The sequence below is a fragment of the Trachinotus anak genome, unplaced genomic scaffold, assembly GCF_046630095.1.
Source record: "Trachinotus anak isolate AG129_WGS33_773 ecotype Australia unplaced genomic scaffold, CSIRO_AGI_Tana_v1 ptg000011l, whole genome shotgun sequence".
Lineage (NCBI taxonomy): Eukaryota > Metazoa > Chordata > Actinopteri > Carangiformes > Carangidae > Trachinotus > Trachinotus anak.
Genome location: NW_027273862.1, coordinates 3180625 through 3311358, shown reverse-complemented (window position 1 = coordinate 3311358; position 130734 = coordinate 3180625). Strand labels below are relative to the sequence as shown.

Below are 130734 nucleotides of genomic sequence, written 5' to 3'. Positions count from 1 at the left end.
CATGATAACCTGCACACTGTCTTTATTATAATATATGTTCCCTTTTGATTGTCTTAACCTTCACCTGCAACATTTCCTGAATGACACTGTCTGGATGTGGATATTAACTACGAGGCCTCATTCAGCTATTCATGGCAGCAGCTGTTTTGGCATTAGCCACATAAATCTAGTGACATTCCCTCCATCTAAAAACAGCTCGCCCACAAAGCCCAGCCACTAGATCACTGTGGCAGCCACTGATGGGAATCAGCAGCGAGATGCTGTTAAGCCTGGCAGGACGACAGAGGAGACAGAAGTGTGTTTGTGCATAAACAAGCACACGTACTCCACATACATATGGTGTTCCCCTGCTTGGAGGTTCGGAAGTAAAATTAATGTGGCCTTTTTGACACTACTCAGCAGAAAAATATCCTTCAATATCTTCAAGGTAATCTAAATTAATTAAAAATATAGAATACAAAATACTTATTTGCTTTGAGTTTTTAAGGGGGTGATTGTAGTGTAAATACATCTGTATCTGGAAGGTCCAACACTCCAACCAGAAAAAGCCCACCTTAGAGGATGGATATAAAAACATTCCCAAGTTCCCTTGAGGTCCAGTTCAGTCAGTCATGAAGAAATAAAAAGAGTATGACAAAGCTGTAAATCTGCCCACAGCAGGCCTTGCTCAGAACCTGAGTGAGCACGAAGGATGTAAGTGAGCACCACCACCGAGAGACCTACAACAACTGTGAAGGAGAAAGAAACCTGCAAAAAGATGCTTCACCAGTTGCAGCTTTATGGGAAAGTGTATGTATGGGAGAGTGGAAAAAGGAATCCACTCGTATAAAAAATTCACATGTCATCTCAGCTTGAAGGTCTAATGAGACCAAAATTGAGCTGGGAGAAAGGGTGTGTGTTGAGCCCTAAGCATAAAGCTGAAGCTGTGCAGGATTCTGGCTTCAAAACAACAACATGTCCTGGAGCGGCCGAGTCACTTCTAAATCCAATCAAGAATTTGTGGCTGGACATAAAAAGGCTGTTCAATCAAGATCAGCGTGCAGTGTAACAGAGCTTGAGCAGTTTTGCAAAGAAGAAGCAGCAAAGCTAACAGATGCCTCTCTGCACTGCATCAACTCAAGGATGTAAATGCTGCTGGAGCCACATGAAATCTTCTTTAATTCAATGTTTTATGACAATATAACATGAAAACTTCCTACACAGTCATCCTCTACCTGTGCAAACATACAGGACAATGTTCTCACACATTATGATATAAAATAATATTATCTTATCAACACCCCCTGCCCCCCCTCACCGCAAACAAACATAAACACGCACACTGCACTTCCTGCACATGCACACAGTCAGAAACACATGCATGCAGCTGTGCACAAACTGGGTCGGATTACATTTTTTTAACCACAGAATAAGTCAAGAGGGAAGGGAATCAATGGGACTTTTCCTGGAGATGAAAACTAAATAAACACAAACACACACACACACACACACATACACACACTCACACACACACATACAGTTTTTATTCTCAACATCTGACAGAAGAATACTCTGGCTTTGGAGTGCCACTGGCCAGATAGGAAGTAGGAAGTGGAGAAAGGAAGCGCAGAGTGGCTGATGACAATACTCTCTATATCCTACTGTTCTGCACAGCACAGCAAGGTCAGGCTGGTGAAAATCCATTCATCCACTGCCACTGTTGGTCTAAATGAGTCAGAAACTAATGTCATGACATGTAAAGCCCACTGGTGATGTTCAGAGAAATTAACTTAGCAGAAAATTGGCAGATTTTAAATGTGGTGGAAAAAAACGGCCTTTAATTCGACCGATTTTGCTCATTCCAGCTAAGTCCAGTCTGAGGACATGGTTTATTCACAGTGTGTGTCTTATCATCAGGTATTAGCATGCAGACTGAACCCTCACACTGTAATTAGACAGAGGGTAAAATATATTAAATTTGCTTCTTAATGCAGCCAAAATTACCTGAATATTTGATCACCTACACAGCCTCTGGAACCTGTCAGAGATGAATTGGGCCACATTAAACACAAAGAGTCTATTCAATATCTAACTTTAAAAATGGAAATAAGTCTAGGCCATTAGGCATCAGCCATCTCAGACAGCATAGGTAGTGACCGGTGTAAAAAGGATTATTGTGGATTGGTTAGATGGTGTTTAAAGGTCCCATGTGTTACAGTTTTCTGGTGTTTTATTTTAAGTTTTGATATCCATAAGACAATCTATTTGTGATTTTGATGTGTCAATCACAAAGTACCCCTGCTCTAATTCATACTATGCTTTATTGTCTCTTTTCCTCTAAATGGGACCATAATTTGAAGAAGACTTGAAACTAGTGATTGAGACTATAAACTCATTAGGAAAACATTTACTGAGGTAATAATTCAAGGGAGAAGTAGAGACATTTTCCCATAGACTTCAATAGAATCTGACTTTTTTTATTTTTTATTTTTGGAACCAGTGGAGTCGCCCCCTGATGGTCAGATAAATAGAACGCAGGTTTAAGGTACTTCAGCATTAGCTTCACTTTACAGACCTGGAGTCTATGTCCATTTTTATATACAGTCTAAAAAACTGAACAGAACAGAAGCTCTGAGCCTCTCTTCTGATTGGTTGACTGTTTTCTGAGTGATTGAATAAAAATATAGCAGATTTAAGATAAATACTTAGAGAAATAACATCCCTCAAGGTTGGGTCAAGGTGGACTGTGATGGTGACTGCTTTGTTGTGACATCACAAAGTTACAGAAGTCCTGACGTCCCGTTTTAAGGCTCAGTTTCTGAATACAGGCTGTGCGTATCTTGTCCATGGACTGCACGCTTTGACACTTCCACAGTATTCATATACCTCCTAGACACAGACATCTTACTTTCTAATATGTGGGACCTTTAATGTAAAGTTTTGTAAGATGAAATGTAAAGCTAGAGAAAATTATGCACAAGAAAAGAGGCATTGATTTCAATGTGTCCATGTATAGTATTGAGTAATTTGTAATACTTGATGACTTGCTCCAAATGTCAATGCACTGTAAACATCTGAACTGATGACAGGTCAGTTTCTCCATTGGTTCAGAACTTTGGTCCAGAGAGAGAAAACAAGACTGGCCTCCCTTAAAAAAAGCAGCTACTTATGCTCCATACTGCTCATACTTTATTTTTAAGTGACATCTAATGGTTATGAGAGACAGCATCTGTCTTTTCAGAAAATTCCCCAAAACAACATGTTTATGTTTAAGTGACTAAGCTCTCTAGTGGTTGTAGTAATTATGGTGGGAGCAAGAGAGGAAGTCAGGTGATGTAGTGGTGAAAGTGTGGAGGTCAGGGTGGAAAGAAGTCTTGACAAAACATTGGGCTTCAACACTGTTCATTTTCCATTTTCAACCCACAGTTAATGTTTCTTTTAACCATGATCACAATCATTCTATGACCTTCACCACGTTTATTATCTTAACCTTGATGACAAATGTCTTCTAACCTTAACAAAGGTTTTATTTTTCCCCAATCCATGATCTTTGCTTAAACCTAACCAAGTTGTTTTTGTGCCTAAACCTAAGCAAACCTTTGCCATACCACTGTCATATCGTTAAAGGGTTAATTATTTATTTCCTAACAAATATTTTTAAGACTGTAACTAGTGTGCTCATATGGGTGGACATATGCCTGATCACACACTGTGGATTCTGTTACCTTTGAATTCTCTCTTCCTATTGTTTTTGGAGGTGCAGTGTGGCCAGAAATCTTTACAAAAATGATCTGAAAACAGCACTGTGGATGTGCATTGTATTCACGTTTAACAGTGTTATTGTGTATATTTTTAGCTGGCTTAGTGCGGATGAGGTCTAAGGATAGAAACAGGTCTCTAGGGGCCACTAGAGAAGTTTGACTTTCAGTTTTGTTTACTTAAACATTCATAAATCCTCTGAACTGACACCAGCAATCTGCACACAGCTTATTCATTTTTGTATGGGGTTCAATTTGTGCCAAAAATATGTCCATATGCGCACAATGTTGATTCAACATGTAACAAAACATCTGTCTGTTGAATACACTATTTTTAAAATTTTTTTTTATCAAGATTTGTATTACTTTTAAAATTGAGTAGGTATTATATTTTAGCCCAACTAAATTTGGGTGCTCACTAAAATTTGAAGTTCAGTGGACACGAACAACAAGCCACAAACTGTATTTATTGATCTAGTTTTGGGGAGTTAATATAAACTAATTTAGACTTTTTTTTTTCTTTCTTTTTTTTTTTTTTTTTACTAATCTTTATTGTTACCATTATGTATTTATTTACTTATATTTGCCTGTTGTTTTGATTACTCTTATTATGAAGATCAGGTGTCTGAAACACAATAATAATTGCAGTGTATTGGCTGGAGGCGGGGCAATACTAAGTGGTGCATCTCTGCCTGTAGGTGGCCCTTTGACGACACCAGGGAAGCTGGAAGAAGTTGACACTGGGAAAGGGACATGCAGTGCGGACAACACATCTGGTCGACATGTACAACAACACAGCCAAACGACATGTATAACAACACAAACTACAGGGAGGGCAACAAGACGACAAAAGTTCAGTTCAAAGTAAAACAGACATGCATATGTGGACATATTTTTGGCACAAATGGAACCCCATATTTCACTATCATTACTGGTGTCTGCTTTATTTTATAGACAACAATAACAAAAGGACTAGAGTTGCAAAAAAACTAATGTTAATGAGTCTCGAAATAACATACTACTCCCACTGCTATGGAGGCAGTTTGGACTTCCTGTTGGTTCGTTGTAAACAGGAGCCTGTGTAAATCCCAACACCACAATTTCCTCACTGTTGCATCATCTTGCTTTATGTATTTGAATTTTAACTTTGTGGTAGGAAAACAGTGTGCAAACACATTCTGGATAAAAGAGGCACTTTAATTCTATGTGTTGATGAAGACATTCTGTCACATCATAATGTCCAGTGCAGGAACTGTCTCCATTCTTACATTGTTCCGTTTATCTACTTGGTGCTGGTTTCATTATGTCCTGTCTAATATCTGTGTTTCTGGCTGCACAGCAACTTACAAAGCCATTGACTGAGTGTTAACAACCACTGATGACCAATTACTCACCGGCTGAGAACAGGCAGAAATGAGCTGAGCGGGTGAAAAGGACTCCACTCCTTATACCGCAAGTCATCACTGAGGTGGGAGGGGAGTAGAGGTGACCTGATCATGAATGAGTGGGTGGGGTGACAGAATCATGATACCAGTAACAAAAGAGGAATCATGGAGTGTGAGACACATCAAACCCTCCTGGAAATTACGTTTAAGCAGCGACAGGAGATAACTTTTGTATCAAACATAATTGTGACCGGATTATGTTTTCTATTAATATGAGTACATGTCATATATTTACACATTTAGAAATTGCAAAAATGTTGAAAATGATTGTATCGGTAAAATGTTCACAGACCACATGTTTGTTTTCTGCCAAATTCTTCTGCTTGAATTCATTCGCTAATTCATTTAAAAGAAAATCGGGCAATGATAACATTTCCTTCAAAACCTATTTGCTATTGTTGTATGAGAACTTCTAGGAGACAGCGCCGCCAGAGCTTGTCAGCTAGTCAGCAGAGCTAGTGTGGTGATGGCAGGATGGGGAGGTGCAGGTCAAATGAAAGGTGGGGACGAGAGCATGTGTTTGGCACCGTCCCGCTGGATGAAGGTGAAGAAGGGAATGGGAATAAGAGAGCATTAAGGGGGAAGGGGTGACATATAAACGGACAGAGTTCAGATGCAGGAAAGAGATAGCTGCAGGGTGTGGGTGGGAGTGGATCCTCTTGTGTGTGGAAAGCCTAGCATGGTTTTATAGTCCCTACAGACCTGTAGTCATCGCTGTATAAGTACGCTCCATGGCTGGACTGTTCATAAAATGCAACATGTGTTACCCCTTTATTTCTGGCTCAGGTTCTGGCAGAGTTTCTCTGGCTTGGTATCAGCGCTGGAACCAACACGCAAAGGTCAAAGCTAATAATGTGGCGAGGAATAACTGAGCTCAGCATTAAGATGGCTAGCAGAATAGATTGAGTACGGGCAGCAGCGTGGTTAACATGTGAAACAAAGCTAGAACACACAGTTTGACTGCCAACAAAAGGAAGGATTGAACAGTTATGAGGCGCATGTGGGACTGAAGTGCTGACTTCACACCAGGCGTTATTATCCAACCTCTGGTTCTACTTCAGATAATAGAAAGGACGAAGGATTCGATAGCTGTCATCATGTATAATCTATACAGTGCAGCATTTTAATGGTGTGTGATTGTGGCAAGTGTGATTGAAGGTAATGGAAGAGTGATTGCCCCTTGTGATTTATTAAAGAGAAAGCTATTAAGGGCTGTGTGAGGCACTGCTGCTGCTTCAATTATCATTAGATCCAGTTCAGACCAGTCAGCTAATTGGTAAGAGAAAAGTGCAAGGCTAATTCAGCATCTCTTAAGTCGAGAGTTGTGTGGCATTTGGACTTTTATTCATCTTTTTTTACCCACATTGAAAAAGAGTTCAAGTCAAGTTGCAGATCAGTCCACTTGAGGCTCCTCGCACCAACCAGTTTAACAGGTTAAGAGGTTCAAGTACGTTAATGTGTTGACTCTGCAAGAAAGAAGCAAACCATTAAAATGTAGAGTTTTGTCTTTGCTGATGTGAAGCCTTTTCATCTTACCAGAATTTACCAGTGTGATTCTGCAAAGATACACTTATATATCTCCACAAATCATCACACAGAGGGGTAGTTTTCTTAATCGTGTGGTTGTGGGCTAAAGCTAGCTGCTCTAGCTCTTTCTTTTTTGAATTCTGAAATCATATATGATAGAAAAGTCCAAAATGAAGCAGCTAGCATATGCAAATGTAATATATGTACATGTATTGAATTTCTATGTACGACATGCTATGTATGTGCATATAAAATAAAAATGTTTATGTATGTGTGCTTATATGGTAGACATACAGTATGTTACATAAATATATATGTATCCCAAAGCCTGTCAGTGTATGTTGAAAGTCTGTGACCACTTTCCCAGAATTAATATATGCACATATACAAATTTTACTATGGGTATTTCATATATATCTTCATATATCCAGGGAATGTATATATGTGATAATAATAGAAGTGACACATATGGCAACACCACTGACATATGTCATATACTACATTTCTGTATGGGAACATTTAAAAGTCAGCCAGAGTTTTCTATGTCAGCTCAATTATCTACTAAGTTATAGCTAACAAAATCTGTACTCGACAGTCCTCAACCAGAAATGAGAGTTTGCTTCTGTCTACTTTGTTGAAATCAAGGGCCCATTGTTGCTAAAATTACAAAGATGTCTCGCTGAAGTGGAAAGGCTTCACCAGTTTCTAAGTGTGCTATGATGTGGAAAAGGACATCCCCTCCAGCCTTAATGGCAAGGAGACCTGAGAATCTTGAATAATTGGGCCCTGCATCAGTCTGACCCCAAATTACTGTCAGTGGCTGTCATTGTCACTGGATGCCATGCCAGTTAATAACCCAGATTCTACAGTTGGGTGAGGCCTGGTCAGGCTGGGAAAATCTGGTCAGAGGGTGTCCTTGATGTTGAAGCTCTGCCCAGTTTGGCAGCTTCATCCCTGGACTCCAGCGCCAGCTAATATTTTTTACCCTGCTCCGTATCCTCTGGACAACTGGCTGTCACCCGGGCTATTCTGCCACACCCACACATGCATCACTGCCTGTCTCCAAAGAAACCAAACATGTCAAACAAATCTCCTCCTTCTGGAAACTACCCACCTGTTTCTTGTGTGTGTGCAGTAATTCTTAAGAAGGCATTTGTGAGTGTCAGGCTTGTGTACACTTTGTGGTGTCTGTATCTGTGAGTTCAGTGTGGGAGAACATTTAGTCATTCTGTCCTCCTCCTTTTTGTGTTTTCGGGGGTAAGCGTAAATGTTGCTGATCTCCCAGCATCATTTATAATCTGGTAAACAGCGTAAGTGTTACTACAGCCACAGCAGCTCCCCTGGAGCTCTATCAAGCTCAATTGGGTTTCAGCATCAGGATTCAAGCTGTTCTCAAGTGGAGTCTGACTATCAGCACAGGGGAAGTAGGGAGTTGGGCCCTCGACTCCCACACTTAAAACATGTAAAATATGGGCAGTTTGGTGCCTGAGCTCCTGCTGGTTTGGCTGTTTATGTGTGAGGAGTGTACCTCCATGCCTCACAAGTCTTGTTAATATGAGATGCAGCACCTACGACCAATCATTTTTACCACATCAGCTATGGATTTGTGGAGGAGCCTCAGAATCCCTTTTTAATCCCTCTAATTCTTTCTCTGCTCCTAATCCTTTTTTAATTCAACTCTCTGAGTGACTTACAAGGAGTCAAGTCTAAAATATAGGCATAGGATTGTCTCAGCTTATTCTGGCAGACCCCTTTTCTCAATTTAAGACCTGTTTCATTATGTCTGGAAGAGCACAATAGAGATTTAGAATTTAGGTGGGATGCGTTGTCTGGCTTCAGGCTAAGACAGATGCGTTTGGTCTGGAGCCGTAAAGTTCAAGTTGCTGCTAAATTGAGGAGGACCAGATATCAGACTAAGCTTTGATTTCAAAAGATTCTTCAGCAGTCACATCTTTGGGGTTATCTTGGCCTGATAAAGCTGATCTGTGTTAACCACATGCCTTCACATTTAACATCAAACTAGTGGGGCTCTTTGTGTTTAGTCTCAAGGTCTGTCTGGCTGTCTCATCTGCCCATTAGCTAACTGGGCAGACCAGGCTAGAGGTCAGAGGTCAGATGAGGGAAAAAAAGGAAGGAAGATCAGTGGAAGAATAAAGAAAAAACAAAAGAAGACTTGAGTGGCTGCTTTTGTTGTCAGACAGATGTACAATGCGAGAACCGGAGGTGTTGGACTGTTGAAGTAGGAAGTAGAAGAAAACAAGAGGCTTCACTTAAAGCCTGCACTAAATCCAAAGTTGTGCTAAAACTGATGGGAATGTCTTGAGTTTTGCAGGTTTATTTGGTCAAATTTGGAAAAATGTCATTAGTTTATTGTAATTATATTAGCATTATTTCCACTAATGATGCTACTATATGGAAACGTAGAGGGTCACCAATGAATGTAAATGTAATGAATGTAATTTTTTTTGGCAATCCATCCAGTAGCTGTAGAAACATCTCACTCTAAACGATGAATGTCAACCCCATGGTGGAGCTTGAATCTATACAGGACACAATTTAACCCAAAAACCAACCAAACTGAAACCAAACTAGTTTAGTTTATCAGTGAGTAGTACACTGACTAACTCTGTGTGCTGTGAGAAAATGCATGTATTGTATTGTATGTATTTATGCACTGATGGTTCACCTGGTAGAGTGCAGGTCTTAAAGTCTTATATTTATCTGCAGCAGCGGCCCTTTGCTGCAAGTCATCTGCTTAATCTCTCTCTCTACTAATTTTAAAAAAGTAGTACACTGCAATTTTTTTTTACCCTTCATATTTTTGGGTTATAAGCATATAAAAGAGTGTGTATCTGCATTTTCAAATCTCCAAAAATGTTTGCAATAGTTGGCATGAAGCTCATTTAGCGAATTAAACAAACAAAATCATCAAACAAATGTATGCACGGTGTGTACAGGGTTATGGCTGCCGGCACCACTGACTGTCTGTGCACATGGCCGTCCATCAATTAGAGATATATTGTATTTCAGCCTAGATCAAGACAGTGGGCTGTGTAACCAGCAAGCAGATGTAAGATTTGAGTGACTCCCTTTTGTTGCTAGACTGTTGAAGGAGAAGAAATAAGACAGTTGTAATAAATGTAACCATCAAACTCAAGCACAAGAAATCAACATTATAAAGCAACAATTGCTCCTTTGATACCAACCACAAGCAGCCAGTCTTTCTAACCTCGCCCACCACAATGTGATTATTAGGCTTGCTGCGGCCTGGGATGCTCTTTAGTGGTCTGCTGTATTTTATGGTACACTTGAATTGTCAGTGCTTGCAGTTTGCTGACAAACCATGTATTTTCCTGCCTCTAAGGTGCCCCTTTCCTCCTGGCTTTCAGCTCTCACCCAAAGTCTCTTACCCCTCAAACTACCAATAAAAACTAATTTGGCCTCTTGGGAAATCAAGCCAACTTCAGCAGAGAAGTGGCACCAACTCCAACTATTCCATTGTGCTGTCTGTATATCTCGTTCTACTACTCCCCTTTCTGTCTTTTCTTCTCATTCTCTCTGCCACTCAATCAAAGCCCCCACTTCACTACAGCTATTTCTTTCTCCCTGACCCCCACCTGCCCCTCACTGCAGATGAATGTGCAGCTGCAAAAAAGGGGCTTCCACAATGTAGTTATTGTGCACACTGGACATTTAAATGGACGGGTGCATGATCCCCACTTGCAAATTCAATAGTCTAGCTTTTAGTGTCATCCCTTTCTTCAGAGTTCCATCTCTTTTCACAGAGAGCTATTTGTCAACGTGGTTATGAGTGAACCCGACCATCGCACAGTGGCGCGCCTTCAGTCTCATGCAAGTCTTACTCACCGTCAGGGATAATTTGAGAATCAGTTAACCTGAAAAAAAAACAAAAAACAAATGAACAGTAATTTGGTTCCATGTAATGCAATATAATGAATCTGGTGCATATTGCATTAGCTTTGAACAAAGGCAAGAGGAATCAATGAGTCTTCCATTATCTTAACTAATTTACATCCATAACACTGATAGGAGACCTTCTGATGGTGCGGTTCAGGGAGCAGGCCAGTGCTTACATGGCATAATAGGGCTTCAGGTCCAATGTATTACTAAAGCACTTGAGAACGAGGTGTCAAATTATAAATTGCAATGTCTTCACCCACTATGATCCTCATTAAAAATCTATTTTTACATGGTAGATCCAAGGTAGCTCCTAGAATTTCAGACTAATACCTTTGTTGAAAGAATATCCTGAGAAAGACATTGAGAAAACAGTCTCACCACAAGGCCAATTTAGTAGCTTTTTTATTGCCTTCAGTCATATCACTTGATCTTCATTGGGAGATGGAGTTTGCCCAAAAATTATGAAATTGATATTAAATTTTTTTCCTTAACTTGTTATTCGTGCAGGCCTAAAAACTGAGGTTCATCCTTCACCTTGGAAACAGCACTTGAGAAAACAGACTCACCACAAGAGCCACTTAGCAGCTGTCCTGGACGTTTTGTTTATACCAGATTATCTTCATAAGCGGAAATGTATATTTTCATTCAGGGTTGCTGTTCAGTGTAATCAACAATGCCTTGTCTTATTTGCCTTATTTGAGTGTTTTATTAACAAGTGTCTGAAAGGTTTGTATAGAGGGGTCTGAGCAATATAAACTATTTGTATAGGTGACGGAGAGTTTGTGATTAGGAGGAAGACTAGTAGGTGGTTGAAATGTTGTAAATAAAACTAAATGGATCTGTGACTGCACTCCTTGTTTTGCAATTTTATTGATTTTTGTATCCAGCATTTCCCTCTCTGAGCTTTTGTGGATGCACACCACTACACTAACTTAATGATGGTGACAACTCATTTGGTCTTTCTACTTAAAAGAGAGAGTGCAGTAAGAGAGTAATGCAGTGGTTCAGATCTGGATGCGCTGAATGACAAAAACCTATTTGGAAAAATAGTTGAATGGACAGTGAAATTTGCATTTTGAGCTGTTTCCTGTTTATAGTGGGCTACAGATACATGACTGCATGTGTGATCTCACTTGAGGGATTATATGGAATCTATCATTTTAGATAAATCCACTCCAAATATGGTAATTACAACATGCCACCTGCATACAAATACAACTCTCTTTAGCCAACTACCCACTGGATTAGCTGTCCTCTGCTGCCCCCTAGTGCTAGAAATTAAAAAGGCCATCAACCAGTGCAGTAGTGCGAGCGGGGCATACCTTTCAATGCTATTATATGTACATATATTATTGTTACTGATGTGTGAGAAACTTTTACCCTAAGATTCACAAATATATAACATCATATTGACAGATTCATTCAAGATCAACACTGAAGCTAATGGCCACTCTGATTTTTCATCAAAACGGTCCCAATCACTGGAATAGAAAATGTGAGAATGGATGAGGGAAAAATTCCAAGAGTAAAGAAGCACCGTGAGTAGATAGAAAAAAAATCAACTTTATTTCATTACATTGTCAGTATAAGAAAGGCAGTGATGGTATGAGGAAATGAAACCGAACACAGCAAAAACATTTTTATCAACACAGAACTAAGACATCGCTAAACTTAACAAGGAGCAAATACAATGATCTAACTACCTGCAGTGTAATAGTTACATTTCAGAAGGCTTTGCAGGCTTAGTCAGTTCATCAGATAGAACAGAAAGTGCTGGTCGTTGTTGTTAATTGTTGTCCCGTCTATAACAGGTGTGAATTATGTGAACATGCTCTCATAACCACAATGAGGGAAATTCTCACCAAAGATGATCAAATGACAGTGAATAAATCCAAGCACTCAGACAACCTTTATACAAAGATTACATTACTTTTTATGGAGGCAGGTCTCGTCAGTGGAGCCAAAAAGCTCATTTGGTCAATTAAGCCAGTTAATATTGATTTATAAATATATCAGCATTCATTGATGATCTCTTATTTAGTATTCAAAAGCCGTATCACAGGGTACCCGAGTGCAAAGTGACATCATCAAATTGCTTATTTCTCTGAGCAGCAGTCAAAAGGAAACCACAGGTGTTACATTTTTTATGATGTAAAAGAGAAAATAATAAATAACTGGATTTCAAATTGACAGACTTATTGTTTTTTTTTTTTAATTAATCTGATAAATTAATTAATACAGTTGCCATATAAGACACTCTAAACTACATAATGGGAATGTCACAGCATTGTGGTAGAAGAGTCACAGACACCAGTTCACTACAGAACTGGCTCTGGTTCTGGTCCTGGTTTTGACCTGAGCTGGTTTAAGTTGTGCTTGGTCCTACTAGCTCAAAGGATATATTCTACTTTAAAAAAAATGTGTTTAACTATGTTAAATTGTCACAGCATAAAAAAACAGCAGACTGGTGTATCAAACTGCCTTTACTAAGGCAGAGACATCAACAAAAACCTCCGGAACTGTACCTGTATATGCACACGTACAGCAGTCTATACATGCATGAGAAATACCAATGCATGAAATGCTGTGTATATAAAGTGTTGTGAATTCTTGTATAAAACACACACTTAAATGTTTATCTTGCAAAACCCATTCCAATTATGTACATAATTTTTCTATCTATCTTATTCTTACCTCTCACCCCTCCCTCCCTCCTTACACTCCTCCTCCTCTCTAAAACACTCCAGGAATCAGCCGATAAGGCACAGCATCTGTGTAGCGTTTCCAGTCTTTGCCGTACTTGCTGCTGCAGCGGTGCTCATCGCGCACACAGCGGTGGACCAGCAGGATGGTCATGTAAACAATGTAGAAGTATGGCAGAATGTGTCCAAAGCCACAGGCGGCGCAGTAGGCCAGAGAACCCATCAGGTCACCGGTGTAGTTGAAGTGCCGGGCCACGCCCCAGAAGCCCGAGGTCAGGAGCTTGCTGCGGTGGACGCCGCCATCAGCGGAGCGGTACGAGCACTCAATGTATGACGGCTTGCGGCCCCAGATGGAACAGGAACCCTCTGTGCGGCGGAAGAGGTCCTTTTGGTGATTTGTGGAGCGGAAGATGTAATACCCAACAAGGCCGAACAACAAGACAGCCAGGGCGTGGGCATTAGAAAGCTGGACTGGGTGGTAGACCAGATACAGACCCTGGAGAGGAAAAGCATATTTATTTATATTTTTTGCTGCTTAATTGATCTATTATCTGTCTATAAAAGCAAATATCTTATCAGATGTGGGACCCTGGGACAAAATATTGTGGGTCTGTGGTCTTATTGGTGTCAGTTTTAGGGTCCTTTATGTGAAAGTTTGAGAACCAGTGATCTAGACAGACAAGATTTAAGTTCAATACAAATTAGCACTAAAGTTTTGTTGTGAAACAACTCTACTTTCAAAAACAATACAGCCAAGAACCATTGTGATTATAACAATGTCATGTTACAACATCATTCTTGCTGTGTATGTGCCAGTGAGAACACAGTATATCTGTTACCTGCAGTGTGTAGAGGTATGGCAGCCAGACACAGTCTCCCCAGCCCAGATACCATCCAAAGTGGTCATGGCAGATATCAATGGTTTTCAGGTACCATGCCTCATTCCAGAAGAAATCCAACACATAAATGGCCTACAAGAAAACACAACAGAGCCAGTTACCCAGTTGTTGTAATGACTTACTGAGCTTTGGTCTCTGTCTCTATCTAAACCTCTAACTTCAACATTTGAGTTGGAATGGACACTTGCACGTCTAATCATACTCTCCACATTTAGGTGAAAGATGCATTGCAAAATAATGCAACATTTGTGAGAACAGCATGACATTATAAGCAGGAGGCTAGGATAACACATTATCAAGGTCAAACACTCAAAGCTAAAAAGAGAAGTTAAGCTAAAGTTGAGATTTGTGTAACTGGTAGTTTCTGATATCTGCTGGTATGTTTCCATTTTAAAGCACTTCTGCTTTCACGGAATCACCACACAGAAGTGAGTTTGACACCTTTATATTAAAGGAGCTATTTGTAAGTTTTGCTTTTGCTACATAGTCAGTGTTAACATTAACAGCTGTTTACTTAGAAGTCTAATAGATATGGAGGCAAAGACAAAGGCAGTGGATAATGACATTTACCCTGGGATTGAAGTATTTTTATCTTTTCCTTCTGCTGTTTAGAAGGTGTATAATAACCTCTTGTATTGTAAACGCAAAGATGGCTGAGGCTCTTGGCGAGACTGTTGAGTAAGCGGCTGTTAATGCTAACATTGGCTAATAAACAATAGCAAAACTTACAAATAGCTCATTTAATCCAGTTCCATCCTTATTCCTCCTCACCTGCAGTATATTGACCAGAATCATGGAGTTGGTGACTTGGCCGTACAGTTCTTGCTGCTTGGCCATGTAGGATAGATTGATAAGGGTCCAGGCTACAATGCCGGGCCGGCCGTTGAAGAACAGCTTGAAGTCAAACCATTTGCCAATGCGCGGGTTGAACTCAATGCCCATCATGTAGTTGTAGAACACGTTCCCTGTGAACTTGCTGCAGAATCATAAGAACAGAGAGAGTAAAACTAGGTGATGAAGTTATGTGCTATCACAGTGCACAAGTTATCTAAGTATTTTGGAGATATAGAAAACTTCCCTGCTGTAGAAATCTGTTGAGTCATCCATTCCTGTGTATCAGTACTCACCAGTCCTCAGAGTTGGTGGGGAATAAGTAGGCCTTCATAAAAGCGAACGTAGACACAGCATATCCCAGTATGTTGGCGCACCACAGTAGAGGGATCCAGTTGTCGAAGACGATGGTGGGGGAAAACCAATGGAAATAGTGGGCATTGGCATACCACAGGGCATGTGTAATCAGCCAGCACTGCAGCCCATTGATCTCATACTTGTTAATCAGGCCTGAGGAATGAGGAGACAATAAAGGAAGACTTGGATTTTACTCTAATTCTTAATTACACAAGTGCGGTAGACTGATGAGCATGGTTATGGGTGTATTAATCACCGGCAGGAGTTCGTGCTCCATCCTGCACTCCACCAACATAGCCAGGAATAAACTTATGGAGAGCATCAGGAACACACATGTACAGGAACACCTAAGGGACAAACAGAACTTGTTTTGACTTGCCTGCTTTTGCCACAGTCCCTTCCTGTTTGGCTACAGCTCAAGACAATGGACTAGTATATTTATTCTTTCCCACTTCACCCACTTCTCTTCTTTCCTCTCCTTTCGCTTACCTGGAAGGCCACCCAGATGCCATATATCTTGGCAGCTGACCAGGTGAAGGAGGGTGCCCGGGCCCAGATGGAGAGAAGCGTGGTCTCTCCTCGGTACAACTCGAACAGAGGCTGGCTGATGGAGCACTGGTACTGATCACATGCCATCACAAAGTAGAAGACGATGAATGGGGCAAAGCAAAGGAGGCCAATCACGCTAATCAGGGAAAACCAGTCCACCTCCCTGAGAATGAATCAGACACACAAACAGATACAGCATAAGGACGGATGAGTAAGTTAATGCATCGCACAAAAACACATCTCTAAGTGGAAACAGACATCTTTTCAACTTTTCCCGCTCTGGTGGTACTATGTTGGCGCCACTGTGTCATTATCTTCTTTGCCTTCTCCGACAATAGGGCTCTTTTTTTTCCCAGGCGGAGTTTTCACAGTTAGTCTGGTTGTTCCAACGTCCATCTTTTCCACTACCTGGGGAAAGCTACCAATAGCTACCTACCACAGAAAACAAAAATGCCATCTTCTTTCTCTTTTGGTTGCACAATGGCAGACACACTTCCTTTCAACATTTACTTCATAACAAGCTAAAGCAAAAAAATGCGTCACTTTAAGTAGGCACTGTGTGTTGTGCAGTAAACTTTCCTTTCAGCATACTGCAATTTTGACTGTTATTTTAATAAAAGCACAATTGCTATTAATAACATTAGAAATGAACCTGCCCCATGAAACTCTCCCACTGAGCCAGCATGCTGGATACCATAACCCTCTTTAGATGCTCATACCACACTTACTACTACAATTTGCAGCATTAATGCAGCATAATTGGATTTCTGTTGTCAAACAATTGCAAAATTAATCCAAAAGATCACAACAAGACAAATGGTCTATTTATTGCAGTGCTTTTTCAAAGTAGCCACAGTGTAAAGCAAGTGTAAAGCAAGGTTTTATAAATAAGGTAGGTCTACTTTATTACCTCAAAATATAGGGTTTCTTATGACTGTAAACACACATATATATTCATATTCCTCAAATTTCCATAGACAAACAATTATCTATTTTCAAATATAAAACACCCCCACACTGGGATTCTGTGTGCTGGAGAACTTAAAGCCCTGTATTAAGCAATAAATTGCAATGCACAAGCAACTAGTAAATATGAACTAAATAATGAACTTGTGAACTAAACCAATCTTTGGCCTTCTGCCTTTGTTATATTTGATTTAGATCCAGTTTGGCTTGTCATAGCAGGAAGGCACCAGTGACAATGACAATGGACTGGATAGATTGCCATGAAATTTTGTAGACATTCATGTTCACCTCTTCTCACTTATCCTGTTAAATATCTCAATATTTACTTGATGGATTGGCGGAATATATTTTACAGATATTCATGGTACTTTGACAATAAATCCTGATGGTTTTGTTCAAGCTTTGTGACAAACTTGTGGTGGAGCTTTCAATACAACAGCCCATAGAAACCTGTGAGATAACAACTCACCATGCTCTCCCCCACTGCGCTGGCTGCTCCTTGTGCTGAGATGTTTTCCCATTGGTACTGGGTTGGGTTCGTCTCCTGGCAGCCTCCATCGCCACTGCACCGTTCATCTCTGGTGAAGGGTCAAGTTGTCAGGTTAAGATCAGTTATGCAGTTGCATTCTGTACTTTGGACACCAACACAGTCATTTTAAAACAGTGCAACACCCAGCAGCATTTGCCAAAATAACAATACAAGGTATAAGTAATGGCTCCATTAAAAACAGATGTTACTGGTATCTTCCTCATTTGTCACAGTTTGAGTGTAGTGTGCAGGTACTCTTTTAACAAATGACCCACAGTGAAAATATCCTGGCAGGTTAATACATGTAGTTCCACAAGCTACACACTGATAAACAAATGAGGTAATTGAGGTACTTTAAGTGGACGTTCCTTGGAAGATAACAAGTCAGCTTGATAAAGCTAGCTTGTACAGCAGACTGATGCCACCATGTCTATTTCACTGAAATAAAAGGTTTTCTTTTCTCTGGAGCTGCAAATACCTCTCTCTCTCTTTTACACACACACACACAAGGTAATGCTAGGTCAGCTTGACTTATTTACACTAACGCTACACGAACAACAGAACTTCAACGTGTTGTACAGAAAGCTTTGAATGCCTGTGTTTAGTCCAACATGTCCTTGTCCTTGTCCCACAAACAGATGTAGTGTGTGAAAGGGGAGTGACCCGTTGCATAACGTCCACAACGGCTACACATTTTAGTCATTATTGGAATACATGTTAAATAAACGAGACTTTTTGTCTCTCGCATGAGCCATTTTTGTGATGCAAAATGACCGTTAACTAGCTACCTGGAGTAACGGATGGACGACCGACATCCTCTGTGCCTATTTAACACCACACTATGGACATAAAGTAACGTTAAACACACATTACAACGGATTAAAACGCTGCTACAAGTTTATTATAAGACGGTAACACACTCACCTGTAAGTAACTGTACAGTGTAAGTGAGGCTGCTCGTTTCCTCTTCCTTCCCGGGCCTGGCACAGGTTGTCATGTAACCTCCCGACAAAACTCTCCGTGGTGCCCAAGACTCCGCCCATAACGCCACTACGTATTAAAATTCCACCAATAGTATCCACATGGAGGCGGGCCTGGGAGCTGTCTCTGGCCTCTGATTGGCTATAACTAACTGGAACCACCAGCACCTGACAAGCTTTGCAGTGGTTGAATGGTTCAGCCAATATATGCAGTGAACTGGCAACATTATGAAATAGTTGTAATTATGATCTTATTTCTGAGTCCAGACTCTGGCCTTTGCCATCATAGCTTTTTTATAATAGGTTGTTATATCACATTAATACCAATGATAAATACATAAAGAAATAAACAGCTAACCTTTGCTCAGATTGTTATTTCTTTATTGTGTCTCTCTATAAATCAGTTGATAGACAACAAATTCACAATGCTAATGATTTTAGAAAGCACATCAATGAAATGTAGGCCACTTACTAGAAATCAACCACATATATGTGGGTGTATGTGCTGTTTTTAGGAAATGAATATTGACAAAAAATGTATTATGCCATCTTCAATAGCAAAACCATGCACATAAAAAAAACACGTCACCCTTTAATTCTGAATGCCAGTCGAAGAAATGTCATATTTGGACAGAGGCATTTCTGTCCAAGTAATGGGCAAGCCAGTAATATTTTGGTCCAAATTCATATACATGCATAATTCTACACTGTTTAAGTTATTTCAACACAATAGTATTTAAGAAATGTTTGTATAGAATTTCAGGCCACTCCAAACTTGGAACATACAATCTCAAGAAGTACAGTCACGATCCAGGACACAAGAACACCTTTGCTGACCAGAAAGCACAAAAAAGGTCAGTGTGGGTCCAAGTTGTGGCAATTTCACTTTGGCACAAATTCTCACGACCTGAATGAAATGAAGGTCATTTTATTTTCCAATATTGTATAATGTGTTTGTCATGAGTGGATACAGTGGTGGGGAGTTACTTCTAAGTGTACCTCTTTAACATTTTATTTACTATTTATTTTTTGGTTTTTCAATACTTTTTCAATCTACCCTAATCAGTGGAATAGCTATTATCTATAGCGCCAGGAAAAAGGTGTTTGGATCCATATTCCTGAATGGTGGTCCATGGTCGTGTATTTCCAGGTGCATGTACATAAACTAACCACTAGATGGTAGTGCTCAGCTGTGACAGAAACAGGTAGTTGCATAAAATGAAAAGTTAAAGTGGACAAAAGTCATTAAACCCACATCACCATCACCTTCCCATATGAGCGAGACATGCACAGTATTTGAACACTGGTCATCTTGCTGGAAGAACACAGGCAGAGAGTTCCACCCACAGTAAATATCAAGAGGTTGTTGGCTGGACAGAGCTGCATCTTGCATTTGAAAATGATGGACTCCTGCACCAAACCTGCTATAAAAAAAAGAGCAGAATAAAGCTATCATTAGGGGGTAATAAAATGAACCACGTCCACATGTTATTTTATTTCATTATCTTGCCTTGTAAAGAAACAGGTATTTGTATGAACGTATCAACCTTTCATTGAGAAAACTCACTCACTCTTATCTCACTTGTGTTTACAGATTTCGGTCACTGTGATTAATTATTAAATGGTTTTCTTAACAGGACTGAGCACTATCCAAATCTGTTAAAAAACATGTATGTTTATTTTTATATCGACTGGGAATGTGTTGAATTGTGGACATCTGATTAGGGGTATTTTCTTTGCACTACTGGCTCTAATATGGGGAGTGGGGATAAATTCCTGTCTCATTACTTGTGGCTTTTTGCGCCAAGTTAGACATTCCACCGCTGAATATCCCTTTCACATAATCAACACCAAACACACTCCTGAAAGTATTCAAAATGCTGACACTGCTGGTAAGAAATGTAGCTGCCAATGAGCATTGCTCATTCAATGAATCTAAAGAGTTTAAATATATGTGGCATTAAACTAAATTTAACAAGACAAAAGAACTTAGTACTGATTTAGTTCCAGATCTACTGGTTCCCTAAAAAGAAATTCCTCCTTAGCCTCCTCTTTTTCATTTTCTGTCTTCCACTTCCACTTTCAAACATTCTGCTATTGTATTAACCTCTTTCCAATTCCCTGCTGTGATTCCCTGTTTTTGTTTTCCCCCAGTTTTCTCTGTCTGTCTCCACAGTCCTTATTTTGTTTCTCTTTTTCCATTCCTCTCTTCTATACTCTTTGATCAGATGCCTTGTTGCTATGCCATATCCAGACAGTATGATGTATCTGGGCCAAGCAGCAGACAGCGCTGCTTTACAATGAGTGTGAGACAAAGAAGAGATTTTGGTACCTTCTGTTACCTTGTGAAAAATGCACCCATCTGCTCATTTTGAGGAGTTTTGTTAATCTGTTTGACATTTTGGGATTCAATGGTTTAGATTAAATTCATATTACTCCTTATGAATCGAAACACAGTGACAGGAACTTCTTCTCAATGTCTTGGTTTGTTGTCACCACTTCAGTTTAAAATGCATTATTTTCATCAAAACAAACGAACGAATGACTATACAGCCGCTAAGTTAAACACATTAAGGTCAGGATACAACAAGACATGCACGTACATAAGAAATATTAATGTTGTTAATAGAATACACAAGTTTGTGGGTTTAGACAAACTAAAATGTGATGTTTTCACATGGCCAGTTAATAAATTGTATTACCTCTGCAGATAAATGTATCTAAGTGTTTGTTTAAGTATGTAATGTGTTAAATTTCAATGTTAAATGGACAATGTCAATCCTTCACGTTAAAGGAGCCATTTGTAAGCTACAGAGTGCCGCAGCAGTAAGTTCTCAAACCTGGAAATTACTTTGCAGTTTAGCACTTAAATAAGGAAATATATAGTAAGGAAACAAGGTCTGTCATTGACTCAAGGTCAAGCAATCTTCAGGATTTATTCTACAACATAAAATACTTCAGTAAATACCCCAGTCGTGATTTCTATGAGCTTTTTTGTCTCTTAAAGGGTGGTTGCTAACAAGTGGCTAAATAAGACTACAGAGGTTGCTGCACCGCTAACATTAGCATGAACAGCTGTTTACTTACCAGTCTAGAAGAAATGTAACAAGTTCAGCATTAAACTTCATTCCTAATGTTAAGTCTTGTCTTTATCATGTCTTTTCTTTTACTGTAGTTAGCATGCTAACCAGCTAGCCCCGGCCTGTCTCGTCACTTTATGATAGCGACTCACTGTAGCCTCCCGTCTTCCCTGAGGATGCAGCGGTGCTCAGAAGGCATGTTACAACCTCTTGTGTTATAAAGACAACTATGTCCAAAGCTCTTGTCAAGAGACAATCACCTCCACCTCCTCCTGGCAAGACACCAGAGAGAAAACTTACAAATAGCCCCTTCAAACCTGGTCAGAGCTAGGATTGCCATCTGTCCCATATAATACGGGATCATCCCATATTTGAAAATAGAATGCTGCATCAACAAAAAAGGGACCCTGTCCCATATTGACATTGGCAATTTTTGTACACAGGGCCCCATATTTGGTACACATCATGTCATTTATACACCATGTCCTCAAAGTGCTGTGAATAATGTTATGTCAAGTAAAACCAGACTAGTTATAGCCTACAAGTGAATTGGAGAAGTTTGCAAATGAGCAGTAGAAAATACCCTTAGTCCCTTATTTCTTCACATAGAACATGGCAACCCCAGTAAGAGCATATGTATGTCTGCATCATTTTGACTATTTCTTATTATGAAATTGCAGCAAATGTATGCAGTTCATGAGTTATTCAACAAACTGAATAAGTTAATATAAAGGAATATGGCATTATTACCAAGTGCAGGGAGGCCTGCGCAGTCTGTGTGTGTGAACAATATAAAAAGAGATGGCAGCGGTGGTGTGTAAGTATAGCAGATATGTGGGTAGGGGAGCAGGTTGCCTGACAAATCTTACACTAATCAGCTCCCCTGGGATGGTACAAGTCTGTCTGTATGCATAACAGTGTGTGTATGTACTGTACGTCCAATATTCTGAATGTATGAATATTGAGCATTCATGCACTACAAAGATTGGGCATGGCTGGTGTGTGTGACGGTGTGCACGTGTCCCTTTGTTTGTGTTTAAGTGTCTAATGAATAAAAGAGGCCCACGCTGTATTGGAGACGCAGTGCAACATGGCTGTTAAATAATTTACAATAAATGAAAGTGAAAAATTAATGAGAGAGCAGATCCTCTCTTGTGTTTGTCCTCCTCCTTTCCCCCTCTCATGTCCCGATGTAAATGTCCTCTCCTCCTCCCGTCTCCTGCTTAGTTAGCCTCACCATCAGCTTCGTCATCAACATTAAGTTTTTAAGGCTATTTTGTCTTAATACTAGAAAGCATTTACATTTCTGTGTCTCTTTCGCCATATTTTGAATAGAATTTATTGCCATTCAATATTCTCACCTCCTCAGAACTGGTGTTAGCCTTGAGGCCGTGGTGTTAGAGAAGGAAATGTGAGAGTTTGATGTTGGTGGAAAGAATATATCAGAGGGTGAGGAATAAATCAAGGTTTCAGCTGTTACATTTTGCTGCAATGTTTCTGATCATCATTACATTGTATCATTTGAAGCCTACAAAGGGCAGTATATAATTTCCCCCCCCCAAAAAAAAAGTTGGATGAGGAATAAAAGTAGCATGATGTCATGGAAAATTCATAAAATGTTTTGCACAAAAAGGGCACCACATGAACTCAATAAATAAATATTAAATAGTTGTGGTGACATTTTTCATACTCATTAGACAAATATGATATATTTATGGTAATGTTACAAAATAAACACTGGTCAGTTTTTGTACTGCATGTTATGGAAATGTATACTTCAGGATATGCAGAAAACAAATTGGAGGTAATGTGTGTGTGACCATGTTGACAGGATGTAATGAAACAAAAACACACACTCTCATCTCATGGGGCCTGTAGAAGGCAACACACATGGGCACCATGATGAGTCACTTCACAGTGAGAATAAAATCCAACACAGGAAATTTAATTACAGCCAACAATGTTTTTTCTAAGTGTGTCATGTAAGTACAGATGATCTGTACCATTGCTGTACTGAGTTTGATCTGTGTTGGATTTCAGAAAAGACAGATGATGATACATTTATTTAAAAAAAAAAGAGAAAAAAAAGTCCATGATTTTGTTTTGTTTTGAATAATTAAATTTGTGCACCACTTCTTTTTTCTGCCCTGAGCGTGTCCTATGTGCTACAAGCACAACTCAACCTACATGTTCCAGGAGGAAATTTGTCTCAAATGGCACAATAAAATGCTTTTACAGTATACTGTACTTTGCTTTAATGTAAAGGGGAAGGTCAAAAGTTGAAAGAGGACCACACGTTGTCTTTGCCCTTGTTCCTGATCTGACCTGGAAACAGTGCTGTGTTCATTTCCTGGTTTGTGAATTTATAAAAGCGCTGCAACCCCATGAGAAACAAGCCTCAGTCGTCCACGTCGCCATTAATGTCAAGAATCCTCTATGCACAGTGGGTCCTTATGTCTATGAGGAGAATTACAACACAATAACTGAACCAAGACACTCCCCCTGTAAGCCTGGAGCCTCAACGGAAACAAGTACACAGGAAGATATACAGAACACAGTGGCAAAAGTCAATCAAATTAGACCGTGAGATGTTTCCTTTTCCTTTTTCCTTTTCTCTCCTCATCACTTGTGACACTGTCACCACAACATCCAACGCTGATCATTTCCCTCTGTGTTTTTCCCCCTAATCCTGAAAAGTTACAGTCTTCAAGGCAACATCTCAGATGACAAACTCTCATCCATTCTGACTTTTCTAGTAAACACTAACCAACATGAATTCACAAACAATGTCATGTACTGATTAGATGAAGATGTGTAACAACAGGCTCTTGTCGTTGGCTTATACAAATATCCATTTCATTCTTTTTGCAACAATAAATGTCCTTGTAGGTCATAGCCCTGTTTGTGGGCTGTGACAGAAATAGGCACAAAAATGCCAACAAAAGAAGTAGGTAGTAGTAGAAGTGTGGGAGTCGGTGGAATCAGTGGTGTAACTGTGGAAGAGGTTGAATAATGTAGTGTTGGGTGCTCTGAGGTGTGAAAACACAGCTAGAAAGAGGCTGCAGGTGTAGGTGAGAGAGACAAAGAGATCCACACTGATCACGAGGACTTATACGGGAAGGAGCACTGAGTCCATGGTGCTCTGTGTTTGATTGGCCATCTCACTGCGATTAGGAAAGACAGCACAGGTAAAGCATACATACCTGAAGACAGCACACTCTCACACACACACACACACATGCACACACACACACTGGCAGACTGGGTAAGGATCATCACTCCCCTAATAAAGACAGGGCTCCACAAACATACTACAAAAAACCCCATAAATAAAACATAGAAGGAGAGGAAAAAAAACAAAAATGATGACATTGGCTGTTCCTTTAATTTGACAAATGTCAAGATCACCTGCAGAAACAAAGACCATCATCACAGGTCTGTGTAGGCCAAGAGAGGGGTGACTCCCACTTCTACATATACCTCAAAATGTTGCAGGGCCCAGATCAGTGCTAAAGCTTCTTTCTCTAAAGTGAAGGTAGCAACTGTGAAACTTTTTTCAAAGCAGCCGCCCGGTCTCACCTCTCCCTGGTCATCACCACTCGGACATAGCCGCTCTCTACCTGGAGCATGAGCACCTCGTCGAGACTTAACATAGTCAAAAGATTGCTGACATTCAGATGACCACACTTCAGCAGCTCAGTTAAATCCAACAGTGGGAAAGTGATGTAGAAACTCATATGGCACCCAAACACACCCCGAACAGTTCCTTCTTTTATTTTAGGCCACTGATACTCAGCGTTTTCCAAAACACCGGCCTTGATGGGAGCCACATCCAGTGCCTCATGCAACCACCGTTGCCATGGCGAACTCGTGCTTGGACAAGTTGTGATGGTGAGCTGCATTTTCACCAAGCACTCAAACAGAGTGTCAGCTGTAAATGACCAAATGGTCATGATACGCACAGCAGCCATTTAAGTCAACTCTGTTAACAAAATGTTAACTTCCTGTTGTTGTTGGTTTTGTGTACTTAATGCTATTTTATACTGTTTTCTTCACTCACATCAATATTTGACAAAAAAAAAAAAAAAAGAAAAGCCCAGACACAGGATGAATTCTAGGGAGGAGAGCTCCACCAGGTCTTGTGGGTCTGTTTGTGGTTTGAATCACCCAGCTCAACTCTTTCACACTGACTTGCTCATAACAAAATGTCACTTGAGGAGAACGTAGTTTAATTACGCTGACGTAAAGGTTAGACTGGCCTCTTAGGCTCCTGCAAATCAGATTTCAGTCAGTTTGTATATAAATAGCAACAGAGCAGAACAGTGCACTTATTTTTATGCTCATTTTGGGTTTCAGTAGAGCATTTTTAGAACTGTAACATTTAAAGATATTTAAAGACATACAGTACATATGATGGCTGTCACAGCTGCGATCTAAAAACATTTATATGTGAGTTAGGTCTGAAGAATTGCCCAAATTCTGTGAACTCACTGCAAAAACATTCTTCACATTTCAACAGTTAAAATCAGTGTGTTTCAAAACTTCTAACAGCTGGTAAGAAAATACAGCTGTGCTGCCAGACTGGTGAGTGTGTGTGTGTGTGTGTGTGTGCGTGTGTGTGTGTGTGTGTGTGTGTCTGGATCAGAGACGTGCACCAAAGTGGTAATATTTTAATAAGCATAGTGTTAGTAATATATCCTATCTCTGTTACAGTGTGTGAAATATGATCATCTTCAAATGCCCATGTACATGTGTACAGGCCTGTTGCAGATCTGTACACCAGCATGTGTGTGTGAGTGTGTGTGTGTGTGTTCTGAGGCTCTTCTGTTTGTGTGTGTTTCTGTAAGCATAGTGTGCGTCTGTGTAGTTCTGCCTGTTGTGAAGTATGTGCGTGTGTGTGTGTTTAGTCTGTGAGATGCGTCAGTAACTGGGGCAGAACTGATTGTTGCTGATGGCTGTAGGCAAGCACAGACCTACATTCTGCTCTGCCATACAGAGGAAGAGGAGGAGGAGGAGGAGGAGGAGGAGGAGGGGTGCAGGGTAATAAAAACTGGGGTCTCTCCTGTACTCCTCTCCCTCCTCTATCTCCCCTTCTCTATGGCAACCTCCCACAATCCTTTTCTTGAGCTGGCCAATCTTTGCTCCCTCTGCCCTCCCTGCATCTCTGTATTTTGTCTGCTGTGACACTTGACAGGCACAGGGACTTACTCAGCACACAGACAGGAAGTGACTCTGGAAACAAGATTGAAAATCGTGACTGCATAAAAAAGAAGAGAGGAGAGATGAGATGAAGTGAGTGACAGTGATGCAGGGGTAAAGACAGAAAAATTACAACAGTCTCATGTAGATTGATGTCCAGTATCCCAGGATTATGGGAAGAGACATGCAGCATTTCTCCAAGTGCAGAGTACATTGATCTAATGTTGAAACTGACGGTTTTTAGATGTAGGATTCCAGTATTTTTTTCAGTGCGTTTGGACAACAACACTGGTTTTGGACAAAAACCTTGGAACGCATTAATGAAAATGTTTTTCATATCTAATGCCAATATGTTTTTTAGATTTCCTCTCCAGACATGTTCTAAACTGTAAAAATATTCTGCTACGATTAATATTTTTTTAAACATGGTTTTCCCACGTAATAAGTGAGGGAAAACTGGGGCTGTAAGCACATCTACACTCACATCCTCAGTGAGAAATCTGGATCAGGCCTTGTGCCCACCCACCACTGCTTGCTCCAGGTTTACAGGTAAAAGAGCAGAGAGTATCAAGATGGTCAGAGGAGGGAACATCACTCAGCCACATGTCTGAGCTTCAGTCAGACCCAGACTCAGCTGAGGAGTCTGTTGAGACCAAAAGACGTATCAGAACGGTTAGCATAGTTGGAATCTTTTATTTGTTTCTTTTGTTTGTTAGCTGTAGCTGGCAGTGGCTGACACGGTGTTAGTGGTTGTGTTAAGGGAAACTCTGGCTCTCTGTATAGACAGAGAAAGGTTTCAGGTTTTTTTTGCCCCAACCCCATCCCCAAGTTGGTTCCTTAGCTATGTGACATATGAATCCCTGGCTGTCCATTTTTATGAGACTGTCATTGATTCACTGCAGTTCCAAGGTGGAAACATGCAGTCATAGTGTTGACTGTTTATTTCCCTCATGATCTGTCTTATATAAGAAACAAGGTTAAACATTTGTTTTTCATCATAAGTGAAATAATGTTGTCATGGCAAATAACCTATGGTCGAGATTTGGCGAGGCCTGGCAGCTAAATCTCTCAGGTTTAAGGTTGGGGAAAGATGATGGTTATATAGTTAATAAGAAAGGAAACCATTAACTGCAGGTCTATGACAGTGTAAAAACCTGGGTCTCCAGCATGATGGTCAGACCTGCTTCACCCTCATTCACCACCCATCTTGACCCTGTGTTTGGCTACATAACGGGACCTCCCTCCATTGGCAGCATAAATCATGAGTTGTGGAATTGTATGGATGTAACTCTTACGATACTAAGCTGCAAACAGAATCAGCTGCTTCTTCTTACTCACTGCCAAGAAGAGTTGAATCAGCATCTCTGATCAAAAACAGAACATTTTGAGACTGTAGTGTGTTCCTCTGTCTGCCTCTCATATCTGCTATGTCACATTATTCACTCTTTTGTTTCTTCTTTTATTATTTATGAAACCAAAGTCATGACTATTCAGTAATCAGTCACTGAAACAGTCTAATCTCATATCTACCATCTAAAATCTGCTTCCTGTAATTATATATCGCTGGACAAATGCTGCTGTATCAAAGGTCACTGCTGGTCCTAGTTCCTCTATGGCCGAAGCAAAACAGAAAGTTCTTGTTCGCTCTTCCAGCTGATGATAAATCACTTTCTTAAAACAGCAACTCACCAGCAAAAGTTCACATACTGCAGGATACTGTTGTGTTGAGAACGCCTCACATCTGCTTTCAGTAGGCAACATCAGTTGCTCAATTTCTGCTGCTTCCTCTGAAAAGAAACGCCCTGTCATCTCATTTTATGGTCAGCTGACATCTGACCTCTGACCCCACCTAGGGAAGGATGTGTGTGTGTGTGTGTGTGTGTGTGTGTGTGTGTGTGTGTGTGTGTGTGTGTGTGTGTGAGCGCATCAGCAGAGCCCACCACAACACAGATCTGGAACCTGCTTTGACTTCAGTATAGACTAATATAAACAGCTACCTTTTAGTTATTGATTAGCCACTGATTTTTTTCTAATGCTCTAATGGTTTGTTTGTATCAATAATGTTTGTAATTTTTAGCATAAAACACACCTATATTCTTTATTACTAAGAAATAAGCAAAACATTTTTTTATCTGATGCACAGTTATCAAATATGTCCTGTATGTGAAAATGCCTTTAATCATTTTTTAATAATCTTTAATGAAAGTGTTCACAGAAACAGCAGTGGTTAATAAATTGGCATTAAAACATGACTTTGACAATTTCCTGCAAGAATATTCATGTCTGCCAAATATGAATCTGATATGAGAGAATATGACTAAAGACAAATGGGGAGTGAAGCTTTTAAAGTCACTCGTGACATTAACACCTGAAGTCATTTGTACACTTTTCTAAATTCTCTGAGGCGACAGGAGCCTGTGATGCAGAATGGCAGCAGAGGTACTGTGGGCCGAAGCTTTCTCTTCACTGGATGTGACTCAGCCTCTTTTATTGGACGTTCATCTATCGACAAAGAAACATGTTCATTTCAAACAGCACTGCTTCCAACACTGACTCCACACAGGCTCAGCTTTGTCACCCTGTACGTGATTCACCGCAGCATGTGAATCATCTTATTATGCCAACTCTTTTTTAGGGCATTTCTAAAAATATGATTCTAAAAGCCACCGACTAATCTTCTCAGCAGTTTCCCCACACACATTTCACACACAATAAATATTAAGAGACTATAAAAAATGCTTCTCTTCCATCATTTTGTTGCGTGTACTTCACTGTTGCGCCTGTGGTCAGTCATCCAGTTTAATCATCAGCAGGTGCGTATTGGCTCCGGTTTCTCAGCTTACTGTTAAAAAAATAAAGACAGCAGCAGACAGTGTTTTGACACCAACTGATGAAAATATAGAATAGAAACGTTTGTACTGTCTGCACTGACGACAGATGTGAGACTGAAATTTTATACTAAAAAGTTTTTTTTTTATTCAGCCCGAGCAGAGCAACAGGTGCAGATGGAGCTGATGATGGTGAATCCATAACTCATTGAAGGAGGTGGGATCGTTTAGGCTGTGAATGATTCAGAGAGTGATTCTCTGACTCACTGAGATAAGCTTTTTATAGCTAGTGATTGTTCAAATGGGTAGTTATGAAAGATCATTTTAATCTGGAGATTTAAGGTGCATCCATATGTTGTTTGCACTCTTTATTTCAGGGGCCAACAAAAAATGACATGGAAAAAAAAATGTCAGCACTGAGATACATGTGTTACAGTATGTGAATGGATTGAAGTATAATCATGTAAACTTGTAGGAATACTAAAGGAATGAATGAAAGGGGATGGACGTAACAGTTTGATTACTAAGTAAATCCTTTCTATTCTTTAAGATGTGCTTCTACAAATGAATTACATTTTGATGGACACAAATGCACGTGGCTGTTTGCTTTAAGGGCTGTTACCGTCTTAATCAGTTGATTTTTGCAGGTGGCTGACATCAACAGTTCAGCTTTCAACAAGTTTGCCTCACATCATAAAAAGAGAGCTCACAGTTCTCCAAGTTCCCTTAATAACAATTAATAAATGATTGTTTACATCTAAATTAAGATTTGCCAGACTTTTATCTGAAGTGACTTACAAGTGAAGAGCAACACTAACACTAACACAACAGGAGACCTTGAAGAAAGTACTAAATCTGTTCAATAAGACAAACTGCAAAAGGAGAGGGAAGTGCATGAGCTAGTCAGGCATGTTGGGTGTTAGAGGTGTCAGGAGAGGAGGTGCTCTCAGAAGACCTGAGTTCTCAAGAAATTCTTGAAGATAGAGAGGGACGCCCCTGCTCTGATATCATTCAGTAGCTGGTTCCACCATCAGGAAACCACAGAGGAGAACAGTCTGGACTGTTGTGTGCAGGTTTGGCAATGTCAGACGATGTTCCTTGGAGGAACATAGTGGGCCATAAGCCTGTATGGTTGAGTTCAAGTAGATCTCTGCTGACCCAGAAGTCACTGTGAAGACAAGCATTGATGACTTTAATTTGTACCAGGGGGGGGTTATGAGCAGCACAGTGACATTTACGATTTTAGGTTGATCGAAAACCACATTCTGGACCATCTGAGTTTCATCATTCTGGACCATCTGAGAGAGGCCAGCCAGAACTGCAAATCAGAGCAGTAGTGAATTCAAAATGCTTCATTTTTATAGCACCATAGTTGCTAAAATCACCCATAAGTTCCCAAGAATTATAAAAGTGAGATGACTTTTTAAACACTGCAATCTTTAGCTTTCAGCCTCTGTTAGCACAAAATGTGACTGGCTTTTCTTCACAGATGTACCTTGGTAGTTTAGTCTACCTCAAGGTTTTTATGTTCATCGATCTGTACCTACATTTTTTTTTATCAAGTTTTCTAAAAGACTTTTTAATATTTTGTTCTGATGATTTAACCAGGAGAATTTCATGCTGTAGAAATGCTCTGGCTTTTACTTCCCAAACCAGGGATGCCCAAAATAGCTCCTCCCACTTCACAACTCTATTTTTGTACACTTTTCATTTGCACCAAACTTGTTAGAAGGATGGAAGATGGGCCAGGAAAAAACCCACTACATTTTGGTGCTATTCCTCCAGAAATAATGTTTGGACCATGATGATGAAAGTTGAACATATTTATAGTGTTGAAATCTGTGAGTTTATACAATTTGGTGCAGATTCAGAAAATAATCTGGGGGAATAAACTGTAGGATTGTTTGGCAATGACAGAGCTATGCACTCTCCTGGCTGCACCTACTACTACTGTCATCAGCAGTTGGTAGTACACCCAACATGAACATGAACAAACAACTACTACTAGAAGAACATGGGAATATCCTTCATGCCAGCTCATGTGTCTGTAGCAGAGAAGAGAAAGACCAAAATGAGAGGGAGTCTGTTGTATTGATGAAGTCTTCAGCCTCCTCCAGGAAGTAACAAGAAGCTACAGCTGCTTCTGAACATTCATCCAACCTGAGGAAGATGAAGGGGCGCAGAATCAGAGAGAGTGTGCTGTTTGGAAGGAGCATTCAGCTTCCATCAAAGGGAAACCTAAAGGCAAAGCTCCCTCTGAGACATCTGCAAAGTTCCCCCAAAAAATGGAAATAGACCAAACCCAAAGAGCTCCTCAACCACACTCAGTCAATTGGCTCCTGATAAGATATTGGTTATTATCTCCCAGAATCACTGCATCACAGAGCAGTGCTCCAGACAGTTTCAGGAGCTGATGGCACAGCTCAAAGAGCCTCTGTGCTCTACACCAGCATCCACTGCCTCACAAAGACAAGTCATGGGTGCAAACCCTGACAAACTGTTACCCACATACTTTTACATGTAATCTGTGAAAAGGAGTAGGAGGAGTTTTAGCACCTGAGGACAAAGGTGGATGAAGACAGCACATCCTGTTGCTAAAATGAAGTTCATCTAGGATCATTTGTGTGGAAGGCTGAATACACTGAGGATGAGACTGACTCAATACGCTTTAGAGTTACGCTTCCTCCGTCCTCCAACCTGCCTGTAAACTATGAACCACCACACAAACGATGAAATGAGTCATGTTAAAGTCATGTTTATTTGGAAAACTGTGGGAGGATCACAGCAGTCACCCCAATATACAGTGTACTGGGTTGTGCAAGTCCTTGTTTACCTGAATCTCTACAATGGAGGAGGGGAATGCAAAGTTAGTACGACCCAAAGAGCCACAACATGCATTTAAAATAGGCCAGGGTGAAATAATTCCATTTTTCTTTATCTTGTATGTGTTTTTGTGTGTGTGTTCATCAAGTCATTGAAGCTTTAATTAAGACACGTTGGGCAGGTCAGCTAATGACATTTTCATTCATTTCATTTCTTCAAACCTTGTGGTAAAAGTCCACAATCATGGGCTCCTCCCTCGTCAGTGAGGATATAATAAGTTATTAAAGCACTGACAACTTATTTACATTGCTCAAAATGTAATTTAGAAATGTCAATTATGGGACACAAACCAAAAGAAACCTTCTGATAACCCAGAAAGAAAAGATAAATGTAGCGATTTCTAGCTGACGCAGGAGTGGTGGGTCTAGATAGAAGAAACTGAAGGAGTCTGAAGTCTGGAATGCAACATCTGGATCAGCCAGAGTTTTGGCAACAGTTGCTGTGGATAGATAAAGTAAAATTTGAGCTCTTGAGCCACAATCATCAAACTACATAAACGGGATATGGCAGAGATTTTCTGGTACAAACGAGTGACAGCGTGGTGGATGGAAGTGCTTTCAAATTTCATGCTCACATGAGGTTATATGAGGATACATGGCCTTCTTGTGTTTATATTATTCAGGGGTGTAAACTCATCAAGGGTGAAAAAGATGTCAAAGATGTCAACTGCGAATGCGTTCCTCCAGTCAGAGTAAGAACGACCACAGTGTTCGCCAGCTGTTCGTGTGCATGTCACTATATATATATTAAAGGCCACTTTCAAAAACTCATTGGATCACTGTGACTCACACAAACCCTCATACAACCTCATGTCAAATAACCCCAACTATCACTTCAGGGTTTTACCTCTCAATCAGTGGTTCTCAACCTGGGGGTCGGAACCTCTCAGGGGGTTGTGAGATTATTTCCGTGGTTTGAAGGATGGTTTTCAAAGTAAATAAATCAATGAATAACAAATAAAGAAATCCATAAATATTCAATGAGGATGATTTTTCCAGTAAATCTCCCATACAGATGTTAAAATGAAGTCAGTATAAAACAGATTTGGTGGCAGATTGTCTGAATATGGAGCAGTGGCTTCTCTAAAGGTCTTGCAGCTTAGGATACGGACCAAGAAGAGATATGTGAATGAGGGATAACTGAAAGTAATGTAACACCATAAATTTCAACTGCGCAAAAGGTGCTGGCGACTCCAACAGATTTGGCTTCGAACAAGCGTCACCAGCTGTGTGACAGTAGCCCCTGCAGAGAAGTGTGTGTTGGCAGCAGAGGGTCGCTCAGTCTTCCACTGCTATGAAGTCTGTGCCTCATTCGTAAACACGACCAGAGCTCCGTGTGTGCGCAACAGTGTAAAAACCAGTGCCTAGAGGGCAGGGTGCCCTGGGTGCCCAAGTGAAACGGGTCACTGCAATGCGTTTCAAGGGTGAGTCGAGAAGGAGGGGGTTGTGACCCCCAACTTTTTGCAGGGATCGTTGTTCAAAAAGGTTGAAAGCCACTGATATAAATGAACAGTTCAGTTAAACTGTTGACTTGTTGCCAGGCTCTCTGGTCGTCTCACTGCTTGTGTTTTTTGACCTATTTGACTTTTATTTTACTCACGTCACCACGTTACCAGATTTCAGCAATTAACTTCTAATAAACCAAAACTATCTTTATTCACTGGATCAAAAATAACTTTTAAACCAATTTTTAAAAAATACATAACCTATGATGGCAGTTCCCGTGGAAACACGTGGTTATCGGCTAATAATTTTTGCAGGCCCAAGACCCCGTTTTCACTTTCATAAGAAATTAAAATATGTAGAAAATGACATTCCTATTATGAACATAAAATCGTGACAAGGGGTAGATTTTGGGTCCAATACCAACAGGATAACAGGTGAGAAAAACAGTAGTATGAAGGCAAACAAACAGGACTGCCTGGCCCTCTGTTGAGACACCTTTAAATAGAAAGCACGGCTCCACTGTGAGGAATGCAGTAAAATCTTGTCAAATTGATTTAACCTGGCTGGAATCTGTCACTTTACCATACACATCTGTTAATACACCCACACTCTTTCCATGACTCTTTGAAGTATGTTTACTTTCTACACTGATGTGATCATTTTCAGGAAAGGCCTCGTGGGAGATAATGAGAACCAAAGACCACGGGCTCCTCAGTTGTCTGCCATGTCCAAGTGAACCAGCACATTTTACAGGACAGAGACAGGGTGTATGAAAGAACTGTACAAAGAGAGGACAAGACAACGTGTGACTCTCAGGACAAACATTAACACACAGAGATGTTTAGTTTAAGGCAAGAATTCACCGGCTGTATGATATCTATTACATCCTTCCTTTTACAAGGTCACCACAGAGGACCATTGTAACCACATGAATGCACAAACATGTACACATATAGAGCTCATGGGCGTGTGCTCTCCCCTGCCCATCTGTCTCAGGATGCTGACAATTTGGCATGAGCTTAGAGCTTTAGTGCGTAGATGAGCTTGTCCCTATACACATAACACATTGTGTCACATGCTTGTTGTCACCTGCTCTCTGGAATCCGAGACATTTTTTTAGATCTTTAGGCAAAAAAAAAAAATGTTCTGTATCTTTTTGACACTGATGAGCAGATTGATGGAAACCTTGTAATGTGTCATTAACGAAACAACGACACAAAAAAGATCTGTTGTTGAACTTGGGAATTTCATATTTGGAATCTATTTTCAGTTGGAGTCATGACCTCTGCGCTTCTGAAGCTTCTCAACACAAAGGCTGTTCCAATAAAAATGTAATATAAGGACAACGTGTTCTGATATGAGGTTATCATGTGACATAACGTCTTAATGCCTGAAACCGATACAAGAAAAAGATCCCACACCACTCTCTGTGGCTGTCCTGTTTCCAAGCACTTCTCTCCGACATGATCCATCTGTGGTCACAAGAATATCCTGTGCACTGTGACCTTTGACCTTTTAAACATCATTCTGGTTGCTCACACGATCAAGTTACTTGAATACTCTGTGAGTACAGTACATTTTGTCCACAGACACCTGCTCTTTTTCTTCCTGATTTATGCAGCTGTATATTTCCTATTCCTCATGATGTTTTCTTATTTTTCATATTGGAATAATAACTGAATATTATCCAAACCATAATGTTTAATGCTTAAACACTCACTATCACTGTCATGGACACAGATCCACATTAGTCAACAAACACTGACTGAATGGATTTCTACCCATGCAAGAACTGCCTCGAAAAAACATTTTTGTAGTTAGTTTTTGGCTGTATACACAGTTATATAACTGTTTGCATGACAACCATCTTGATACATTTTCTCAGGGTCACTCACTAGAGTTTTCTGATGTTGTTTGTGATCACAAAAATCACAATAAACAGTGAACATATATTAAACTTGCTAAGAGAAAGAAAGAATTCTATTTTTGGCTAGACCGTAACATCCAGACCAAGCCTATCAACTGGTTCCGTCGCTGACTGACTAATAAGGTCACACCATTATTCAGCCGGCCGAGTGTTGGAGTTTCCCCTAGTGCCTTTTTCAAAACGATTTGGCGTGAACAAGCCATGTTGCCAATGTAGTGTATTTGGCCCCTTTTGCAAATTTGTTCAAAAAGGACCTAGTGACAAATCTAGCAACTTTAGCCGTAACTACTATGTAACTAACCATAGTTGCTAGTATTGCAATGCAAGCACAAGGTCAGAAATTCCCTCAGCAAACAAAGCAGCTAACTTTCACCCTGGCTTATTATCATACAAGTAGCTGAATTCACAAAACAGATGACAGAGCAGTTATAAAATCAGGATTTTAGCAGTGCAAAGCAGCAGCTAGGGCTTGGTTATGGCTTGGAAGTGACTGTTGCTTAACATTTAGGGCTCTATTATATTTAACAGTCCAAGACCTGTACACATCTCCTTTTGCTAATTTAACATCAGAAAAAACAGTCACTGTGCCAGGCGCATGGATCAAAAGGGTGCCATCTGTCGACTGTATATAAAAATGGACTTAAACCCCAAGTCTGAAAAGGGAAGCCAACGCTGAAGAGCCGTAACCATCATTCTGTCTAATGACCATCAGGGGGCACTCCACTGGTTGTAAAAACAAGTCTGATTGTATTGAACTCTATGGAAAAATGACCCTAACTCTCACTTGATTTATTACCTCAGTAAAGGTTTTCCTAATGAGTTTATGATCGGAGTCTCTAGTTTCAAGTGCTCTTCAATACAACCTGATTTTCATTGTTTAACCTATGGTCCATTTAAAGGAAAATAAATGACAAAGCTGGGTATGTATTAGGGCGTTATACCTGCCAGACAATCAGGATAGAGTACAAAGCAGGTCTGATCCACCCCTTACTCCTCCTCAGCTCCATCTTCTCGTCCAAATATGGTTTCTTCTGGTTTCAAAAAAACAAGATGGCGAAGGCCAAATTACAAACACCGGGCTTCAAAACAACAGTTCACAAACCAGCGGGTGATGTCATGGTGGGTTGCCCCTTGGTGCCATCTCATAATCCTTTTAAAAGTGAGGCAAGCTTGCACTTTGGGCCGGTTGCCATAATGAAGTGTTTCAGACAGAGTTAGATTCTAATTGTGGGGAGGTGAAAGTTACGTATTGTGATTAACCAGTAAATACAGTCCCAGAAGCTCTGTGTGCTCTGCAGGTCAGGGAAGAGCTGAGTGAATCAGTGCGCTGCACATAGCTCTACAAAGAAGCAACAGCACCAAACACAACATCTTTTACAGCATCTTTTATGTTATGTTATGAGGACGCTTCTCTGCAGAGTCTCACTTATGTCCAAGAGACATCTGTGACACATGGCAATGCACAACACACAATATACCACAAAGAACGCTCCGACCTTCTGAAGCTGTATTGTAATGTTCCACTTGACATACCCAAAGATGAGAAGTGCACATTCAGCACACTCTGCTCGTTGGTAACAGTCAGAGTGTATTATATTACTCTTAATGCACTTTGAAAATAACAGTGAAGTACTGTGTCATTGACTTCAGACCAGGTTTTCTCTGGTCAATCACACAATCGCTTTCTGCTGCTTCAAGATCGCACCAGATACCAACAATTCGCCTGACCACACCTCATGGGTGCTGAGATGGGTGCAGGTGCATTTGCTATTTAAACAAGAGGCTCAGTGACTATTTCATACTTGTTCCTTTGTCTGACATGTAAATGAGTATTCAGCTTCATTATGAATTCGGCTGTTTTATAATACTAGAGAGGAGGAGATGAGCAAACAGATAAAGGGCTGAAACCAGCTGACACAAGACAGAATGCAGATAGCCTATGATGCAGTCCATCCATATATTAGGTTTCTACCTAAATGTGTTGTTTACACATTAATAAAACATGCACCACAGACTTCATGATTCTACATGTGCATGTAAGTCCAGTACATCACAAATTTAGTGACATAATGGTTTTACATTCTGAAAAATCTTATCAACAAAATGTTGAATTCATTATTCTGTCGAGTTCAGTGGTGGTCAACTTTCTGATGACATGTTATTACAGGCTATTTCTGCACCAGCTTGTTCAACATGTAACTCCTGCTTAGCCCATTAGTTTCTGCTGTTGAAGAGGATAATACTGTCATATTTCTAAACTTCGGTTTGCCATGCAAATTCATTCCATAGTTGAGCTGACAAGGTTAAGTTGTCTCTATAATATAAAATAATTAGTTTTAATTGTAAATATAAAAGGCATTCTGGAACTACATGCAGATTGTTGTAGATGTTGCTCTGAACAGTAGTCTAGCAAAAAGGTGAGGTATCATTGTGCCACACAAAGATGTATATCTGTATCAAAATAAAACTTGAATTCTCATAAAACCCATTTTTTCCACCTAATCAAAGAAATGCTAAATACATTTCGAACGATGTCCTCCTGTGGTTGAATTTTATGATGTTTGGTTTCATGGTGAGATGCTAGGCAAACTAATTAATTATGTCTCCATGTCAGGAGTTGTATTTTCAGATAAAATTAATCTCTATAGATATTAAAAGGGAAAGTTGGCCGAGGGTCAACTTGGCCTTGGCCAAGTAAACTTTATTTATTTCCTATCTAGGATAGATCATATAGATGTGTACCATGACATTTGGAAAAGGATCCTAATAACAGTCCTTACAGGTCACTGAGGGGATATGAGAGTGAGATTTGTTTAAAAAGTGATTAATAAGGGTCATCAGGTGCACATTCCTGCAGACCTGCACACTCGCCTCTGGTAGCTAAATCTATTTGACATTTACCCCCCGCTGATTTTTGTTTGGTGGTCTACTGTGTATCTTTGCGTGCGTGTGGCCATGTGACAGGCCGTCCAGAGTTGTCCAGCCTCCTTTTTTCACTCCCTTGCAGTTGCATGGATCGTATTACTGGCTGCTCTCCCCGCACCGCTGAGCCCACCGCCTCTGCGCCAATCACAGCCTGCCTCTACCTACGCGCACATGCATGCACGAGCGCACAGACACAGACCCTGACATACACACACACACACACACACACACACGCACACAGTGATCCATCGCTCCGGTTCTCCGCAGCTTTCACATGCGTCCCCACCGACTCCGCGTAGCGCTGGCTGCGCCAAGGTGAGCATGGTCGTCCCGATACCTTCTGAACGTCTCACCGCCTGACTGACCCAGGGTCGGGCACAGAGAGAGAGAGCGATCGAGAGAGAGAGAGAGCGAGAGAGAGACAGACAGACAGAGAGAGAGAGAGAGAGAGAGAGAGAATCTTTCCTCTCTCACAGCCCATCTTCCCTTCGCTTGGAGGAGACCGCAGCAGAAGCCGTTTGTTTCGGCATCATTCTTTTTTTTCACCCCCTCTCCTCCTCCTCCTGTTCTCGCTGCACCTCCTCCCTGTTATCGCCGGTCTCCCGGTTTGAAGGAGGAACCGGGGTCGTGATTTTGTGGACATACATTTTTGCATTTTTCCTGCTGGGTGTTGGTAGCGCGCAGTTGGTGCGCGCTTCTGCAAATTCCGGTGAATGGTGGATTTGGCAAACATGGAGACCGTGGAGAAGGAATGCGGGGCCCTCGGGGGTCTGTTCCAGGCGATTGTCAACGACATGAAGGTAAATAAAAGCCTTTTTTTCTCCACGTTTCTGTGATCGTGGTTAAACACATGTGCTGCTTCCCTGAGAATAATCCTCCAGCCCAGTCACAACGGAGATGGTGCCTCGGTCTCAAGTCTACGTTTAAAATGTGTGGATTCATGCCTCTGTTAAAGAGCTGGTGTTCATGCTGCTTGTATGTAACTGACAGCACCGTTTTACTGACAGTGATGCGGCGGCCCGCTGGGTTGTTGGTGCGAAACCCGCCCCCCCCCCCTTCCACCTCCTCTGTCCCTAGCGCATGTAGACGTGCATGCACCCATTATCGGACATGTTGAACGCAAGGTTCACCACCTTTCCTCCGCAAAAAACAGGACCACCACACCCGCAAACCCCCCCAGTCCGCTGTTTACACTCAGGTTTATCAACGCGTCTGGCACAGTTTTTGCGATGATGCGCATGTATTGTGGGTTATGGGTGGCCTATGAATAGCCTGTAGAAGAGCACTGGGGTAGCCCACCTATAAAAGCCTGGTGTGAGTGGTTGGTGCTTAAGTGAGCCAGGAAGTCCATTCATCTCGATGCGTTTATGGGCCAAACGGAGAGCTCGGAGAGGCCTCCAAACACCGAACCTGAAGAGCTGATTTCTGTCCGATAATGGACCTATACGTCGGGTGGGCAACAATAGCTTTGATACATTCCGTTACATAGCCTACACGTGTGGACCTGGGTGGAGGATTTCTTGAGATGTTTCATCATCATCGTCACCATCACCTTGGCTCACTTGGTTTTTCCCAGTGAAGCTAAAGTCTACAGACACGACACACTGCATATTCAACCTCGCTGTCTCGTTCTCGCCTTTTCCGTGGCCGCTGTGCGTGTCCATGAGAGTGCAGCGTCATTGATTTTCTGTCAGGCTGATCTGGCAGGAAAACATGAAGGCGTGAGAACCCGCGCAGCCGTCAGACCCCCAGCCTTCTTGCATCTCTCCCTCTCTGTATGTCTGTTCTCCTCCACCTGCCTGTCTGTCTGTCAGTCAGTGATTCTGCAGCCTGATGGCCACAGCATGGCACCAACAGCGGCTACTGCCCGGCTTCACAGCGGTTCAGTACCCACCCATGCTAGTTGGTGCTGCTGTAAGATGCTGTGGATGAAAGCGTCCATCAAATGGTCCATGATACAGACTCTGTCAATATGTCTGCCTGCCAGACGCCCATGCAGCTCTGCCTGTCTGTTGCGTATGTCTTCCCTCTCTCTTTGTCTGTCCAGTTTTAAATATTGTTGTTGTTGCATGCCTACATCATTAATGGAGGATACAGCAACAAGAGAAGTGATATCTATAAAGCTTCCGTCCATTAGAGAGAAAATGTAGACAGATATAGTTTTTTTAAAAGATGCTGCTTTGCCTTTTCACGTTTTATTTCCACTTGTGTGACCCCCATGGTAGAGGTCACAGCCAGTGCTGAACGCCTATGTGCACTCAGGAGAGGTTATTGGCTTTTATGTTGTTATAGTGAGACATGTGGGAGTGGGAGAAAGGGATACACAAGTCTGATCCTTGATACTAATTCAGCACACAATACACTTAACAAAAGCCTAAATATACTGTAGAATATAGAAACATAGCATTTAATTAAATTTCAATTTCAATAATTAAGTATTTCGGATTATGCAAATGTATGGTGATATAACTAAATAAAAAATATCTAAGGAAATAAAAATATCTACTGGAGCAATTTAAAAGGAATATTCTAGTGATATACTGTTAAAGTTGGGGCACTGATGACATTTTTCAAAATAAAGGTGAAAGTTGAAGCAGCAGAGCAGCAGGAGGATGGAATAAAAAAGAAGGAGGCAAAACAGCAACAAAGACTTTTCAGCATAATTTCTACAGAAAGTTCATGTTATTGGTGGAAGTCTAAAAGGAAATCAGAGACCCTCTAATTATAGATGAAAAAATCCCTTCAGTCATGGATAAATCATAAATTCATCATCGTCATTAAGTACAATGAGATACAGGTGTGCAATTTAAAATACTTAAAATGTTCATGAGACAAGATGACATGAGTCACACCCACTGAAAAGAGACAATGTACAAACCATAACATTATAAGTGAACAGAAACTGATAACAGCAGATTTTTCAAAATAAAAGTACAAGTTGAAGCAGCAGTTGCAGAAATATGCTGACTTGTTGTCCTTAGTGTGGGTCAAGCTCTAAAAGCACTGGATCCTACATTTCCAATAATGCATGAACACACAGTTCATTCATTTGTATCTGGTAAACATGGAGGAGAGTCTTCTTAGAGCTGCATAATGGGATGCACCCGCCATGCAGATCATAAACCAAGGGAGTTCCAAGCATTCTGTGCTAATGGGAAATCATTATTCTGCCAAGTACAACCATTTTGAGATGATGACAGACCTGTGAAAATGTTCATCCCTCTGAAAACCATTCGGGCTGGTTGCATAGCAACATCAGCACCTATGACACAGCATCTGTACTGCTCCTTAACAGAGTTCAGGATGGAGAGCGAGTGGTGCACAGAGGTACTGCGGTACTGCGAGACATCAGAATCAAATCAGCTTGTTTTTCAAAACATATATCTGTTACTGATCATTTTCCTTTTGGGACAGAAAATTACATCTCAGCTCCTTCATGTCAAATGACCTCATAACCTACAGTAATGGTCTGGCAGTTGGATTGTTTTTTATAGGTAGGATGTTTGCACAGAGACACAGCTACAGGCTGCAGAGCAACATAGTGTCACACTGTAATTTAAAGAAAGCTGTGACTTTCCCATAAATGGCTGTAAGTAATGTCAGGGCCATCCCTTCGCAAAAGAACTTAAAGGTCTCATATTGCATAAAGTGAAATCTCCATGTGTTTTTTTGATTATAAAGCAGGTCTAGGTTGTATATTAATACTATGAAAGTATCAAAGCCTCAGTCCACAGCGAAGTGCACACAGCCTGTATTCAGACACTGAGCCTTAAAACGACCAGTCAGGACTTCTGGAACTTTGTGATGTCACAACAAAGCAGTCACCGCCCTCAGCCATGCCCCAAGCCCCGCCCACCTGGACCGACCATCCAACCCTGCAGGATTTGGTAAATCTGAGTGTTTACCTGAAATCAGCTATATTTTTATTCAATCACCCAGAAAACAGTCAGCCAATCAGAAGAGAGGCTCAGATCCCCTCTTCTGATTGGCTGACCGACCTGTTTTTACTAGAGCTGCAGAGAGAAGCCTGAGAGAGGAGATGTAAAACTACACTGAGATGGTTTTTGGTTCTTAAAACCACTAATATATCTTCTTATGGGTATCAACACTTGAAATAAAACACCAGAAAAGTGTAAAATGGGACCTTTAACACGTTTCATGAGCAACAAGGTCAAGAAGAACATCAGCAAAGCCTCAAGAGTGAGATCACACTTTGTTATAAACATTTATCTCCCTCTTACTTCATCTGTTCTCTGATGTTAGAACACAAACACACACAGTACAGAACAAAGCTGAGCAATCAGTGTTCAAAGAATACCACTTTAAAGACTTCTCCCCGCTCACCCTTCTCTTACGCTGTCTCTGTTTTCATCTATTATTCATCTGGTTTCTAATGGTCCTCCTGTTTATGTTATCCAGCTCACTCTGAAAAATATGGGTCACTACAACCTGGACCAAAAAAAAAAAAAAACACTATTGACCCAGTCTAAATGGATGAATTCCTCGATCCCCAAGGAGGCAATGAATGAATGTCTGTGAGTGGATGAGAATCACTGTGTCGTCAGCTCTGAAATCCACTCTGACAGGAAACAATGTGGCTTCAATCAGTGTTTATAGCTCATCAAAGAAAGAGCTATTTGTCAGAAGAAAGAAATGATGATAATATTTTTTCTTCATTGGTTCTTGGGAACAGGCTGGTTATGACAGCTTGGTTTATTAAGTGGATGCAATCAAACAGTCAGTGCAGAGCAGACATCTTCAAAATCCCAATGCATGATTAGTGCACTGCACACTTTCTGTACAGTTTGGCTGCTGTGTCTCAATAACATATTTGTGATGTGACTGTTCAAATATTTATCAAATCAATAGTTTGAGATCACTGAAACTATTATTATACTGTAAACAGTGTCTACTTTTACCATATTTAATTGCAGGAAGTGAGATTTGGGAACATTTTTTTTAGTTTACTTGCACTTCCTGTTGGTCACAGTAAGTTTGAGACAAATGCAAAGTTAAGGACAATGTTATGGAACCCCCTCGAAAACATGGTACAGGGGTTTGTCCTCACATAGAATTAATGTTAACACTCATCTATGTCTTAGCGACTAATATACTGTCTTTTAATTTGTGGCCAAACTTATCTTAAATCTTTCCTAAACATCTATTGGTGTGCTGTTCTTCCAGACAGCTGACTTCACAAGTTCCAGCAGGAATTATCAATAAACTGAATGTAAGATACAGGATCAGATTCTTGCATAATTTGTAGATAAACTAAAAGCTTTGGCTTTAGTTACCTTACTTTGTGGACAACCTCTGTAAATGTTATGCCATCTGACCATACACCTTTACCTTTGCTAGTGGACCTAGTTATTGGTGCTTTTAGGTGTCATGAAATGAGTTCACAACAAGAGCGAAGCTGAATGCTGCTGTATGCCAACAGCAGCAGATTAGCTCCACAGTGTTTAGAAAGCACTTTTTCTTCCTCTTTCTCCATCATCTTCCTCTTCCTCATCCTGCCCCTCCTCAGATCCTCCCTTCCTATTTCTCTCCTCAGCAGATCCCCCACCCAAGGCAGCCAGTCACTCCTCGTGTGTCTGCTCTGTGTCATCTGCGCAAGGATGATATATACAAGCTGGCAATTGTCTTTTGAAATATACGTATGAAACCTTTCCATATGCTTTTACTGTACATTGTGTTTATATATGTGTGTGTGTGTCATTGTGTGTGAGTGTGGCATTATGTAGTTGTCTGCCAATGTGTAGCCCCGGAGGCTATGTCTCGTTACTTTCTAGTGAATTGTGCACACAAAGCAAAGCGCGCACACAGGTCACAGAAGGGTAACATGATGAGATGCAGAGGTCATGTTCACGCTCAGCTGACCATGGACCAGTGGATACTGGTAATATGTTGTTGACAGCAGCAGGAGGATAGGATGAAGAAGGATATGAGTGAAGAAAAAAAGTCTAAAGGAAAGCCGAGGCACTCTGGTAACAAGTTAAAAATCCTTTATTCAGTCATGAACAAAAACAACGTGTTTTGATTCAAAGATTGTGTCAGAACTCACTCATCCATACTCACCATCCAGGGAGTACTATGTAATAATAATAATAATAATAATAATAATAATAATAATAACTTTGTTTATATAGCACTTCAAAAACCAGGTTACAAAGTGCTTTACAACAAGAATACAAAGGATTGGTGTTATATGGTCTCTCCTCTTAGTGTGGGTTAAAAGCCTGGCAGCAGTGTTTTCTCTCTGAACCTCTGAATGTTTCTCTTGCTGATGCCAGAGTAAAGTGCATCACAACAGTCAAGTCTTGAGGAGATAAAAGCATGGATGACCCTCTCTAAGTCTGCAGGAGACAGGAAGGAGCGGATCTTCCTCAGTTTTCTTAAATGTGAAAAACAAGACTGCACCACTTTAGTGACCTGGACATCAAATGACAAATGTGAGTCAAAAATAACACCCAGGTTGCGGGGCTCATTGTGCACATTGATGGATAGGGCACCCAGACTAGAAGAGATGCTGTTAATCCAGGTAGTACTGGGGCTGGAAGGGTTGATTATAATTATCTCTGAATTTGATTAGTTCAACTGCAGGAAATTGTCAGATTTTAACTTCTGACAGGCAAGACCTGAGGTGGGTAACATCTGTAGAACCAGGCTTTAGTGGGACATATAGCTGTGTATCATTTGCATAACAATGGGACTGGATTTCATGGTTGTGCATGATTTGGCCCAGGGGTTACATATAAATAAAAAAAGAGCAAAGGACCTAAAATTGACCCCTGGGGGACACATGAGGAGGATGCACTTCCCAGCATAACTGAAAATGTTAAAAATAGGAGATGAACCAATCCGGTGCCACATCCCTGATACCAACAACATTCTTCTGATCAAGACATTGTGGTCCACCATATCAAATGATGAGCTGAGGTTGAAGAGAATAAAAATTGAATAAAAGCCTGCATCTGCTGCGTGCAGAAGGTCGTTGGTAACTTTGACCAGCGCTGTGTCAGTGCTATGCAGGGAGCAGAAGCCAGATTGGAATTTCTCAAATATTTGATTTCTAAAATCTTAGATAAGAATGCCAATTTATATATGGGTCTAAAATTATTTAAAACCATGGGATCCAATGATGGCTTCTTTAAAAGAGGAGTAATAACGGCATTTAAAATAGGACGGAGAAATGCAGCTTAAAAGAAAACTATTAATAATGATTAAAATATCTGGATCAACCTTATGAATAAGTGGCTTTAAAAACCAAGTGGGAATGCAGTCAGATGGGCAGGTAGAAGGTTTGAAAAGTGCCACAGTGCGTTCTAGAGCTGACAGGCTAATTTCATGGGTAAAAACTAATGGTGAACAGTCAGCTTCAGGCTCTCTAAGTTCTGTATTAAAATGGCATCTAATTTCAACAATTTTTTTCAGTAAAATATTTAAGAAACTCCTCACATTTCTCTGGGGACATCTCAACTGGATGGCTGGACGGTGGACCAATAACAGAATTTATAGTTTTAAAAAGAATTCTGGGGTTGTGGCCCTGTTTTAAAATCAACGGGGAAAAATAGGTGTTTCTTTTTTAAAGAGAGGCAAGTAAAACACTAAGTTTGTCCTTTTTCCATTTCCGCTCAGCCTTCCTGCGTTGTCTTTTTAAAATTCTTACTTCGTCATTTATCCATGGCAGAGAGGATGGTCTTCGTTTTTTGTATCTAATGGGAGCTATTGAATCTAAAATAGTACATACAAGAGCTGTTAAAGTTACTAACCAGCTCCTCAACAGAGATGTCATACTGTTTACTAGAATTAAAATTTGTGTGTGACGCGGTATAAGCTTGACAGAAGTGAGAAACAGAGTAGTGTAGTGGACGATATAGTGACCTCATCAGTAAAATGAAAAAACACTTTCAGAAACTACTCGGGTCATTTTCTCTGTAATGTTTTTCTTTCTTTCAGCTCAAGTGCAATGCATGATGGTATATATTGCTTGGTTAGTGACCATCGGTTGTACATTACTTTTCATGATAGGGTATAATAATTCTCACCATAGATTCAGACAGCATTACAAAATGACAAACTGACTATATGTTCGACTAGATAGGGACTAGTGAGGGATTTCAGATGCAGCCAAAGAGTCTTCATCAGGGTATAAAGTACAAGGAGATATAGGTCTGCAATTTAAAATGGTCATGTGACAAGGTAACAAGAGACTACATACAAAGCATGACAGTAAAACTGAACAGGAACTAGCACAGGTGAACATAACAAAAGCCCTGTGTGATGGCAGAAGGGCAAAGGGTCAGTACTCAATACAAATCAGCTAAGGATCTAAATCTGGATCGGAAACCCTCAATAGTAAAAATGAATCTGTTATTTTTCATGTTTGTGTTGCTATTTAACACATTTTTGCAACAAATACAGTAGATCCAGTTTGATTGAATATATATTAATTACTTTTATGTTTTTACTAGAAATGGCTTCCAAAATGTTAATTGCTGAGGTTCCCTTATTTTCATTTGTCATGCAAATAACATTCATATTTTCCATTTTGAGTTGGAATACACACCAGATAGTCAAAACACATCCTCACCAGATTTTGCCAAGGGGTTTAAGTGATGAATTTGTTTTGACTATTTAAAAAAACAACAGTTTGTCCTTTTGATAGTCATCTAGATTGACAAGATATGTCATTTATTCAGTAAAAATCCCAAACATTTGCTGTTTGAATCTTCTCCAATGGGACAATTTGCTGTATTTCTTCTTATTATATAGTCAAAATAAGAATACAAAAATACAATAAAATATGTATTAAAAAAGGGAAACAATAACATGAATATACAATAATGCACATATATGAAAGAACATATCTTGATATCCTTATACTATACACATTAAGATATAAAAGTAACCTAACTGACATTAGGTCATTACAGAAGCACTATGGAGGCTGATAAGTAACAAGAAATTGAAGGACAGAAATATGGAAACAGTGTTATGAATGTTTTTCATTGACTGATTCACAGCATGCTATAAAACTATAGAACAATAAGCATTTCAATTGTTCCAAGAACAAACATCAGACATAAATTGAGGCCTGATTTTTTTCTTTGAAGCAGACGTTTCTCTTCAGCCATGCAGAGACAGATCTCAGATCTCAGAGAAAGATCTTTAGTTCAGTTATGGTCGGTAGCAAAGAAGAGACTGTGTCTTTTGTCAGCCAGCCACATCTGCTTTGCTTATGTTCTCTGGCCATGACCACGCTTCACACCACAGTCTGTGCAGCCTATTATTTAACACAAAACCTCACATGTATGTGGGTTAATGTCCCTGTAGTTCCACTGTGACTGTGAGAAAATTTAAAATCTATCTTGAAAAGGCTTGAATTTTATGTATTTAAAAAATGTATGTAACTCTCTTAAAGCTTTCTTAAAGCTTTCTTGGATGCTGGATAAACTCCAAAATAGACATGGGCATGACCAGTGGATGTGCAGGTGCTTCTGTTTAAACCACCTCAGGTGTCTGTGTCGGCAGATATTTTCACACGTGTGCAGTCAGCATCTCAGTCAGTGGGAATGGTCTTGCAGACATGAGGAGATGATGGAATTTGTAAGAGCAGTTTTGAAGTGCAGAGTGAGCTGCTTCACCGTCTCCATCTTTTCAGTGCACCACCAAACTGCCAGTTAATCCAAAAATGGGTAAAGAGGTGGGGCTTGTATGGAGCTGAGATTCTGGTGCAAGCCAGTTTAATAACTGGGGCAAGTGTACACACACACAGCTGGGCATCTTGCTCAAAGGCTAACTCGAGGCTCATTCATTTTCTGGCTTATTAGCTAGTTAACAAGCTAAGTCAGGAATGGAATGAGCTTGACACTGATACCCACAGAAAGTCATATTATATGTCTGATATTTACATGAAAATTCCTCCAAAAGACACCAACACCACAAACCCGGCTGAGAAGTCGCGTTCAGTGACTCAGATTAGCTGAGTTGAAGCTTAGCAGACCGCTAGCGGCTAAACACAGAGTGGCTAATCATTTGATGCGACACATGCTTGCTTATTAAGCGGCCACACCCTCAATTATTATAAATAATTCATACGATTTTAAAATGGGTGAGTTATATAAAAATTCAGCCCCATACAGTTGTCATGCCACACTTGTTTTCTCAATGAGTTGATGAACAATTTGGTCAATGAACTAATAATAATATAACCTCTGCAAGTTAGTGCCATCGTCTCCTCCGTATTCCTTGCTCCACCATGCTGCCACCACACCATTGTTAAGTGTGGCACCTATTTTTATAGATTAACTACGGCACCTGGCATTCAGGCCTTGATGGTCATGTTTGTTTTCGTTTTAGCAAATCCTTAGCCTGATACCCTCAGATTCCTTCAAGCACAGTTTAACAAACATACATTCATACATACATTCCAATTAACAATACACATCATGTAATACCTTCATTTAAAAAGCATTCATTTATGAACTGGTGAATCAAAGAATGTTGAGTTTGACTTTTTTTCCGCAACTTCAGGGGAGAGATCTAATCAGTATCCGGAAAGGAAACTGAGGGAGTTCCATGGATACTCTGCTCTGAGTCTTGTCCGCCACCTCATTAAAGTAGTAAACTGGAAAAACAGCAAGCAAACCAGGAGAAGTGGAAGTAAACTGGTCAGGATCCTCACAGAGACTCCCCATTGTTGTCCCTCCCTTTAAAAGCCTGTGACAATTATGTTCTATGACTCTGGGCCATTCTGCAGAACTGAAGATGCTCTGTAGAAGCGTATCATTAGTCCAATCAGTGGTGTGTTTGTGTCTGTGTGGTCCAGAGGACTTTCCACCACTGCGCTGTTGACAAAAAACAGAGGCCTGAGATGCGTGTCAACAGAGAGAGGGAGGAAAGAGACAGAGATAGCTCTCATCCTCGTGAGTGCTGTATGTCCATGGAGCCTTGATTCCAGCTTCCAAAGTGAGCAGAGACATAAGATTGGTGATGAAATGACATCTTGCATGGCTGGTTTGCAAGGTACAGAACCATGGTAGCTTGCTGATGAAATACTACAACCAGCCAACCACAGTTACTCTGGCAAAGTGGGGTTATATACAACTGGGTGATGTGTAACAGCTTATACGATAACTTTCCCTATGATAGACTCAGTTAGACCAAAATTTAATCCAGTCAGACATTTTGCTGCTTCACTGCTGCGGTTTTGAGCTTTGGGGTTTATATGTGTTAAACTAGTGGTTTCTCAAAGAGGGGTTGGGGGACATTCAGAGGTCCTTGAGGGAGTTCCTGGGGGTTCCCAGCAAAAAGGAGAACGATTTATTTCCACTATAATTTGACTATTTCGGTCATGGGTTTCAAACACTTTCTGTAATAAAACGTCTAAAAGCATAAGTGTTATCAGAGGGGGACCCTGGGACAAGAGCTTATCAAATCACTGTCCATGATCTAGTTTCTGTCACGTTTTGATGTGAAAAAGTTTGAGAACCACTGTCTTAAACATCCTTGTATCTCAAGAATATCTTCAGCAAATTCATTTTGAAGATGAAAGCTGGATTAAAAAGGCAGAAGACAACCTGAAGAATTAATCAGTGGCTTTACAGAGAAGCTGATTTGTAAAGTCTCCGAGCAAGAAGTGAGTTGAAGGCAGATTCTGTTTGTCTTGGAGCATCAGGGAATTTACCCTCATTGACATGCATGGTTTTGTTTTTAAAGGATTCAGATGATTTTGACCTTGAAACTTGTAAACCATGTCAAAACATTCACTTCTCTTCTTAAGTAAGAGGTGCCAGCGTGCCAGCAGAATCACAGGACACGTAAAAGGAGCATCTCCCTCGTTAGAGCTCGTTAAAATCTCTGAGGTCGTTTGGGCCCCGGGGCTTGTTAGGGCCGGTAGAGATGAATGGAGAGGACTGGTCGTGGGAGGCGTGGAGGCTGCTGGGAGCCAGCCAAGACAGCCTCTCTCACTGAACCCTTTGTCAGGCCTGTCAAAGCCTTCTCATCACACTCAGCTGTTCACTGTAAAACACACTGATCATTATGAACAGGCCAGAGACACAGACAGAGAATAACAATGAATGTGGAAAATCAATATGCTGTTGTTCATTTCAAAAAGAAGCTAATGAAAGAAAAGAAAGTTCTCTTCATGCTCTATATATCGCATCTTCATCTCAGAAAGATGTGTTTTTATTAGTATTAAATGTTTGTGCATACGAGTGTGCATATTGGCTTGCATGGTTGTGGTATCGGACTATAGATTGAGCACAAGCTAATTTATTAGTATATGAAAATTGAGCAGAGTGGTTGAGTAGAGAAATTACAATGCAGCATCTGGCTTCAGCCATAAAGAAAATCCGCCCCTCCCGTCAATGAGCACTGACAGCCTCTACATCCAGTGCTGTGGAGCACTAACTTGCTTCCTGTCATGTGTTTTCATAGCTCTACATTAGAATATATTGTAATGCATTGCATGGTGATCAAGAATAACCCATATTACACTGTTTTCATATACTGTTGTTATGGCTCACCTCTTAGAAAATGGTCACCAACTGCAGGTATTTATTCAGGAGATGTGGAGCAACATTAATTTAAAGGTTGCATATTGTATAAAGTGACATTTCCATGTCTTTTTTGATTATAAAGCAGGCATAGGAGAAGCCAAAGAGAGAGATGTCAAACTACACTGAGATGTTTTTTAGTTCTTAAAATCCTAATTATATCTTCTTATGTATATCAACACTGAGATGTTTAAAATATGGGACCTTTAGAGTCATATGTCTAGTCATCTGACATGTAAGGCCAATATTCACTCTCCTTTTTGCTCTGTTTTGACCTCCACCATGCCACTAACTTAGTCTGTTGTTGCTGGGCAGGTAGTCGCAGTTACTAGAGCTACTTATGCAGAAAACAGCTGCTTGTGACTGAGGTTTGATTAAAATGGTGAGACTGAGCCAAACACCTTGAAGCTTGTGGTTGTAAAACCCAAACAAATGGACGGAAATATGCTAACACTGCATAGAACCGAGGGGAACCACAGTCAGTTAACAGATCTGTGTGTGTTCATCACTATGAGCAACTCCTTTCATATTGCACACAGTCTTTTGATCCGTTAGTAATGTAAAAAAAATATTAAAAAGTGCAGCTTTAATGTCAAGGTCAACAGCAGCTCCACCAAAGCCACAACTACTAGTAAATCAGGCTCAGATAATGTTGTTGTTAACATTGGTCAATAAGCACGTTTTTAATTTGATCTGCTCGTTGTCACATTCAGCCTAATCTGTTTGGGGTTTCATCAGGCTCAGCTGTCAAAGACAAGTTCCTGTCCCCCTTGTCTCTGCACACATATCTCTCTAAGTGTTGAGGGTCACAGTAACAGTTGCTGTCACTTAGACTAAGTGGTCGGACGGACGCACCTCCAGCCTGCATCGACAGCCCTTTCACACGATTGGAGCAGTGCAGATAATAATGACTTTCAGCCCAGCGAAGGAGAGGAAAGACACAGCTAAGTGGCGTCTTCATAGCTATAAGAGCCTGAATGACTGATGGCTGCTTGTGAATGTGCCACCCAATGAAATATAATGATGGCCCCACCTCAGTCTTGTCTTTTATTGGTGTGCTGTCTGTCCTGTGTGTAAATCTCTCCACATTTTGTAGTTCTTGCTTGATTATTTTATGTTCATTTGTGAAACACTGCTGCTTTGGCCTGAAAGCTACGTAGAGCTGAAAGGGGAACTACACATCAAAATCAGTTAAGTTTAAATGGTTTCCACTACTCAAACTGTGAAAACAGTTGTATAATGTTATCTGTGGGCCTGGAGGAGGTTTCTCAAGTCTGATGTCATTAGCATCATCTCAGCTTGGATATAGAGACATCAGAAATTGAGCAGAAAGACTGGAGACATGGAGTTTGACATTTACTGAAGAGGCGGTGTCCAATAACAGTTATGGAAATGTGCGATCCAGCGTTTTTGGAGCTTGATACATACAAGGGACCAACATGAGGTTATCACTGCCTCTGCTGTTTAGATTCTGACCACTGTTAAAAGTGAAATGCTAAATTGCTGGAGTATTCTTTCCCAGTATCACAGATCAGTTTGGATGGGTCAGATTACAGGAATCGTTTTCCTGTGGGCGATCTGGCAAAAAGATCACATGACAGTCTTTTTGGGGCAGAATCACAATCCACAATTTTAAATGCAATCTCCACCGTCTTTACACTTTGACTTTATTGTGAAAGTCTCGACCGGAACTTGTGATTTGTATCTTTCCACCGCTTCCTCCATCGCTTTGATTTCTGCCATAAGGCTGTCTTCTGTTTGGGAACTGTGTCACAACCAATCACACTTTTTTCTTAGTTTATATGGGGTATTCGTTTGGAGAGCGCTGTTATTTATTTATAAAGTGTTATAAGTGTTTGAAAATTCAGTTGTTGCTGACCAGCCAATCCCGGCTTGCCCCACTTCGTGTTTCCCTGCATACAGTCAGGTCCCTCGTCCAGTAGGGGGACTGAAGGTGGTGACGGTGGCTCTTGTTCTACTCAGGTGAAGAACTGGCACATATGCCGAGCTCGCCAAGCCATCAGAGCAGAACAAGGAGCAGTTAGCAGTTAGCAGGCTAGCTATTTAACAATTGACAGTGGACTGGTTAGCAGCCACTGAACTTTTAAAATGAATTATCTATTTATAGCACATTTTAATGATGCAATCTGTATGATTCATCTGAAAATTTGATCATATGCCAAAGTAAGATCATCCACATTTACATCTCTGTGCTTTATATCATATTGTTGTTTCATGAATTTGAAATGACTGTGTGTTATTATACTGTGTCTAACTAATGTTAGGATCTCTCTTTCCTCCTCAGTTCTCATCTTTCTGTCTTCCTGTGATACAGTAGCATGTAATGTATGAGTGCACATTCATGGCTGCCCCCTGTCTGGCATATTACATGAGATTCAAGAGTACAGTTTTAACCAAAAACATGGTGCAGATGTTTCACTGATATGGTGTCTGTGATCTCTGGCCTTGCAGTGCAGACACACAACAACACACAGATGGTTTCCTCTTTCCCCTCATCACTATGTTTAGATTGGAATTAGCTGCTGCACTTCATCAATTATGCAGCAAGGCAGCCTCTGTCTCCTCATCTGCATGCTAATCCCTCTCCCTCTGAAACAAAGTGCCAGCCTATGTGCCGGGAGAAGTCATTTACTCAGCATGGTGGAGGAAATCATGACTCCACTTATCTTCCTCCTGCATAATGCTTTTTTAAACAAGAGAAATACAGGTATACTCCACGTTTTTATAGCTGATATCAAATAAATTCAAGTTAAGATTTCTTTCTTTGTTAGTTCAACTTGGTGTTTGGCAAGTCCTCCAACTGAAACCATATAATCCCACACGACCATCACAAAAATAATTCATATGAGCTTTTGTTTTTAACCTACCACCTCTATTGGTGAAGGTTTGCTTCAGTTTAGAGGAATACAAGTACATTTGATAATGCTGTGATTTTATGCCACTTTTACCATCTGTTGTGAATAATAACTGCAATACACAATGATGTCACTCAGTCACCTGATGAATCCTGACACACCTCACTTCATTACCAGTGTAGTCAAAATGTTATTACAATTAAAAAAATGTTGTTTTCAATTATCAGTTGATTGATAATTATTGATGATTTTTAAAGGCTTATGTTTAAAAAAGACCACACTACTGCATGGTTGGGTCCCCGTACTGTTCGGATGTATTGTCAGACGTCTGCGGGTTGTTTCTTGTGATGTAGCAGATGTTGGTGGTGATTGACGACATGTTGCATAATCCAAAATGTGGAAGCGGCTGAGGAGATAAAATAAGTCTGTTGTGTTCCCGCTTGTGGTCAGGACAGTTTTCCCACACAGTTTACACACAACAGTGATCTGATATGGGTTAGACTTAAAGAAACCAAAGAACTTACTGGTGAGTCAACCTGTCCTTTTTGTTAACAATTTCCTCACCATCTCCATGATTCTTGCTTCAGACTTATGTTAAGTGATTGGCAGTTTGTCACTTATAGCACACAAGAGATATGATAGGCTGTGTATGAGCCAAGGAGGGAGTGTTTGTTCATGCAACTGTGAAACTATCAGACTTTCTATTGAACAGTTTTTATAATGCTATTGATGAAGCGTCTTTTGCCTGTATATATCGCTATTGTTTTATTGCCCAGGCCTTTGCAGCACCACTGTTCATTGTACCTTAGTAAGCCTTACATATTTCATAAAAGTTTGATCATTTCTCTTGTGCTCCATAATTCAGCCGGGGCAGATAGATAAAATACTTGATTAAACCTGAGGGAAATTCAGATTGTCAGGATGCCTCCACTAAAAAAAATGCTGACAGCAGAATATCAGAATACCAGCAGATTAATGAGTTTGTACCAATGATCCAGATGATAACAGGTGACATCTAAGAAAGCTGTTTTATTTTAAATCACAAGGAGAGGTTAGCAGGGTTAAGATTTCAAAAAATGTATTTTAAAGTGAAGTCACAGGAGTGAGAGCAAATTAGCATTGTCCAGTAGCCCTCCGGGGAGGATTAATTATTTAGACCAAGTTGGAAAAGATCAGTGACTATGGCTTAGATATGAGAAATAGTCAGACTTCAGGTAGATGTCTAAATTCATCCGTTTCACAAAGCAGCTAAGTTCTTGACTATCATATGTTGGTGCAATTAATTCTGGACTTTTTTCAAAATAAAGCTTTGTTTACCCCAGCAGAAAACGTTTGTCTTTTGGAAGAAATCAACAGTTAAAGGACATTTCACTTGGGTTAGCCTGGGGGTAAGGTGTCAACTGTTTTTTTGGTTTAAAATTAGTCAGTCTTTATTGGTTGAACTGGTTGAACTTGCATTAGTCTAATCTATGAGCAAAATTAAGACTGGCCTGACACCACAGACGAGGCAGAAATCATCCTTGTGATTTAGGGTTTATCAGAGTGTTCTTTACAGGCCCAGCTGAACTTATCAGTCTCTGAACACATGTCGATATTCAAACCCTCTCGATATTTAAATACATAAACATAAAGCTCCACCTGTGTAAGGGAATCTGAATCACTGCAGTCGACTGCAGAGGAGACAAAAGACCCTGCCATGGTGACAGATATTATGTAGCATTTTTCTCTGTGGGTTATACATCCATCCCCGACCTTGATAAAAATGAGTTTGATCCTCTTTTTGAAAACTCACTGCCAGTTGATTATGCATATGAAGCTCTGTGAAATTAGCCTCTTTTGTTTGGTTCTTGCGTTGCTCTTTTAACGTGTGAATTGGCTCGATTATACAACAAAAAAATCTGGATAATCCTTACAACCCTCTCTGCCTGCCTCCACCCGTTCTCTCTCTCCCTCTGTCTCTCCTGCTGGATTTCCTCTGTTTTTCTGTCTTGCTGTGGGGGAAACAAAGGGAACAAAAGAATGAGAGGAGACAGTAAGCTTCTCATCCACTGTAGTGAGTGGTGGAGTGGAGCTCTCAATGGAGCGCTGGGCAGACTGGGTGGACTGGTGGTGCTGTGAGAACTAGGCCAGAGGACTGTTGACTGAACCCCAGAGTCCAGAGTCAGGACCAGATGAAATGGAGGATTAAAGGGAGAAAGAATGTAAAGGGAAAAGGGAAAAGAAATTAGTCAATATATTGCTGGGCATCAGGGATGAAGGATTATGTGAAGGATGGGGGAGTATACAGGGGTCCTTGTACACTGTGAGATTTAAAACAGGGATCAAATGGAGGGCAAAGCACAGTTTACCTACTTTTTATTTTTATTCACATAAAGGGTTTGAACCTTACTGAATCCCTGTTTCTCAGTTCTAACTCAGTCAAATCAGAATTAACACATGATTGTAGACAATAAAACACTTTTATAGAATAAAAATGGGCTTATTATAACATATAACTTCTTTTCTCATTTCAAGGAACATAAGGGCTGTGATAACTACATAACATCTTAAAATAAAGTGTGTATCTTAATTTTACAAAAAAAATGAAATAAAAAAAGAGTAAAAAGAGTAGCTTCAGTTAACCCATTTTATTTTTTTGTTTTTACAAGAAAAACATCAAAACTATTTTAACTTATTCTGAAAATTAGAATATATGGAGGTGCCATGGTAGCTGAGTGGGTTAAGTGCACATCACATTACTGTAACCTCCACAGTTCGATTGTTGTTGTGGACCTTTGTTGCATGTCTTTATTTCTCCCATTGTCTCCTGTCTCTCTAGTTTCCAGTAAAGGCCAAATGCCAAGAAAAGAAAATTACAATATGTGGAACCTCCTGCTAAGAGCTGTTGTGACGATGCTATAAGTCTGTTAATAATGGAGGAGAAAACCAAGGGTAAACCTGTTTATTTTAAGAGGAGCAGGGATAGAGGAATGAAGGAGTAAGAGAAGGGTAAAAGAGGGATGGAGGCAAGGAAATAAAATCAGTCAATCAACAAACTGCTGCACAGATCAGCAACTTTCACTAGAAGGAAGGAAGAATGAAGGGAGGAGGAGTCTTGAACAGTTAGGACTTAAGTTACAGCCAGACCAAAAGTGACAATGCTGCCAGCGCCTCCAACAGCTTGTGGGTGGATCCATCATCCTGTCAGGCCAAATGCAGTTTGCTGCTTGCCTCTACGGTTTTTTTTACATTTTAGAGTCATGAGTGAAACATGGCCATATGCAGCAGTTTGCATGTATTCATATTAGAAACACTACAGACCTCATGTTTGGCTTGAAATGTGTGGTGTGCTACTTCCGAGTGATTGGTCGTCTTCATAGAGAATCAATGGGAGGAGGCAGCGTGAGATCACGCTACATTCAGTGTGGCTTTATCCTGACAAAAGCAGCCATGAAGGAAAAAGGACGGAAGGGAGGGTTTAAAGAAAGAAGTATCAAGGTGTAGAGTATAAAGCTGAAAATTTATAGAATAGAATCACAGTCTTAGAAAGCTGGGATATGTTTTCAGTTTTGATATGTTTACTCTGGGATGTGAATCTGTGTGTCTGTATCTGTGTGTGTGTGTGTGTGTATAAGAGGTAATCATGCATGTCCTGCTGAGTTTCTCTGTGACACAGGAAGTGGTGATGTAACAGCATACAATCCAAAAGCCTTTTCACACACTCACTGTCTCCCGCCCTGCGTCTCTCACACGCTGTGTATCTGCTCCCCGGCCGACTTGATATTTCAAGTCCTACAATCATTTGAGAACAGTAGTTATGGTCGCGGTCTTTGAGCTCTCGGGTTGAGACAAACACACAGTCGCAGACACATTTATGGAGCACAGAGCTCACAGGCCGAGGTCGATTTCAAAAGAATTCACACAGCAAAGCTTTGACTCTGGACAAACAGCCTCTCTCTTTGTAAGATAATTCAGTTTCCACCACAGACATCTTTAAAGTGTCCTCTAATCAGAGGAATATGGGAAAATCCCAAATGTATGAAAGTTAGGGGTGCACGATTCAGAAAATTACATTCCCAGGCTCAGGATTCAATTCAAAGTCGATTCTCCATTCAAAATCAATGGTTATAGGTATATAGTGCATTTATTTTATATATATATATATATATATATATATATATATATATTATGGTCAGAGGTGTAGTGCTAGGTGTAACCTATGATGCACACACATGCACATGCAGCATTAAGTTGCGGCTCGTTTCAAAGATTAGGTCACCACTGTTCCTACGGTGGCAAATTTACATACATCAGTTTCATCATGTTGAGAATATGCTGCAGCAGTCAGACAAACATCCAGCTGAGTAATATTAGACAACAGCATGGATGTAGAAGCTTGTAATTAACGGGTGTTAAGCAGCATGAGTGAAAACAAGTAGCTCAGAGGCTAACAGCCGCAAACTTTTAAGGTGGAATGTTTTCTTGCATGTTACTCAATGCATGACTGATGTTTGGAAATCCATCAATACACCTTAAATGTCACTAGGACAACTTTGACAACTTTAGTGATGATCGGATATTCAAATGCTTATAAATGTATATAAAGCCTGCAGACAACATGGGTCTTATTGAGCTCCTTCCTCCCCTTGAGGTTATAAAATCTGAAATGTGCCCAAATGCTTGCCGTCCATGAAGATGGGATAGGTTGAATTACTTGTTTCCTCCACCTTTTCCACTGCTCACACTGCTCTTTCATTGGCCCTGTTCTCTTATTCTCTTTAAGCGCACATTATATTTTCTCTTTTTGCCCTCCTCTTTTTTCTTCTTCTACTTTTTTATAACAGTAGGCAATAGTGAAGCAGAAACCTTGTCTGTGCCTTTATGGTGCACTGCAGGATTTTCTGTAGTCTGCATTATTTTTGAATTAAGTTTCTTTATTGTGTAACAGAAACCGAAACTTCTGGTTTCTCCTTCACTCTCCCTAGAGGAAAATTTAGCTGTCTTTTCTTTGTCTCACAGAAATAAATCAGCTCTTATTTGGAGATTACTCAGTTCGGACCCCCCCCCCCCCCCCCCCCCACCCCCCCTTTAGGAGAAATAAGGAGCAAAAGAATAGCTAAGATATAACAAATCAATCATGTCTAGTTTGAGAATAACATGAGAAACACAAAAAAAGCAGGAGATCTTTTGCTGGGCTTACAGGCCTTACAGGCCTTCATTTGATGACAATCACAATTCCAGGTGTGGTGCAGGCTCATTAATAAGCCAATCAAGTTTTCTTTAGGATCTTACTGTTACTGTCTTATGAGCTGATTATTTCAGACAAGCAAATATCATCTTAAGTGGAACTTAAATTGGACTTGGGCTGAGCCTCAAGGAAAGCTATTTCGTAGGAGTTGAGATTAAGAAATACATTGATGTTAAATTGAGCTCCATTATGTCTAGGAGAAATAGGCAAAGACAAAGAAGAACTTGAATTTTCCTTTCCTCTGGGTCAGTAGATGTGACCATAAAATATTTTACTCCTTAGAGTACCAAATCTCTGTTTGACATTTGCACCGAACTTGGTGGAGGGGTGGGACATGGATCAGGGAGGAACCCATTAAATTTTGGTGCATCCAAATCATCCAGATCATTTATTATGAATTAGATATTTTTTCTCTGAAGTCTGGTGTATGTCAGTTGACACTGGCCTTGGGGGAGGTCTGTGTTGGTTATCAATACAGGTAACATGCACATGACGCTGTATGTTTTTAACATGTTCTCATGTACCTCAGAACAGAATACTAACACGTGTGTGTGTGTGTGTGTATCTGTGTGTGTAGGGGAAGGCTTGTATGTTAAGAAACAGGAAGAACTCACACACAAGAACTCTCTCTCACACTAACACACACACACACACACACACACACAGAGCCAAACAATCATCACTTGGTCACTTGCCACTGGGCCCTTTTACTAGATTGAAATGCCTAAAATATGCAAATGAGGTGAAGGGCTGCTCATGTGTGTATGTATGAGTGTGTGTATGAGTGTGTGTATGTGTGTGTGTATGTGTGTGTGCAAAAGGAGGAGGGCGTCACTTCACGTTATCTCCCATCCACACTACTTAAGCTCCGTGGGGCACTTCAAACAGCCTGCGAGGGGAGGGATCGGGGTGTGTGTGTGCGTCTGATGGAGGATGGTAGAGGGGTTGGCTTTTGGTACCAAGGGGAAATATGACTGTGATTTCAGACCAAATTAAGCCACATCAAACGGGCCAGATCAAAGAGTATACAGCCCTTACTGTCTGTGCCAGGCTGACATTACGACAGGATGCCCCACCCCCCAACACACACACACACACACACACACACACACACACACACACACAGACATTTCCTTCCTACTGTCCTCTTTCACCTTCATTTTTCACTATTTCCTGTTTCCTTAAGTTTCTTTTTGCACATTTTCCCTCTGTCTCTGTTCCTGTAAGGATGTTTGCAGCTCATATTGAAATACCCACTCAAACAGACACAGACACACACATAATTTGCAAGCATTTAACAGGGTTATAGGTTAACCTGGATCAAGTACAATGTAATATGTGCTGAGGCTGGGGGTGTGTGATAGAGCAGGCATCCAGTCTAAGGAGGTGTGGGAGGATGGGGGAGCAGCATCCATTAGAGACACAGCTTTAGCTTTGAATTGTGTTAGCAATCCTGCTCTAGTCAAACCCTTTGATGCTGCCTGATGCCAGTAGCTGTCAAGTGCTCTGTATATATATGTATGTGTGTGTGTGTGTGTGTGTGTGTGTGTGTGTGTGTGTGTATGTGTTTGTTTGGGTAGATGGATTAGATGGCTGCATAAGGAGGAGAGGAGGGGTGGAGATGGAGAGACTGGAGACACTGGGATACGGGTGTGTGGGTCTGTGTAGATGCTTTGGTGGAAAGACAACAGGGAATATTGTTGATGAGAGAAAATGAAATGGGTTGAGAGAAACATTATGAAGCTCCAGAGGTACAGGAGGAGAACAAAGTGTGTGATCTGCATAAATGTCTGCATTAAGCTGTTAAAATTAGATTTTTTTTTTATTGTTGTTACCTAAATGACTAATTATTATAATTAAAGGACCCATATTTTACGCTTATCCAGTGTTTTCTTTGAAGTTTTGATATCCATAAAAAGATATATGTGTGGTTTAAAGTACCAAAAGCCATCTCAATGTAGTTTTACATCTCCTCTCTCATCCTTCTCTGAGGAGCTCTGAGAACAGGGCATTTTGTGTTGGTCTCTGAGCCTATCCTCTGATTGGCTGACACACACAGCCAGGCCAACCACAGGTAACAAACTCCTAAAATGCTCCTATATTTCAGAAAAAAAAAAAAAGCCACTGGTCTTTTTCATGTGTAAAATCATATTTGTCAACTCGTAACTGTGACTGTCAAATCAACACAATGATAAAATATAATATTTACCACTGAAATGTAGCAACATCACATTTTAAAGAAGTGTAAATTGGAAATACCGAAATAAAGTACAGTTAATTTCTTTATACCACTACTGTTATTAATGTTATACTCTGATATATATATAAACTACTTCAACATTTCATGTCAGCAGCAGGAGAAATAAACATAGACACACAGTGATGGATGGAGAAACCAAACCATAATTAATCAATACAGACCGTTAAAATGGTTTTTATTACAGTTTGTGTATATATTTATATTTTCTATAATATTTCTTCACATTTTTATTGTAAATATTTTACTTTATTGTTCACTTTTTTCATATTTAAGTGATCTGACCTGTAGTACTCACTTGTTTATATTTTTTCCTCTTACTATGTATGTTGTTTATTGTTTTGCACCAAAAAACCAAAGCACATTTCTGGTATGTTGAAAACCTACTTGTCAATAAACCAGATTCTGGGTTTAACAGCTAAAGCAGACACACAGCAGTGCCTTAATTTCTCATTCAGTTTGGTGGCACAGTGAAATGTTAAAGAAGCAAAGTGATGTGACCTTGAAAACTTGTCAACAGTTGACTGACAGGCGTTAAAGTTGTGTGTCATGCATCTGCTTAGAGCAACGACCTCAGACCCTCAACCACATGAAATCCAAAACTGTGTCAGTTTAGTTACTATGGCTGAAGAACACATGCACGGACTTCCTGACTGTTTCTTCCACATTTATTCACATTTGAAGTATATCTGTCTCCTGGCACCACCTGTAAAGTCTGCAGTGAGGTTTAGATTTATATAGATAGATAGATAGATAGATAGATAGATGACTTTATTCATCCCCGAAGGGAAATTAGGTTGTTACAGCAGTCCGGTGTATTAGAATACAAAAATACAATAGAATAGAATACTGAGGTAGACAGAATAGAAATAAAAATACAGAATGGCAAGATATAAATACCATAAATAATAATATACTATGAATATGCATATGTAAATGGAAAGTGCAAAAAGAAGGATACAAATATTGTATGAATATGATATATAATATCAATACGGTTATTCTTCCTCATAAATATATATCTGTTGATATGAACACGTCTTGTTGTCTGTGTGTTGCCAGTGCTCCTATCCTGTGTGGGAGGACTTCAGCGCCAAGGCCACCAAGCTGCATTCCCAGCTCCGGTAAGTTTCCCTGAGAAGCAAATACATATCTTGTATGTAAAAGAGAGTAATTTTTTATACATTTTTTATTTACAAAAAGCTAAACTGAAAATTTAAGCTTCTAAAAAATATGCTTTTTCTCCTGTGGCTGTGAAACCCAACCATATGCAGTATAGGCTGTGCTCATTAATAAACCTTAATCATAATAACATTTTATTTGAAGTAATTAGCATTTCCTGTTCATCTAGAACCACTGTCCTGGCTGCTGTGGCCTTCTTGGATGCCTTTCAGAAGGTGGCAGACATGGCTACCAACACCAGAGGTAGGATAACGTCTGGGTGTTTTATTTGTGGATGTGTGTGTGTGTGTGTGTGTGTGTGTTTGTAAGTGGAACAAAGAACCTATACGCTGAATCTGTATTTGTCCCTTTGCCAACAGTGTGTTGTGTTTTGCTCCTCTGAAGCGTCCTCCACATGAGAGGGCTACTAGGAATCTTATGATGTTGTAGAGATATTATCAACCAGTCTGCTAAATTCTCCTGTGACTGATGAAAGTGTTTCCAGCAGTGTGGAGGTACATTTTGCCCTAAACTTCAAAGCAGTTGCACTGCAACTGTTTCGTATTTCAGAGAGGTTGAAAAGCTATTTCTGTAGCAAGACATATTTTGTAAGATTAACCAATGCATTTGGAAGGTCAGTTTCACATTATAGTGAGTTGTTTAACAATGTTGTTGTTTTGGGGAGGTTGATACCAATGTTCTTAGGTGGTAGCTTCTGCTATCGTATCTTTAAATTTGTCATTGTAAGATGTGTAAAAGTCCTGCGTTTAACAATAACAAGAATACTTACTGTAATTAGGACCTGGTTGGAACAACATAAGATGCTAATAGAGAATTAGTAAAATTTAACAAATTCTACAAAACAAATTAAAGGACATACTCTTAATTTCAGCAGCAGGAATTTTATACAGTATAACAACTTTGTGTAAAGTCTCAGTTATGCTGCCAGCTGCTGTTTCTCACTGTAGTTCCATGTAATCACTTTAGTCACTTTAGTCAGCCAGAACCAGCAGGTGAAGACCATAGACTGTAAATAAAGATGGACTTAGCCTCCATGATGCCACCCACAGGTTTGTCAAGAAAAGGTTTTGAAGCTCAGAGTGGGCTGCTATGCCGTCGCCATCTTGGCAGTGCCTGACTCCACCTAACTCCCAGCTAATCCAAAAATAGGCAAAGAGGTGTAGCATGTGTGGAGCCACAACTTTCTGCTGGTGGGTGCTGTAAATAGTTGAATGTCCCACCCCCACACCCAAAATAAACCTGCAAAAACCAGAGCCTAAATGACTAGTTGCTATATGGATTTGGAAAAGTCAAATACATGCAGTTCAGCTGTGTAGGAAATGAACAGTGATGACTGATACATATCACACAAACTGGAGTTGAAAAGTTTAACAATACACAGCATGAAATGTGAGGATGAGGCTATGATGTGCATGTACTGGGTCAGTTGGAGTGGGGTAAGTGCCAGATGGATCAACTGGAGGGGCAATCTAGGATTGGTGGTTACAGTTAGGGGGAGTGGCCTGACAGCGAAACACCACAGCAGCTAATACATTTGGCCCCGACTGCACGCTCCCATATGTGGCTGCCCAGGGCCCGGAAGCACCCACGATTTTGGTGCCTATGGTGGCAAACATACACTCAGCCACCTGTCACTCAAAGCCGCCATGTCCTCAAATGCAATACATAACTTAATATAACCTTAATAAAATTTTAACGGGTGAGTTATATAAAAATTCACCCCTGTACAGTTGTCATGTAGGAGGAAATTAGGTAAAGAGACCAAAACTGTTTTTTAGCCAGATTGAAAACAGGTTTATTTCTGCTGTAAAGGCATTTTAACATTGGAGTCTATTGGGACTTGCTCACTTTTGGAGTGGTCATTTGAAGAACTGCAGGTTTGGGCACCTGTGTTTCAGCTCCAGAGGTTGCCTCTTGGTTGGTAAACGGGCGTGTGGTAAGAAACTGTGGCAGTGTGATTTCCATCCCCTTGCTGCACACACACTCTGGTTTGTTTCTATAGTTTTTGTAAAGCTAGTTGAGGTTGTTGGCATATTTTTTAATGCAAAGCTCAACATGGTGTTTTTCCTGCGCAAAAGAACTCCCTGAACTTTATTGAATTATGGTCAATGGATTGTTTTTTTAATGTTTTTGGATCTGACACTCTTGACGCTCTTGATATTCTGTGTGTAGGCTTAAAGCTTGGCGCTTGTTTTGATAGAGTGTGGGCTGAGAAGGTCAGACAAACACTCACCGCCCACTGAAGGCCATCTGAATACTATGGTTCCGCTGAGGGAAACTAGGAATATGAGTGAAGCTGTTGCAACTCATTAGCTGCAGCTGCCAGACACAGAATGTGATGATGATGTGTGTGTGTGTATGTGTGTGTGTGTGTGGCCCCAGGTGGGCTCCTATAGAGGAGGATAGAGGAAAAGGCTTGTGTTGCTTTTACAGGCCAGCCAGGAAATCACCAAGCTCTGTCAGCTCATTACACAACTCCCTGCCACTGCCACACATGCAGAAAGGCAAAAATATAACAAATGATGTTGGCACAAAGATGCAGACTGTGCATCAGAGGCTCTTTGTACTTTCTATATTCTGTGAGTCATTCCTGTTCCTGTTCCATTTGTCAGATTGCTCTACAATTGCTGCTCTTTCACAGTGTGTGATGTTCTCTAATAGATTTGTTAAATGGATGGAGGCAGGAGACGACACCAATAATGATGCTCTCTGTCTTCCCTCCCATTCGCTATATCAATGTGCCACTTATTACAGTGTGTGTATGTGTGTGCGAGCCCAAAGGGTACTGATGATGCTGCGCTGTGCTCTTGTACCGACATTCCCATTTATGAGCCTGGACTGGCTGTTTCCATTCTGCTGTCCAAATTTTATGTGAACTGAAATCTATGTTGTTATCCGCTGATGGACATGAAAAAAACTGGCGCCCTGCCGGAGCAGGCAGCGCTGTCGCCTCACAGCAGGAAGTTTCTGGTTTCGAACCTGCGAGCCGGCTGGGGCCTTTCTGTGTGGAGTTTGCATGTTCTTCCTCACACAACCCAAAGATATGTAGGTTTAGGTTAACTGGTGACTCTAAATTGTCTGTATTTGTGAATGTATGTGTGACTGGTTGAAGATTTTCTGTGTGTGTGTGCCAGAATTGGTCCAGATGTGGAATTAACATCTGACAACTATGTTGTATATGGGCCAGACTTGGGCCATGGAAGGGGGGTATACTGAGCCAGAGGAAACAGAGGCATTCGACCCAGCTATATGCCAGATCTATATGTATGTATATGTTTGTATCTTGGGGCAGGATGAACCCCACCTTTCCCCCAATGTCAGCTGGGATTGGCTCCTGGCCTCCTGCGACCCTGAATGGATAAGCATTATGGCTAATGAATGAATTAATGGCTGCCTGTATATTACACAGTGTATAGAATATACATCTCAATGTCATGGTGGCCAGATTTTCACAGTCCAAAATCACTGCATAACCACTAATGATAATGATTTTGAATTATGTTGAATATGTCAAGTCTCAAGTCTTTGAGTTTCCACTCAAATATACATCATTTAAAAGACAGGAAGCCTTTTTCTGCTGGTCCATCACATTGGTCCAGGTTGAAATATCTTAGATTACCAGATGTGCTAAACTCATGAATGTTCCCCTCAGGACAAATAGTAATTTTATGAACTTAGTGTCTCTAACTTCATCATCAGACCTTATTTTGTGAGGCCTATTGTTTTCGGGTTGTCTGTCAGTACGGTACTGTCTTGTGGAAGGAACCTCTTCAAACTTGGCACAAATGTCAACCTGGACTCAAGGATGAACTGGTTAGATTTTGGTGGTCAAAGGCCAAAGGTCAAAGGTCAAAGTCACAGTGACCTCACAAAACACTTTTTAGCCATTACTCAATACTTCACACAGCAATTATGACAAAATTTCACACAAATGTCACTATTTCATATGACACTGATAAACAGGGATGTAATCTGAAACTAGTATGAGTCACAGAGGCATACAACCGCAAAGCAGTGATCCTAGTTTGTTCTGTACTGTTCACGTTATCATAGAGTACGTGTTAGCTTGCTGATGTTAGCATTTAGCCAACAGTGCAGCCCCAGTGAGGCACCAGCACGGCTGTAGATCCTTAGTCTCTCCAGTGGCTGTACTTTGTGCTCATTGTTTCTCTTTTGTTTATAGCTTCCCAGAAGTCAGAGGAGGATGTGGACCAGAAGAATGAAAAAGTATTTTAAAGACAAGTTGCAAAATATGAACCCAGCAACTTTCAGTGGAGTGTTCCCTCTGATATAAAGACAAATGTAGGTAATAGGGGACATTAGATCCTCATTGATCCTCAGTGATAATGTCTCTGTTATTTATTGACTCTGTTCTGTAGGATTATGTGGAAATCAGCACACACTGAACAAAGCTGTTTACTGCATCACACTCTGTGTAAGGTGACTGCAGGGAAATAGTCCAGCAGAAGTGGGACTAGTGGCTTTGTCCTGCTTGGATCTTGGCCAGGCCTAATTTTCTGCAGGGCCCCTAATGTTTAGGTACCAGATTTATACAGCTTGCTTTTCAAAATGACAAAGTCAAAGAAGACAGCGGAGGGTGAGAGAAAGAGTTTTTCTTGTGTTTGTGATGATGATGATGATGATGATGATGATGATGATGATGATGATGCGTGTGTGTGTGTCTGAGAGAGAGAGTGAGAGAGAGAGAGCTTTAGCAAGTAGGTGAAATCCAGCAGAAGGAAATGTGGAAGTGTTTGTGAATTCCCTAGTGAGGGGTGAATTGGAGTGCACTGTTAGATCTGCTCTCCACTCCCATTTCATAGCCCAAACTTTCAGTCTCCCTAGAGCAACCTGGCTGTGTGTGTGTATGTGTGTGAAAGAGAGAGAGAGAGAGAGAGAGAGGGGAAGAGAGAGAGAGAGAGTACCACAGTGAAATGAAAGCCCATTAACAAACACATAACACGACAGCTTCACTGATCAGGTCAGTAGGGCTATGTGTGTGTGTGTGTGTGTGTGTGTGTGTGTGTGTGCCCATATGAACACACTCAGGCTTCATTTGAGGAGAAGTTTTCTTCTAGTCTTTCAAAATCTATTCGTAGTGACTTCATGTCACTGCTGTTTAGGCTGGAAACTGATTTTTTAAAAATCTGCTAAAATCTGAAAACACATGTCGAAATTCAGCTGCTGTTACATCAGGTAGCTGTGGTTCACTGGTCTTTTGATGGAGAGTTAGACCACAGGCTCTGTCCTGTCTCTGTTGAGATGACCTTATATATTAACTGGAAACAGCCCGTTCATAATGAAACCAGAGACATTTTATTTTTGGTTAAAGTTTGTCTGACCATTTGAGAACACAGCACTTGGAGTGAGGTCTTGTTGTTTTTGTGGTTAGTCTTAATTTACCAAGCAGCCTCAGACCAGGAACCACAGACACCACTGCACAAAGAGTCTCTCAGAATGTCTTTAGGTCAGGACTGCACAGGTGAAGATATTGAGAAGGGAAACCACAATTGGTGATTTATTTTTTTTTTTTACCTCTGCCAAGGAGAAGGTTTTGTGTTTGTTTGCTTGTTTGTTTGTTTGTTTGTCAGCAGCATTGCAGAAAAAGGATCCAGGACACAGGGTGTTTTTCAACGTTTCGTCAATCTTTCAGGAAATAATGTTTGAATGTTGATGTAGAAAATCTGACATATTTATTGTGTTGATATCTATGAGTTTGTACAATTTGGTGGAAGAAACTGTTTGGCCTTGGCAGAGGTATGATCTCTAGTGAGAGCCATTCTAGTTATAACATTGTTCATTTATGCACCACTATCCATCTGTTGTACATTCCTGGGCTGATTAAATCTGCCCTTCTCTGTCACCACCCTCTTCCTTCTCAGGGTGCCATTGCCCAGATCGCAACGATATACAGCATACCTTCCACTGTGGGGACTGCATTTCATTTGCTTAAGTGATGAAGGTACTAATTAAAGTAGCATTTGATATGAAACTAGTTTCACTTTAATAATGTTTTGGGTCATTTGTGTGTTGCACCTCTGCTCTGTACAGTCAGCAAGAAATCAGAAAAATATTATGAATAAAGAAAAATAAGATTGAGCATCAAATAGATAAAGTTATGATCGATCAACTGCTTCAGCACCACAGACACCTGCATATACAACAGTTTTTAAACACTGTGTTGGGGAACATGTAAAATCACGATCAGTACTGGTGGGCAGAGTCCCACATTATCCATTCACTGTTACTGATGGGTTTTACATTGAGGTTTTGCTGTAGCTCCTGTATCTCTATTGCTATGATGATGATGATAATGATGATGCATGTCTATACCCACCCACCCCCTCTCCACTCTCGCTTTTCATCTCCACACGCTCTCGCTGCAGTAGCAGCAGTAAAACCTGCTTCAGTCCCAGGACTCTCACGATGCACACTTGGCACAAGGCACGGCAATAAAGGGCCACTGTGCATGTGTGTGTGTGTGTGTGTGTGTGTGTGTGTGTGTGTGCATGTGTATGTTTGTGTGTGTGTGTGTGTGTGATGATGTGATGATGAGGATAATGATTTGATAGTACAGAATGTGTGGTCGGTTTATTGCCAGGGTGCCTGCCTGCATCTTAATACAAGGTTTCATAATGAATATCATAAATCCTGTTAACACACACACACACACACACACACACACACACACGCATGCATGCATTCATGCATGTAGACACAGTTGAATCCTCCTTTCATTGTTACGACCTGTAAAGTGGCAGCTGATAACAACAGGAGGAAACGTTCTCTATGACAGATTTGGTTATGTTTTAAACATGGGGTTTGCAAAAAAACTGACTTAGGAACATAGAACATTTAATTCAATTGATCTGTCTAATAACCTAAACAGACCTAGGAGACAACACACAACACAAAAGTGCTCAGTCTGTTTGCACTGAAAGCTGTCAGGACCCGGCTCTAAGGCCATGACAAAAGGAAGGAAGTGCACACAGTTGAAGTTGAAATAAAGAATCAATCACATTTATTCACATAAAAGAAAACCAGATACAACAACTAAATGTGTGAAATGTGCAGTCAGTGGATCAGTAGTGTCAGTGAGTGGATGTATGAAAGGGTGGTGTTATATGGTGCAAAATAAAAAGCTCATCCCAACTAAATGACACCATGTGGTGTGTGTGTGAGAAAATGAGGACAGATGTTTACTACATGGTTTCTGGATGGACTGGCCAGGTGCACCCAGTTTCACTAAACCCAAGGCAACTCCGCCTACCAGGACCTGAAGGAGACACAACATGCAGCAACCAAGGACAAGACACCCCGTCCGGCCATGGCAGAGCCAGAGGGCTGTCACAGTGGTAGGAAGAAGAGCTTAAAGTGCTCAAAAGACACCAGTTGCACACTCTGTGGGCAAGGTCCATTTGGTCAGCCATATTAATAGTTAAAAAAAAAAATGACGTGCTTCGACCTTCGGCAGAGCAGAGATGAAAAAAACCTTGTTCTCTGTTGGCATTTGAGGCCAACAGAGAACAAGATTTTTTTCATCAAAATGACAAGAAGACAAGATTCAGCTCTTGTCTTTCATCAGAGACCATGTTTAAAATAATGATTTGATGACGCTATGTGTTAGCAAGATGCACATTGACGTCAATCAGATTTACCAAGCTGGCATTTTCAGATTTACACCCTCACACAGGGAAAAACACATTTAACCAACCTAATGTGGATGTATTCTGAATGACCTTAAGTAGAATCAATGACAATACCCGTTTGGTTAGATTGGCTTTCAGTTGTATTTTTATCCATTTTTGAGGTGTGAAAAAAAACATCTTTCTTTGTAGGGAAGCCTGAATCAAAGAGCAGCAAACTGCATTACATGCAGTCACATTGCTCCATCACTTTTTAGTTTTGTGGCTCACTGTTTTGATGCTTTGTCTTTTACACCTTAATATACTATCTGATGGGAAATGATCTGTAATTGTACATAAAAAAGAACAAGAGTGATTGTTTTTGTAGTGAACAAGAAGAGGGCAGAAACAAAGTTCATCTCAACAGCAGATGGTGAAAAGGAGAGAAAAGAGGCTGGGAAACTCATTTCCAACATGTTTATCGTCCTCAGCGAAGCCAGAGGAAGGGAGCTGGGGGGCAGGAAGCAATGAAGTTTATGGGAAATGTGGTCTTGATTTTGAGAAACACTACCACTAATAATACCACTGGTGTGACATGTAGGCTGCCAGAGATCCTGACCGTGGTCTCATGAGTTTACAGTCATTTTACCAAGGTAGGAATTTTAATTTGAAAACAGTTTATTGGTGTTTAAAAACTGCTGCACACTGCACATTTGAAACTTGACAGAAAAGAAGAAGAGCACATTGATTTGCTGTAAATGCTGTAAATAAGAGAAGCGCAGATTTAAGGCACAGTGGCGCTGTGTGGAGAAATGATAGTTAATGTGTTTAAATGGGAGTGAAAAGATACAGAGCAACAGTTGAGGATTGTTCCAGACCTCCGAGGACTGTATGAAAAGACAGAGAGGTCCGTGATTGAGAGAACATTGAGTGTTGTAAGCAATAAAGACAGAAAATGGACAGAGGACTGTTGTGGGGGATCGTGAGGAAGTCTTCAACGGCCGGCCTGTGCTGTTGCAGTGGATATGAGCGTCAGCTATGTCAGTCGCTTAATGTCTTAATGTACCCACACAGCCCTGTCAGATTAACTGCAGAATCCCTTCATCATGGTTTTCAACTGGATGTTTTTAAACAATAAAGTGAATATTGTGAGTACATTTTTCATACAATTGAACTGTCATTGTGAAGGCTTTGTTGTGCTTTGTTCCTACTTGTGAGATACGCCCACATGTTCACCTATCTGTATGTTTTTGTGTATATTTATCCAGTATAATATGAAAGTATTCAACTCTCCCTAATTGAGACTGTCTTCCTGTGAAAAATGAGCCTGTTGGTCGTCCATGCGGCAGGCTATTATGACCCATAGTTATGTTTTGTTGTCAGGCGACATTTATTGGCCATTGTAATTATGACAGGAGCAAAGGGAAAAGTGTGGTGACGTAGTTTATAGAGCGACAAACTCCACGTTGGGAAGACGTTGTGGTGGATGAATGGGTCAACAGAACACAGGAATATGACACAGCAGAGCGGTGTTCCATTCCCATGTGAGAGTAGCAGTTTATGTTGTTTCTATTATCCATGAAAGGTAGAGAAAGTAATCTGTGTTGTTATTATTGTTACCATGACAACAAAGATCGTCTGATGTTGAGGAAATACTTATTTCGAATCACAATCTTTTCCTAAAGCTAACCAAGCAATGCCTGTTAATATAGTAACCATTGTGACGATGGTAGGTATGCCACTCTTGGTACAGTCTGTGTGTTTGTTATTGTAACCATGACAACCAAGGCCTTCTGCCATAGGGGGCAATAAAGAGAGTTGAGAAAACCAACTAGTTGCCCTCAGTAACTATCTGGCTGCCCTGCAGGCCATTCCATACTGGTTGCACTGATGACTTCCTGTGTGAGTGGAAGAGAGATAACACTAAGATGTGAGGCCACTTAACTCAATGCAGCTACACACACACACACAAACACACACACACACACACACCCATTATGCACAAACACATGGATGCAACTCAGCAAAGAGTGGTTTCCCTTATTCAGCTCGCAGCATGGCACCCCCTGCGAGGACCACCTGCTAGTTAATAGCACTGCTCAGATAAACACAGACGCTCAACCCACATGCACACACACACACACACACACACTTAGCCCTACACATGCAAATCTGACATGCATGCATGTTAGCTTACAGGCATGTGCCTGTGTAGGCACTGCACAGAACATGCCAAGCAATTGTGACTATACACACACACACACACACACACACACACATACTTCTACTTCTATCTTTGTGGGGACACTCTTGGACATAATGCATTCCCTAGCCCCTTACCCTAACCTTAACCATCACAACTGAGTGCCTAACCCTGACCCTGACCTTAACCTAAACCTAATTCTAAACATAACTCTAAAACAAAGTCTTAACCCTCAAAATGTGATTTGAAGGTGTCTCAAAAAGTGAGGACCGGCCAAAAATTCCTCACTTTCCCAAAATGTCCTCACTCTGTTAGTAAAATACTTTTTTTGGTCCTTACTATGTAGCAAGTACAAGTACACACATACACACACATAAACACATGCATGGTCCAGCCTGTTGAACTCACATACAATAGTAACGATGGGCAGCGGGTGTTACAGTACCTTGAGGAGCAAAAATAAAATGTTAATTTCATTTCAATCGAGTGATAATTGTACATTTTTATCTCATGTGTGTGATACATGCTCGTCTTCCCCTTTTCTTTTTGCCCTGACTCTGACATGGATCTGTCATCATCTTCAGCCAATCACAGACAAGTGGGATCACATCTACGTGCATGGTTGCCTGGCAACAAGGAAAGAGAGAGTGAGTGTGTGAGAAAGAGAGTGGAAGTGGTGGCAGAGAAAAAATAGCCACGTTGTTGCCAAGAGCTGAGGAGAAATCTGAGCAAGATGGCTTAATTGCATTTCACAGATAGCACGCCATTCACAGTCAACTGGAGATACTGATACAGCTGATCATGCAACCAATGTACTTGACCTGGGTTTTTGTACTATACATAACTGGGTTAGCACGAGGATTAGTCATCTACTGACCTTAACTTAACCCCACTGCTGTAGCTGAATACATATGCATGACCTATAATCAAACGTACACTGTCTTTCTTCCTCAAACTTTGTCTTTTTCCATGTCCAGTGGGGCAGCCAGAAAATCAAATGGATTATCTAAACCGTGTTATTTGGAGATAAAGAAGAAAATGAGGGCCATTTTGTTTCAGTGTAACTGTGTTCAGACAGGAAGCAAAGTAAAAAAAATGATGGGCATAACCCAGAGGGACTGCAGCAAAATGATGATTGCTGTTGATGAACAGTAAATCCCTCCATACTGGCTACTTCAAAAACCACAACTTGTTAAATGAAAAAAATGTGATGTTTGGGTGTGCAGGTTTTATCGATGTTGATGTGCACATGGGCTGAGTAACAAAAGTCATGAAATAAGCAATGTTACTCATCACTTCTTTCAGGGAGTAATGATCAGTATCTTGCCAAACACTGGTGATGGTGCATCTCACTACTGAGCCCCTTTTTTACAGGAAAAGTGTGTGCATGCACAATACTGTGTGTAAGCTCTGATGGATGTTTACAACAGATAGTTACTGTCTGACTTCTTGATCTTGTCCAGACAGGTAACTAACCTGGAGGTTTGTTTAAAACTACACTACTGTTATAACTCTTCTTTCTCTCTCTCTTTCTCTCTCTCTCTCTCTCCTTTTTCTTTCTTTCTTTCTTTCTTTCTTTCTTTCTATCTCTCCCTCCCATCTGTAAGTAGGCCATGGTTGAGAGGCCTGTTGTTGTGGAGAGCTACAAAAACAACATTATTGTCTTTAATTAAGCCTCAGCCACAGCAAGCATCTATTTTCCTCCCTCTAGCCCCACAGTCCCCTTTCTCTTCCTCTCTTCCTCTTCCATTGAGCTTTTCTCTCACTCGTCTAACTCTTCAGTGCTTCCTCTACCCTCATCACTCAGCTCAAACGCTGTTCTCCTCTTACTTCCCCACACGCCTCTCCCATCAAACTCTGCCTCCCATCTTTGCCATTCCTCCTCCTCTGCCCTCCTCCTTCCCTCCATCCTTCTCCCAGTCTCTGGCAACTCTCTGAGGACATTTCCTGATGTCACAGTGCAGTATTGTCCTGGAGGTCAACAACACAAGCTCAGTCTCACACGCACACACATACACACACACACACACACACACACACACACTCTCACACACTCTCACACACACACACGCACACTCTCTCTCTCTCTCACACACACACACACACACACACACACTCTCTCACATACACACACACACAGCACACTCACTCAGTAAGCATGGGAAGCCGAGCTCAGTGGGTCTTGCTGTTCCAAGGCCAAGTCCCTGCTTAATGAGACAAGAGGCTGAAGTGAGGAGTGGTATGCTTCTGACAGAGTGTGTGTGTATGTGTGCATGTTTTGGTGGGCAGTCAGTCACTGTTTACTGCAGCATCGTGTTTTTTAAGAATGAAGATTTTGTGTTTTCAGGAAATTTTCTTGTGTTTTAATAAGACCTAGTAATTCTTACTGAATTTGTCAAAAATATCGAAGGGAGAAACGGGAATATTAGTGTGTGTGTGTGTGTGTGTGTGTGTGTGTGTGTGTGTGTGTGCATTTCCGTGTGTGCTTGGAGTTAGTGAGAGTTAGGTGTTAATCCGCAGCATTAACAGCCATCAGCCAGGCGTGATAACTGGTGTGGCTGCTGCTGGCTCAGCTGTACACACACACACACACACACACCCTTGTACTGCTGTCCTTCTGAGGACCCTCCATTGACAACATCTGACTACATTACTCAGGAAACCGTGGCTGTAATGATCAGAACCTCACGCCTCATCTCTCACTCTATTCTCTCACCTTAAAAGGATTTTCCAGACAAAATCTATCTGAGAAGCATCACTCACGCTCTGTAGGCTTGACGGGTGGTTGTAAGTGGGTTTCAGATACAATACAATTCAGTCCAGTTTGAGTAACAGATCCATTTATAATTTTTGAGGAGAGATTTTAAGGTAACACTGGAGCAATTATAATATCTATAACCAAGACAAGTTCCATTTAGACAGTAGAAACACAGTGTTCACATTACGACCAGGGATGCACACAAATTGGCTGAGGTTTGACTTTTGGTTGTGTTGTTCAGTCAAGCTGTTGCCTGTCTGAGCCCGGCTTACAACAAAATACTCTTTTCTTCTTTACAGAAAAAAACCCAAAGTAGCATCTTTACTCATATTTTGTCATGATTTCCTTCCTTCCTGCTTTTGTAAAGTTTGTTAAGTATGTGCTGCCTCCACTTGTCCTTCATGATGTGTGTATTACAGGTAGGTGTGTGTGTGTGCTTCATCCTTGTCCACTCACTTTTTTCTCTACCATTCATCCCCATGTCTCTGCTCTGTGACTCTCCCACCAGGTGCGTTGTCATGGCAACAGTGGCACACACAGATGCCAGTGTATTATGTTTTTTGGAGGGCTTCTCAGTCCAACCCTTTATTCCTCCACACACTTGGAAGTTGATTCTTGACCTTTAGGGTCGGTTTGTATGACAGAAAAAAATCTCCGCTCAAGGTCATCTTGTGAGGTCTGAATAATCCTGAGGTGCAGGCTGTTTGTTGTGGTATGTCAACAGCTCTTGAACGGTGCAGGGAGCTGGATGGAAGCATTGTCAGCAGGAGCAGCAGAGCAGTGTTTCCCACAGCTACCTGACCTCCTGCCAGCCAGCCTGCTCTAAACTAAAGTGTTCTCACAGACATGCTGTCACCTACTGACTGTGTGTGTGTGTGTGTGTGAGAGAGAGGCTTCACTGTAGGCCTGTGTGTTTTGCACGTCACATTATCTGTCTGTAAATAAATCTGTGTTATCCATCGTAGCCTGTCGTTCTCTTCCTCTGCCAACGTTCCTCCAGTCTGGTTCTGTGTGATGCTGTATCTGTGGGGGTCAGGAGTGCGCAGGGAGGCTGAGGAGCACACATGATGCCTAGACTACATTACCCAGAATGCTATATTTAGACCACTGCAGTGTGTGACTCAGCACAGCCAAGCCTAACTCTGGTCTGACAGCGCAGCTCTGACTGGTTCTATCACTACATTATATGTATATTTAATTCTTGTGTTTTTCTCTGAAAGACTTGGCCATGAAAGCAGCGTCATAACAACCATAACTGCTAAAAAAGCACATGCAGTTAATCAAGTCAATTTTATTTATATAACCAAAATTCACATATTTACCTCAAAGGGCTTTACAATCTGGATGGCGTACAATATCCTCTGTGTAGATAAATAAAATCTATGATAGATTGTACTCACAATCACATTAACAATAACAAAGGGTTACTGTGTATGATGGTGGCTGTAATCAGTTCTGTTTCTATCCATCATGTTAATGTAAATCATATGCATGTGATACACAGGGGTGTATTAGTCTGGTAGTTACAATAAGGGTTAATATGGTGTGTTTTTGTGTGTGTGTTTGTGTGTGTGTGTGTGTGTTCGTGTGTGTGTGTGTGTGTGTGAGATCCTGACACAACCGGATGCACGGACCACCTCTCTTGCCCTTAAGCAGCTCATATGATGCGTCCAGGCAGATGGCACGCTGCATGTTACAGTGGATACCATCTGTAAGAATGCATGGTTACTATTGCTCATGTTAACATGTGAATGCTGTTAAGATTGTGTGAGAGTGTGTGTCCATATTGTACATGCACATAAGCATATGTGAAGCTATGTTCTCAGTGGGCGTGTGAGGGGATATGCATGTTGCAGTGTGTGCTCGGTGACATGGAAGTGTGGGCAGGGAATCCTGTGATCCTGTATGTTAGTCATGTTTTTGAGCCTCTGCATGTTGCTCTACATGCAAATCGACGTGTGAGGAAGCTTCGGGGAGATGTCACCCCAAGGGCTTCGTGTCGTGTGTGCGTGAAACAGTTTACTCTGGTTCCAATCAGCATTGATGTGACCACAACACCCAGGCAAACCTGCTGCACTCTGGTATGACAGAGTGAGCTGGAGCCTCAATATAAGTTTTGAAAAAGATACAATCACCACACCAATCGAAGGCTCCAGCAGTTGAAAGCCACAACACTAACTTCAAGCTCTGGAGGAAGCTGCTCTTTGTCCTCTTATGTAGCACTGAGGGCAGACTAGACTCTGACTCACAAAGCATCTAGTGGCACAAAGTGGTATTACAAGATGGGATGGGCCGGAGCTAGCTTGTTAGCATGCTACCTTCAGTAGATATCTCTGAGATACAATAGATGAAGGTCTTGGTCATGACATCACCACAGTAGCTCCTTCACATTGATAGTGATACTGATAGTGATGGTGTTGATAGTGTTCATTTTTTGAACATAAAATCTTAGTCTTGTACAAGACTCTGATCCCCCACCACCTCCAGGCTTGACTGCCTGACCTTTTATGTCCCAGCGGAGGGGGATTTCTTTCTTCTTTCTTTGCTCTGTAAAACACATGACTGCAGGTCAAAATCCAAAACTCAAAAAGGTCATAAATGGCTGCACAAGGAAAAGACATCTCATCTTGTTTATGATCCAGCAAAAGGATGTTTGCATCATTGGGAGCGACATGTTTTATAGTAACTGCTGCTGACTCTAACTTCACATTTACCATACAAGTCTCTATCCAAAAATGTCAAACGATTCCTTTTTATGTGACTCTCTAAAAATACATGCTGTATAAAAGGAGTTCATCTACATACAAATAGAGTGAGCTTCCTTCTTTCAAGACCATTTTTGGAAATTTTCTATGGTAAAACTGTTCAGAGAAGGAGCCAGATTATCTCACCCTACTGGCAAAAGTTTTTCAGTTATTTTAAGTATAAAAAAAACAAGACTCAAGACTAGATTGCATGACTCATTTGGCAGATATTTCAAGAGTGTATGGATACAGAGTACTTGACATTTTCTTCTTCTTCATTTTCTTTCTTCTTTCTTAACGCTCTCTTCTTGCATGAAAGTGCATGAAAGTTTGATAATTATTGAACTGTTGCAAGTGCAAAGTGACAGCATTGCCTTGCAGCCACAGTGTTGGTCAGCTGACCATCTCAACACACGGTAGCACTGGAGAATACACACCCGCCAAACACAGTGACAAAAATATGTTACAGAGATAAGCTTTCACTTGAACCTAATACAGAGTGGCTTTCCCAGTATTTGCCAGAGCAGTGAGAGCCTTTTTAAGATCATGTGTCATGTAGCCTCGAGAGGTTAGGAAGTGCAGACAGCTCAGCAAATCAGCCACTCAACAGAGACAAGCATTGCCGTCTAAACTAGCATCAAACGTCTGCTTTGTTTACTGCTCACTTACCAGATTATCAAAAACATTTTAACATCTGGATGTAGAATTACAGATGTTGCCCTGATATTGAAATGACAAAATGATGTGCTGGGCTCAAACTGAAATTCAAACTTCAACATTAATATTGATGATAGGAAATATTTCAGATCAATATCAGATTGCTAAGATGCACAAATGTATTTTCAATTGATTTTCCCTTTCATTGATTCTAGTTCAGTGTCAGATTTCTGGATTAACAGTAATTCACTGCATGATGATGCTGTGATATTGCTTTTCCATGATAAAGGACAGGGCATTTTTTTTATGCACTGGTGAGTTCATCAAACCTGGAGCTAGTAGGGATTCAGTTTCTTGCTCAAGGACACTTCTGTCAGTCTGTGAAAAATGACCCCAGAGGTCATCTGTGCAAGCCATTTAGCCATACTTACGTTTGACCACTAGCTATATGAATCATGACAGAAGCAAAGGAGGAAGTCAGGTGATGTGGTTTTGCTTCAGGAGGATGGATGGGTTGACAAAACACAGGACTTTCACAAAAGAGACCATTGTTTATTTCCCATGTGAAACCAATACTCAGTGTTGTTTGTTTTAATCATGGCTGTTCAATGACCTTAGCCACATGTATTACTGTAACCATGACAACAAAGGTCCTCTAACCTTAAGGAAGTACCAAACCACAATCTCTTCCTAAATCTAACTAAGTAGATTTTGTGCCTGAACTTAACCAAACTGCATGTTTGTTACTGTTACTATGACTATGAAAGGTTGTAACCAATGGTAGGTTCAAGTTACTTATATGGTTGTTTAACTTAGAGGACTTGCTTCAGCAGGGTTTACCCACCCATATGCAGATATACATATATGTACATATGTATCCACATATGCCATATATGTACATATAAAATAAAAGCACATATGTAAAAAAATATATATGAAACCTATTAGAAATTGGAATAATTACAATTTATATGTTAAGATTATTTAATAATAATAATCTTAACATATATGTCCCTTCCATACAAATATATATATTTATGTATGTATGCTTGTATTGTAGACATAAGTTAAATATATGTCCATCCAAGAAAAACATATATAAGCATATAGGATTTTTATGTTTGTTGTTTTAGTAAACTTGCATATATTAATTAAATATATATCATTAACATATATGGTCACAACAAATTACACCATATTAAAGTTCATCATATGGATATTTTTTATTGTATGTATATATACAAATTTTATCGTGGGTATTTCATATATGTTATAAACTTACATATTAATATATTCAGAGGATGTGTATATGTGATACTAATATAAGTAACATCACTCTTGATCATATATTACAATTCTGTGTGGGCACAACCCTGATCCTGATGAGTTTCATTCACAATACAAATTCAATAATGATGTTTTTTGACATAATGTTATCAAGGAACACTGTGGATTAACAAAGGATTAAAAGGTTACTACTAATAAGTTATAAAATACTTTTTTTTTTCTTTGCCAACAATCAGTTAATAAAATGGTCCTTGGTTTTATCAAACATTTAGTCAAATTATTTATCTAGTCCCTATTTTCTTCACACAGCATTTCCCATTTTTCTTATCACATTTCCAGTTCTCTTAACACGTTATAATGAGATGGGATAGGTTCTGATTTGTGCTCATGGTTAGAGGCTACAACAGGTAAGACCAGGTCAAAATTGTTTGTGCGGAGCTCCAGTATCTAACAACCTGTCTTTTGCTTCACAAAACTGTCCATCTGGAAGATTTAAGTCCCTGTGAACTTTACTTTTTTGTTGCATGTTCTCTTCTTCTCTTTGTACATTTCTTCACAGTTGTCTGTGTAATGACAGTACAAGCTGCCCCGGCTGGTTTCACTTTATGTGCTGCTATTTTTAGCAACAGAAACTGTCCCTTGCCAACAACCCCCCATTTTAGAGTAAATATGCCCTGTCTGGAGGCCTGTACTTCAGCCCTCCATCGGCCTCTGGAGAGAGAGTGTGTGTCTGTATTTCAGTTTGTATATTCGTGTGTGTCTTTGTGTGTGTGTACGTGTCAGTAAGTACGTGTGTAAGAGAGATTTAAAGCCTCTGTAATCAAAGCCAGAGAATGTGCATGCTTTCCCAGGCCCAGCTGACTCCACTCTAAACCATTACACCAGCACACTCGTTGGTCCACAGTATCCTGCTTTTTAATGGGTCCAAGGCGCTGGGCTTTGTGGTTTTCCGGGTGAGGAAGTTGTCCAGCAGTGTACTTCCTCAATGATGCTGAAGCAAAGCCCTTTGATGTCAAGGTTGTCTGCCAACTGGTCTCCGTAATCCTGGAGCAGGGATGCTTTTATGCAGGTAGAGCTGTGTTCACATTCGATTTTTAGGATTTCTGGTCGCGGGACCTCATTTGCGACATCGTGAAAATAAAAGAAACTTTGTTTTTTTAAGTCACTCAGGCCATTAAGTCTGCTCCTAAAATGTCTTTGCAGGAAACAGGTACTCTGGATTTTTATTTGTGGACATTGAGGTGACCGTTGATATTTGTGCTGTTAAAAACCAGACAGAGCTGTGCATCAGTATGTTAAGCCGTGCGTGAGAAAGAAGAGAATCACTGTGCAACCAGAGGATAAAGAAAACTCTTATTATGCTTTTATGGTGTCTGCTCTTTGAAGCCAGTGCTTTGAGCTGTCAAATTGTTTGAATGGTTATTCCCACATGATAGAAACGCAACACATCTCTCCCTAAGACAGGAATCTGTGAGTATCATATAGAGACAGAGAGTGAAAACATGGAGTCTACAGAGTTTTACTTGCTCTCATCCCTAGAACAACAATGCACATACACACATAGAGTCAGGTGTCTCCAATTACTTTTGACCTGAGGCTTCTGGCTCTGACCTTTGACCTCTCTCTGTCCAACACTTTGGCTTCCATTCCAGCCATCTCTGTGATCAAGGTGGCTTTTATCTTAACACACAGTAGGTTGCCTCCTCTCTGGGGTTACCACTCCCCCTCTTTGTTAATCAATTTGCCATCAGGAGTGGATAGTATGGATAAAATCTTCTCACAGTGCATAATTTATTTATGGCAAAATCAAAACAGAATTTGATATAGTACAGAGATTCTACTTTAAAATAACCAGATCTTTGTTTTAACTAAACATGAAAATAAAAATTTAACATTATAACTCAAAGTCACAAAGCAAAGGTACAATTTACTGTAGTTCTATTGCATTTGATTGCATTATGCAGTTTTTACAATATGTTATTTTGTCACCTCTCTGTGGTGTTATATCCCCATTTTCAAGCAACAGTCTTGTGTCATGGTCTGGAATAGGCTCCTTGACAATAATATAATATATTATTATGTTATAATAATAACAACCTAAATGACCATATGGGTCACCTCTCCCTACCCATGGATAAAGCCAGGTTGTACTGGACCCTCATCACCATGGTAACAGTAATAAACATGCAGTTAAGGTTGTGGAATGATTTCAGCTTGGTCAGGTTTAGGAAAATGATCCTGGTGTGGGTTTAAATAGGTACTTCTGTGAGGTTAGAGGATCTTTGTTGTCATGGTTACAGTATCAAACACATGGTTAAGATTGCGGAACGGTCATGGATAAAAGAGACAATCACATGTAAACCTCCTGTGTGACAGTCCTGTGATTTGTCGACCCAGCCATCCTCCTCATCCTCCTCCTCCGTCCTGACTGTTCTGTCTCTCTGCTACTTCACTTTGAGCTCTCACTTTGTCAGAACAAGGATGAATTTATCATTTCTAAACACTTAAACCTTAGATATCATCAGGTTTAATCAGTTGTGTTTAAAGCTTGAGCTTTTCCTACTGTGTGTCATAAACCGCTGAGTGCATGTTTTAATGTGTCATTTATCTCTGGCAATCTCATCCTGTCACTATTATCACTAAGACAAGACCTGCACCATGACTGGTATCACGTTCGTATAATGTTGTTCGTATCATGTTGCGAAAAGTGACACAAGTAACATAGCATAGGAATTTAGCATGTACTGCCAGGAGTTCATCAGTCAAGTAGACTGGTTGTAAGATATTGAGCCAATTCAAATACACAGTACAATATATCTTTTTCTTTTAATAAAAAAAAAATCAAAAAAGACATGAAACATGCAGTATTATAATTTAAGAAGTACCTAATTACAGATTACATAGAGAAAGAGCTTGAAGTGCTAATTACCTAAAGGGTAATTTGAGTACTACTTGGCATTAATAGTACCTAATCAGGACTGAATAAGCTATAATCACTGTACAGTTTACAGTAGCTCAGTTTAAACTGCTGTGAACAGATTGGCTAGACATTTTGGCTCAGCCCATGCAAAACAAATGAACAGAGCGCAGGCGGGTTCCTCACTCTCAGGTATGTCATTATGCTATATGAGATGGCTAAACAGATCACTTACATTAGAAAAACATTTTAATATTTGAGTTTAGTTGTGTTTAATGGGTAAATTTTTTGCGAATCACCGAGCAACGAGCGTGAAACAAGAAGTCAAACACCCTCAGTTCTGGTCTCAGTGGGTTGCTCTATTTTCTTTTACAGCTGCTCACTTTTGAGAGAAGATCAGTAAATAATGTACATTTCTGACCTACTTCTTCAGCCTCTGTGTACGTTTTTATTTCACCACATGAATAAAAACAGACCGGTCAGATGAAGAGCTCCGGGTTCTTTTAGTTGTGGCCACACCACTTCATAAAGATTAAATAATGCTGCGCACTGTTTGAGAGGACTGGGCACGGAAGCGACTGGCTGTGGAAATCAACCAGACTGGGCCAGATCATTGATTGTTCAGGTTGATAACAGCAGACTTTTAACTGGGTCAAACTCTGCTGCGCGATGGGTCGCTGAGGACAGAGCGGTGGCAGAGAGTTTGTAAGCAAAATGTGACAGATACATAAACAAATAGTACATTTATTCCTATCTTAACATGGGGGAGATAGGAATTTTGTTGTTAAGCTAAATTTGTCCCTAGACAGGTGAAGAGGAAATACAGTAACACCTGCAACACTGAAAATATTACGAAATGTGAATGAAATATGTGAATTAAAAATGAACAGAAATGGTGGTAAAACAGTTGCAGGGAAGCAGCCAATGTGCTAAAACTTTTGTAGCCTTGAGAGTGTGTGTCAGTTCAGCTGTCACAGCCAGTCTTATCCTCCTGTCACCATGGCAACAACAGTTGGGGTGGAGAGATGTGTTTTGACAGGAAGTGACCTCGCCATGACCTTCTGACTGATGTCATGGCTCCAGGGAGGGGGTCAGAGGTCAATGCTGGCATGTTGTGGTGTGTGTGTGTGTGTGTGTGTGTGTGTGTGTGTGTGTGTGTAATTTTGGCCAGTTGAAAGGCTGACAGGACAACTTGTAGCTCCTGTCCTCTTAGAGCTTGACACATTTTAATCCAGTTGGAGTGTCAGCAAAACTATTTTGTTAAATAGTTCTCACTATCTGCTGAAGATAGGAGAGGTAATTTTTCCATGTTAAAATATCAAAAAAAAATTCAGTTTTGTACTTACATTATCCCAAATGTTTCCATTACTCCTCAGACCAGAGAAATCAGTGATTTAATCATGGTGACCATCTGTTTCATCTGGTTCCCTGTCACTGATGTCATATCCCCTATGTTCATGCATCAGCATTGTGGTTGTCTGCCAAAAATTCAATTTTTATCTGGTTTTAAGATTCATTTTTAAGAGGCAGTTTTTACACCTTGGTTGATTTCAACTATATATTTAACTGGATGAAGGATAACTGCATCAGCCAATCACTGATGTTTAACTTGAAACTGCTTTATTCTGCGTTTCTACTGGTTTTAATCCCCTGGTCCAGTGGTTATGGACAGAGGGACATCTCTGTGAATAATTTGGCTGCTGGTAAAAAACCTCCTGAACGTCTGGATCATAAGTTATCAAAATTGGATCAAAACAATTGGATCAAAACAAAGGTTATGAGCAGTCTCAGCTCCCAACCCCTCCCTGATGTGTTGTCCACTGTATAGCATTAGTGAAACACTGACTTTAAATGAGAGACTATTTTATTCATATTTTACTGGTTATAATCACCTGGACTATTTGTTGTGGAGAGAAGGAGACTTCTGTGGATAATTCAGCTCCAGGTAAAAACCTCCTGAAGGACTGACACTGAAGGAATCTAAATGAGGAGAAGCTGATGGCAGTGAAGAACAGCAATTCCCATGATCCCACACTAGAGACCCCATAGCAGTAGAAGCTACATATTGTGCCTTTAAAATGAACATCAGACTCTAGAAGTCTTATCAACAACAGTATGCCTTCCAAAGTGATCCCACAACTAGTTTGCATATCGTGGCCTTAATACTTTCCTCCTCCTGCCTCTGATCTGAGCCGAAGGCAGACAGGTAAACACACTCAGCATGAGCTCATTTAAAATCGATACACTGGCTGTAAAAACACACAGATCAACAGTTACACTCTTGGGAAGCTGTGATATGTTTCAACAGGACTCAGGTCAGCTGTGTGAACTGGATGTGACTATTACAAGGCCTTCTGATTGGCTGAGACACATTCAAAGCTGCTTATATGACCTTATATTTCATCAGTCATTACCAAAGATCAAAACTCACAGTATTATTTGCTCACCACATTGTTAAGCTACATTATTGATTAGTTTACCTAATGATCCTTTACACTGTTACCACTAGTTTTCTCTTCTCCTCAATCAAAATCCCTCCAAACCACGGCCTCTTGTGGCTTATTGCTTAAGTATAATGTATCATGCTGTAATGCATTCCTTCAGCATGCGGTATTGGGGGTTTGCTGCACAGGATTTACCCTGGAGTACACTTCAGTGTGTGCACTGTAGATGCTGTTGTATCAGAGACCGATGGCTTGTTTTGGTCGGGGTGACTGGCTGCCTGGTTGTCTGGGAAGCTCTATCTCAGACTTGGTTTTATAGTGAGAGAGAGAGAATCTAGGCTTCATGAATAATTCTGCTTTTTCTGGCACTGCTACTACTGCGGTCTCTCTGCCTGTGCCTGTCTTCCCCTCTGTCTCCTCTGCCTCCTCTTTGTCTCCTCTGCTTGTCTTTCTTTTGCCCCAACTCTCTCCCTCTTTCCACTTATTGTTGCTGTGTCACTGCAGATATGCCGGTGACAGGGGAACAGATGGGCGGTTGCTGCAGACGTCTGTAACCTTGGAAACCACAGCCTCACCTGCTCTGGCATTAACCCATCCTCCCTGTTACGCCACCTGAGTCAAAACCTCTGTCATCACCTGACTCTGTGCTTCTCTTCCTCCTCATATCACCGGTTACATCCTTTTTCCTCTGCTTCCTCTTTCTTATATTGTCATCCTCCTCCCGTTATTATTTCTCTCTTAATCATTTGTGTGTAATGTAACTGACACCTTGATGTTCAGTATGCAAGTGTCACTGTCACTCATAATGACACTGATTATCGGTTAACATCTGTTAATGCACGGAGGCGCCAGGGTGATTTACACAACCTTCAACAGCACCTAACTGGATTAAACACACGAGGAAAAAGCAAGATTATATGTGTCTCCCACCAAATCCATCCTCTCTCTCTAGTTTCATAATTCATTTAGGTTATATAGTATTTGTACAACATCTCTGCATAAACTATGATATGATATAACTGCTGACCTGCTAGTCAAGGACATAAGATCGTATACACATTTCTCTGAGAATGCACAAACGTGTGTTGTATTTGCCATCTTTAAACTGCGCACTTACCTTTTTTCTATTTCTAAAGCTCACAGCTAACACAACAGATGCGGTTTTATAGTTACTGAGAGCAACACACAGGTGCTTGTTTTGGACGTGTGTTGTACCCGTTACCAAGTTTTTCTTTAAGGTTGCAGAGTATCAGCTTTTCCCCACGCTCACACTCCTAGAATAATGTTTCATTTCAACACATCTCACTTTTTTTTTGTTGGGTGACCGTGCAAAGTCACACTTTAATTTCAGCTTAATTTGAACAAAGGTGACCACTGACCTGAGAGTTTGTTGGAGCCAGCAAGTAGATTGCACTGCAGCAGGGAATGCATTCATAGATTTTCCAGTAATACAGGCTTCACCTTAAATAAATAGGAGCATGAGTGAATATTCACAGAGTGAAAGTATGACAACCCTGTCTACTAGAAATTATGCACTGCGACAAAAAGAATCCGGAGGTATCTCTTTTTTGGGTTGTTGCAAGAATCTGGATCTGGAGCATATCTGGATATTTTCTTGATATGACATCTTACAGTGCCGTGATCGGAGCATGTCCTGTCCAGATTTCATCATATATAGGTCATAGTTTGAAATATCTGGGCAACTATATCTTCAGAGTCTGGGGTGTTTTGCGCTGGGATGTTTCTATACAACTTAACTGCAACAATAGATTTGTTTTGTATGTGTAATAGCTGTCTAGATGATGTTAGAGGTGGAAATGTTTTTGAATGAATGGAAGCTCCACAGCTGCAGCGCTGCCAGGAGGTGGTTGAGGTGGATGACAGGCGACTATAAAGACGGGTTTGCATCCACAGTCCCGCCTGTGGTTAGGTTTAGGAAACAAAAGCACTTTGGTTAAGTTTTAGGAAACATTGTGGTTTTGGTTAAACGTGAATAAACATGTTGTGTCTGAAGTCACTGTGAACTTTTTTTCTTGGATTAACCCAAACCACAATCTTTCCCTAACCTTAACCAAGAGCAGTGAGAGTCTAAACACAATCATCAAAATGTTTCATAATGCTGGAGTCCCTTCATGTGGATATTGTCCTGCAGGATCAGATATTTAGGGGGGAAACGAACATGTTGTCTGTGAACATTTTGCTGATGTGTGTACTATTAACATATTTGTGACTTGCCAAACAGAGCAAATAAATAGATTAACAGAATATCATTATGACAACATGATCTGGTCACAATTACATTTCGTACAAAATGAATTTGCTGTTGCAGTTAAGTTATATAGAAACATCACTTCTAGACAGGGTGGTAACTAAGAGTTCACACCAATTGTTCTCTTCTGCTTTGAGGTGAAATTAAGTTTGAGTAATGAAGCATGTGTGTCTAGGTGTGTATGCAAGTGTGTGTTTGTCAGCTGTCCCACTGTGCCAAAACCCCAAGAATCCGGAGATATCCTTTTAGGTTTTTGCAAGAATATGGCTCATATCTGGAGCATATCTGGAGATTTTCTTAATATGACGTCTTTAATGCCGTGATTGGAGCATGTCCAGTCCAGATTTCATCATATATAGGTCATAGTTTGAAATATCTGGGTAAATACATGGGGTATTTTGTGTCCTAATATAACTAACCTAGCAAACATGACTATTTTTGACTTTTTTCCACATCACCTGATGTGACATATAAAAAAGACATCCACACACGCTACACACACACACACACACACACACACACACACACACACACACACACACACACACACAGAAAAAAACATGTATATACGAGCTGGGTGTGTTTAGCCATGTCAGATACATAGATGTCTGGTCATCACTACCATCCACTTTTGGAGTTACATGTTCGGCTGCATTGCACAGCAAATGACGAGACAGAGGCTGACGAATCCCTCTGCTAGATTATAGATAATAGTTGCCATGGAGATGCACCGGTGGGAAGGCCAAAGATGCCCCAGGCGAAGAAAAAGAGGCAGAGACAGAGAGGGAGAGAGAGAGATATGTTATCATTGGAGAACAGACTGTTGTTAGAGACTCAACAATATACTGTGGGAGAGCAACAGTATACGGCAGCTTCTTGTTTCTAACGCTAACTTTACTCTTAAAGTACCTGTAAACACTGGTCTGAGCAGCTCTGTCTCTGTGCTGGAGGGGTGTGTGTGTGTTGTTGGTTTATCTGTTCCTGTTCCCACTATGCTGGAAGCCCTCTTCCGGTTTTCACAGTGAGGTTACTGTGTGTGTGTGTGTGTGTGTGTGTGTGTGTGTGTGTGTGTGTGTGTGTGTGTGGTATTCCCTCTGTCTCTCTCTCTCTCTCTGTCTTGCAGTGCACTTTAGACACTCGTTTCCATAGCAGCAGACAATTTGATCTTAGCAACAAACATTCTGATTCTCACCTTAGCAACAGGCCAAGAACTGCGCTGTCATGGAAACCGTAACAAACCTGTCAGTTAAATCAGTTGCTAGGTGACGAGGAAGAAGAATGGTTGCTTTGCCGTTCACTCACTGAGCAGACTGAGACTCATGTGAGACTAAAAATCATCTGTTCATGACTTCAACCAGATAAATATATGTGTCATATGTTGAAATATGGATTTTATTTAACACATTACCCTGCACACACACAGGTCCACACATCACCAGGCTATTTTATGATGAAATTGTGGTTTTCACATTTTTCATTACAGAAATGATACAAAATCATAAATTATTCTGTATCTGTGAAACTATGAGGCTAGTGTTCAGCACCTTGTCTGGGTGGGTCTCTCTCACAAACACACACAAACCCACTCAGGGACCTCTGCAACCAGGAAGCAGATCAAAAGCAGAAAAGGGAAAGTGAGCAAGAGGCAGAGGAAGGAAAAGGAGTAAAGTCATGTTTCCCAGGAGGGAATCCCTCCTTCTTTCTGCAGCACCAACAGACAGAGAGGGCGGTGGCGGAGGGCAGTAGGGTTACAGTATCTCCAAATACTGGTCCACTTTATGATGTGAAAAAAAAATCCTGTTGGAAGCAGACTGAGCAGAGAAGCTAGTTCAAATGTAAGAGTTTGTGACTGTGTTCGGCTGCTTTCATCTTTGCTCTTTGTGGGATGCTAAACAAAATACACAGTAAATATAAAGCACATACACTGTTGATTATCACTGTTGTTTTATTAATATATTATAAATATAAAACACCGGCCTCAAATCAGTTTTGGGCAAACCTGCATTAACTTAGGTGCAGTGGAAAAAAGCTGTAAACACAACACTGACAGTATCTGAAGCTGATATAGTGAACCTGTTAGCAAGCAGTTGTTTTACACATGCAGCACACATGGAGTAATGTTAGCTTTTATTAGGAGTCATGTTTGTGGACACTTGATGAATGTAAGTCCAATATTCACTCCTTCACTCCTTTAATATTTCTTCAGAGTCCTGTGGGAAATATCTGACTCTTTAGCTCCACTATGTTCACAGCTAATCTCTAACTTTGTTGTTTGTGTTGAGCAGGTAGAGCAAAGTGGGTTTATCAGTGCTTTCTCACTGCTGCATCTGGAAACTATGATCAGAGTCATTACAATGAAATGTGAAGTTGCCCTAAAATCAAAACAATGAGCCTAAAGACACAAAAATGCTCCCTGGAGCAGAGGGAACCATGGAGTTGGTGATTATTCTCTGTGGGTTCATCATTACATGCTACCATTTTCACATGACATATAGCCCTTTAATCCACTGTTTATATAAAGAAATAATAATTGTACCAAACAGTGCAGCTTTAAGTTACAATGTTTTAGCTAAAAGAAGAGACATTACAATTTTAATTTTGATATTTGTACCTTTAAAATGTATCACTATTTCACCAGAGTTTCACAACTATGATTTGATGTATTTGGTCATAGCAGCAGTGATGACTGATGAATGGGCAGATAGATGAGGAGTGGCTGTTGTAATGCTTGTTTTCTTTGAAACTGCACTAGGCTGCACTTTGTTCTTTTAAAGACGAGGACACAGCAAATTGTGTTATTGTTATAGTCCACTGGAAAGACTTATTTCTATCATTTTTCCTGCCAAATAATTATAATAACTAAACTGTGTGCTTCCAAGCACACACACACACACACACACACACACAGTAGCTGTCTTCCAGATGTGAGCAGTGTGTGCTCTGTGCCACCCCTAATCTTGTGGATCTCCTATGGAGTCTCAGATGACTGGTAATAACAAACAGGAAGAGGACCATCATAAATGTAGAGATCAAACACACACACACACACACACACACACACACACACAGAAACACTTGGCTGTAACTCTAGTCCCATGGTTCTCTCTCCAGCAGTGAGCTCATTAAAATGTGCAAGGCAACCCCTCTCGTCTTCATGCACTCTGATCTCTCCTCCATCTCTTCTCTCATTTCTTCCTCAATCTACCTTTTCCTACGATCCAAAAATATCACACACCTTCTTTCTCCATCGGTTCTGTGACTTCACGTCACTCTCTCCCCACATCAGTTTCAAGATCTACTTATTGATTTGGGATTAGATCACACAGTCCAAATACTGATTCAGTTGCACAACTGATCGGCATGCATGGTGTATACTTGAAGTATGTGTGTGCGTGCATGTGTCTCTGTGTCTGTGTGTGTGTGTGTGTGTGTGTGTGCATGGGGGAGGGTGGCTCTGCTTTAATGAATGGTTGCCGGGTAGAACAGGAGGCATGAGGGAGGAATTTGTTAATTATGAATGGAACACTTCTCCCTGGATGTAAACAACACACAGTGTAAGTGTGTGTGTGTGGTATGGCAGTTGTGAGTGTATGGGTATGTAGCATATGTGAGTATATGTCTTATGGTTGTTTAATTGTAGGACTGCTGGTTTGAATCTGCAGACAGGCGGGGAGGAAATAAATGAGTAATCCCAATGACCGCTGAGGTGCCCATGAGCATGGCATTGTAGGTCATTCATGTTCAAACTAGAACCAGAGGAACTGCCACTCAAGAGTTGATTTTCATGACATCTAAAGTAGGAATCAGAGCAATTTTTACTGATACACTGTCTCTCGGACTGAACTACATGGTAATTAAGGTGTGATTTACATTAGTTCATCTTTTAATGAGAAATAAAAAGGAGGTTTAGTCCTGTCCTCATATAACATAAACATAACCTGTGTCTGTTTTCTTCTCTCCTCCTCTCTGTCTTCACTGATAAAATATTTTCATCCAGCCGAATTCCCAAAAAAGCTGTTCTTATTTACATGTTTTTGTGTGTCAGTTGTCAGACAATGGAACAGGTCCAGCAGTCACTTCCAAGCCTTTTCAAAACTGCTGCTAAAATCCTGATTTTAAAACCTCGGTTGTCATGTCTGTGCTGTGAGTTACTGCAGCTATTTTTACTTGTAAAATGATCAGTCAGAGAGAAAGTTAGAAGCTCATTCACATCAGCTGCCGTGTGGTCAGCATAGAGAGGTGTGCCAGCAGAGGGAAAGCCTGACCTCGCGCTCATAGGGCAAAACTGATGACTCTCTGCTTAGGAAAGTAGCTAAGGTTTGTCCAAAAAGTCTAAGTAGATTTGTCACCAGGTGGATTTTGTTTTCTGTTTTTTGTTTTTTTTTAAATACATGACTTGCAACCCATGTCAGATATATATACCATTTACTCTACCTGGTGTCCCTAGCAAGGTGCAGAGATCATGGTAGTGGATTTGGCTGGAGCAAATCTGACTTCATGTTGGAAGCCAAAATTTATATTCCAACCACTGCCATTTTCTAAATTAGAACCCTTATAAACTAAAGGTAGTTTGAGCTAAATGCTACATGCTCACAATGGCATGCTGACGTTTAGCAGGAGACATTTACAACGTTCCCCTTCTTAGCTTAGTAATTTGATCTGAAGATCTGTTGGGGAACCACAGTTCTCACAATGACTTCCTGCTTGGATCAAACATGTCTGCATCAAACTTTAAAGAAGTCCATCAAGTTGTCCAGATATTTTGTCTCTGACCAAAATGTCAATCTTACAGAGACACTTGTGAATTGATTGGTCACCAGTTAGATGCATCCTGTGACAATCTGACATTGCCATCATGAGCAAGTTGCTAGCATGGCTGCAAATCTTCTGGGTGTCTGATTTATGTGGTGAAATTAAGAGTTCTGTCCCAAATTTGGGAAGTAAATGATAAAATCTGAAAAACAAAAATTTATTTAATTTGAAATTTGTCATGATTTGCTGATTGTTGCTGATTCCTTCCCCCAAAAATGTCACAGTCTGTGGCTGAGTGTAGCAGATAGTTACATCCTACTCATTCTGAAACTGTGGTTTGAATCATTTGGAGAAGTTACCACCTCCCCTTTTTTTTCTGTCAGGATTTTTCAGTTGTGGGTGAAAATATTAATCTGGTGCATAACATATTGAATAACGCCCTTCCTCTCTCTGCACTCTCTGCATTTTACTGCGTAAGCCTTTGTAAGCCCTTATGATAAACAGTGTCTCTCGGGGAAATCCCATTTGGCTCCTGTTTAATCTGAATTTTCCAGTGTGTACATTTCAGTGGCAGCTCTGATTATGGTATTCTCTAGGCACTGCATACTGTATAAGCCTTACTTCTGCAGCAAAGTACATTTTATGATTGTATGATTTTTTTGCTGGCTTTCCACCTGTGCAGTGACAGCAGTAGCTCTGAGCACCTTGTTTGGAAATTAGCGCTGTCTGCCATCACTCGAAGTGACTTTAACTCTGGGGTCAGCTTTTTCCACATGGATCCACTCTGCCTTAAAATAGACCGGTGTTTACAGTTGCAGGTTAGCCGCTCATGAAACCCAGGCCCAGAGCAGTTGGCTCTCCCACAAACACACTCACAAGATACTACTTTATTTGGACGAAGCCGGGAGTGTGTGTCGTATCTATGAGAGGCAGATCGGTGTCTTGTGTAAATATTGTCTGAATGTAAAAGGAGTTGTTCAATCTGTTTGAAGGATACAATGCTTTCACCAGCATTTACTTTACACAGCACACTAATAGCTGTAATGTAAATACTGATCACAGCTTTGTGTGGTGTCTGCAGAACAAATAGGGCCTATTGTGGCAAATGTGCAGTGAGACACTTCGGTAGCATCTGTATGTGTGTGTGCGTGCATGTGTGTGTGTGTGTGTGTGTGTGTGTGTGTGTGTGTGTGTGCGTGCACGCGTGCGTGTGTGTGTGTTTTATCGTATGAACTTGGCTGTTTTGTGTTTCCAGGGGCAACCAGAGATATTGGTTCAGCTCTGACAAGGATGTGCATGAGGCATCGCAGCATTGAGGCCAAACTTCGCCAGTTCACCAAGTAAGATGCATGTCCACTCTTGCTTCCCTCCTTCCTTAATTCCTTTCCTTCTCACTATTTGCATCCCTCTTGACTTCCTTTCTTTGCTAATCCAATACACTGTAACCCTCCAGTAAGTCACAGTGTGTTTCGAGCTGGAGCTGACTTTGTTTTCAGGGTTGTGATGAGACAGATGTTTGGTGAGGTTTTTTTGTCATCTGTGTGGCTTCCATTAGGAACATTGCTCTGTCTGTACACATTTAAATGACTGTAAGTGAATACAACCATTGGCACGCAACACAGACCACTCTGGAAAACCTCACCAAGAGTCTGTTTTCAACCATTGTTTTCCTTTTCCTTCATTCTCCATATTCTCTAATGAATTTTCCACTGAAAAAGCTATTACATCGATGGTGATGATAATGATGATCTATGGCCATGGTAATGGCAGGGCTTCCTTTTGAAGATGGAATCAATCTTAAAGCTATTATACGTCTGTTGCAATAAACCTACATTTACTGTATGTGTGAGCATTTGTACGTATGCATGTGTAGATGGGGAGGGGGGCAGCATTCCAGATACTAAAATTATGAAGTGGAACAACACGTGGAGGTAATTTATATAATGATATATACTGTAGCTTCTCATTTTCAGTGGGGCCTGGTGGTTGGAATATGGGGGTCTCTGATGTTTGCAATGAGTCAGTCTCTTGTCAAAACACCACACCGTGGAAATATTTGCCCCAGGATTGATTTTCTATGAAGCATTCATTATGTATCTTCCTCTTAAATCTCTGTCTCTCCCGCAGTGCTCTGATGGAGAGTCTGATCAATCCTCTCCAGGACAAGATTGAGGACTGGAAGAAGACAGCCAACCAGCTGGATAAGGATCATGCAAAAGGTACAAACACATCACAGGTCGACTATGTCTCCAAGAAATTATATTTCTATACAACTGAACTGCAACAGCAAACAGAAGCAAACAGGATTATGACAGGAGCAAAGGGAAGTGTGGTGACGTAGTTTATAGAGTGACAAACTCCACGTCAGGAGGAGGTTGTGGTGGATGGATGGGTCAGTAGAACACAGGAATATGACAGGAGAGAGCGGTGTTCCATTCCCATGTGAAAGTAGCAGTTTATGTTGTTTCTATTATCCATGACCGTTATCAATTACTGACAAAGTTAACTACATTGTCATTATTGTAACCATGACAACAAAGCTCATCTAATGTTAAGGAAGTAGTTATTTTAACCCAAACCATCTTTTCCTAAACCTAACCAGTTAGTTTTAGTGCATAAATGTAACCAAGTCATGACTGTTAGGTAAAATAGGAAGATAAGTACACTGCTCTCGGTGCATTTTGCGTGTTTATTATTGTAACCATGACAACCGAGGTCCAGTTAGGGGTAGTATTTCAGGAGACACTCCTATGGGTCGAATCAGAGGGCTGAAAACTGTTGTTAAGGGTGGAGGTTTTGTTGAGGTGTGGATGATGGGCGCACATAGCCAATGGCTGCCACACCACAGACCAGAGTTCTCATCCACAGTCCCATCTGTGGTTGTGTTTAGGCGACAAAAACACTTTGGTTAAGGTTAGGAAAAGAAGGTGGTTTTGGTTAAATGTAGTCTGAAGTCACTGTGAACGACATTCTGTATTAAACCAGACCGTAACCTTTCCCCAACCATAACCAAGTGCTTTAGGTGTCTAAACATTACCATGAAAAAGTTCAATAATACTCTAGTAACTAGTACAAATGGATATTGTGGCAGAAAGCAAATACATAATCTGTGAAGATTTTAGTAATATGCTTCAGTTTGTTGCATTGCCAGAATGCCACTGAGCCAACAAAATACAATCCAGGTCCAGTTTGATCAACATGTCCATGAATGTAAAGGCTTATCAGACCCCTGTGTGGTCAGTCTGTCTCCTCGGTTTTTAGTGAGGAACTGCTAGAGCATCAGGAAATCCCCTCTGTAGAGTCGCAGATAGTCTTAGTAATATCCTGTAATCCAAACAGGTTAGGTTTGAAAACACCGTGAGGCATTTGTATGTATTATGATAAACCTCCTCGAGCTTTCATGTAAATCTTACTGATTTCACACCTACTGTGCTGATAGCCACAAACCAGAGATAATGTGCAATTCTGATCTGACTTGTATCTCTAAGGATCAGTGTTTACCTCCAAGCAGTGTAAAGCAGCATTTCTATTTAAATCAGTGTGAGAAATGCAAGATAATATGAGTTCACACAGAGGGCTTTACATTCCTGTCACTAAAGCATCTCTGTTCATTCTGTTCCAAGAGTACAAGAGGTCACGCCACGAGATCAAGAAGAAGTCATCTGACACCATGAAGCTACAGAAGAAGGCTCGTAAAGGTAACAGTCAGCAGTCTGACAGTCGAGCTCATGCTCCCATCACACTCGACAGAAGAGACAGAAGGTCACACTAAAGGTCAAAATTATGTTTTACAAGGTCAAGCAGACCTCATTAGGGTCAAAGGTGATTCTGTGTTGCTCTTGTGCTGTCGCAATGGGTACCTCCAGACATTTACCGTATACCACAGTTACCTTCATGATCTGATCACTGGAGCTAGTAGTGACAGTGAATGGTAAATGAATACCAACACTATATCGAATTCTAATTTAGAGATTGTATCTGACTGGGGTCCGTGATAAAGGCATTACAGAACAGGCTGAAAGCACAGCGAGTACATTCACTGAGATCAGGGACTGTAGACTTTACACAGTCTAGGTCAAAAGAACTGTAGGTTTATGTTTCCATCTAGTGCTGCTCAACAGTATTGCAGGTCTTTTCTCATTAATCCTGAATCACTTCACTCAGTGATGCAGCGACCAATAAATAGTGCTTTCTTTCAGGAACAGCTTTCATTCAGTTGCCAGGCAGATGAATACATAGATGTAAGATGTCTGTAAAGTAAAAGTCAAATACATATATTTTTTAAATATTTCCTGTCTTTTGTTAAAGGCAACTCCAAGACTCTGAGCACATGTTATGTACTTAAATTGTTATCATTTGATGTAAAACATTAGAAATAAATATATATAATATAAGAAATAAATTAATTCATTACAATAATACAACTATATAACATTATATTAACAATAAAATAACATTCAATAATCCAACACTGGGTAAAACTGACAGTGAAACAATGCAGCGCCCGTTGCTGTTATGCTTGCAAGTGTCTGGTTAGCCCTGTGAGTGCTGACGCTTGGTGGTATTATTATTTCTGGATTTAGCTTTTGGTTGCAGCAGTGTTATTTTGCTCTAACCTGTGGCACGGTGGCTGTCTTGTGATGGCTTCCTTGTACTAACCTTAACAATGAGTTCTGCTATTTCTGCTCTCTCTCCCCACCTTCTCTCTCTCTCTCTCTTTTGCTGTCTCCTTCTCTCACTGCTGCCCTCTCTCTGTCTCTCCCTCCCTGTGGTATTTCTCCCCCTGTAATAGAGATCCAGGGTAAGTATCAGCCTGTCGCTCGCTACAGCTCTGCTGCATCTCCTCCGTTTTTACTCACATTCCCAACTTTCTCCTTCAGATTAACATATGTGCATGTATGTAGTGGAGGCTGCAGTAGTGAACCCATCTGAATTCACTTCAATCAGGTTATTACTCAGTGGTTATTCCTAAATCTCACAGTGGTTCCTAATGGTCATGGAAAGGTTTTTGTGTGCAGCAGGGAGAGCCCAAAATGAATAGATAGATAGATAGATAGATAGATAGATAGATAGATAGATAGATAGATAGATAGATAGATAGATACTTTATTAATCTCTTGGGGAAGTTCAAAAATTAACTTTGGGCCCCATATTTCCCCATATTCTGTCCACGAATTGCAATATTTAGTGATGAATTATTAGTTTGTGGTAATTTGATAGCGATAAACCTAAATTAGAGAAACCTGTAGTACCTTAAAAGTGTAGTACAATATAAACCAAAATGTTGCAATGACCACAAGACAGTTATTGTGATATGTGATTAGGTTGTGTTTAAAGTTACAAAGAAATTTTGAAAATGACATTTTTTTGGAATCTATAAAAGATTGAAAAAACAAATGAAGACTTAACGCAAAACCTAACGAAGATGCAAAACTTAATACTATAACATACTACACAGTATTAAGTTAACAAGCATTGTTATGTAGCTCAGTCTGTGTTACAGAAGAAAGAGGTCCAAGGTATGTAGGGATTATTATATTACTTATTATAATTTGAAAGGGTAAAATGTGCTTTTGTGTTTTATACAAAGTCAAATTGCAGTTCATTTGCAATTAATTACATGACCACACACTAAATGTCACATGTTGAACCAGGAGCTTTCAGGCTCTCAGGTAGTCTAGTAGGTAAACCAACCTTGCTTGTAAAAGTCATCACTCTACTATATACTGTCAAATAATAACAACATGTGAGCTCAATTTCATGAACCAAGAGAAAATGTTGTTGTTTTTTGATCTCATGATCACTGACAGAAGATCGTGTAATAGGTATCACAACTCTCTTGTGTTTTTCTCCATTGAAAAATAAATGAAACCAGCTTCCATGACTTATTTAAAAAAAAAGTTGCAACACTACAGTTGGTAAGGAAGCCTCGCTTCACGTTTGCCTCCTGGTGACAGATTAGAGCTCAGCTTCTGTAGTTTTATAGTTTGAGAAGTTGGAGTTGTGCAGTTTCACTTGCATGATGTAATTTCTTCTTCACTGACTCCTGCATGACTTTTTTGTTGTCACACCGCAGGCTTTCATTCTGCTCTCATGCTACTACTGTTCTCTTGTTCTCTCTTTCATTCTGTCTCTGGTACTGCAGACATCTCTGCTTTTTCTTTTTCTTTTTTTTTTTTTTTTTGCATGCTGTAACACTATAAAGAGTTATTTCATGTTTTGCTTTCTGTTCATTCATTTTGTGTTAACAGTAGAGAAGATTTAGATTTTCTACACCATACGTATGCACCTATGTCTTACCTTTTGTCATAAAGTGATCGCTGTGCAATTATAACAAGAAGCAAAGTTGAAAGACAGAAACACATTATTTATGTTTTGGCTCTGTGTTGCCATTAGGTTGGCTGTGGACTGACAGTAAAAAAGGGGGAAATTTCACTCTCTCACACACTGTAGTCAACTTTTTATACGTAGTTTTAGCCCACGTATTAGTTGACTCAAGTTGAGAGCACAGAAAAACAGCAGCTGGATAGAGTGTTTCTCCCAGAAGGACAAATGCTGCTGTACGCCATGTAACTAAGTAAGAGGGTTTTTTTATTGCTTCAATTTTATTAATTGTCGTAATTCCACAATACAAAAACACAACAGTCTCCAACCAGCATTAAACAGAGGAGAAAAGAAAGTAAGAGGCTTTTTTAAATTAAGCATCCCACCACTTTATAATTTAAAGCTGCTATAATGACTATTTTTTTCCCTAACAACACATTAAATGAATGTGTGATGTGAAAATGGTTGCTCATAGAAACAAGCCCACATTCGACAATCACCATCTCTGCTGTATAGAGTCTTGCACAACCAGGTTTTGTACCCACAATTTGAAGATGGGAGACGTGAGCTGACCATTGAGCTACAATGCCAACTGACCACTGGTGCTGTGTCTCTATGGCAGTATTGATGTGTGCATCCCTCACTTTGGTCCAGACTGAAATAACTCATCAACTATTGGATTGGCATGAAATTCTGTACAGATTCATGGTCCCCAGGTGATGTCTCTGAATCACTTGGTGATCCCTTGGCTTTTATCTCGAGCGCCACCGTGAGTTTGACCTTTTTGGTTTTGACTGAAATGTTTTGACATCTGTAGGATGGGCTGCTATCAAATTTGGTAGAGATATCCATGATCCCCAGAGGATGCATCTTTATGACTTAAGCGCTTGACCTTGCTGGAATGGGTTGGCAAAATTTGACAAAATGAATCTCAGATCGTGCCATCATCAGGTTAAAATTATAATCTTCCCAGTACTTGCAACATTAATGACATCCCCATTAGTGTCCTTTGTATTTTGTTTTTTGCAATGGAAATCTGTGAGCTGGTGAACTTGTGATTGAAGAAGTTTGAGGAAACCCAGATGTCTTCACAGAAGCGTTTAATGAAACGCAGGAAAGTAGTTAAGACTGTATAATTCCACCTGCTTCTGAAGGTATCTTGCTTTCAGGTGGTATTTAAACCCAAACTGAAGTCATGTAAAACTCACTGCATGTCAAAATAAGGATATTCTTCATGGAACCACAGCACATGTACACACATGTGTGAAGATCCAGTTGGGTACCAAACCCTGAACAATGAATTACACTTACCTAGGTCATGTTATATAAGAAGGAAACATTGCATAACACTACCTAAAAAACCTTAGTAAGGAAAAATCACACATTTAGTATTAATGACCAAATATTAGCATGTTAAGCATGCTCACCTACAGCCTCACAGGTCAACTAGCATGGCTGTTGACCTTTGATCAATAATGATGGAGATACTTAGTCCTTTTTCATGAAGTGTTTACATAATTTTGTCTGTGCCTGAAATGTGTAATAATTACTGTAGATCGCATCACTTCAAAAAAATGAAATTTGATGTTGTGCCCTTTGAGGAAGTTGAGAATACAAAATACTAAAACTTGAAATAAAATGTTTTTTTTCTCTTCAGAGTATAAATGAAGTGTCAAAACATACTAGCGGTCCTGTGACTGATATGTCCCTTGGATCTAACTAACATAACAACTCCAAATGAGATTAAATTGTTTATTTATACTAGGCAAGTTACATTTACTTTAATTAAGTCAAACAGCACTATGTAATCCAATCCACTCTCAACACAAGTCTTGATTATCTCACTTTGACAGAGGCTGTGTATCTACTGGATCTAAGTTCATTATAATAAAATAAAAGGTTTATATGTCACTGTTGTTCAAAGCTTGTTTCTGCTGCCCCCAAGTGGCCAAAAAAATCAGGGACATTCCTATATTTCATCTGAATTACCTCCAAATAGTTAAACATGATCAAATCTGTTATGAGAACAAAGGACAGAAATAGCCAACATTACATATTAGAACACATTATTAATAAAAACAACACTGTAAATTATTAGATCATCAAGCTTTTGGCCTAAATATATCAGATATGCCTTTATGTCCCTCCATATACAGTGAGCAGGACATTATGTGATCAGGTTGGCTGCTGTCTTTCTAATGTAATGTCATGTGATATGAGATAATATGATATATTTACAGTGTAGATTCCACATTACAATGAAAACAAGTACGGAGCCAAAACATCAAACAAGGTGTTGCTGTGTACTTTCATTCAGTTTGAGTTTTAATATGTGTGCTGGTTTTTATGGAAGCAGAGGCTGGTGAAGAGATATCTCATCAAGCCCGTATCATATTAATGAAATAACCAGACACACTTTTTCTCTGTCACTGATACTACTGTATCTGAACCTCCACCTTCCTTCCTCATCCACCGTCTCTGATGAAAACCCCACTTCCTTCCTTCATACCTTTCTACCATCATGTCCTCCCTGACCTACCTGTCTCACTGTTTTCTGTCCTCCACATCCCCAGGGCGAGGGGACCTGCAGCCTCAGCTGGACAGTGCCATGCAGGATGTCACCGACATGTGCCTGTTGATGGAGGAGACGGAGAAGCAGGCGGTGCGCCGTGCCCTGGTGGAGGAGAGGGGTCGCTTCTGTACCTTCATTGGCTTCCTTCAGCCAGTCGTGGTGAGGGGACAGAGGGGGGGGGGGGGTTGGCAGAGTCGGACCTACGGTCTTGTATTGCTGCTCCAATGATAACGATGTGGGATCAGTGTCATGCACAAAGTGACTCGAGGCCTGTTGGTTGTGTAATGCCGAAATACAAAAAACGCTTGATTTCCACCGAAATACAAAAATACTTGAATCTAAGGGACATATTAACATATAAGAAGACAGTGAGGTCAACAGAATATCAGACTCATTGTTTCTATCTTGTTTTTCTTTTTTTTTAGAACGGAGAGATTGCCATGCTGGGAGAGATCACTCACCTCCAGGCCATCATTGATGACCTCACTGTGCTGACAACCGATCCTCACAAACTGCCCCCTGCTAGTGAACAGGTGAAACACACACACACACACACACTTACACACACACACACACACACACACAACATGCAGAACAAATATAAATAAAGATGCAATTAACCAACTCTGTTTAACTCACTCCTCACTTCTCCCTCAGGTGATTAAGGATCTGAAGGGCTCAGACTACAGCTGGTCCTATCAGACCCCTCCTTCATCTCCAAGCAGCTCTGGGTCACGCAAGAGCAGCATGTGCAGGTGCACACAAATACACACACATGCACACAGACACAACCGTAACAGGCCGTGATGCTGTGTTCTTTGCAATGATTTACAAACTGAGTATCAGAAAGAGGAGCTTGTTCCACCGTGACTGTCAGTCCTGTCTGTCTGTGTCAGTCGTCCATCACTACTGTTTGTCCACTCATCTTCAGTTTAGAGGAATCTCCAAATACATAACCCACAGCCTTCAGACAGAGAAACAATGACTTGTCTTGTTCTATATTCATACTGTGAAAGTATCAAAGCCTCAGTCCACAGAGAAATGCACACAGCCTGTATTCAGAAACTGAGCCTTAAAACCAGCTGTCAGGACTTCTGGAACTTTGTGATGTCACAACAAAGCAGTCACTGCTCTCAGCCCCACCCACCTGGACCCACCATCCAACCTTGAAGGATTTGGTTTCTCTGAGTGTTTACCTGGAATCTGCTATATTTTCATTTGATCAGTTAGAATACAGTCAGCCAATCAGAAGAGAGACTCAGAGCCTCTTTGATTGGCATATCTACCTGTTGTTACTAGCGCTCCAGAGAGAAGCCTGGGGGAGGAGATATAAGATAAGATAAGATCGCCTTTATTAGTCCCACAGTGGGGAAATTCACAGTGTTACAGCAGCAAAGTGGCAGTGCAGAGAACAGGAAAGCTTCAGAAACTGCAATAACAAATATTTAGAATGATAAATAATAACAAAATAATAATGTACTAAATATATAGATACAAAAAATTACATATTTACAACAACAGTAGCTAATGCACGAGGTTGTTACGGTGGTGAGTTGTCCGTTTCTGGTGTGTGTGTGTGTGGTTACTGAGCACAGAGTTTGTTGTAAAGTCTGACAGCAGCTGGAAGGAAAGACTTGCGGTATCTCTCCTTCACACACCGTGGGTGCAGCAGCCTGTCACTGAAGGAGCTGCTCAGTGCTGTCAGAGTGTCCTGCACGGGGTGGGAGGAGTTCTCCAACAGGGTCTCCGGACACGGACGTAAACAGAGAAAAAGAAAACAGCAGAGAGGCCAGTACGAACACCGCTAGATTATGCATGTCCATAGTGCGCAAATAAGAGAAGCTGACCGCTGATCAAAAATACAATTAAAAGTAGAAGAAAAGGGAAGAAAGGGAAAAAAGCTCAACAATGACCAGGAGCTGCCGTAACAGGCTGCCACTCGTGCGGCGCCATGGAAACAGAAATACAGAAATAAAACTACACTGAGATGTTTTTTTTGTTTTTAAAACCACAAATATATCTAATTATGGATATCAGTACTTCACATGAGACAGGAAGAGAGTAAAATACGGGACCTTTAACTCTGGACTAGGGTTTTGGTTTTCCTGTGCTGAAAAAAATCACTTGGTATGTGTGTGTGTTTCTGTCAGTATTTACATGTAGTAGCAATGCCTCCAGTGTTTAGTGTGCGTTTGTGTGCGTTTGTGTGAGCGTGTGTGTGTGTGTCTGTGTGCCCTAGACCCTCATAAGCTTACACACTCTCTGTCTACCCCCCACCCTCCCTCCCTCCCCTCTTTTTTCCCCTCTTTTCCTCCTCCACAAACACATTGTCTGTACTTGTCTCTCTTTCCTCTCGTCTATCTTCTGTTCATCTTGTTTGTGTGCGGTTATGATTTGCCCTCTTTCTCTCCCGCGGTGTTCGATTACCTGGTTTCCTCTCATTTTTAATGACTGTGGCTGGTGTGTCACTAACCTGTTCAACCAACAACATGATGCGAACTATTCCTGAATGTCAATCCATCACGTAAACCAATCACATAATCCTCCAATCCTCCAACCATCAATTTATCACAACCAAACCCTCATATCTTACAAACTTTGTGTCAACTTCCTCTTCCTGAAACAAACCATCACTTTGACAAATTCCTGTAATCACGCTCTCTCTCCCTAAACGCTGTCCCTACTCCACATTTGGCAACCATCGCCTTCATCCTACCCTCACACTCCTCACCCCTCCAACAATCCACCCTCCCCTTGCTCCTTTCCACCCCCCACCCCCCCCTTGCAGCAGCGTCAACAGCGCCCACAGTAGTGCCTCCCGTTCGTCAGGAGGAGGCGGTAGTGGTGGTATTGGTGGTGGTGGTGGTGGTGGATCCCAACCCCACTCACCCACTTCCTCCTCCTCCTCCTCCTCCTATCGGTACCGCAGCAGCCTGCCACACCAGCCTCCGCCACCGGGGGGCATCGCCGCACACCGCCTCAGCAGCGTCTCCTCCCACGATTCGGGCTTTGTGTCCCAGGATGCTAATATCTACTCCAAGCCTCCCTCACCCATGCCCTCGGACATCACTAGCCAGGTACTAATGCCATACACACACACTGAAGTATACACCCATATGTACAGTTTCCTGCTACACTATCAAACTGGCAATAAAAAAAACCCACTAGGCTAACTTTAACTTACAGATTCATTGTTGAACAATGAAACAAAATGTTATATTTTTCTCTCCATATTTCTGCTGTGTAGAAGTCATCCAGCTCAGCATCGTCAGAGGCCTCAGAAACATGCCAGTCTGTCAGTGAATGCAGCTCCCCCACCACTGTAAGTACTCTTACCCTGTCCACACAAAGTCTCAACTCTCTAATGTATCTGCCACAGTCAGAGGATGCTGACATCAGTCCTACAGCAAATTTGCTCATCTAAGCAAAACTGTTCTCTCAGTAGTCTCAGAAATCGGAATGAAAACAGTTTTTTTGTTTTTTTTTTTTACTGAACCGTTTTCATTTTTTTAGCATATGTTGTTTTATGGTGGCTGTGATGAGCAGGAGGAAAACTTCATGTCTGGTAAAGGTGAACTATTGTTAAAAAAAAATTAATGATATGAAGTCATTACAGAGCAGAATTATGCAACACTTAAAAAATGATAAGCTACATTCACCAAAGTACCAGATGTTTTGTTTTGAGAATACATTTTTACAGTGGCACACTGACTTCTGGATGGTAAAGGAAACTTTCATCAGAACACATAGTAGTAGCAGCGCTCTGGTGGCAAGATGTGCTCTCTAAGAAAACACATGCAAATAGAAAAAAAAACAAGCAAATTCAGAAAACATCTTCATCAATCTGACACCACATGTGCTGCAAATACATATATCCCTTGTAAACACTCTCGTTGTTGTTTATTCAAGGTGCTTGTTTGCATGTGTGTGTTTTCTTAAGCTGCAGTGTGTTGAGCTCTCAGGGCCACCGTAGAGAAAGTCTTTTGGTGAAAACAAAAATACACCTCAGACATGAAGTGTTGGTTGAATTGATGTATTTACAAATCAAAAATATATTATTGGGCTGTATGTTCTGCAGGCACGTGGTACAAAGTGTCGTTGTCCTACACATAAAGGGAATATGTCCTCTTATGCTCGTGTTTTGTATTTCGGTGGCTCACTGCACTGGTAGGAGAGGTGTGGTAGAGTGTCTGGTCATTCAGTGGTAATCACAGTTTTGGTTATAAGGTTATTTACAGCCATTTGCATCATGCCCTGCTCAGCAACACAGATCAGGTCAACAGCAAACTATGCATGGGATGCTTGTATTCTCTCTAACTGGTGCAGGTGCATCCATATAAATATAAACCCCTCAGATTCCTTTTATTCATGCGTGAGAGCTTGTCTCTTTCCATTTCTTTTTTTTTTCCTTTTCCTGTAGTATACACATCTGTTTGCAGAAAAAAAAAATACAATTTAACAATGCTGTTGAGGTACAGAAAACATTCATGACGGCTTCTGACGGCAGGAATTGTGTGATCCATCTCTAGTTTGAGCGATATTCATTGTCACTGTGGCACATTCACTGGTTGCCTTGATGTTTTGAAACAATCATGCAAACCTGCTGCTTGTATCTGTGTGTTTTTCTCGAAACGATCAGGACTTTAGAGGCAGTGACATCCTCGCACAATGGACACATACTCAGATCCATGAAAAATCATAAAACAATTAAAGCCTCTCTCCCCTTTACATCTGTAAAACCTCTGTCATCTATCTGCGTTCACATTACACACACTACACTGGGTATCCAGTGCAACAGCTGCATCAGAGTTACCAATAACTGCAGCAACATGACGCTGTGAATGCCTCCCACTGAAAAGCAAAAAATACTCTGACGACAAAGTGTAATCTCACCTTCCTGAGGCCAGTCCATTCTGTTTTTGAAGGTGGAATGGGCTCATTTCTGCTCCTTGTGGCTAATGGGGAAATAAACACTCACTATGACTGCAGCTCTATTTGCACTGGGTCTGTGCTCCAGCCTCAGGGAGCAGTAAGGAACCCATTACTAGGTTATCAAAGAAAAAGCTGCCATTGGCCATATCCTGTGCTACAATGATGCAGAATTACTGCAGTGAAGGAGTGACCGTAAAATCAAATCCATCTGAATTTTAAACGCATGCTTTGGGCTGCTTTAACAAATCCCATGATCTTTCTGATATAAACTTAGTGGAGCTGTGAAATGTCGGCTCTCTAGGACATAGTTCTTGGATAAACTTACACTTAGTTTGCATATAGAGTCATTTTTATGCATGGACAGCACTGACTTACTAACTTTCACGCTGAGGACTTGGTGTGTGTGTGTGTCTTCTGTAGGTGTGTGTATAGACGTGTTGCTCTTATTCCAGTGGTGTCCCACCATAGCTGGCTGCCTCTCTCTCTCCCTCTCTTAGTCCACATTAGTGTCTTTTTGCTTTCTCTGATCACATGACTATGTCTCTCGTCCCGCAGTTTGGCTCGTCCTTCGCTACCTTCCGCCCCGCTCTCTCTCACTCTGGCTCCACCAGGCCTCTCTCTGTCATTCTTCCTGTTCCTGCGTCCCCACCCTATAACCGCCCCCCCGGATCCAGCTCCTCCTCTCCCACATCAAAGGTTCCTATCTGGAAGGTTTGTTCTCCATTCACTCCCATTTCTTCAGTTGCACCTTTTCTTCTGTTTCTGTTTGATAACTTTCAGTTAAAGCATATATGGTTTGTTTTCTCTACATTTCCATCACTTGATTAACTCATTCATAACCACATTGCTTTGCTTCCTTAAAGTATTCACACCCACCTGCTGTGTGTACCTGCGTTTTTTTATTTATTTATTTATTTATTTTTTATTGCCTCCTCCTGTTTCACTCACTGGTTTTGCAATCGACCGGAGACTGGAGAATGACTAATACTGAGCAGGATGTGGAGAGCTGACCAAACTCATCAACGTGAACACACTCAAAACGCTCCAAAAGCCCCCAGCCCACATTCACCCACACACACACACACACACACACACACACACTCTCTTCTGACACCCACGCACAATCCACCCATAAAGACTCCCTCTCTCTGCACTCAGATGAAGGGCATCAAACTGCTGGATAGTGGACGAGTCCCTCATGTTAAACCTACCTGCTACTTCCTGTTTATTAATTCCACTCACCTCTTCAGGATTGGTCCAAAGCAGGTCAGTATGAGCAGCCGGTGGCTGCAGCAGCGGTCCAGAGGAGAAAGGAACCTCTTGACAGGCTGAGGGAGAACGAGGCATCACCAGGCTCCCAGGGGTACGCTGGGCCCTCACACCCTGATGATGGTCAGAGACCCAGGATGACCCCGGCCACTATTGCTGCCAAGGTAAAACATGATGATGATGCTAACAAGCAGGTTGAAGATAGAGAAGAGAAATACAGTAAAACAAACCAAGGAAACAGGTTAGATTTTGTACTGTTTGTGTATATTTGTAATACTGTGAGACAGTGTGCATAAATATATATTAAGTACAGCCTATAATAAGCCAAACAATTACTATCTACTATTACTCTATCAACTAGAACTGCAATATATTTTTTAATCACTATACAATAAGTTTGATTAGCTCAAGACTTTGTCAATCTGATCTGCCAAATAACACTAAGTCAATAAAGAAAATAAAAACATAAGCACTTCTAGTTGTTTGCTGCACTCAGTGGTGCTGTCGAAAGGGAAAAAACATATATTTTTATATGGAAAAAATAAGCCATCATCCATGTTTAGGGTATGACAAAAGGAAAATCCAGTTCCAGGCACTCAGGTGGATAGTACCAGATGGGATCGTACATTATAACAACACACCTACATGTATCAGTGCACTTGTCGTTCACAGATTGTCTTGATCCACAATGACCCCAAAGCAAAAAGTAGTTTCATTCCACACAACTGTGTAACATTCTCAACATCAAAAGCACCTGTAAACTGACAAAGGCGCGTTAAAACACTGAGTTAATGTTGGATCAGAATATGAATCAGAAACATTTTTGAGGGGAAAAAAGAGATATTACCTTTAATGAACAAGCAGCACACACAGATTTCAGGTTTTTTACTACTTTGTTTTCATTTGAAGATGAGATATGGAGAAAATGGTTCCAATCGACAGACATTATCTCACATCACTGCAATTAAAAAACTGAATATAATAATACGATAGATCATCATGTATCAGACAAAATTACATGTTGAAACACCTTCATCCAACAATGACAATATCTCAGTAACACCTTTAAGGAATTTCTTTAAATTTGGCACAAACATTCACTTGGACTGAACTAATTAGAATTTGGTGGTCAGGGGTTGAAGGTCACCGTCACAGTCACTGTGACCTCACAAAATACACTGAAGAATACCCTAATTACAACACAATTTAACTTATAAATCTAAAATAGGATAAAATGCTGAAGTGATGACATTTAACTCCAAAAGGTCAAAGGTCAATTTCAGTGTGACATCATAATGTTCTGCAAAAACACTTCTGGCCATTATTCAACCCTTTAACTAACAACCACAAGGCAGTAATTTTAGTTTTGTTACTGTGGCTTGTACAAATATTTCATTTTTTTAGTATTATCTGGAACTGTGAATTAATAGCATATTTACTACTGCTGATTTACTCATCATTGTATGATGCTGGTAATGGGAGTTACTGGAACATATCCCACTATAATCAAAACAACATAAATGTATAAATTCATTCAAATGTAGCCATTCAACAAATGGCTGATTAAACATCCTTCCAATGTGCATGTCTTCAGCATGGAGAGGAGGTTTCACCAGCAGCCAGTGACCTCGCCATGGTGCTGACCAGAGGACTGAGTATGGAGCAGCAGAAAAGCAGCAGAGACTCCCTGCAGTACTCCAGTGGATACAGCACGGAGACCACAACCCCATCCTGTTCTGAGGACACCATCCCCTCACAAGGTGAAGCTCTAATCAGCTACACTCTACTGCAGCTTTTAATCTTGATCAGCCCACATTTATTAGATTTCTCCTGGCCACATTCATCATCTTATGTTTTTGTAAAGTCTCAGCCTGTGATGGGATGGCGTTATGAATTTTTAAAATTGAAACATCAATATTTACAAGCTCTGCAGAGTCCATCATTTTCACTAGGACCCCTCCATCTTTAGAGTGTAGTATTAAAATCAAACAAAGTGAATTATCCTTTTAATCATCCACGCAGCAGGAACAGCAGATGACAGATGTAATTTAACACTTTCCTTCATTGCAGCCAGGAAATGACAATATGAAGATGAAACTGAATAATATTAACTGTCTTTCTGCATAAGTGCAAACCTTTCCAAATAATGTGACTACCCCGGTCTTAATCCAACATTGTGACCGTTGTACTGTGTTTTTCCTTTTTCTTTTAAGATGGCGATTCTCTTCTCAGTCACCTCTCTAAAAAATGTATCATCGTCTCCTTCTCTACCTTCTCCTTCCCCGTGTGCTTTAGGTTCAGATTATGACTGCTACTCAGTGAACGGTGATGCTGATGGTCCAGATGGACAGACGGAGTTTGACAAGTCCTCCACCATTCCTCGCCACTCTAACATCGCCCAGAACTACCGCCGCATGATCCAGACCAAGAGGCCAGCCAGTACAGCTGGCCTACCCAGTGGTGTTCTCGGTCCCGGTGCTCATGGGATACCAGGGCAACCTGGTGGAGCTGGTGGAGGTGGAGCAGGTACTCCTGGCACTGCCACCATCCGGCGAACCCCATCTACCAAACCGGGCGTGAGGCGCACACTGTCCAATGCGGGTCCCATCCCCATCCGACCACCCATTGTGCCTGTGAAGACACCCACCGTTCCTGGAGACTCACACTCACCTGGGGCAGGTGGCGGTGGGTATGCAGGCGGAGGACATGCAGGTGGCGTGCCTGTGCGCGTAGGCAGCGAGGAGTGCGTGTTCTTCACCGGAGTCGAGGACGCACAAGGTGTGCTTGATTATGTGAAGGCGTCACCCAAGCGCCTCAGCCTGCCCAACACCGCCTGGGGATCAGGGGCAGCATTAGAGGTCTACGCCCAGCAGCATGGGGGCCTTGCAATAGGAACAGGCTCAGGGGCCGGATCAGAGGAGGATCAGATGATCGCGGCCAATCGGCACAGCCTAGTGGAGAAGATCGGCGAGTTGGTAGCCAGTGCACACGCCCTTGGAGAGGGCCAGTTTCCTTTCCCTGCCCTCCCCGATGACCCAGCCCCACCTCCAACTGGCCTCATCGACTCTCAGACAGGGACAGAGGAAGCAGAGGGGTCCGGCGACATGTTGACCACTATCAGGAGAGGAGTCCGCCTTCGCAAGACCGTCTCCAACGACCGCTCTGCACCACGCATCTTGTGATTGGAGGAGAAGCAGGAAGAAGATGATACTTGTCAGCCAATAGGGAGTCAGGTGTTGGTGTGGTGCAACCCAACCACCTAGTACATACACAAAAACTTAACAATGTAGGGACAGCTATAATATAAAAGAAGATGAATGAAAACAAAAACATACACAAAAAATAAATTTAAAGACACCATTAGATTAAATGATATATAATATTATGATAATAATAACATTAATAATGTTAATCCATGCTGACAATTAAAATTTAAATACTGAATATTGACAGGCTCCTAGCAGGCCACTATAACTAGTGTGTGTTGGACGCATGTTTGTCTTCTCTACACCCTCACCCAGGGACGGAAAGACTTGCAGGAAAAACAGAAAGGATTGAAAAAGAGGCAAAGGAAGAGCGAAAGACTGGGTTCTGTTCTGTTTGCCAACTTACACTTCTCCCCCATCCTCTTCTCCGACTAACCCAACCATCTAATCCCAGATGAAAGACTGACGACTGAAGGAGGGGCCAGTGGAGGCGAGAGAGAGGAGGGGGTCAGAGTGCCATGTGACCAGCTGGATTTGAACCTGTCTCAGCAACAGCACACTGTACTTATTAGCCCACTGAACTGACGCTTTGGTATTAGCACGGGGAGCTAACAAGCCGGAGGGCTCCTCTGGTTCATCCTAATGTAAAAGAGTCTTTAAAAAAAAAAAATACTGTTGGCATTGAACCGTGCTAATGCCCCCTTCCCCTCTCTCTCTCTCTCTCTCTCTCTCTCTCTCTCTCTGTGCAGTGTGTGTGTGCATTCATTTGTATGCATGTATGCAAATGTGAAATTTGAGCGTGTGCACATGTGATTGACTGTGTGTGAGTGTGTGTGCGTGCGAGGGGGGGTGGGTAGAGCTCTGCTGCAGGACAGCTGGTTGCCCAATGAGGGCAGGGCTTTTCTCCTGTGTGTTGTGGTTGTATTTTCTTGTTTATATCGTGACGTCATTTACCTTGTTGCCACTGAACGAGAAGTTACGATAAGTAATCCAGGCGTATAGATATATTCATATATATTTTCTAGAACCAGAGAGAAAATGTTAAATCAGAAATGGAGCAATAAATGTGTTTTATTTTCTTGTTTTGAAAAATGAGGATTGATGGAGTATTGTGGATCCTCCTTTGTCACATTCAGGCAATCATCAGGAATGCTAAATTACACATTGACTGTGAATTCATGCCTAGCCAGTTTCGGCGTCTCTCTCTCTCTCTGTCCCTGTCTCTGTCTGGGGGAGGAAACTGATTACAAAAAAGTTGACGAAAAAAAAAAAGGAAAACTGTAAGCACTTTGATAGGTGGTAGAGTATGTACAATAGCCACTAGGTGTTGCTCTAGTCATACTGTCTGATAGGGAGAGTGAAAGTGAGAGAGAAGGTTGCCAATAAGACACTGTCCTGAGGAAATTATTTAATTTGCAGAAGAAAAAGAAGAAGAAGAAGAAGGGAAAAAGAGGAAGTGATAAAGACTTGTGGAACTGGAGTGATTGGTCAAATGAGAGATGGGATAAGAAAGTAGAGCTAAATATTTATCTAAAAACGGATTTGACATCAGGGCCCTTCAGGGTTCGACAAGCCATCGCCTGCTGTGGATAGTGAATAGTGCTGAAGGTTTTATGATGTGGGTGCACTGGTATCTGATGGATTGAACTTACAATGCAAAAAACACACTCCACAAAAAGGTCAGACTATGTTTGGAAAAAGAATTTAAACATCCAAATGACAAACTAACATATTTTCTCATTATTCATGCATGCTAGTCCAGGAAAACATGTCTCTGACATGTCTGTCTCCATCCCATAACAATGGAGGAGTAATTTTTTTTGTGGTGCTTAAAGCACTGAAAAATGACAATAAAAATAAAATCAACAGCTACTTTTCTGCCCAGAGACAATGGTGCCATTACTTTTGACTACTGTGAAAAAAGTAGCTGAAAAACTGTTGACAGCACATGCTGTGAATTATCTAGAGTAACAAGGATGCTGTCTCAGAAAAGACACATTACTGTTGAATACTTTTTGATTCTTTGTGCACAAAAAATTCAATTCAGTTCATCTCCGGTGTACTGAACTGGAGGCAGAAATCTCAACACCTGGACAAATAAAGTCAAAACAATCAACAAGCCTAGATATTATAGATATACAGTACAACTGAGAAAATAAGTTTGTAACTGGGATTCACCAACACTTAAACATAAATCAGCCATAGACTTAAGATGTATTTTTTGAGTTTTTGAAAAAAAAAAAACAGTGGAACTGTTTCTAATGTCCAAAAATACTTTATGTTACACAGTAATCTTCCCTCATGTTCATGTGTAAATACATATCAGCACGACAGATTTGCATTACTGGAAAGCAAAGTTAAGCCTCGAGCATGGCTGAACAATAAGTCTGTTGCCCCAGATTCGCTCCAGTTAAAACCTGCTCCCTGCACAAACTGAACTACAGCAATCGTGTGTTTGATTTAAAAGGATATCAAGCTATACAAAAACAAATTGCAGAGGACTATAGTTACACTAATGTTCCAATAGAAGATAAAAAATTATGAAACACAGAAAGAGAAAACATACAGTTTGTTGCTAACAGTGTTTGGCAGCATCAAATTACTTAGTAAAAGTGTGATCGGTAGCTAATAGTAAGGGATTACAATTTGAAATGCAGACATTACATTTAGGGGGTTAATTGTTTGCTGTCTCACAGAGAGTTTGATGGGGGATTGATAGCCATCAGCCTCTGCAGGTAATGGGACAGACTGCAGCTGGCCTCATCAGCTTGACGCAGGAGCAGGAGGACGGTTAGCCTCTGCCAAAAGAGGAGAAAAAAACACATCTTCCAGTAGCTCCAGAGTCGTCTTACAGTATTTCTAGGTTGTGTTTTCTTAGCTGCCAGTTAGCAACTAGTAGCTTCGTCTTTGTCCAAGCCATCAGTCGAGGGTGGGTCTGCTCTGGAGTGCTTCCTGCGGGGCTAAGCTAACGTTAGCCGTTGATGGTCTTGTTTTGTAGGTCCACATGTTCTGAGCACAGACTATGTGACCTGTGGCTGTGGAAGCTTTGAAGCTGTTCAAAGGCACCTTTGATGAAGTGCTAAGTGCTGAAACTGAACTAACAAGGAACGTAGCTAGCTCCTATACTGCTGTTACGTAGTGTTTAATGAGGGGTTGATTACATTTTTCATTAGTGGTTGTTAAAAAAGTGGCGTCACCTGAAACATAAGCACATTTATACCAGCATTTATTCAGTCACAGGAAATGAATGTAGTTCTAGAAATCAAGTAAAAAAAAAAAAAAAATCACCAGGCTACCCAAGTACGGTTCAGCTGAGTTCAGTGCAAATAACCCAGTTTGGCTCAGGACATGGCTGTGTGAGAGGATTATTTGTGGATTATTAAAAAGGTGAAACCTGCTTGATGCATTCACTGATAGATAGATGGAGAGTGGTTTAAATGAGATGTTTTAAGCTGACAGAGAGAGGAAAAGATGTGTGGGATGAGCATTTCACTGCCTGTTCATACAGTATGTACTGTATGTGCTGTACCTGTAATCGAGAATCAGGCGCACAAATTTGGTATAATGGTTTGTTAGAAAATATTACATGGACTTTTCAGTTTTTTTGTTTTGTTTTGTTTTGTTTTTTTTCGTTTCGTTTTTCATTCTGCAGTACTGTTTGAATATTTAGTCTCACCTTTAATTAATGTAAAAAAGAAGAAAAAACTCCAGCTGTAACACAAACTACTACTGTGTAACATATGGATGCAGGATGTGTGGGCTGAGAGTGAGTGTGTCTTTGTTTGGCTGTTGAACTGTAGGCTAGTGAACTCTTCATCGACATGTCTGTACGCGCTTCTAGCAGTGACCCGGACACAGCCAGCGACACAAGCGCTCTTTCATGCTCTTTCCGTGGACTTACTTATTTCTTGCTGAATAGAGCACTGTTGTAGACAGACTCGTTTATGGCTGTTTGAAGGAGAAAATTAGGATGATTTAAGTTAAGAGAGACAGAGAGGACAATGTTTGCAATTTTTAAACATTGTAACCCTCTGCAAGCACATTTTTGTTTTTAAATTTTGAGACAGTGCTTCAGCAAGGAGATGTTTTTATTTTATTTTGTCATCTCGGGGGGGGGGGGGGACTACTGTATGTGTGTTGTCACATGAGGATGCTGTGTGATGTATCAGGTGAATCTGACTGGGTGAGGGGGTGGAAGGGAAGAACAGCGGGCTTGGACTTCATCCCCCCAAAAAAACAGAAAAGTTTTGGGTGGTTGGGTGAGAAAATGTTCATCTGAGGTGTTTAGTATAAGACCGCCTGTCGAGGTCACACTGTACATGAATACACGTATGTATGCTGAATGTACTACAAGCTGAAGGGTGATATCAAACTGTACATGTGTGACTTGCTTGAAATGTTGCAATGTCTGAATTTTGCTCTTGTACAACTGAATGAAGTTTCCAGTCTAAACAGCAGGAAAGCAATACAGGGGTAGCGTGCATGTACGTACATTCACAATGATGTTCCAGTGTGGGTACGTTAAAGGAAAATACCACTGTTTTGTCCGCTCTAGGATACTTGTGTTCCCCCATTTGCAAGCAATTCCATATTGTGTGGCTCTAATGGTATGATTTGGAGTTTTACTATATCCAAGGACACTGCTAGAGCCGATTCCACTAGTCTGAATGTTTATGTGCTGTGTGTTTATCAATTCCAGTGCAAACTGAACCAACTGAACTCACTGCCAGTGATCTACAGTAAGTTATTGCTTGAATAAAGGGTTTATAATGCCCTGCAGAACAGACACGCTGCTGAATTCCAAATGATGGATAATAACTCAGGACAATGTAGGGTCTTCGCATTGACTGAGAGGTCAAGACAGTCAGATCTAACTGCACACACCCTGTCATGCAACAGGATGACTGGCTACAGGATGAGTGTGAGATGAGAGAGTAAGATACAACAGTGCTATTTTCCTTTAAACTGCCCAATTAACAGCACAAAAGTTATCTAACTAAACAATAATGTCTTTTTTTAACATGCTGAATTAACTGTGTACTGAACTAACTGTCTGAACAAGCTGAAATAACTACTCTGCTACAGATGTGTCAATATGTCCATTTTTATGAGTGTATGTGTAAGTGGGTAGAAGTAGGCCTACCGGCACGTGGGCAGAGTGGGAGCTACAGTGACAACAGGACATTCTGCAGGAACACACACAGACACAATTACATGCGTGCAGGCATGCGTGCGTACTCACAAACACACACACACACACACACATACATATACACATGAAAAACAATCCCTTCTTCCTCAACTGAAAAAACTACAGCATGTCTAAACTGAACAAGCACTGTAAAAGGTAACAATTTCACATTCATTTCGTAACTTCAGTTAAAATGTTGGAAATATGCTGTAATTTCTTTAGCTAGTAGCCGTCTTGTTGCCTAGCAAGGCCTGTGTGTGAGCTAAACAACATCTAGATTAATACAAACATGGAACATGGTGCATTTCTTTCATGCTACGGCATGCATACATGATGAAGAGCTGAAATAATGATGTAAGAAAATATTGTCATTCTGGACATACAACTAGTCCTTCAGACTATAGTGCTGTTGAGTATGTATATGCATAAAATATATGACAGCTTGTCAAATGTTAAAGGAATGGTTGGACATTTTAGGAAACACTCTTGCTGAGACCTAAATGAAAATGTTGATACCACCTGAAGCCACAGCCAACAGATGATTAGCTTAGCTTAGCATAAAAACTGGAAGCACAGGGAAACCAAAACCCTTGTCCAAAGTTAAAGGTCCCATATTTTACACTTTTCCAGTGTTTTATTTAAAGTATTGATATCCACAAGAATATATATTTGTGCATTTAAGAACCAAAAACCATCTCAGTGTAGTTTTACATCTCCTCTCATACAGGTCAGTGAGCCAATCAGAAGAGAGGATCTGAGCTTCCCCTCTGATTGACTGACTGTTTTCTGAGTGATCAAATAAAAAAACAGCAGATATCAGTAAACACCCAGAGATACCAAATCCTTCAAGGCTAGCAATGGGTCCAGGTGGATGGGGCTTGGGACATGGCTGAGAGCAGTGACTGTTTTGTTGTGACATCACAAAGTTCAAGAAGTCCTGACGGCTCATTTTAAGGCTCAGTTTCTGAATACAGGCTGTGTGCATTTCTCTGTGGACTGAGGCTTTGATACTTTCACAGTATTAATATAGAACCTAGACCTGCTTTATAATCACAAACACATGAACATCTACCATTAGACTGTGTGGGACATTTAAACAACCTGCCAGTGTGTCTGATTAACACTATATCTTATTTGTTTAGTCTGCACAAAATCTTCAGTGGTGTGCTGTTATGGGGGGTAATGCTCTGTGCTGTTTTCTTGGCTGGTCCCCATCACTTCCTGGACTTCCTGCTGTTGTGTGACTTTCTCACTTTAGAAAGAAAACAAATAAATCTAGCTACAAACCAAATTTTCCAAAATGCCAAGCTATTCCTTTAACCTTTAATGAAAAATTTAGGATAAGTTTTAGATGGTTAGACTATAGTGGGACTGAGACATAAACAATCAACAGCAACATTGTCTGAAAAGGCTGGAGGTGTATGAAAACTGACAATTAACGAAGTCTGGAATTTGCATTTTAAGGCTCATGTCTTAGACCAAGCAGTATGGAGAAAGCAAAAGAAAACAGAATTTGCAAATCCCTCTGATCCCAGACTTTTTTTACACCTGTGCATCCCTCTCTTTGATTTACTCTTTATTATCTTCCTTGTTCTTTTCTCACAACACCCCTCTACTTTCATCCACTGATTGCTACACCCAGGGATGCCGTCTAGCTGACAAGTTAGAAAACAATGCTTGTCACGATGAGAGTTTCAATGGCTGCACTTCGTCTCTCTGTGCCTCACAACTCATCAACGCTAATGAAAAATAATTGTGATGAAGTCTTTATTTTCACCACAGTCTACAGTGAATATGAGCTCAGCTCCCTTCCTCTCTCTCTCTCTCTCTCTCTCTCTCTCTATCTATCACTCTCCCCTTAACACTCCTCCCTCTTCTCTTCCCATGTGTGTCTCTATATTGTATGTCGGTATGCATGTGTGCAACACTTCATATGTGGGCGTGTGTGTGGTAATGGCCAACGGGAGGTATCTTTATGGGTCCAGGGTGTGCTGTGCAAGGAAGGGATTGGAAGGTTAACTCAGGCAAATCTCTCCCTTCTGTACCAGTAACATCAGCTGGTTTCAAAGCATCTGGACGTCAAACACCCCATCTCAGCACTGGATTACACTTTAATTAATTTTGATCAAGCTATTTTTGGTTTAATCTCACTAATATCTGGTATTGCTTTGATGGTTGCTTGGTGAGCTCCTGTCAGAGAAGCCTACAAGATGCAAGTGCAAGCAGTAATTCAACATGTACTGGGTGTTTTACCCACACTGGCATCACAAAAAAATCTGCATAGTCTTTAGTGCAACAATTAATTCCTTAATTAAAAGACTAAGATAAGGAAAAAACCTTTAATACTTAAATGAACATTTTAAGGAAACCTTAAGGAGAACACTTAAGGGTGTTTAGTGCAACAGCTTTTATAGGGTGTGGAAAGATGAGATCTGAGGCACGCTCTAAAAGTAAGTGCTTTTAATAAGGTATCTATGGTGTCTATGATGACTATGATATCTTGTATAACTTTCTTGGTGAGCCAGTAAAAACTCATCTTACTGTGTCAGTAATCAGCTGTTCTCCAACCACTGTTTGAGATGTTCCATCTGCAGACTTTAACATCAATATTATGGATTCTCAAGGAAGTTTTGAATCACAGCAACTTGTCATTTTGTTGTTGTGACATAATGGAATTAAAAGCAGGGTAAAACATTCAGCCACAGCCAACTCACCCAGTAATCGTGTTGACTGTTCGCACATTCAGATGAGTTTCCGTGGTTACTCAGATTTATAGGAAATTGGCAGACTTCCACTGTGAGCATTTGCTCACAGCATGAACACACCATCAGAAATCTATGTGGAAATGTTGTGGACAACAGCCTTATTTGTATTGTGGAGCGATTCTCAAAACTTCTGTTCCCTTCAAATACATATACACTGGGAATTTACTGTATGTACGAAAGAAAAATGTAAAAATGTCACCTTTTTGAAATATTTGACATGAGACAAATTAGCTGTATGTAAAACCCGCTCCTTTAGTGATCCTCCCAGGTTATATTAGATGAGTACGTGTGTTCATGACTGTAAGTGTGTGTATGTTGCACAAGGAGATGGTTAAGACCCCTACTGTTCCTCCCTCCCTCCCTCCTCCCACACACAATCTGTCAATCGTTCCTGCTGTCTAATACCGAAGAAATCCGCAAACACACCCACACGCACACACACACACACACACACACACACATTTGAAGCAAACATGACTAAGGGAGATTCTCAGAAGCTAAAGAGGGTCCACTGAGTTTCTCCAGCAGATCATGATGAAATGCATCGCAACTTCCTGTCACACAGCCATGCAGAACAGAGGGGCCACAGTGGCCTCCTGGTGCCACTGTATCTAAACTGAATGTCTTACTGTCAATTCTCCAGTTCTCGGTAGTGTCTCTCGCTCGCTCGCTCGCTCTCTTTCTCTTCTTCTTCTTCCTCTACAGCCACCATCTGAACTCTACAACAAAGTCTCTCCACAACTCACCACTGAGGCGTCGATATAATTTCTATGAGGCTATTTTGTTGAAAGGCTAACATAGTAACAGTCAACATCTGCTTTATCTTTCTGTACAAACTGATCCCCTGCCCCTCTCCCCCCCTTGAGTAGCCCTACAGGCACTGTGGTCTTGTCTTTCTCTCTTTTTCCTGTCCCCTCTTCTGCTCTTCTTCTTTAATTTATTGTGAATTCATTTCTAAGGTCGTTTCGCCTGTCGCTGATGATAAGGTTTTTCTTTTCTGTCTTCCTTTATGTACAATTTACCCTCTTTTTTTGTTAACTTTAGTCACTGCTAATGTAACAAAACGCACTGTGATGATTCCAGTATTAATAAAAGTTGTACTTAAACTGTGCGCTGCTGTGTGTGGTGGGTCTTATTATTCAAGAATGAAACAAGGTCAAGGTCCTGAACTTTCCCGCCACGGTTCAGTAGCTACAGTGCACTGAGAGACACAAATGAATTTGAGTCAGTGACTTGAGCAGTAATAACAGTGTGACACTGTAAAGGTCCTGCGTGATCAAACTTGTGAGGAAGAGATTATATAGAAGATAACTCTAATGTCACCAATAACATTAAATCAGTTACTGTAAAAAAAAAAACAAAAAAAAAAAAACACACTGTTGTCAATGACACAGCAGTAAATAAAAACATGGCTCAATATGAGTGTGAGTCAGTGATGACGACCAATACTAAAATAAATCAATTATATATTCAGAAAGTTGTCTGTTGCTTTTATTGCTTTGTATAATAATAACTCTAGTCTAGTTCGTTGTTTGGGACAAAATTTGAATCAAACAGATTAATTTGCATGAAAAGTTTTAGTACTGAAATTGCTACAGGCAATTGTGCAAATGTAAAACAAGGAACATTTTTTTTTTTTTTTTTTTTCATAATGTGAAAAAAAAAAGTTCAGTTCAGTTCAGTTATATTTTGGAAGTAACCTGACACACAGAAACTGATGAAGTTGCCAAGAATGGAGAAACTAAACCGGGTCCCATTCACAGCTTCATGGACATTACAGTTTCCTGAAGTGAATGCTGAGTTTGTGATCTCTATTTTCTGTGTCATTGCCCATGATAAAGAGTTGTAGATAACTCATGAAGGTGGAAATGAGGCAAGTGATGAGAAATTAGATGTGTTCTGTCGTGTGCTGGCAGGGGGAGCCCAAGACCTTTGAGTTGCCCATGCAGATGCCAGTCTGGGGCACGAGGAGCGGCAATGATACATGCTACTTATCTACCACAGATGGGCCATTGCCATGTATGTCAGACAGGCAGCCAGGATACACTGACCTCAACCAACACATCAGCTAATGTCCTCAGGTTGTCTGAGTTTCTGTTCAAAAATAAATGGACATGCATTCCTCCATACAAAAGGAGTTAAAGAACCAATTTGATCTTTCTTTTGAAGAATGAAGTAGCACTGAATCCAGAAAAATTACTTTTTCATAATCTTTTATTCTGTATCTGTTTCTGGCAGTAACGTACCAAGCGAGGGCTAGATAAAGCTAAAAATAGACATCAATTAAAATGATAGTGAAGTGGAAGATAACTCTCTTTACATCGGATCTCAGAACAGCAGAAATGATCTGATATTGCCTGTTCGCCTCCATGGTGCCATTTGCTGCCCTCTTGTGGCTGCAGTCTCTGGAAGCTAGCTTGAATGTGAGCCGTCGCATCTATAGTTTCTGTCTTCATGGGACAGTGCCCTGTTGACAAAGGCTGGGGCTTGTCAAGGATATATGTGAAGTGAGGAAAATGCTGGGATCTTACATAAGCAAAGTATGCTTCCACTGCTCTGAGATCAGCTATGATATTGCAGCATTATATACATGTGCAGACATGCGTGGAAACTAAACTTGAACATTATTAAATCACTTCCACAGTCTTTTGTTACTTAGCATTAAGAGGCAGGCGTGGCAAGTAAACATAGTTGGTTGTTCGGCTCTGCTTGCCTGTCTGTAAAAAGTCACTGCACACCACTGCTCTCTGGGGGGGACGTTCACTTTCCAACAAAAGAACCAACAAAAGCTGCTTCTGCGGGCCCTCATCTCCTGAGAATCAGTGAATAGTCTATTGACTAACTGAACCAAATCTCGTCAGGCTGTCTTGATTAAGCCACACTGACAGAGCAAGGACAGACTTATTTTACTTAAAACTTACTCCCACGTTACCAGCATGGACCCACACTACAAATTTTTAATTAAAAATAAGTGGGCCACAATTAATCTATGGGAGGCATGCTTCATTCAAACTTGCAGCAGCCTGAGACCATACACAGCCTGATGCACTTTTTCTATGTGTGTGTGTGTGTGTGTGTGTGCGGCTGTAACCGTAGCAAGGTGAGTGGGAGTGTGTATCTGCTGCTTTGTGCCTCTCATGTTGGGACTCTAATTACATTTTTAAATTGTGTGGTTCAGTGTTTGCACCACTAATAGTGAGCTGCTGTATTACATTCAAAACACACACCTCAACAAAACAAAAGCAGCGCACACACTGGGGATAGGTGACATATTCTGCTTTTCAGTAATGTTGCAGTATCAACAGCACATTATTTTTCTGCATTATCATTCACTCAAACATATATTCAGGTTTATTATATTTTGGGTCCATTTGTATCTGTTAGATTCAGTTCTGATGGCTGAGGAGGAGTTTGAGGGAGACCCATAGATGAGGCAGGAATCCAAAGTTCAAGAATGTAGAGCTTTTTATTTCTTTTTCATTTCTTTGTGGATTTCTTTTCAATGTGTGTGTGTGGGGGGGGGGGGGTGTGTGGTTTATGCTCTGCAAAAACAGTAAAATTAGTGATATCAATTCAAATCGCAACAGGAAATTGTGTGCCATTCAGGCCAGTAATTTTAAATAAGGACACACACACACCATTGATGTATATATACAGTATAACCTGTCATCTTGGTGAATGGATGCACCTGACGAGTGCAGTTCCTTTCCAGCCAGGAGTGCTTGACTTATCCTCCACACCTCAGGTGTGATCATGTGACTCCTGGATGGGGTCTTCTTGACACTATCCAAGTAAACTACAGAGCCATATGAAGCTCCCTGAGGTTCAAATCCCCTTTTCAGCCTTTACACCTTCAGTACCTGAATAAGTACAAGTTCAAAAAATAAAGAATGGGCTGAAAGTGCAAAAATGTTCCTTAATCCCCACCACATTGTGTTTGGTGCTAATGACACCCAGCACCAGCAGAAGTAAAAATGGTTACCTAAGGGCTCCAGCAGGGTGAGTGTGAGCTGAACTCACTCCCTTACTCAGTTATTACAGACATGATGTGAGGAATGTGTGCGTTGGAATCCTTAAAGGGTTAGTTTGGGTTATCTGATGTGGGTTTGTGTGAGGTACTTATACATGGTCAGTGTATTACGTGCAGGGGATTTAGATTGGTGTGCTCTTAGTTTGAAGAACACAGAAGCCGAGCAATGTGCTGCTGTGGATGGGGCCATCTGCATGGCCACAGAAAACGCTAGCATCAGCTGAGGTGTAAGCTCTACAGTTTTTCAACTGTTGAACTATAGTCTTCCTATGCACAAGCGCACTTTGGCTTAGCTCTTTCTGACTCAAGCAGCTAATCTGTGGGGTAATACAGTGCAAGCCGTAGATGCTGAGCCTCTCCTGGATAAACTGAGATCTCCATATGTTTTTTGATTATAAAGCAGGTCTAGGTTCTATATTAATACTGTGAAAGTATCAAAGTCTCAGTCCACAGAGAAATGCACACAGCCTGTATTCAGAAACTGAGCCTTAAAACCAGCCGTCAGGACTTGAATTGAATGAATGGAACTTTGTGATGTCACAACAAAACAGTCACTGCTCTCAGCCACGCCCACCTGGACCCACCATCTAACCTTGCAGGATTTAGCTTCTCTGAGTGTTTACCTCAAATCTGTTATATTTTTATCTGATCAGTCAGAAAACAGTCAGCCAATCAGAAGAGAGAAGCCTGAGAGAGGAGATGTAAAACTAAACTGAGATGTTTTTTGATTCTTAAAACCACAAATATATCTTCTTATGGACATCAACACTTCAAATAAAACATTGGATCTTTAATGCTAAACACTCTAGCTAGCTAACCTCACCTGCTCATAATTTGATGGTGATATGAAAAGATTAAATAACACTCCCTTTATCCTTTAGAAATTTAATAATTATGGTAAGACATTGAAGAATTCATGTCTTTAAAAAACATATTGATTCCTTTATCTCCAGAAATCTAGACTGCCTGTCAGGTCTTCCCGAAAAGCCAGTTTGACAAAACTGAAGAAAACTTCTGCTAGAGTTCTAACAAAGACCATGAAAGCTGCACACAACCCTCCAGTTGTGCTTTCCCTGTGTCCCTGAACTGATTTTAAAATAGTGCTGCTCATTTACCCGCTGGTTAAAGGCACAAATACATCCCATGGTTGCTTTTACAATGTGAACCCCCTCGGCCATCAGAGGGTGGTTTGTGCCTTCTGAGATAAAACAAGGTGAATGAGTGTTGAGTTACACATTTGTCACAAACTTCTGTCACTTTCTGACTGATGTTACTTTTAAATCCAGGCTGAAACATTTTATGTTTACTGCTACATTTTTGTAAAAGTGTAGCTTATTATTATGTATTTGTTCATCTAGTCATATTATTTTCTTCTGTTTTGATTTAGCACTTCGAAAGGCACAGTGTGTAAAATGTTTTTATACTGTAAAAAAGAAATTCAGAACTTTTCCCACTTCCTTACTTCTATAGTGAGCAGTAATAGCATCTGCTGTGTATTATTTCATGCAGTGGGATGAATGTCTCCTGTGTCCATGAGCAAAAAGAAAACAATGCTATATATTAAACATTTGATTTGATTTGTTTTTCCCCCATTTGATCTGAGGGAAAAGTTACTGTTATAAATTTATGGATGGAGTCAAACTTAATCCCTCGCGGATTTTACAATAATTAAAGCAGCACTTCTTTTTCAATGTTGTTGATCATAAGCACTTTAGCCACTGCTGTGCCATACACTAACAATGAATTATTATTCCTATTAATGAGAAAAAGACAAAAGCCTTTTCTGAAATAAAGCCTGAGGCTGCTTAACACAGGGTTGTCCGAACCTGGTTCAACTTTTGATGCAACACAGTGCAAAGTAATCTGGCCGCACGCATGCAAACACACTTTCCCGGTGGGTTACTTTTTTATGCATTGTAAAAGCCTGAGAATGTTAGAGTATTAGAAACAGTTTTGAATTTCTGTGAAGCCTGCAAATTTTGATCTTTAGATCAAACTGGAATTCACGGATTTAATTCAATTGTCACACACAGCAGCCCTGCATTTTTTTTTTTTTTTATAATTTTGGTATGAATTAATTTTTGTGCACATATAAGTTGCTTTATAAAATAACAGCATTTTATTTATACATTGTACATCTGGCTTGGCCATCTTGCCCTCAAAACAAAAGCATCAAATTTGGCAGATGTGAGAATTAGAATTTCAAGTTCTGTGTATTGTGTAAAATGCTAAACATCTGTCCATGTACAGAGGAGTCACAATCAAAGAAACATCTGTTATCCACTACAGCATACTTGCAATGAATATACACCACTTCTACATATATATCCACTCTAATGCAGCTGAAATAACTAACAATTGAAAATGATATATCAAAACCTCAAAAGAGTAATCACTGACTATCAATGACTGAACCATACCCAAGGACTGAGACAGGTTAAATAACTCATAAGCAACAGTGGATTTAATCAGAGATTTAAAAGTAAGTAATACCGAACTATATGTAAATGTTCTGCATTTAAAAGTCCAGGATTATCCTCAACAAAATGTCTATAAAGTATCTAAAGCTAAACTACTTATTATTATATTATTGATACATATAGTAGGTGGAGCTAATTCAACAAAAATATACTGCTGCAGGTACAAAACTGGCCACCAACATCGTTAGTTAAATGTTGATACTGGTTGAATGTTGTGACATTGGGACAAAATTTAATGCCAACGTTAATTTGACATAGAATACTGATGATAGCTGACGTTAATATTTAGTTGGTTTTAAGATGCATTGTAAAGTAAATCCAACGTGTTCCAGATGCCTCAGGCCAAGGTAATACTGATCTTCTAATGGTCAGCAAAACCCAACATCGACTAAACATCAGCTAAACATCACAGTGTCAGTTAGTTAATGTCAACCCAATTTCCAAAATTTAACATCTGACTTTAAAGTGTTAGAGTCAAACGTCTTTCTGATGTTGCACTGACGTCTGGTGCCAGAAGGGTGAGTCATTTATTCTATAAAATTTTTGTTTGTAAAGTCCTGGAATATAAAACCTTCCAACTCTATCACATATATCCTTGACTGCCTCCAGGATGTGAAATGCTGGATGGTAAAAAACGGTCCTCAGCTGAATGACAACGAGACAGAAGTCTTGGGCCACTGACATCGAACCTTCATGCTCATGCCAGGAAGCTTGGTGTCATCTTTGACTCAGCACAAAAACAACTCAACTCTGTGGTGAAAGGTTGCTTTCTTCAGCTGAGGAGCTAATCTGTAGTCCATCCTCTCTCTCAATGATATATAGAAAATGTTACCACTGCACCAGCACCAGCATCCCTGCACTGGCTACCTGTCAAATACAGGATTGAATTGAAGGCTCTTTGATTTGTTTTTAAAGTCATACATGCCTCCCTCTTAGCATTTTAGTATTTTATATATTGTTTACATTATAAATTGATATTACAAGTTTTTTCATCATTGCCATTCATGGTTGTTATTCGTGCCTCTTCTGTTACTTATGTCGTTTTCACTTAACCTGCTGATTAGACCTCTAGTCAGGTGGAAGCTGGTCCATCTGCTTGCTTTTCTTCCTACAATTTGTCTTCGACTCCACACCTTGCATACTGCACTTAGTTTTTAAATGCTGTACTTTGCTTTACTTTATGTTTTATATATTAATGTTTCATTTAATATTTTATGTTGTTTTATTCTTGCTGATCTGTTTTTTATTCACATTTTTTTGCTCCCATAAATTTTGTAAATATTCTCCTGATTCTTAAACGTTCCCACTTGTACATTTTATGCCTTCAGTATGATTGTTTTCTGCAGATTCATCTGTTTTTAAATGCCGTCTGACATCGGTTTTACTCTGTGCTTTATTCATACATTTTGTTATAATAATCTTCTCTCCTCTCACCTCACGTCTTTGCTGAGTAGGCCACACTGGCTTTTGTCAACCAGATCACACAAGGAGACAACTAACTCTTTGACATCAAGTAATACATGTTCAGTGGTTTCATATGGTTTCATACAAGACCTGCCAAGAAGCTGATTGTCACTGACATCCACTGTAAAGGTGGATAAGTGCACGTTGGGAGCAAAAGCAACAACTTACTCATTGTGTGGAATTTAAAAAGCTGAAAGCATCTGTCTTTGAATGTGAGTTGAGAAGCTGGATATCAAAGTGAGGAGTGATCGTACTATAAAGCAGAAGTAGGCAGGGGCAGAACGAATCAATAACAGGTTGAGGAAAAGAAAATTTTGCATTTACAGGTAGCCATATCTCCTGGCATGTGTTCAATACCAACTGTGGACGTTTGTTTGGCAGGTGTAGGGAGAGTCTGTGTATCAGTACACATCTGTGCCAGCTGTTTATCTGAGCATGCAGATTTCAGTCACACCCCTGGTGAGAATGTAAATGCAAATTTTCTGTTTTTTGAGTGTCTTCCTGAAAGGGTGTCAAACAAGCATACAAAACAAGACAGAGGAGACAACCAAGTTATTGATAATAAAGAGTCACCACATAATGGACATTGCTGTACCCATGGTGGGTTTGATGGAAGAGATACAAACTGACAGCATCCAAAAAATTCTACTTTATCCAGGAATAAATTGGACATTGTACGTTCAAGAGCAGAGTCTCACAGAAGCAGCTCTGCTTTACAGACTGATAAACTAATGAAAAAGATATCTGGCTGCTCATGGGGCATTCAAAATGCAAATAATGGCTCAAGGACTAACCAGACCATAATCCTCACACTCCATACAAACACATTAAACAGTTAGTGGTATTTCATTAGCAGAGTTCATTGCTTATATCCTGCTTCTGCTTGGGTTCTCATGGCAATTTGGTATTGGGACACACCCTATAACTGACTGTGAGATCATACAGTGGCATAATCATATCAACCGCATAATGTAGAGATATGGATATGAACAGTTTTGGGGGAGCTACTTTGAAAGCATAGCTTTTCAAGCTACCAATTATTTCACACTGGAAGAAGCTGAACTACAACAAAGCTCCCCAGGGAGAAATCTAGTCTAGTTAACTTAAGCTACTTAGAAAAAGTAGTTCAAACTTACTTTGTAAAAAACAATGAAATTGACAATATACATATGATACAAAATTATAACAAAATATAATACACAAATGTTACATTGCAAAAAGTGCTTGTTCACAGTTTGTAACATAAACCAAAAAAATTAAACACCCCATTCATGTGAAAGTTCAAGGAATGTCAGCTTTGGTTTTGTAAACATCACCTGTCTTAGTACGGCCATGATGGTTCTTCCTCAAGCTGAGCCATTGAGTCACTATGCACATATGAATGTAGTTGAAGTGACTGCAAAATGTAGTTAAAGTACGAGTTTAACCACATGTAGTTCACTACTCCCCAACACTGGATTGATTTAATTTTCACATACTGTAACAAAAAAATAATTGGTGCAGTTTCAGAGCAAAAATGAAATCCTGCAGCTGAAGAAGGGGAAGGAGGATCTCATTGAGAGAGTCACTCAGGCCAAAAACCAACTGAGGAGCTAAGAGGAACAAAACCTCCTGATCGAGGAAGCTTGGAGGGCAAAGTTCACCGTTCTGGAGGAGAAACTCAGAGCAGAGCTCAGAAAGGAGAGGAAAACAGATGGAGGAGGAGAAACTAGGCCTGCAGGAGGAGCAGGCCTAGTTTCGAGAAGAGATTTAGAGAAGAATCAAAAGCAGGAAAAGGCCACAAACAAATGGAGAAGGTAAGAAAAGGAGTTTTTGGAGACAACTCTCCACCTCCCCCCACCACCCCTCCTCTATCTGCCTCACCCCCATCCCTCCTTAACTTACCCTTCAACCTTCCCTCGAACCCTCAGCCTCCCCTTCTCTCCAAATACAGCTGTTCCTGGTTTCTGTTTCTTCTCTCTCTCCCAAAAAATCAATCATACTTCATCAGCCTCTGTGTATATCAATATACAGTATAACTACAACTATATAACATGGCCTGTTGTAAAGCACTGGTCCAGTATCTGTTCTCAAATATATATTTTTAAGTTTAAACTTAATCAAAACTAGAGCCATAATTTGACAGGATAATTGTTAAATAATAGGTTGTCATTCCAAATGATTGTTAAGCCTGCGGTCAATTACTGAGCTGCCATGTGACCCTCACCACGGACGGGTTTGGGATTATTTTTAATATTACCATTATTCACTGTAACTTAATTATTAACAGACAGTGAAAATCTCCTCTAAACTGTTTTTACAATTTAAAAAAAAGTTTCACAATAAACTTGGTTTTTATACAAGTGTTGCTGGAGTTTTTTTCCCCTACTATATGTAGGAGAGATTTTTTGCTGGAGATTTTTTCCCTACTTTACGTATTTCAAATACATGAATCTCACTGCGTATCAGATGAGGACGTACAAAGGCAGACATGCAGAGACACAATCACCTGGAACGTGACAAGACAAACTCTTTCAAGACGATGCATGGAAACAAAACTCCCCCTATAACCACAAACCTCTGAAACAAAGAGTTGATGAATTTATTAATTAGCTGACTGACAGAAATTTAATCACCAATGTTTTGGATAAGTGGTTGATTGGCTCAGTAATTTTTTGTGCAGACATGCAGTTTCCAGCTTCTTCACTCTGAGGATTTGCTGCATTTCTCAGTTTAAAGACACTGTAAACTGAACATTGTTGGGTTTTGGACTGCTGCTCTGAAGTCATCACTTGGGCTGTGATAAATTATAATCAGCATTTTTCACTGTGTTCTGAAATTTTACTGGCAAAACCGATAATTGAGAAAATAATAAGCAGACTTTGGATAATGGAAAATGATCATTTTATTCAGCCTTATTCACAACTAAATAACTCGAAAGATTACATTTACTGCGATTTGTAGAACGAAGGCATCCATGGTATTGTGTGTTTATCCTCTAAAAGCTGTGTCTATGCAGAGTGAAACTGCATTTTTAATGATTAAATAAAATCAGTTACTCGATCATGTGACAGAGCCAGGCTGATTTAAAATTTAGGTCAGTTTCAAAGTGGGCAAAAAAAGAACAGTTGTTTCCTCTAAACACATGTACCTGACACAATCTAGCTACACTTTCAAAACCAAATAAGTTTAATTAGTGATGATTACATTAGTTTGGATGTTTTCTCTCATCTCTCCAGTCATACCTCATTAACTCTGCTGACCTGTCTGTTAAACACAAGCAACACGGAGTCAGTCTTCTCGTTCTGTGATTGCTATGTTTTTTGGGTTGCATGTTTACAAAAGAATATTCTTCAGCCTGTTGGTGTGTAATCTTTTTAAAGGGCTTTATGAGGCTAAATCAGAGTTTTGATTTTGCAGAAAACTAGAATTACCGCCTCCTGATTGTATGCCTCAGTCAACCAGGAAATATGGTCACAATGTCCCCTCCTGAGTTACAAAGTTGAATAATGTCCAGAAGTGTTTTTGCAGAACATTATGATGTCACAGTGAAGTTGACCTTTGACCATTTGGATATAAAATTCATCAGTCAATTCACCATTGTATCCTATTAGACAGTTGTGTTAAATTGTTTTATAATTAGTGTATGAATTCATGATTTATGTTGTGAGATCACAGTGACCTTGACCTTTGAACTTTTAGATGTGGTAACATGACTATGCTTGCAACATATGTAAATATACTGAATTTCCATATATGACAAATATGTACATATAAAATAATAAAATATAAAACATATAAAATAAAAGCACATATATGAAACCCATTCCATTGGAAATTGGAACAATTTTCATATACTGACATACTGTATGTGTCTAGCCCATACTAATACGTAGGTTTATGTATACTTACATTGTAGACTTATATATCCCAAAGCCTGTATATAATGTAATGGGCAGATAGACATGTTTAAAATTAATGAGAAATTAATAAGAAAAACTTATATAAGCATATAGAATATATATACATGT

General features: G+C 40.5%; 2 protein-coding genes across 4 annotated transcripts; one reads left to right on the top strand and one right to left on the bottom strand.

Annotated features, from left to right (window-relative positions):
• Nucleotides 1–12173: 12173 nt before the first annotated feature.
• dhcr7 (7-dehydrocholesterol reductase) lies at nucleotides 12174–18522 on the bottom strand. Its single transcript, XM_071489344.1, has 8 exons — nucleotides 18388–18522; nucleotides 17404–17512; nucleotides 15909–16131; nucleotides 15676–15766; nucleotides 15359–15572; nucleotides 15003–15207; nucleotides 14172–14303; nucleotides 12174–13828 (listed from the first exon to the last, which is right to left on the bottom strand). The coding sequence occupies exons 1-8, from the start codon at nucleotides 18458–18460 to the stop codon at nucleotides 13364–13366; spliced, it is 1512 nt and encodes a 503-aa protein (XP_071345445.1). The 5' UTR covers nucleotides 18461–18522; the 3' UTR covers nucleotides 12174–13363.
• Nucleotides 18523–38848: 20326 nt separating this feature from the next.
• On the top strand, nucleotides 38849–119861 carry mtss1lb (MTSS I-BAR domain containing 2b). Of its 3 annotated transcripts, none has more exons than XM_071488437.1 (15): nucleotides 38849–39530; nucleotides 62716–62777; nucleotides 63005–63078; nucleotides 93747–93831; nucleotides 94619–94710; nucleotides 96115–96189; nucleotides 101389–101546; nucleotides 101813–101920; nucleotides 102045–102142; nucleotides 104317–104464; nucleotides 104635–104709; nucleotides 106875–107030; nucleotides 107570–107752; nucleotides 109183–109348; nucleotides 109884–119861. In XM_071488437.1, the coding sequence occupies exons 1-15, from the start codon at nucleotides 39444–39446 to the stop codon at nucleotides 110768–110770; spliced, it is 2454 nt and encodes an 817-aa protein (XP_071344538.1). In that variant the 5' UTR covers nucleotides 38849–39443; the 3' UTR covers nucleotides 110771–119861. The 3 variants fall into 3 exon arrangements, with proteins under 3 accessions (XP_071344538.1, XP_071344537.1, XP_071344539.1); XM_071488436.1 differs by having other exon boundaries at nucleotides 104176–104464; XM_071488438.1 differs by lacking the exon at nucleotides 106875–107030 and having other exon boundaries at nucleotides 104176–104464.
• The last annotated feature ends 10873 nt before the right edge of the window (nucleotides 119862–130734 follow it).

Excerpts from the sequence above, each read along its gene's own strand:
- dhcr7 (XM_071489344.1), bottom strand. The coding sequence starts at position 18,460 with ATGACAACCTGTGCCAGGCCCGGGAAGGAAGAGGAAACGAGCAGCCTC. Across the intron at positions 15,208-15,358 it reads CCCACCAACTCTGAGGACTG|CAAGTTCACAGGGAACGTGT; the intron begins GTGAGTACTGAT and ends ATGATTCTGCAG. Across the intron at positions 13,829-14,171 it reads CATACCTCTACACACTGCAG|GGTCTGTATCTGGTCTACCA; the intron begins GTAACAGATATA and ends TTTCCTCTCCAG.
- mtss1lb (XM_071488436.1), top strand. The coding sequence starts at position 39,444 with ATGGTGGATTTGGCAAACATGGAGACCGTGGAGAAGGAATGCGGGGCC. Across the intron at positions 104,710-106,874 it reads AATGCAGCTCCCCCACCACT|TTTGGCTCGTCCTTCGCTAC; the intron begins GTAAGTACTCTT and ends CTCGTCCCGCAG. Across the intron at positions 107,031-107,569 it reads CAAAGGTTCCTATCTGGAAG|GATTGGTCCAAAGCAGGTCA; the intron begins GTTTGTTCTCCA and ends TCACCTCTTCAG.